At 44.4% G+C, this 131,312-nt stretch overlaps 1 protein-coding gene across 2 annotated transcripts; it reads right to left on the reverse strand.

Annotated features, from left to right (window-relative positions):
* Positions 1-34,115: 34,115 nt before the first annotated feature.
* CYTH1 (cytohesin 1) lies at positions 34,116-102,584 on the reverse strand. 2 transcript variants are annotated; one of them, XM_040436054.1, is made up of 13 exons: positions 102,454-102,584; positions 69,566-69,648; positions 69,058-69,122; positions 68,653-68,719; positions 63,971-64,089; positions 62,700-62,780; positions 58,699-58,811; positions 57,785-57,933; positions 57,458-57,570; positions 51,545-51,623; positions 39,974-40,045; positions 37,856-38,010; positions 34,116-35,082 (listed from the first exon to the last, which is right to left on the reverse strand). In XM_040436054.1, coding segments are annotated over exons 1-13 (1,176 nt in total). In that variant the 5' UTR covers positions 102,455-102,584; the 3' UTR covers positions 34,116-35,003. The 2 variants fall into 2 exon arrangements, with proteins under 2 accessions (XP_040291988.1, XP_040291987.1); XM_040436053.1 differs by lacking the exon at positions 102,454-102,584 and adding an exon at positions 84,688-84,928.
* Positions 102,585-131,312: the final 28,728 nt, after the last annotated feature.

Here is a 131,312-nt window from a genome sequence, read left to right on the forward strand (position 1 = left end):
TCCCTAGGGGAAAATTCAAGCCCGGCGCCTAAACGATCCATATTGAAGCTATATAGGAACAAAGAACCCTCCCTCCCTCCCTACCCTTAACATGTAGAACATCGCAAACATCCAACATGAACATCCCTAGATATTCTTCATTATCTAAATTTTCATATCTCCTGACTTCTCTTCTTCCCAACATAGTAAGGTAAGTATGTAAAATACAAAAACAAGTATATAACTTTATATGCATTTCCATCTTGCGCCCTACGCTCATGTGAACATAACAGGCTAAGAGCTAATAATGGTGATAATCTAAACTGCTGTTGTCTGCCATTAGCTTTCTCTTAGAACGGCCAGGATGCATCTTAATTTATAGATGAGTCGCATATGCTAAGCCTTGCAACCATTAGCGGTTACTGCCACAGTATCGCGTATGACTAGCCTTGTCACGCGCGGTATTAAACATGATCATATCTCACTTAGTAACCTGCGTCAGACATAGCCCTAACCATCACCGTTCTGCTAATTGTTAGCTCATTTAGTAATCTATAACAGATACAGCCCTGACTTCTACCACATGGCTAATTATTCTCAATAGAATGACAGTGCTGAAATAACAGAAAGTTCAAACAACTCAACGAAAGAAAAAGGGGGAAAAAAATATTTTTTTCCCCCGCAGATTTAGGTCGTCGGCAGTATAGAGTGATACTTCAGGAACAAAAAGGAAAAAAAAAAAAAAAAAACGAATCAGGTCTCGTCTAGATTGCGATCTTTGGCGTTGATCCTTCGGATGTGACGAATTCCACCTGTCAGCCGGGGGAGAGTTCCATGGTGTTGGTAGCTTTCTGCGCATGGAGTTGTCGGATTGACTCGCTTTGTTGCTACCAATAGGCTCTTCATGCAGGTCTTTGGCCTCCTCCGGGCTGGTATAAATATCCACTTGACCATCTGCACAGAAAACCTTTAAGGTTGCTGGGTACATTAGCGCAAATTTCCTTTTCTGCTGATATAATGTCGAGCAGATCTGTGAAAAAGCTCTGCGGCGTCTCGAGACCTCGGCTGAAAAATCCCCGAAAATCAATATGCGGTGGCCCTTTAACTCAAGATCTTTGGACCGGCTCTTGTAGAGACGTAATATTTCAGCTTTTTCGAAGTAGTCCAAATATCTCACTAGGACCTGTCTTGGCCTCTGGGGTCTGTTATCCTCTGCCCTTCGGGAACCCGACGATTCTCTCGCCGGTCCCACCCTATGTGCTCTCTCGGCCTTGCAGGTCGTCTGGAGGCCTAGTGCTGCAGGCAAATCCCGTTCGCAGACGAGATGTAGTTCCTTCCCAGAGACGAATTCAGGGAGTCCTTTTATACGGAGATTATTTCTCCTAGACCGATTTTCTCCCATAGCCTCTTATTATCTACAGTCACTTCTTGAAACTGGTGTTGTAAGGATTGTACCTCCATTTGCAGTGACTGGACTCCATTTTCAACCACCTCCAGGCGCTCTGCATTTCGCGCCACTTCACCCTGCATTGCTGCAAAGGATGTCGCCACCGTAGTGGATTACGATTCTTGTAAATCGGGCAATATGCGATTGGCTACTTCCAGGGCCAGTCTTTTGTAATCAACCCGAGGCGTCTGCTCATCTGCTCCTTCTGCCCCAGCATCTTGACTGCTGACGAGTTGAGGAGAGTCTTCCTCTTCAGGTAAGATTATAGCATGCTCCGCCATCTTTGGCACACCAGCGTCTGACTTGGCGCCTTTCGATTGTGCTTTCGCTCTGGATTTGCTCCCCATCGTCTTTAAATATCAATCCATGCGATGTCTCCGTTATTGGAGGAGTTTCTGGCTGGTAAGCCTAACAGTATCGTGGGGATATGAGAGATTTTGAGTGGTAGGGGATGGAGCAGCGCTCACTCACCGCTTACCATGTTGGCGCCGGAACCGGAAGTCTTATTAATTATTTGATGGACTACAAAAGCATGTGACAGTACAAGGCAGGCATGTTTTTTTGGGCAGAAATAATGCCATCTAGGTATCTTGCTGAGAGCATGTCATCATCTCCCTAATGAAAGCAGACTCTACTAAAGGGTATTCACAAAAGAAATCAGCCAGTACTCACTCAGTTCACGCCGCACGGGATAGGAAGCAATCTCCATGTGTAATCAAGGAAAATCCCAGCAGTCGTGTTATGAATATTCGTGATGTTTTATTGCATCAAATCAAAATGTCCTCAATCCAGGACGTGTTTCGGCAAGCATGCCTTTATCAACAGGTACAGGTATACTGAAATAACCAGGTATATATAATAGAATAACTCCTCCCTTTATGACGTCATGACCACCTCCCATCCACTCAACAGGTGGTGGAAGGAATGGACAAAAAACACAAAGTATCAACCCATATATCAGAAGCCGACAAAGTACGTGTCTCAAATTATGTTTCAAAATGCATCAAAAGTATATAAATATATAACAGACCATTTTTTCAGGTGTATGTGATCCCTCAATGGATAATAGATGTCTGAAAAATAATAAAAATATGAATAAATCACATGTCAAATATGCATAATCTCATAGTCCCTGTTGAGGCCCCTCGGATGTAAAGTGTCCAACGTATGAATCCAATAGGCCTCTCTACGTAACAACAGTTTCTTCATATCCCCTCCTCTCCTAGGTCTTTTAACCTGTTCCAGTACCTGGAACCTAAGCTGGGCTATCCCATGTTTGCACTAATCAAAATGGAATGGAATAGGTAACATCAAATTCTTTGTTCTGATAGTAGATTTATGTTTTCCAATACGGTCCCTAATTGTTTGTGTGGTCTCTCCAATATATAATAGACCACAGGGACATTTTAACATATAAATCACATTAGTGGATTCACACGTGAAAAAGCCTTCAATTGAGAAAGGCCGCCCACTATGTAGATGATAAAATGTAGAACCTCTAATTATATGGGAACATTGTGAACAGTGCAAACATGGGAAGGTGCCCTTACGTTGAGTAGCTAACACCATCTGATTTAATGTCTTTTTTGTACTCCCAATGTCAGAGTGCACAAGTTTGTCCAGTTTCTGGTTATAGGGATGAAACTTGTACACCAGTGCCACTTTAGGTGATTTAATTTTCCCTAATTTACCAGGATTATCAAGTTCCCTTCTCGTTTTACTCAAAATCAAAGGAGGGTAACCCCTTCCCTCAAATCTATTAGTCATCTCGTTAATCCTGGTAAGTTGTATATCTGGATCGGACACAATTCTTTGCACCCGCTGATATTGGGATTTTGGAATAGCCCTCTTAAGTGCTAGTGGATGAGCGCTTGAAAAATGAAGAATACTGTTCCTATCAGTATCCTTTCTAAAGAGATCAGTAGATAGAATACCACAATGGTCCTTATTCACCATGGTATCAAGAAAGCTCACTTTATGATTGTCACAGACTACTGTAAATTGTAACCCTTTATGTGCATGGTTCAAATGATCAAGGAAGGACAATAGGGTCTCATGTGGCCCCGCCCATATGCAAAAAATGTCATCAATAAATCTTTTCCAAACGAGGACATTATTCGGATACCAACTGGTATTATATACATGTAAGTCCTCAAAATCTGACATATACGCATTTGCATAGGGCGGAGCCACATTTTACCCCATCGCGGTCCCACGCCGCTGCAGGTAGAAGTCATCTTCAAACATGAAGTAGTTTTCATATAGCACAAGTTTTAAAAGGTGTAGAAAAAATTCCTGTTCTTTCCTAGTGTACTTACTTCTACCTAGCAAAGATCTAACCGCTTCAATACCTGTTATATGATCAATAGAGGTATATAAACTAACCACGTCAATGGTTACCAAGAGACTATCAGGAGGAACGGATTTTAGACTGGAAATTGTATTGAGAAAATGTTGTGTATCAGACAAAAAGGATTTAGTATCTTTAATTAAAGGAGTCAATGCCTTTTCCAATACAATTGCCAGGGGTGATAATATTGACCCTACAGAGGCCACAATAGGTCACCCCGGGGGGTCCACTAAGGTCTTATGCACCTTGGGAAGAATATAGAAAACTGGGGTAATAGGTGTATGATTAACCAAGGTATATAATTTCCCATCAATAACCCCCAAGGATAAGAAATGGTTTGCTGTTTGCACAATTTTTTCTTTGATTCGAAAAACCGGATCACTCGATAATTTTTCATAAGTCTCTCCATCAGAAAGTTGACGCATTACTTCTGCGACATATTTTCCTCTATCCATCAGGACAATCGCGCCGCCTTTATCCGCAGGCTTTAGAATAAGATCTTTATCCTCCATTAATGATCGAATAGCCATTTTCTCTTGTGATGTCACGTTATATGAAAAACGTAATTCACCCCTCTTTATAGAATCCATCTGACTCTGTATCTCTTTACTGACTAATTGAATGTAGGTCTCAATAGGATGGTAAACCTTTGGGAGCATAAAGTGACTCTTATTCTTCAAACCTAGATCAACCAGGTGTAGGACAGAATGTCCCCCCTCATCCCCATGCACACGGTGCGGTTTTTCATCAGATTCCACAAAATGTGCCTTGAGTCTCAATTTACGGAAAAAATGATTAAGGTCAATGTCAAACTGAAAGGAATCAAAAGGAGTAGATGGACTAAAGGAATGTCCTTTTTGTAAAGCTTTCATTTGATCAACATTAAGACTCCTGGAAGACAAGTTAATCACAAGAGACGTGCTTTTACCTGAGAGCGCGTCTGGATCGCTTGACTCAGTCCCATCCCTTCGCCAGTGTCCGCGGTGCTTGCGGCCAGCGCGCCTCCTCCTCCACGCGGACGCCGACTGCCCCTCCGAGAAAAAGAGCGAGTCTCCTGTGGTCCTGCGGATTCGTTTCCCGAGCTGGAGGTATACGATCCCGGTTTTGTTGGTCTCCTGTAGCCCATCTTCTGGCGGGATGACGTGTCTTGCCATTTGTATACTTTATTTAAATGATAGTCCTCACTATCGCGTAAAAACTTAGATCTTTTTCTGTCTTCCGTCTCCTTCTTATAAACTGAATCCTTCAGTTGCCGAAATTCTTCGGGTGTTCTAGAATCTCTAAGTTGTTGTTCAGTAGCTGAAATTTGTGCTTGTATTTCTCCCACTGCGATCTGTATGCGATTAATAGTCAGCAACATAAGATCATGGAACATTTGTTAATGATCCGTTCGAAATCTTTGCAGTATTCGATATCTTCAGGAAAAAATGTTGGACGCAAATGCACTCTGAGGCCCCTCGGGATCCTTTTCACCTTATGGTATTCCGCCAATGTTATGGCATGTAACTAATATGATGTAAGTCATCTGAGTTCACGTTCCCAGTGTCGCTTCTTAAATTCACTGGTAGGAATATTCAAAAAATCTGAAGTCAACATCACTTGCGAAAGAATCCTTTCAGCATCAGCATTATCAAAGCTTAAGGTCATAGAAGTAGTCATCTGGAGCGGTGCTCGTACCCACGGAAGTAATTCACAAGAGAAATCAGCCGGCACTCACTCAGTGCACGCCGCACGGGATAGGAAGCAATCTCCACGTGTAATCAAGGAAAATCCCAGCAGTCATGTCTTGAATATTCGTGATGTTTTATTGCATCAAATCAAAATGTACTCAATCCAGGACGCGTTTCGGCAAGCATGCCTTTATCAACAGGTACAGGTATACTGAAATAACCAGGTATATATAATAGAATAACTCCTCCCTTTATGACGTCATGACCACCTCCCATCCACTCAACAGGTGGTGGAAGGAATGGATAAAAGAACAAAGTATCAACCCATATATCAGAAGCCGACAAAGTACGTGTCTCAAACTATGTTTCAAAATGCATCAAAAGTATATAAATATATAACAGACCATTTTTTCAGGTGTATGTGATCCCTCAATGGATAATCGATGTCTGAAAAATAATAAAAATATGGATAAATCACATGTCAAATATGCATAATTTCATAGTCCCTGTTGAGGCCCCTCAGATGCCTATGATCTTATGTTGCTGACTATTAATCGCATACAGATCGCAGTGGGAGAAATACAAGCACAAATTTCAGCTACTGAACAACAACTTAGAGATTCTAGAACACCCGAAGAATTTCGGCAACTGAAGGATTCAGCTTATAAGAAGGAGACGGAAGACAGAAAAAGATCTAAGTTTTTACGCGATAGCGAGGACTACCATTTAAATAAAGTATACAAATGGCAAGACACGTAATCCCGCCAGAAGACTGTCTACAGGAGACCAACAAAACCGGGATCGTATACCTCCAGCTCGGAAAACGAATCCGCAGGACCACAGGAGACTCGCTCTTTTTCTTGGAGGGGCAGTCGGCGTCCGCGTGGACGAGGAGGCGCGTGAGGCGCGCTGGCCGCAAGCACCGCAGACACTGGCGAAGGGATGGGACTGAGTCAAGCGATCCAGACGCGCTCTCAGGTAAGAGCACGTCTCTTGTGATTAACTTGTCTTCCAGGAGTCTTAATGTTGATCAAATTAAAGCTTTACAAAAAGGACATTCCTTTAGTCCATCTACTCCTTTTGATTCCTTTCAGTTTGACATTGACCTTAATCATTTCTTCCGTAAATTGAGACTCAAGGCACATTTTGCGGAATCTGATGAAAAACCGCACCGTGTGCATGGGGATGAGGGGGGATATTCTGTCCTACGCCTGGTTGATCTAGGTTTGAAGAATAAGAGTCACTTTATGCCCCCAAAGGTTTACCATCCTACTGAGACTTACGTTCAATTAGTCAGTAAAGAGATACAGAGTCAGATGGATTCTATAAAGAGGGGTGAATTACGTTTTTCATATAACGTGACATCACAAGAGAAAATGGCTATTCGATCATTAATGGAGGATAAAGATCTTATTCTAAAGCCTGCGGATAAAGGCGGCGCGATTGTCCTGATGGATAGAGGAAAATATGTCGCAGAAGTAATGCGTCAACTTTCTGATGGAGAGACTTATGAAAAATTATCGAGTGATCCGGTTTTTCGAATCAAAGAAAAAATTGTGCAAACAGCAAACCATTTCTTATCCTTGGGGGTTATTGATGGGAAATTATATACCTTCTTGGTTAATCATACACCTATTACCCCAGTTTTCTATATTCTTCCCAAGGTGCATAAGACCTTAGTGGACCCCCCGGGGCGACCTATTGTGGCCTCTGTAGGGTCAATATTATCACCCCTGGCAATTGTATTGGAAAAGGCATTGGCTCCTTTAATTAAAGATACTAAATCCTTTTTGTCTAATACACAACATTTTCTCAATACAATTTCCAGTCTAAAATCCGTTCCTCCTGATAGTCTCTTGGTAACCATTGACGTGGTTAGTTTATATACCTCTATTGATCATATAACAGGTATTGAAGCGGTTAGATCTTTGCTAGGTAGAAGTAAGTACACTAGGGAAGAACAGGAATTTTTTCTACACCTTTTAAAACTTGTGCTATATGAAAACTACTTCATGTTTGAAGATGACATCTAACTGCAACTGCGAGGGACCGCGATGGGGTCGAATGTGGCTCCGCCCTATGCAAATGCATATATGTCAGATTTTGAGGATTTACATGTATATAATACCAGTTGGTATCAGAATAATGTCCCCGTTTGGAAAAGATTTATTGATGACATTTTTTGCATATGGGCGGGGTCACATGAGACCCTATTGTCCTTCCTTGATCATTTGAACCATGCACATGAAGGGTTACAATTTACACTAGTCTGTGACAATCATAAAGTGAGCTTTCTTGATACCATGGTGAATAAGGACCATTGTGGTATTCTATCTACTGATCTCTTTAGAAAGGATACTGATAGGAACAGTATTCTTCCTTTTTCAAGCGCTCATCCACCAGCACTTAAGAGGGCTATTCCTAAATCCCAATATCAGCGGGTGCAAAGAATTGTGTCCGATCCAGATATACAACTTTTTCGAATCAAAGAAAAAATTGTGCAAACAGCAAACCATTTCTTATCCTTGGGGGTTATTGATGGGAAATTATATACCTTCTTGGTTAATCATACACCTATTATCCCAGTTTTCTATATTCTTCCCAAGGTGCATAAGACCTTAGTGGACCCCCCGGGGCGACCTATTGTGGCCTCTGTAGGGTCAATATTATCACCCCTGGCAATTGTATTAGAAAAGGCATTGACTCCTTTAATTAAAGATACTAAATCCTTTTTGTCTGATACACAACATTTTCTCAATACAATTTCCAGTCTAAAATCCGTTCCTCCTGATAGTCTCTTGGTAACCATTGACGTGGTTAGTTTATATACCTCTATTGATCATATAACCGGTATTGAAGCGGTTAGATCTTTGCTAGGTAGAAGTAAGTACACTAGGGAAGAACAGGAATTTTTTCTACACCTTTTAAAACTTGTGCTATATGAAAACTACTTCATGTTTGAAGATGACATCTACCTGCAGCGGCGAGGGACCGCGATGGGGTCGAATGTGGCTCCGCCCTATGCAAATGCATATATGTCAGATTTTGAGGATTTACATGTATATAATACCAGTTGGTATCAGAATAATGTCCCCGTTTGGAAAAGATTTATTGATGACATTTTTTGCATATGGGCGGGGTCACATGGGACCCTATTGTCCTTCCTTGATCATTTGAACCATGCACATGAAGGGTTACAATTTACAGTAGTCTGTGACAATCATAAAGTGAGCTTTCTTGATACCATGGTGAATAAGGACCATTGTGGTATTCTATCTACTGATCTCTTTAGAAAGGATACTGATAGGAACAGTATTCTTCATTTTTCAAGCGCTCATCCACCAGCACTTAAGAGGGCTATTCCGAAATCCCAATATCAGCGGGTGCAAAGAATTGTGTCCGATCCAGATATACAACTTACCAGGATTAACGAGATGACTAATAGATTTGAGGGAAGGGGTTACCCTCCTTTGATTTTGAGTAAAACGAGAAGGGAACTTGATAATCCTGGTAAATTAGGGACAATTAAATCACCTAGAGTGGCACTGGTGCACAAGTTTCCTCCCTATAACCAGAAACTGGATAATATCATACGTTGACATTGGCATTTGTTGGAGAAGGCATATCCCATGATTGAAGAATTTAAGAATCCTCCCTTGATATATAATAAAAGAAATTCTAGTTGTAGGGACAAACTTGTGCACTCTGACATTGGGAGTACAAAAAAGACATTAAAACAGATGGTGTTAGCTACTCAGCGTAAGGGCACCTTCCCATGTTTGCACTGTTCACAATGTTCCCATATAATTAGAGGTTCTACATTTTATCATCCACATAGTGGGCGGCCTTTCTCAATTGAAGGCTTTTTCACGTGTGAATCCACTAATGTGATTTATCTGATAAAATGTCCCTGCGGTCTATTATATATTGGAGAGATCACACAAGGTACTGTTCCAGGTACTGGAACAGGTTAAAAGACCTAGGAGAGGAGGGGATATGAAGAAACTGTTGTTACGTAGAGAGGCCTATTGGATTCATACGTTGGATACTTTGCATCCGAGGGGCCTCAACAGGGACTATGAGATTATGCATATTTGACATGTGATTTATTCATATTTTTATTATTTTTCAGACATCTATTATCCATTGAGGGATCACATACACCTGAAAAAACGGTCTGTTATATATTTATATACTTTTGATGCATTTTGAAATATAATTTGAGACACGTACTTTGTTTGTCGGCTTCTGTTATATGGGTTGATACTTTGTGTTTTTTCGTCCATTCCTTCCACCACCTGTTGAGTGGATGGGAAGTGGTCATGATGTCATAAAGGGAGAAGTTATTCTATTATATATACCTGGTTATTTCAGTACCTGTTGATAAAGGCATGCTTGCCGAAACGCGTCCTGGATTGAGGACATTTTGATTTGATGCAATAAAACATCACGAATATTCAAGACACGACTGCTGGGATTCTATTAAAGGGTATGGCAGTGACTGCACCGCCAGCAACTTGACTAGGTAGGAGTTAAGCTTATGCACCATTAGATTGCTGGACGTGTACAGTTCTTTCCTGGCGACACATTCTGTTATCGATGGCTGATGACAGAGCAGAGGAGAAGGAGCCTAAGCGGGAGAAACAGCAAGTGATGATGACGATGACAAAGACACAATACTGCACTTGGATGCAGCTACTGAAAAGAATACAGGGATAGGGAAGAAACTTTTTTTGCAGTAGCTGGCAGTCATACAATAAGCACAATGTTAGTAGGAATAAGAGACATTTTCTTTGCATACCGTTTGCCACTAGCCCCTATTTTTACTATCTATGAAAGATCCATAAAAGTATCATTGCCCCACCTGGTCGTTAAATGTGACCAACACAAATTCCGCAATATGTAATGTGTACCAGTATCTGGACCTCTTTCTTCAAAAAATTGTAGTTAAATGCTATGTGCACCTTTGGGGGCATTTTTTTTTATTAGTGTATTATACTCATTTTTTCAATTGGTCTTTGGTATTAAAAATTCAGAGTCTTTTTGTCCGTACAGAGTTGAGTTTCTCTAGTAGCAGGATCAGAATTTTCTCTTCTGCTCATCAGCCAGCTTACCTGAGGCTCCTTATCTCTGATCTCTGACTTTATAAATGCTCATTATAGCTCACTGATAAGAATGTTACTTAGAGGCTATCTATGTACACCTTTTGGGGCATTTTTTTTATTAATGCATTATACTCATCAGGATCTAAAAATCTTTTTTTCAATTGGTCTTTATTAAAAAAAAATACGGGGAAGAGCATTTTGCCTTTGCAGCTCAAGGAGCATTTTTTGTTTCGCACGGTAAGAGTGGCTGAAGTGCATGCACAGTTTCCTGGCCATTTTTACCAGCTCTATTAGTCCAGTGGAAGACTTGAGGACCAAGTGACAACGAGATTGAAGACAGGCGCCATGAAGGGTGCACGGGTGAGCCCTCCCGGAAGCCATGCCGCCTCTGGTCAACTCAGTAATGAAGTATTGAAACTTACTTGCAGTGATGATTATTTTTTGGTCACCATGGATGTGTCTACATTGTACTCAAACATAGACCATCAACTTGGGATCTCGTGCACCACACACTACCTTAGTGCTGATCCAGTACTCCCTGTGTCAATTTTTAACTCAATGCCTGAAATTCCTATTAACTCACAATTTGTTTATATATGAGAGTAAGATTTTTCACCAATTCCTTGGCACAGCAATGGGGAGTAAGGTGGCACCAACTTATGCTAATTTGTTCATGGGGAAGTTTGAGCAGCCACACATCTGGGAAAATTGAATTGCAAGTCCAGATTGTTTTTCTATTGCAGATACATAGATGATCTATTCTTAATGTGGAAGGGGGATGAAGATACCATTATTGAATTCACTAACCAACCTAATCAAAACACATGGGGGATTCATTTTTCTCTTGACTACAGCCCAACTACAATAGAATTTCTGGATATAAAAAACTCCCAGTTCATTACATCCACCTTTTTTGAAAAGGTGGACAGTAACAGTTATTTACATTTCTCAAGTCATCACCAAAGGTTAACCAATATTCCCTTCATGTTGTAGTTTTAATCCGGCTGCCTCTCAGCATGCGCTGATGTGCTGCCGCCAGAACTCCGGCCCGCCCCCATTATAGTCAATGGGGCCGGAGCGGTAGTCCGGGGACATACGTGCACTAGCAGCAGCACGGATCCAACAGGCTGTTCACCCGACGGAACAGCCTGCCGGATTTCCTTGCCGCTAGTGTGAAACTAGCCTAAGAGGATACGTAAGAATTGCACTGAGGATGCCATGTTTCTCTCACAAGCCGGCATTCTGATGGACAGATTTGTTGAAAAATGGTATCCATCAAGTCTGATCTATGATGTCTACAGGAGGACACAACAGCTTGACCAACAACGTTGCCTACAGCCAAGAGCAAATACTAATAAAAGTTCACAGGAAAAAAGCTTTCTCATAACAAAACTTTCTTACAATATATTCATCTGCACGACAGATTTAGGAGTATTCTGCAGAAATATTGACAGATCCTCTTGAAGAACCCATATTTGGGCACCGCCCTGCCTGCACGTCCAACTGTTGTTCATAGAGTCCCCACAATAAAAAACATCTTGGCAGCCAGTAGACTGAGGCAGCATGCAGATACTCCAGCAGGCCTTGCTGATGACAAGCTGGGCAGCTATTACTATAATAAGACCCGCTGTTTGTGTTGTCTGAGCACCACTGTCACTGAATTGTATACGCGGGCCACAGATCACAAATTAAACATGCACTGAATTACAAATATTCCTTTGTAATTTATCTTATTGAATCTTGTTGTAATATCTAGTATGTTGGTTGGACCACTCATATATCTGGAAAAAAATATCCCGAAAAAAAATCCTCAAACATGGCCTATCCCATTACTGTGCAGATTAACACAATAGTTGTCCTGATTCTATTGTAATTACCACCTGTAGATTATACTCCTGGGAATATTTACCACAGATTTGATGCCTTATTCAAGCGCGATGTCTACTTGAACTTCAGACCTTGACTCCGGGTGGCAATAGTAGAAACAATTGTGTAAAATATTAATCAATATGTTATTGTATTTCTATGTGTTATTTTATTATTATATATACTATTCATTTTACCTTTCCTTATGGCATCTCTTTTGTTATAATTTTTAAGGACTTTAAAGGCCTTTTTTTTATTTTACTTTTTGTGTATTAAGTGTTCTCTTTAAGGGTACTTTTACACTAGCGTTATTCTTTTCCGGTATTGACTTCCGTCCTAAGGGCTCATTACCGGAAAAAAACTGATCAGTTTAATCTTAATGCATTCTGAATGGAGAGCAATCCGTTCAGTATGCATCAGGAGGTCTTCAGTTCAGTCCCTCTTACGGTATTTGGCCGGAGAAAATACTGCAGCATGCTGCGGAATGTTCTCAGTCCAAAAGTTCAGAACACTTGCCGGAATGCCGGATTCGGCATTAATTTCCATTGAAATGTAGTAATACTGGATCCGGCATTAAAATTGCCGCATTGGCGGATCCGGCCTTCTGGTCTGCACATGCGCAGACCTTTAAAAATATGAAAATAATAAATACCGGATCCATTTTTCCGGATGACACCGGAGAGACAGATCCGGTTTTTTAATGCATTTGTCAGACGGATCTGTCTACAAATGATATCCGTTTGCATACGGATTTCCGGATCTGGCAGGCAGTTCCAGCGATGGAACTGCCTGCCGTATCCTCACAACGCAAGTGTGAAAGTACCCTAACAAAACACCATTTGTTACGGATTTCTTTGTAGTCAGTGATCAGAAATACAATGTATTCATTTTGTTTTAAACTTTCACAATTTCAGGGCAATAGTGACCCCCAGTGGCCATTTCTAGAAATTTCACTTAAATATTATTTCATAATATCCTCACCACTTGACGAAGATAAGTCATATTCAGTGAGTTTTATAGTCTGTTGAATAATTATATTTCAATCACTTGTATTTATTTATTACATTTAGAATGCATCTGGCTGAACTGGATGGACAAATGGCTTTATTCAACCATGTAAACTATGTTATAAACTATGTTATTTTGTAATTTAATTGTTTAATCATGCCTAACTGTCAATCAAGGGGTAAACCTGTCCTCTAAATGTTAACACCGGAATTTCTTTTGAATGCGAAGTGTATCATAGTGATCTTGTTTGTCAGTGACCCTAATGAAGGGGGTGTTCCATCCCTGAAACATGTAGTTGATACCTGGAAGACAAATAAAAACTGTTTAATACTACTTGCATTGGAAGTTGTGCCACGCCGCGTATGCTTTCTGATTTTCCTAAATGAAAAGACATGAGTTTGGTACCTAGTCACACAAATTGTGGAACAGTTATAGCAAATTTGCAAGTGTGTTTTCTGTAAAATAAAGACAGAGGCAATTAAAGGTCCTTCCCCTTCTACAAACACACTGAACACTGCTATTGACAATTTACTTTGGGAATATTGAAGAATTGGCGCCGGTAAGATTTCTGAATACTTTGTTACTTTTATTTAAAAACATAGGTTCAAAACAGACCTTCTTTACTGTTAAGACACATGTTGCAAATTTGTAATGTGTTTATTCCTCCCCCACACACATACACACAAAACCAATAATATAATGATGCAGCAAGTATGTGTGACGTGAAAAGAAAATTATATATGGTTTTCATAATTTTTTATAAATAAAAATCTGGAAAGTGGATGTGAATCGATATTCAGCCCCTCCTGAGGAAACAATACTTTATAATCAGTAATACCTGTAATGGCGGCCGGTGTCCATGTTTGGGAAGCTGGTATATGGCAGCCACCATAAAACCAGGGGTACAACGCATGCGGCAGTGAATTGCGTGATGATGCCCAAGTTTCTATGGCGCTAATGAGAAGTGAAACCAAGCGCACACTGCAAACTCATCACAGTGCACATAGAAAATCAAAATGCTGCGCATGCATGTAGTGGTAGCCAGCAGTCATACGCAAGAGGCTGGCGCCAAGCAGATGCCTTAGAACCAAAGGTACAGTGCATGCACCAGTAGATTACATAGTGACAGTCAGATTACAATGCCCGTACGCAAAATAAGAAATTATGTCAGACACACATAATATGTATAGCGTATGCGCGTATCCATTATATGACAGCCAAGATGACCAGTATTAAATAATCTGATAAACTGCTTAAAAAAGGCAATTAGATTACATAGGTAGCTTTTTATACGGCGCATGTGTGGAGCCCATGTAAGGAATCCAATGCAGACAGAATCAGTCAAACAACATTAGATAAAGTAATCATAATTAAAAACAATTAATAAAATTATACAATAGAAACCTACAAGTGCTATTAGAAAAGTCCCTTTGAAACACATAAGATATGTGTAGACAACATCATGTGTATAAATAGTCACATTCGATATGTATGTATGATAGAGTTTACTGTACTAGTATATCATGGATTAAAGGGAAGCTCTAACTTTTTGTTAATTTAATTTATATATATATATATATATATATATATATAAATATATATATACACTCACCTAAAGAATTATTAGGAACACCTGTTCTATTTCTCATTAATGCAATTATCTAGTCAACCAATCACATGGCAGTTGCTTCAATGCATTTAGGGGGGTGGTCCTGGTCAAGACAATCTCCTGAACTCCAAACTGAATGTCAGAATGGGAAAGAAAGGTGATTTAAGCAATTTTGAGCGTGGCATGGTTGTTGGTGCCAGACGGGCCGGTCTGAGTATTTCACAATCTGCTCAGTTACTGGGATTTTCACGCACAACCATTTCTAGGGTTTACAAAGAATGGTGTGAAAAGGGAAAAACATCCAGTATGCGGCAGTCCTGTGGGCAAAAATGCCTTGTGGATGCTAGAGGTCAGAGGAGAATGGGCCGACTGATTCAAGCTGATAGAAGAGCAACGTTGACTGAAATAACCACTCGTTACAACCGAGGTATGCAGCAAAGCATTTGTGAAGCCACAACGCGCACAACCTTGAGGCGGATGGGCTACAACAGCAGAAGACCCCACCGGGTACCACTCATCTCCACTACAAATAGGAAAAAGAGGCTACAATTTGCACGAGCTCACCAAAATTGGACTGTTGAAGACTGGAAAAATGTTGCCTGGTCTGATGAGTCTCGATTTCTGTTCAGACATTCAAATGGTAGAGTCCGAATTTGGCGTAAACAGAATGAGAACATGTATCCATCCTCTGATGGCTACTTCCAGCAGGATAATGCACCATGTCACAAAGCTCGAATCATTTCAAATTGGTTTCTTGAACATGACAATGAGTTCACTGTACTAAAATGGCCCCCACAGTCACCAGATCTCAACCCAATAGAGCATCTTTGGGATGTGGTGGAACGAGAGCTTCGTGCCCTGGATGTGCATCCCTCAAATCTCCATCAACTGCAAGATGCTATCCTATCAATATGGGCCGACATTTCTAAAGAATGCTATCAGCACCTTGTGGAATCAATGCCACATAGAATTAAGGCAGTTCTGAAGGCAAAAGGGGGTCCAACACCGTATTAGTATGGTGTTCCTAATAATTCTTTAGGTGAGTGTATGTCCCTTTTGATGCAACCCATTATCTTATTGGCTTTGGCAGCAGCTGCCTGACACTGGTTTCTACAGCTTAGTTTGCTGTCCACTAAAATTCCTAAGTCCTTTTCCATGTCAGTGTTACCCAGTGCTTTACCATTTAGTATGTACTAGTGACTTGCATTATTCCTTCCCATGTACATAACCTTACATTTGTCAGTGTTAAACCTCATCTGCCACTTCTCTTCCCAAGCCTCCAATCTATCCAGATCTGCAGCCGTATACTGTCCTCTTCCATGTTAATTACTTTACACAGCTTAGTGTAATTGCAAAAATTTATATTTTACTGTACAAGCCTTCTACAAGATCATTAATAAATATATTGAAGAGAATAGGGCCCAATACTGACCCATGTGGTACCCCACTAGTGACAGTGACCCAATACTGACCCCGCTGTAACATTAATAACCACCCTCTGTTTTCTATCACTGAGCCAGTTACTTGCCCACTGTGACACAGTGAGGGTTTATGTCTGGCAAGGCAGGTATTTTCCTCCCAGCATGTGCGGCTGGGCTGGTTACCAGCCAGGTGAGGTCAAATACCGGACTGGAGTTTAAGTGCCGATCCAGGTTTTGGCAGCACCTGGCTGTCCTTAAATAGGCAGCTGGGCTCAGCAGAGATGTCTCTGTTTTTAGGATCTGAGGCTTTGTGCCATGCTGGAGGGCTGAGAGGCGCATGCTGGAAAAACAGGCCCCCTAAAGCCTGCTGTGGAGTATTGGAGGCAGAACTGCCAGCAAGGTGACTTGTGTTAAATGAACTTTCCATTGTGTGTGAATTAACACCAAGACTGCAAAGTTACGTGCTGTTTTGTGCAATTGCCTCAAGTGTGAATAAACACTGACGTTTTGAGTTAAGAACTTGTATTTTGCATCTGTACTGCGCCCGCTTACCCTAACTACCAGGGCAGTTGGTGGAGGATGCAGGCAACAGCAGTGAGGCTGGTGTGAACACCGATATTTTGGGTTTCTGCATTTTTCAGGCACGGTTGTATGTCGTACATTAAACCAGCTGTATTACAACCAGTGCCCCACGACAAAATGGAGGCTGTTGTGAAGGCCCTCATGGAGGCTAATCTGCAGCAGCGAGAGACAAACCTGCAGCAACGCGAGCCTAATAAGCAGCAGCAGGAGACTAACCAGTTGCTGCTACAACACGTGATGGCTTTGCAGACCTCTAGCGTCCACGATGCCCGGAAAGCAGTCCGTGCCGCGATTCCTAAGATGACCCCCGCAGACGACATCGAAACCTACCTAGCGATGTACGAAAAAGTGGACATCAGGGAAAAGCTACCCTGTGACCAGTGGGCTGAGGTCGTCGCTCCATTCCTGGCATCCGATTCCCAGCGGGTGTATTTCGACTTGCCGAACGATCACGCGGCCGACTACTAGGGATCGACCGATATTGATTTTTTAGAGCCGATTCCGATAATTGGTGAACTTTCAGGCCGATAGCCGATAATTTATACCGATATTTTATATATTATAATATATATTATATTAGTTGGTAGTCACTGAGGTGGTGAAAATTTTCATTTGGCACTAGTATATTATAAATGTACGGTAAATTATAAATTAATAAAGCCCTTAGTTGGTAGTCAATTTATAATTTACATTTATAATATACTAGTGCCAAATGCCAATTTCCACACCATCCCCCCTTCTCACTGACTTTATTAACCCCTATCAGACCTCAGATCAGACTTTAACCCCTATCAGACCTCAGATCAGACTTTAACCCCTATCAGACCTCAGATCAGACTTTATTAAACCCCTATCAGACCTCAGATCAGACTTTATTTAACCCCATCAGACCTCAGATCAGACTTTATTTAACCCCTATCAGACCTCAGATCAGACTTTAACCCCTATCAGACAAGACTGGCAAGACTGGGGGTGAATGTGTTGGTCCGGGCCCAACGGTTAAATCAGTGGGGGTTTAAGCCGGCTGAGCCTGTGAGGACCCAGTATTATGACTTACTCAACCTCTTGCAAATGTGGCTACAGCCTGATGTGCTGAGTCCCACAGCTATGCTGGATAGACTATTTTCTGATATGTTCTGGAGGGCTCTGCCACCCCCTCTCCAGCACTGGATCGGCCAGGTGTCTCCTAGCAACGCCCTAGACATAGTAGACCTGGTGGAGGGCAACGAGGCTACTAAGACTGTTCCAGGGGGTTCTTTTGGGAGGGGGGCAGTCAAACCCCGTAAATCTCCATCCCAGACCCGGTGACTTGTACCAACCAAACCCACCCGTGGTGTACCCTTTACGGACCTGGCTCCAATAGTCTGCTGCCAGTGTCAGGAGCCAGGCCATGTAAGACCTGACTGTCCCCATCAGGTGGAACCCATGTATACTAACTATGGCTACCGTCAGTCGTTATATGCCAGGAAGCTGTGTGCAGCAGGTACCCCAAAAACTCTAAACCACCTGTGCCAGGTGGAGGTAGGAGACACTACAGCGGAGGCTCTGCTGGACTCAGGGAGTCTGGTATCCCTAGTAAGGGCTCCCCTGGTAAGGTCAGCGGAGTATACTAACCGGAAAGTCGGGGTCATGTGCATCCATGGAGACTTAAAAGACTATCCCACCGCCCTGGTGTCTCTAACCACAGGGGCTGGCAGATGGACTCACGAAGTGGCAGTTGCCCCAAATTTAAACTATGAACTTATAATAGGGAGAGACTTCCCGGCACTCTGGCCTGCTATGAGAGTGACTGATACCCATGAGACAGGGGTAACCCTAGCAGAGTGGCCCGGCTCAGGGGGGAGACCAGAACCCTAGGAACCTGAGACCAAAGGGCCAGCGGTAGGGGTGACCGCCACTTGGGTGGAAGAGGGGGAGACAACCCGGCTAAGTGTGATGGTGGGAGACGTGGAGGACTTGCCGCCAGGTCCTGAATTGACAGACCTCAATGTCTCCGGGGATAATTTTGGTACCGCCCAAAGTCAGAACCCAACCCTATCCCGCACCTGGGAAAATGTGTTAATAATAGATGGTGAACCACAACAACCTGGGGCAGAGTAAGTGTTTCCCTGTTTTTTGGTTCATCAGGATATGTTGTATCGGGTAAAATACGGGGTGAGCCTATTGAACAGTTGGTGGTCCCGAAGGCTCATCACAAGCTTGTGTTAGATCTAGCCCACCAACACGTTCTCGGGGGTCACCTGGGGCTGCAGAAAACTCAGGATCGTATTCTACAGCAGTTTTACTGGCCCAGCATATTCAAAGAAGTGGAAAGGTGTTGTAAGTCTTGCCCGACCTGCCAGATAACTAGCCCCCAGCCACATTTCTCTAGTCCCCTAGTACCTCTCCCGATTAGCAAAGTACCGTTAGACCGAATAGCTTTGGACCTCATAGGCCGAGTATCGAAGTCGGCCAAAGGGCATCAACACATCTTAGTCATGCTAGGCTACGCCACTCAGTACCCGGAGGCGGTGCCACTGCGACATAACTCGGCCAAACTCATAGCTAAAGAGTTAATAGAGATGTTTTCCCAAGTAGGACTTCCTAAAGAGGTTCTGACCGACCAAGGGACCCCTTTTATGTCCAAGGTGATGAGGGAACTCTGTAAGTTGCTGCATATAAAACAACTACAGACATCCGTTTACCATCTGCAAATGGACGGTCTGGTAAAGCGGTTTAAGGCTACATGCACAAGAACGTTGTTTGCTTCCGTGTTCCATTCCGTGATTGTTTTGCGGATAGGATGCGGACCCATTAATTTCAATGGGTTCGCAAAAAATGTGGACAGAACACTGTGTCCTGTCCGCATCAGTATGTCCGTTCCGTAGCCCCGCGAAAAAAATAGAACATGTCCTATTCTTGTCTGTTTTAGGCATTGTTACAATGGATCCACAAAAAAATGGATGGCAGGCGGATGTCATCCGTTTTTTTTGCGGATCCGCAATTTGTGGACTGCAAAACACATACGGTCGTGTACATGTAGCCTTAACCAAACATTAAAAAAATGTTGAAAAAGGTAGTGTCTAAAGATGGGAAGGACTGGGACCTCCTTCTGCCCTATCTCATGTTCGCAGTGCAAGAGGTACCCCAGGCCTCTACTTGGTTCACACCCTTCGAACTGCTATATGGAACAACAACCGACTCCACATAAAAGTGTCATGGAGTACATTACCCAGATGCAAGATCGGATAGAGACAGTGTTGCCTCTTGTTAAGGAGCATATGGAGGCAGCTCAGCGAGCCCAGAGTCGGGTCTATAATCTGCAGGCTCGGGTCCGGATCTTTAAGCCGGGTGATCTGGTTTTGGTTCTGGTGCCGACCATGCACAGTAAGTTCCTGGCTAGGTGGCAGGGGCTATATGAGGTAGTCGAGAAAATTGGAGATGTAAACTACAAGGTACACCAGCCAGGGCAGCGAAATCTGGAGCAGGTTTACCATGTGAATTTACTCAAACCGTGGAAAGATAGGGAAACCTGTACAGAAGACAGCCCGCGGCCGGGTTTTCTAGGAGAATAGGTACCGGCACCTCTGTCTGATGCAAGAGAGGCGGCTGCCAAAGTAAAAATTGCTGACAGCCTCTCCTCTAAACCAGTGTTTCCCAACCAGTGTGCCTCCAGCTGTTGCAAAACTACAACTCCCAGCATGCCCGGAAAGCCTTTGCCTGCGCGGGAATGCTGGGAGGTGTAGTTTTGCAACAGTTGGAGGCACACTGTTTGGGAAACACTGCTCTAAACAAACTCAGGAGGCCAGGGAGTTTGTTAGTTGGAACACGGATGTGTTCTCGGACCTCCCTGGATGCACTTCCATAATTTAGCATGACATTGTCACTGAGCCATACCGGGTGCCCGAGGCTCGGCGACAAGCCATTTCGGAGGAGGTGCAGCTAATGTTGCAGCTAGACGTCATTGAGGAGTCAAAAAGTGAGTGGGCCAGTCCTATAGTATTGATACCCAAGCAGGACAGGACGTTGTGGTTTTGTACTGACTTTTGAAAACTTAACGAGGTTTCCACATTCGATGCACATCCCATGCCCCGGGTGGATGAGCTCATCGAGAGGTTAGGACAAGCCCTGTATTTTTCGGTTTTGGACCTCACAAAAGGGTACTGGCAGGTGCCCCTAACGGAGGCTGCCAAAGAGGAAACTGCCTTTATCAGGTCTGATGGGCTGTATCAATATAAGGTCTTACCCTTTGGTCTGCATGGCGCCTCTGCCACTTTTCAGCGACTAATGGACATTGTGCTTCGTCCACATCGTCGGTACGTGTCGGCTTACCTGGATGATATTGTCATCCACAGTACCGACTGGGAAAGTCACCTACTCAAAATGCAGGCTGTAGTGGACTCCCTTCGGACAGCTGACCTGTTGTGCATTTTCATACGTATACAATATTATCTAATGACATTATAATCAAAATGAACGCTCATCTCATTGCCTTTAAGAATAAGACCAGCCTGAACCAAAGTTATATTATGTGGCTGAGGAAGCCAAGATGAGTTCATGGCAAGTTCAGTCTATATAAAAAAAAAAAATAATTGTTAACATAAACGGACATTGTATTAAAAGTTATTGCTTAAGATATGAGACCATCTGTAAGGAGTATACCTACTCCCTAAAACATGTCTGTCTAGAGGGAACATGGTTACTTGATAAGGACTCATGTCCTTGGAGCACACCTGGTGTATGAGGTTCAATTTATATATTCATAATTATATATATATATATATATATATATATCTGCATGGTATATTTAGTTTACAACATATGTTAATCAATAATTCATATAATGTGTTATCTATGTGTAACAATGTATCGATTTATATATATGTTATACCATGTATTTACCATTTAGAAGGTATTGTAGAAGATACAAAAACAAGTAAGTTTAAGTTAATTGGATTCCAAACAATAGTTATTCATGGATGTAGATAAATGAAATATACAAGTTCCGATGCCAAGCATCAAAGCCGCTCAACCTATATTTCAAAAAGATAGGAGAAGACAGTCAACTCCAACAAGTCCAGGATATAGGTAATTAAAAGTGTAAGGAAAAGACCTTCCTCAGTGATTTATATGGAAAGGTCAAAGAGGTCCTGAGAATGTATTATTAGATATTTAATTTTAATGCTTAAAAGTTGTGATGTTCACCTACAGTACCGCAGTGCCATCTGGAGGCAGATGGGCAACATTATATTATTTCATTATTTGTCCTATACCATTTTAGGAGTTGAGATAACGTCATGAGGTTATTAGCATGCGAATACACCCACCCTACCTGATTGGGAATCCATAATCTAAAGGGGATGATTCTTAGATAAGGGGGGGAATAATTACTCGTGTGCGGAGTAGCATGAGGAGGGAAGAGAAAAAAAGAAAGCTAGAGAAAAAGACCCATATATCCATTGATCCATCCATTCATTCAATCAAAAAGAAAACTTTACCAGAAGAAACTTGGATTATTCTTTTTGGATTACTAGGAAAGTTCCTCAGAACTGGTCCCATCTGAACTCTGTCTACCTTTGACCCGGTAACGTATATTTTGCCTACTACTCATGATATTAATAAGGTATTTCTCTCGGTATATAGCCAAGAGTTCCCATATTGTGGGAATATATAGTGTTAGGTGCCTCCATAATGCTGATTATTCTCTTAGCAAAGATGCATATTGTTAATGGAAGATCTGACATTATTTGAAAAGAGGACAAAACCCTTGGAAAGTTATTTTCCCTAGTCTGATTGCCGAGTTGAATATTTTATCATATTAATATCATATATTTTTGATTGGTCATAGGAAAACAGAGTCAAGGGATAACAGTTATTTTCCTGTAAATCCGTGTTTTATTGTTATAGCCTGTTTGATAACAGAAGATCCTAAGTTTCTCTTGGTACATGAGTCCGTTTGTTAAAAAGTATGACACTGGTTGTCATGAATCAATAAATCATACTGTGCTGATCAGATAGGGGTGTGTTCACACCACCGTGTGGTACATTTTGGATGTTACGTTGTAACTTCATCATTTGTTTTGCAATTGTATTGTTTTTATATTCTTTGTTTTTATAATAAACGATTATATATTTTTGCATACAATTGTTCCTTTGTTTCACTGCTTGCACAAATCAAATTAAAATACTTGATAAAAAGAACTTAGAGGCCTTTTTTTATGTCCGCCTGAAGGATAATACATTTTTATATTTTTTTTATCCTCTCTTTTATATGAAGATTCTTTTTCATATAGAAGATATATGACAGACCTAACCGCTAACCCAAAAAAATGTGCGATAGGGTTAGAAGAGACTAAGTACCTGGGGTATGTCATTGGGCGCGGAGTCATCAAACCCCAATTGGCCCCGACCTGTCACCACTAGGCAAATAAAGTCATTCCTGGGAATGGTGGGCTATTACATGAGGTTTGTTCCCCACTTTGCTACTCTAGCCGCGCCCTTGACAGGGCTCTTGAAGGGACGAAAATCAGAGATTGTTCGCTGGGATGATCAGACGGAAGAGGATTTTACCGCTTTGAAGTCGGCCCTGTGTGGGTCACCTGTTTTGGTGATGCCCGACTTCAAGAGGGAGTTAGTGCTACAAACGGATGCCTCCGAAGTAGGCCTCGGTGCTGTACTGTCTCAGGAAGTCAACTGGGAGGAGCTTCCCATTGTCTTCCTAAGCCGCAAGCTCAACTCAGCCGGAATTAGGTACAGTATAGTGGAGAGAGAGTGCCTGGCTATCAAGTGGGCACTCAAGTCTCTCAGCTACTATTTGTTGGGGAGAAAGTTCCACATGGTGACCGACCACTCCCCTCTCAAAGTGGATGAGCCAGGCCAAAGACAGGAATGCCCCGGTCACCAGATGGTTTTTGTCTCTGCAGAACTTTAAGTTCTCGGTAGAACAAGGAGCAGGCCAGTTGCAGGGAAATGCGGATGTCCCATTTATATAATTTAAGAACATTTTAGGGTTAGTTTTACTCTCTTTGGCAATGACTCTCTCAGTCTCTAGTTTGGCTGCTTAAACAAATCTTTTTTAATCGTTCTTTAGTTGATTCCCTTATGCGCTTTGGTTCACTGTCTTGTTACATCTCCCAATGTTTCTTCACATGTCTGTCCTCACAGTTGTATGAAAACAAATGTTTTCACACAACTTACACTTCATTGTACCCTCAGTGTTCACAAGTTGTCCAGGCTCTAAGACAGCAAAGCAGCTCCCTCCACCATGCTTCACAGTTGGGATGAGGTTTTGATGTTCGTGTTCAGTGTCCTTTTTTTATCCATAGTTCCACATTAGTGCAGCTGGTCTCAGGCAAACTTGCATCTTTATTTAATGGGTAAAGTACCAGTGAAATCCACACTTCCAATTTCATCTGCTTATTAAAATACCTTTTGACATTTAGCAAAGTCATTAACGGAGCGGGTTCACTGATTTTTGCTTCTGCACTGTGATGTTTACAGAGTTTGGTCAATAAAACTCATTAATGTAAATCTCATCCAGCTACTGTAAATGCTGTAGATTTTACGCTGGCAATTCCACTGTGGAGAGTCTGCAGCTTTTACACCAGCTGCAGCTCGACCCTTAGAACGAGTACAGTCCAAGAAAAATGGTCCGTGCAAAGGCCACATCTGAATCGACTACAGCTCATCTGACCTGAGCTCACAGCATCATAGTGATCTATGATGCCGTGAGTTTCTGCCCAACCATGGGTCTGCTGCACTACACTCACAAGATGATGTGAGTCTTGCACCAGCTTAAAGAGGCTCTGTCACCAGGATCAACCCTGTTAAACCAGGCCTGGTAGGGTTCATCTAACTGATACCTTTCTAGGTGCTGCTTACGTGGTTTGAGCACTGCTCCAGCTACGCCTCTGGTGCAGACTACAGATGCCTCCAACGCTCCAAACATGCCCCCCTACCCTTAGATTGACAGCGCTGGACCTCAAGTCTAGTGCTGATTTTTCGTGCCTGTACAGTTGCTAGCAAGAAGCACCCCACCTTCTGCTGCTTGCCAAGCACTCCGTAGTGCTTCCGCGGGGTTCCGATCCGTGCTTCCGTTCAGCATCTCCGTGATTGCGGACCCATTCAAGTGAATTGCGGGCCACAATATGGCCACGGGCAGAAATCACTATATCCCAGTTCAGTGCTGCCACCTGCTGGTCTCACTGGGATATACTAATAATGAGCCTGGAAGCCTAGTACAGGCTCCGGCTTGTTATTACATCAGGGCGCTTTCGCTGATCTCCGCCAGGGGGAAGCATGCGCTTCGGGGTTTTAGCCTCCTCAGATGCCGTGGTCACATTTGACCATGGCATCTGAGGGGTTAAATGTCCAGAGTCAGCATTACCGCCGATAATAGACATTAACTGCAGTCCCCAATGCATGGGCAACATCCATGCAGATTCCTCAGACGGATGCAGACCCATTCAACTTGAATGTGTCCATGATCCGTCCGTCATGTTCTATTTTTTTTGCGGTGCGTAGGCTGTTTGCGGGCCGCAATATGGGCACGGCCGGGCAACAGCCGCGTGCATGAGCCCTTAAGATGTATTGAGATTCACACAATTGAAAGACCTGAGGGAGAAGAGTGTAGCTCATGGCTTATCTGCTTTAGGCTATGGCTACATGGCAACATGTGTCGAGCAACAATTAGTCGCGCAACACATAGGATACAACTGTCGAGTCACAGTCGAAGCATGTCGCAGAGCAACACCATAGACGATTATAAAAAAAATTGTGCGGCTTTTGTGCGACAAGAAGTCACCGTGTAGCCCTAGCCTTAGGGCTCATGCACACAAACGTATTTTTTTTCTGTGTCAGTTCTTTTTTTTTTTTACAGGTCTGTCTGCGAAACCAATTACTTCAATGGGGCTTGAAAAACAAAATAAAACAAATGACTCAGTGTGCATTCCGTGTCTGTATGTCCATTCCGCAAAAGAATAAAACATGTCCTATTCTTGTCTAACAGGCATTGTTACAATGTATCTGTAAAAAACACGGACGCAACACGGACATCACCTGCTTTTTTGCGGATCCGTGTTTTGCGGACCACACCATATATACAGTCGTTTGCTTGAGCCCTTACAAAGATTGGTCAGTCTAAACAGAAACTTGTGTCCGGCCTACCCAATTTATACTTTTGTACCCGGATCAATTCGATACCGGGATTTGCCATTTACCGATAGTAGGCTGGGCTACTGCTAGTATCAGAGAACATGGCGCCCGCTGCTCTCAGCACGCTCCATGTTCTCCTCAGCAGCACAGTGAAGGAGTTTCTCCCTCCCCACTGTGCTGCTGCTGCCACCAATGAGAGGAGACAGGGGAGGAGGAGGGGAGGGGCTGTGGCCACTGTGCCACCAATAAAGATAACTAATCCATTAATTCAAATATAGGCAGCGGGAGCCGGCGGCAGTATCACATACCCGGCACCCGACCTCTATGACAAAGAGGTGCGATCTGCGGCAATTAACCCCTCAGGTGCCGGTTACACATCGCCACGTCCAAAATGCGGAATGCACGTGGCTTTTTTGGGGTTTTATTTTTTTCACATGGTATCGAATTGTGATATTTTTGCGCAATGGTCCATAGATGTACAGTTCAGGGCCGCACTATTTTTCTTCTTATTAGAGAAGGATAGTTCTCAGCCCTTCAAACTGGCTGGGAAAACACATTTGGCTGGAGTGATCCAAATCGTACAACCAACAGGCAGCATGGACAATTTTGACTGATGGGTGGGAGGTTTTTAAAGGAGATGCCAAATCCAGTGCCATCGGTAACAGTTACTGTGCCCTTGACACTGCTTATATAGGTGGTGAAACGTGTTGGGGGGCTGACTGGAATGGATTTTAAAGGGGAATTGTCATGCTCTACACTCCAAAGCCCAGAACTGCCACAGGACTATACATCAATCGGCTCAGCTCCTTAAAAAATAAAAAAATGGATTTAAAGGGCCAGCGAAAGACTGGGTCACTAGTGGGCTGAATGCCCTTACAGTAACATTTTGGGCTTCTGAAGCATGTCTTTTCCCAGTCTACTCATCTCCCCAGTATCCCATTAGTATATGTCCACACAGTTCTTTCGATGTGGATTCTGGTGCGCATTCCGTTTCACCTCCATTGAATAAAATGGGGAAACTGCTCATTAATGCATTGAAACTGGCAGGATGAAAACCCACATCAAAACTGCATTAAAAAAAAATTATGAAACACCTTGTCGGGATAAAAACCGCATCTTAAAAAAAAAAACAGGAAGGAATTTAGAAGCGGATTCTGCATGAGGTTTTTTTTCAGTCTAAAGTCTGAATTTATTTAGGGGTGTGGTCTGGGGTGCTGATGATGGCAGTAGGATAGCTGTGTTATAGCAGGTTGCAAGATGCGCCACAATTTGTATGTCAGGAGAGCTGGCAGGTCCCCCTTTAGGCCTCCTTAGTGTGCACAATTTTTTTCAGTTTTTAAACATTTGTAAAAGGAAGACGGCACGAGTTTAATGCATTTGAAGTTTGTGTAGATTTTATTTTGCAATATATATATAAAAAATAAAAATATTTTTTATTTAATGCCCTAAAGAGCTTGAAAAATTTGAAAAATACCAGAACAAACTCCATACCCACAGCACGCTGCATCTTAATAAAAAAAGACACCACAAACCCCAAAAGCTAAAGGACCAAGAATGTAGACTTTTCAGTAGGTTACTATAGACTTTAAAATCAGATCTGGCTACATCTTTATAAAAAAAATAAAAAAATATTTAAATAGAAAGCACCGCAATAAATGATACATGACACTATGTATGAATCCAGCCTTAACCGACTCTGACCTTTACACTTCTGACCTACACTACTTTCACCGTTTATTGCTCGGTCATGCAACTTACCACCCAAATGAATTTAACCTCCTTTTCTTCTCACTAATAGAGCTTTCATTTGGTGGTATTTCATTGCTGCTGACATTTTTACTTTTTTTGTTATTAATCGAAATTTAACGATTTTTTTGCAAACAAAATGAAATTTTTCACTTTCAGTTGTAAAATTTTGCAAAAAAAAAGAGATCCATATATAAATTTTGCTCTAAATTTATTGTTCTACATGTCTGATAAAAAAAAAAAAATGTTTGGGTAAAAAAAAAAATGGTTTGGGTAAAAGTTATAGCGTTTACAAACTATGGTACAAAAATGTGAATTTCCGCTTTTTGAAGCAGCTCTGACTTTCTGAGCACCTGTCATGTTTCCTGAGGTTCTACAATGCCCAGACAGTACAAACACCCCACAAATGACCCCATTTCGGAAAGTACACACCCTAAGGTATTCGCTGATGGGCATAGTGAGTTCATAGAACTAGAGAAATATCTTGGCAAAAGACAACTTTTCCCATTTTTTTTATACAAAGTTGGCATTTGACCAAGATATTTATCTCACCCAGCATGGGTATATGTAAAATGACACCCCAAAACACATTCCCCAACTTCTCCTGAATACGGAGATACCACATGTGTGACACTTTTTTGCAGCCTAGGTGGTCAAAGGGGCCCAAATTCCTTTTAGGAGGGCATTTTTAGACATTTGGATACCAGACTTCTTCTCACGCTTTGGGGCCCCTAAAATGCCAGGGCAGTATAAATACCCCACATGTGACCCCATTTTGGAAAGAAGACACCCCAAGGTATTCAATGAGGGGCATGGCGAGTTCCTAGAAAAAAAATTTTTTGGCACAAGTTAGCGGAAATTGATTTTTTTGATTTTCTTCTCACAAAGTCTCCCTTTCCGCTAACTTGGGACAAAAATTTCAATCTTTCATGGACTCAATATGCCCCTCAGCGAATACCTTGGGGTGTCTTTTTTCCAAAATGGTGTTATTTGTGGGGTGTTTGTACTGCCCTGGCATTTGAGGGTCTCCGCAATCATTACATGTATGGCCAGCATTAGGAGTTTCTGCTATTCTCCTTATATTGAGCATACGGGTAATGAGATTTTTTTTTTCCGTTCAGCCTCTGGGCTGAAAGAAAAAAATGAACGGCACAGATTTCTTCATTCGCATCGATCAATGTGGATGAAAAAATCTCTGCCAAAAAAAAAAAGGAGGGGAAAGGCGTCTGCCAGGACATAGGAGCTCCGCCCAACATCCATACCCACTTAGCTCGTATGCCCTGGCAAACCAGATTTCTCCATTCACATCAATCGATGTGGATGAATAAATCATTGCCAGGATTTTTAATTTTTTTTTTATATACAAAGTGTTTGCCAAAGCATATGAACACCGCCGCCTCCTCAGCTCATATGCCTCGGCAAACGTATCTTTTACTGCAGAGGAGAAATCTCGTGTTGCAGCGCCGCATACACCGACTTGCGTGTAATCTGACAGCAGCGCAATGCTTCTGTCAGAATGCACATCAGTGCTGCAGCTAGTCGATCGGTTGGTCCACCTGGAAGGTAAAAAAAAAAAAAAAAAATATTGAAAATACCAGGCCGCAACACAATAATTTTATTAACTTTGGAAGAGAACATATAAACTTTAACTTTTTGAACTGAACATTAACCTTTTTGCTTACTGGTGTTTTTTTTTGTTTTGTTTTTTTTTACCTTTATAGAACAAACCTCTCCTTCCCCATGGGTCAATGTGCAAAGCGCAAATCGCCCAAAGATGTGGCGAAGTACGTTATGCACTTTGTCCCATGTGAAAGGAGACGTTTGCAGCAGCTGTGAGTGAATGGGCCCTAATAGCCCTGTGTGCCTGTCCTGGTGAGATGTAATCCCTATGCTAGGTGTAACTGTGTGTGGTACTTCCGGAAACACTCTCCTAAGCATAGGGCAGGGTGGTCAGGACAGTCAGGACAGAAATAGCGGGTGTCACGCCTTATTCCACTCCTGCTACAGACACGACATCTTTTTCGGGGTGACGGTTGGGTTGAGGTACCAGCAACGACATTGGGGAAATGTCGCTCGTGTAGACGGCTAACTACACTGGTGGATGGGGCCACGGAACCTTCTGGATATAGGAGGTTCTCGATGATCTCTTCCTGGAATTTGAGGAAGGATCGTGTTCTCCCAGCCTTACTGTAGAGAACAAAACTATTATACAGCGCCAATTGAATCAAATATACAGACACCTTCTTATACCAGCGTCTGGTTCTGCGGGAAACTAAATACGGAGACAACATCTGGTCATTGAAGTCCACCCCTCCCATGAGCAAATTATAGTCGTGGACTGAGAGGGGCTTTTCAATGACACGGGTTTCTCGCTCAATTTGGATTGTCGTGTCTGCGTGAATGGAGGAGAGCATGTAAACGTCACGCTTGTCTCTCCATTTCACCGCGAGCAGTTCTTCGTTACACAAGGCAGCCCTCTCCCCCCTTGCAAGACGGGTGGTAACGAGCCGTTGGGGGAAGCCCCGGCGACTAGGTCGCACGGTGCCACAGGCGCAAATCCGTTCTAGAAACAAATGCCTAAAGAGGGCCACACTTGTGTAGAAATTGTCCACATAAAGATGGTACCCCTTGCCGAATAAGGGTGACACCAAGTCCCAGACTGTCTTCCCACTGCTCCCCAGGTAGTCAGGGCAACCGACCGGCTCCAGGGTCTGATCTTTTCCCTCATAGACACGAAATTTGTGGGTATAGCCTGTGGCCCTTTCACAGAGCTTATACAATTTGACCCCATACCGGGCACGCTTGCTTGGGATGTATTGTTTGAAGCCAAGGCGCCCGGTAAAATGTATAAGGGACTCGTCTATGCAGATGTTCGGGGGTATACAAATCTGCAAATTTCTGGTTGAAATGGTCTATGAGGGGCCGAATTTTGTGGAGCCGGTCAAAAGCTGGGTGGCCTCTGGGACGGGAGGTGGTGTTGTCGCTAAAATGCAGGAAACGCAAGATGGTCTCAAATCGTGTCCTGGACATAGCAGCAGAGAACATGGGCATGTGATGAATTGGGTTCGTGGACCAATATGACCGCAATTCATGCTTTTTAGTTAGACCCATGTTGAGGAGAAGGCCCAGAAAAATTTTAATTTCGGAAACTTGGACTGGTTTCCACCGGAAAGGCTGGGCATAAAAGCTTCCCGGGTTTGCGGTTATAAATTGTGTGGCATACCGGTTTGTTTCTGCCACAACTAAGTCTAAGAGCTCCGCAGTCAAGAACAGCTCAAAAAATCCCAGGGCCGAACCGATATGAGCCGTCTCAACTCGAACTCCAGACTGGGCGGTGAAAGGGGGAACTAATGGTGCGGCTGAAGTTGGTGACTGCCAATCAGGGTTTGCCAGCACCTCAGGGATTCTAGGGGCTCTACGGGCCTGTCTGTGCGGTGGCTGCGACGGGGTAACTACTGCACGTGTCACCGTACCAGCTTCAACTGCCCTTCTGGTGCTCGCTACTTCACCATGTTGTACGGCAGTGCTGGTACTAGGTCCAGGAAGGGCTGCGCTGCTGGTGTATGCCTCACCACGTGATCCGGCAGCGACAGCCCCACTCTGCTGCTCTTGAAGCGGATCCTGCGTAACCTGTGGTCTAGCGACACGGGGCCGGGTACGCCTGGTGCTATCAGGGACCTCAGCCTCCTCGTCCGAACTTTGGGTCAGAGAGCCACTGCTTTCTACAGGTTCATATTCTGACCCGCTAGATTCGTCAGATGAGGGTTCCCACTCCTCATCCGACTGGGTCAGAATCCTGTAGGCCTCTTCAGAAGAATACCCCCTGTTTGACATTTTGGACTACTAAATTTAGGGGTATTCCCTGAGACTACCCAAGAAAAAAAGCAAACCTGTCTTACAAAGGGGAGGCTAGCGAAGTACCGGAGGCCGCTGCGGTTGATAAAAAATATCAAAACTGATTTTTTTATCGCCGCAGTGCGTGTAAAGTGAATGTGCAGTGATCAGAAAATATATATTTTTTGTCACTGCGGCGGGGCGGGCTTGGGTGAACGCACGTGTGGGCGACCGATCAGGCCTGATCGGGCAAACACTGCGTTTTGGGTGGAGGGCGAGCTAAGGTGACACTAATACTATTATAGATCTGACCGTGATCAGTTTTGATCACTTACAGATACTATAAAAGTACAAATGCTGATTAGCGATACGCTAAACAGCGAATAAGTGACTGCGGTGCGGTGGGCTGGGCGCTAACTCACGCTAAACTACCTAATCAAGGGGCCTAAACTATCCCTAAAACCTAACAGTCAACACCAATGAAAATAAAAAAAGTGACAGTTTACACTGATCACTTTATTTCCTTTCACTAGTGATTGACAGGGGCGATCAAAGGGTTAATTGGGGTGCAGGGGGGTGATCTGGGGCTACAGTGTAGTGTTGGTGCTACTCACAGTTCAGTCTGCTCCTCTGCTGGATCCAACCGACGAAAAGGACCAGCAGAGGAGCAGAGAAGCCATATAACAGATCATATTTACTAATATGATCTGTTATATGGCTTGTGATTGGATTTTTTAAAAATCGCCAGCCTGCCAGCCAATGATCGTTGCTGGCAGGCTGGTGACGAACTTGTTCTTTAACTTTTGCCGGCCCGCGATGCGCATGCGCGGGCCGGCTCTGACCGAAATCTCGCGTCTCGCGAGATGACGCACGGATGCGTCCAGGAGGAATGAATCAACCACCTTCCGGACGCATCCGTGCGTTAGGCGGTCGGGAGGTGGTTAAAGGATTTTTCAAAACAGCCCTGGATCTGAATATTTTTGTAATTGCATGCAATTAAAAATGTAATATAGCCACTCTACCTACTCTTTGCTGCTTTTCCTTATTTTTCTGTCCACCTTGCTGAAGTGGTCGCACATCCTCAGTTCTATTCTTCAACTGTCACCACCTGTATATGCTGTTATAAAATGTGACAGATGCAGGGAGGAAGAAGCAGCAGCAGAAAGGACACACCCCTGAGAAAGTGCACGCCAGCTTGAAATAAATCTAGCAGAGCGATGAATGGGGAGAGCTTTGAATCCATGTCCCTCAAAAAGGACGACAGTGGTACTTTATTTGTAAAATGGTGACTGATGAAATGTACGGACATATTAGTAAAGAGCATTTAAAAGGCAATGCAATCAGGGGAAAAAAAATATACAAAATAGCTCTTTTTCAGAAAGAAAATGTAACCATCTAAACAATATTTTAAGGATTTTTTAAAAAACTCTGGACATTGTCTTTACAGCACAGATGCCTGTAGGTGTCACTACAGACAGAGCTACTCTGCACACGTCAGCAGTGACAAATCACAGTGAAGCCAGTACTTTACCCTTATACATAAATTATTCTAAAGTTCTTCTCATTTTGGGCACCAACCTCTTATCTACAAAAAAAAAAAAAGTGGGGGAAAAAATGGCAGTGTGTCTTATAAAGCAAATATTATGGAAGCTCTCATTAGTATACAGGAAGTGCAGGGAGCAGTGTAGCTCTGCTAGGGCTGACTGTACTCACCGCTCCTTGGTCTTCTTCTGGGCCCCATGCTGCACTGTGTCCTGATGCATATAGAGTCAGGAAATAGTGCACAGGCATGCACTATGACCTGATGCTGTGTGACGTCAGTTCACGTCACAGCGCAGGGTGAGGAGCGGGCAGAAGACCAGGGAGCGGTGAGTGAAGGAATAGCACCACCTGGAGCAGGAGAGGCAAGTTCATTTATTTTATCTCCAATCTGAGATCTGATGCCTATTTGGGGTCTGATCTGAGGACTGATGAAAATTGGTAGTCTGATTGGGGGGGGTTTGATGAAGATTGGGCCTACTAAAGTTTGGGGGTCTGATCTGAGGTCTAATGAAGAATTTTTTTTTCTCGATTTTTCTCCTCTATAACCTAGGTATGCCTTATAATCAGGTGAGTCTTCTAAAGTGAAAAGTACTGTAAGTAATTATTTTTAACCTATTGTTACCCATAAAAAAAAATAAAAAATGTATATATATATATATATATATATATATATATATATATATATATATATATACACACATACATACATATATATTTTTTTTCCCCTTGGAAACCCCTTTAATTTGGCCTCTACCTATTGTCAAAAGGAGCGACACATACAGAAACATAGTACTGGCATGAGAGGTGAAGAAGAGCCCCACAGAGATGATTTCTATTGCATACTTTAATGACCTAGGTTATACACACACAATTTATTATTATCCATTTAATGTATTTGTTACATACAGAAAAGCAATCATACATTTCCAGCTATAAATTAGGACAAAAGTTTACATATATATCACGAAGACATAAAATGTGACACACCAACATAAACTGTGTCCAAAATACTTTTCCAGGCTAAGCAGGAACAAAGGGACAATGGGCAGTTTGAAGTTTTAAATACAGGACCATGAAACTGTGCAAGCTTTAAGAATATAAAAAAATAATAATAATTATAAAAGTGCAACGGGGCACCGAGAACAGCAAGAACCAGAGTCCAGGGGTATGAATGCTGCTACATATACTGCATCACCGCGCCATTCAATATGGCCATCATAGACATGTACAGGATTACAAAAACATAGCTGCTTTCTTCAGCCCCACCCTAAAGTCAAATGGGGCCAAGCTGCAGTACCACAACCAACCTGCGGAGAGGACTGGTGCTGTTATTGGAAGAAAGCAGCTACGCTTTTTAGAAAATCCCTTTAAGTGGAATCCTGTCAGAAGATTTTGGCTAATCAGCAAATGTCAAAAGCAGACAGGACTTCCTATTAATTGCACTGCCCAGCACCCACATTCTTACGGGAATCTTGAAGTCACACTGTGAAGTAGACAACAGGTATTGCACTGAATAAAAAAAAAAAAAAACCTGCTCAGGAGAAAAATTCTGACGAAGTACTGGCAGTACATAGAGAACATGAAAACAGTAATAAATAGGTAATAAAAAGGCACGTAATTGCATTATTCCAGGATGCAGAAGGCCAGATAAGCAGATAGACACCTCTTGTTGCACTGTGTACCGTACACTTTCTGCTTCACAGAAAAATATTTTAATGTCTCTTGGTAGAGGAGACCTTCTTTTTTCGGGCGGCCAGCATTTCATAAAACGGGTCCCTGCTAATTGCAGCTCTGCATTGAGAAAAAGAAGAGAAAACATGCTCGAATGAGACTCTGAGAACTAACCGCAGATCCTCTGTGGATGTAGGCTTACTCAGATCCTCAACCATGCGCAAAACATAGAAACTGGGGTGCAGAAAAATGGCAGCAGGGGCTCTGAACTGATGAGCCGAAATGTGAAATATTTGGCTGGAACAGAAGGCAGTTTGTTCGCCAAAGGACTGGAGGGCAAAACAATAATGAGTGACTGCAGGCAACAGTGAAGCATGGTGGAGGTTCACTGCAAATCTGCGGCTGCATTTCAGCAAATTGAGTCGTGGATTAGGTCAGGATTAATGGTGTCCTCAATGCTGATAAATTCAGGCAGATACTTATCCATCATGCATTACCATCGGGGAGTCGTCTGACTCCAAATGTATTCTGCAGCAGGACAACAACCCCAAACATACCGCCAATATCATTAAGAACTATCTTCAGCATAAAGAAGAACAAGGAGTCTTGGAAGTGATGATATGACCCCCACAGAAGCCTGATCTCAACATCATCCAGTCTGCCTGGGATGACATGAAGAAACAGATGGATTTGAGCAAGTCTATATCCACCGATCTGTGGTTAGTTCTCCAAGATGTTTGAAACAACCTCCCTGGCGAGCTCCTTCAAAAACTGTGTACATGTGCATCTAGAAAAACTGATGCTGTTTTGAAGACAAAGGCTGTTCATACCAAATATTGATTGAATTTAGATTTCTCTTTTGTTCATTCACTTTACATTTTGTGAATTGATAAAAATAAACTATTAAACAGTATTTTTGAAAGCATTCTTATTTTGCAGCATTTTTCCACACCTGCTTTAAAAAATAAAAAATAAATAAAATAATTTATATATAATTATATATTTTTTTTTAACACAGTCCAAAGGCACAATTGCAAGAAGCGACTGTATTTGTGTATGTTTCTCTGTTCATCCTATGGAAGCCTCGATGCCAGACTCAGGAATGAAAAAAGAAACTGACTTCCTCTCCAGTTGGAGAGTGTCGGTCACATGACACAGCTGAGGATCAGAGGCCAAAGGATAACTAACACCTAAAATCAGCATTTAGAAAATTACCTTCACTACAATTTACAGCATGTACCTCTGTAACTCACCAGAGAATAAAAGTTTTTGTGGGACTGCAGGGAGCAGCCCTGCAGTAACCAGTCCTTGCCACTAGATGGTGGATGAGACTGTGTAGTTCAAGTGCTTACTCCTCTAAACACTGATCAGCAGGGATGCAAGGAGTTGGGTCCCTGCTAATCGGATATTAATCATCTGACATTGGTCATCAATACTTAAAGGGGTTCTCAGGGAATGGTTAACTCCGCTTGCAGAGTGTCCTGGGGAAGAGGACAAGGCCTCACTACATACTACACTGCTTTACAATATATGGTAATGATGTGATCCTGCCTACGATATACCATCATGGCTGAGTGTCCTGACAGGAATGCTCACCAATGTGTACTATATCCATGCAACAACCCTAGGCAGCTTTGTCCTGCTCACAGTCTAGAACGGGTTGCTGGCGGCCACTTTAAATCATTCCTGGAGAACCCCCTTAAAGGGAGTCTGTCACCAGCATTTCACTTTTTTAACCCTTCCCACAGCTCCCTAGCATGCTTACAGTTAATAAAAACGTTACCTCTGGCATCAATCCTGGACTTATAGAACCCTCAAAAACGATCTTTATAAGATATGCAAATGAGGGCTCGCAAGTGCCCAGGACGGCGTTACTCTCTTAGGTGCCCTGCTTGCTCAGCCTTCTCATTGCGTCCCCCCGCCCCTTCCTACCCTCTGCCCGCCCATCCTTTCCCTCTGACCGCCTTTGTACTAACTTGTTATGCTGCCGATATCCTGCGCCGGCGCACTCATTCCTTTGGCCGGCGCATGACCACTGCGATGCCTATTCCTTGTACGGCATCACAGTAACTATTGCGCATGCGCCGGCTAACGACGCGAAAATCGGCGTCGATAGCCGGCGCATGCGCAATAGTTACTGTGATACCGTACAAGGAATGGGCATCGTAGTGCGCATGCGCCGGCTCAAGGAATGAGTGCGCCGGCGCGGGATATCGGCAGCATAACAAGTTAGTACAAAGGCGGTCAGAGGGAAAGGATGGGCGGGCAGAGGGTAGGAAGGGGCGGGGGGACGCAATGAGAAGGCTGAGCAAGCAGGGCACCTAAGAGAGTAACGCCGTCCTGGGCACTTGCGAGCCCTCATTTGCATATCTTATAAAGATCGTTTTTGAGCGTTCTGTAAGTCCAGGATTGATGCCAGAGGTAAAGTTTTTATTAACTGTAAGCATTCTAGGGAGCTGTGGGAAGGGTTAAAAAAGTGAAATGCTGGTGACAGACTCACTTTAAGAAAAATGCCAGATAAAAACAAAATAAAGGGTTGTATTGGTGTTAAAATAAATCAAACAACTGACAGATCCCCCATCACTTTTTTCCCAATTCCTGGTGCGTCTTGACAAGCAGGAAATGACCGCTTAGCCAATCATTGGCTGAAGTCGATCACTGCTGTGGCCTGTGATTGGCTGAGCTGTTATTTCCAGCATGTCAAGTGGGACCACGAAGGAGAGACCAACAGAAGTGTCAGAACAGGAGCAGCAGGGTATTTATGAGGTATGTATTATTTTATACCAACATGGTCAGCCTTTTTATTTTCTTTAAGCGCCCTCTTCCAGTTTCCATTATGTCACATGTATTTTGTGCTCACAGGACTGACAGATAAGATCATACTGGCACTTACTTTATACTTTTCATCCATTCATCTTTCTCTTCAGGCGTTGGTGCAGAGATTCGGTACACTGTGTGATTCCCCTCTACGACTCTGCCATCAGCCTCTGTCTTGCATGCCTTGATTACCTGGTCCTTATTGTCTGGTATAAACAGCTCAAAACAATTCTAAAAAATAGGAAATATCAGAAATGAGGAGGGGGATGGTAGAACTGAGAATGTATAGAAAACAAGAGGCCATTTCTGCGTTATAAAAATACCCCTGCTAATTTATCGCGCTCTCTTTGAAGGTGCTAACTAATTTAGCATTTTGCATTGCACCTTTTGAGGGCAGCGACTGGCTCCATTCTGGTCGTGCACTTCTTCCATCTCTCTAATACAGAATAAAGCTGGTTCCTACCAATACTAGAAGAACATTTTATAGGCCCAGTCAAGACAGAGGGAAGAGGATTCCTGTTGGGCAGGTATATAATTTAGTGTAGGGACCCATCTGAATGAGATATGTCTTATGGCAGTAGATGGGTTCATACAATTTGATAAAATGTATGCCAAGAACCTCATGTGCTCGTCCCCCGTCCCGTGACCAGGTTTCCCCCCGGGTACACGATACTGCCGCAGTGGTGTTTATTTCATCAGACCATCTGAACCCCCTGTGACTCGTCTGGTTTCTGGTTTGACTCATCATTTATAGTCAGCCCCTTTTTTCTTTGTCCCCCTCTCTTTGTGCATAATTTGATATCATTATTTATTTCTTCTTGGCGACTATATTACGCCACGATCCTACATATATGACCCCCTGATGAACCCTTAATGGGTGAAACGCGTTGGGGTAAGAACGAGCAAGGTTGTTTAGTAGGGCCTTAACAGGGTCAATCAGGAAAGGAAGGAGGATGGAGGCTCCACCATCAGGGGTTGTCTCCGGGCTGAGGGTGAGTATAGGGTAGATGTAGGGACATTTCCTCACCAACCTGTCTCTCCTCTTCTCCCCACTCTTTGACCATAGGCCTCCGATGTTTTTCTTTTTGTATTTGCTGCATACATACCACAAGATATACACTTACCTACGGCTTAGTGCTACATATGAAGGTAACAAGTCTTATCGTGTCTATTTTAAATGAACTGAATAAATTCGTATATTTTAGGGGTCCTTTGTTTTTTGGTTTAGTTATAAATTGTTCTTACCTACATATGTTTTTACGGCCCTTGCTTTGCGCACACGGGCACAGTCATGTTGGAAGAGCAAAGGGCTTTCTCCAACTGCTGTCTCCCGGTTGGAAGCATACAATTGTCTAAAATGGCAGTGTATGCTGTAGTATTAACATTACCCTTCAATAGAAATAGGGGTAAAACCCAGAGAAATAACCCCGACCATTATCTCTCTTCCACCAAATATTAGTTTGCACTATGTATCCCAGAGTTGCTGTTTATCCATCATACCATCAGATAATGAAACGTGATTCATCACTCCAGAGTCCGGTGACGACGTGCTTTACACCATAAACAGCTGTTGCTTGGCATTGTGATCTTAGGCCTGTATACTGCTGCTCAACCATAGGGTGCCAGTCCGTAAAGGTTCTCACGTACTGTCCTTACGCTAATGTCACTTCCAGAGGCATTTTGGACCTCTTTAGTTAGTGATGCAGTAGAGGATAGGTGGTTTGTACAGGTCACACACTTCACCGTGAGTAGCCTGTTCTACCACTAAACTGTTGTTATTCCTAGATGCTTACAGGTGACCGGGGCATATCTAGCAGATTATACATTTCACAAACTGGCTTGTTTCAAAAGGTGGTACCCTATTACGGCCACTGTTCAGAGTTCTTCAGGAAACACATACTATTACCAATGTTTGTCTATGGTGATTGCATGACTATGTGCTTGACTTTATGCACATATTTGCAGCATGCACAGTCAAGCCATACCCACCTGCAGCAGACAATGGGCAATCATGCAGCAGTTGGTCAATGCGGTGGGCAGAGCATGGCTGTGTGCATATAGCCTCAACATGCGGTCCTACCATTAAACACGTGAATGCAAGCAGGAGGAAGTCTTCACATACTTATATATAGCATATAAATTTTTTAATGTGTCTGTCTAAAACTGAACATAATATATATTTATAAAAACTTACATGTTTCTTTGAGTCTTCAACCTCCCGAATGCTTAAGTTTTCTAAAGGTATAATCCCCCGAGGCTCCTTGTCCTGGAAGAGTTAATAATTAAGATATACATGAATCAATAGAATGACTGTTTCTTCAGATTCTATGCTCACACTCCTCACAGCTTAACAAGCACAGCGCGGTCAATTTTGTAGTGGCTTTGCTTGGTATTGAAACTCAGCCTAATTCTCTTGAACGGGTCTGAGCTGCGCCAAGGCCATGCGAACGATAACTGTGAAGTCACTGGCAAGAGCACCGTGGCCTCCTCAAATAGCTGATCTGTTGGGGTCCCAGGTATCGGACCCTCAGACAGCAGCACAAGAAAATATATATCTTCACACACACCACACACACGAATGTGTTTCAAAACCTGTATGATCTGAGAAATCATTGCTCTGGCTTGTTTGTGTACAGTTTGACTCATAAAATAGGTTTAAAGAGCCTCAGTCCATGTATAGTAATGTATCTGGAATGCTCTGCTGGAATTAAACTAGGGGTAGACCTGCTGCGGCTTGCATGGAGCACATCTGGAATTTGGGTAAACATGCTGGTCAGTTTACATTATTGCCTATAGCAAAATGTAAAAAAATAAAAATAAAAAATAAAATCGGAATTGTGATCATAAAATAATCTAGTACAGTATAGAATTACAGCAATGTACAGTAAATTCCCAGGGCTTACTCACCATAGTATGTTACGGCATATTGCTACATACATATATACATACAGATCAGCCATAACATTAGGTCAAGTGAATAGCATTGATTGTCCTGTGATAGTGGCACCCGTCGAGGGGCAGGATATATTACACAGCTAGTGAACAGTTGGTACTTAAATGTGTTGGACGCAGAAAAAAAATGGGCAATTGTAAGGATCTGAACAACTTTGACAAGGGCCAAATTGTGTTAGCTTGACAAATGGGAACAGATTATCTCCAAAACGGCAGGTTTTGTGAAGTATCCCCAGTATGCAGTGGTTTGTATCTACCAAAAGTGGTCTAAGAATAAAAGAACAATATGTGTGTAAGAAGTGAAAACTAGTCCATCTGCCCTGATCTTACAGAAGAGATACTACAGAAAAAATTACTGAAAAAGTTACTGCTGGCTATGATGGAAAGGTGTCAGAATCTCAGAGCATCCCAGCTTGTGTATGAGGCCATGCAGCCATAGACTGCTCCGAGTGCCCTTGGTTACCCCATCCACCTCCGAAAGCGACTACAATGGGCACATGAGCATCAGAACTGAACGATGGAGCATTGGAAGAAGGTGCCTGGTCTGGTGAGCCAAATTTTCATTTATTACACATAGTATGGACAGCTGGGTGCATGTACATCGAAGTCTGTACAACGAAGAGATGGCACCAAGATGCCCTAATGGAAAGATTTAAGCCAATGTCTGTGGACAATGTCTGCTTAGAAATCTAGATGTGACATGTACACTACTACCTGAACACTGCAAAAACTGAATATTTTGAGGGGCATGACAAAGAGTTCAAGTTGTTGAATTGGCCTCCAAATTCTCCAAACCTCAACCTGTGACATTGCTGGGAAAACCTGTGTGTTCCATGGATCCAGCACCTTGCACCTAAAAGGAGCTATAAGATCTGCTGCTAACTTTCTGTTGCTAGATACCAGAAAACTCCTTCGGAGGACTGAAGGAGTTTGTTACAGCTGACAGTCTGCACCGCTCTGCCATCCAGAAATGGTGAGGGGGAAGATTCAGGGGGCGTGGCCAAATGCCGACATGAGCGCACGCACTTTAGAGCTGCTCCGTTCTCCACACAGAATCCTGCAGTATCCTGGCATACTGGCCACTCCAAACACCGAGTGGCAAGTGCATAGAGGGAAGAGGAGACCTGGAAAGTCGGCGATGGGTCCCAGCAAGGCACAATCAGCGGCTAAAAAAGCTCAACAAATACGTAAGGCAGGAGACTCAAAATCACCGCGGGCAGCAGTCACGCGAGGTCAAGCAGCACAGCAGTCAGAGGCGGAAGGTACGTGGGAGCCTGAGCTTACATTAAAAACCGTCTCTGATCAGCTTTTAACAGCGATCTCTACATGTCAGACATCACTTACTTGCAAAATTGAAGAGGTGAATGTGGACCTGGGTTTGCTGAATGCAGCAGCTCAGGGAGCGGGTGCGCCACACAGAAGACAGGGTCTCGACTTTAGAAGACCTCACTAGACCAGACCACTAGTTGTGAAAATACAAGATGTGGAGAGGTCTGTGAGCCTATGGGAACAGAAGTGTGATGATCTTGAGAACAGGCCCAGACGCAACAATGTTAGGATCCTGGGATTAACAGAGAGCGGAAGGCTCGGATCCGGCTACATTTCGGGAATTTTGGTTTAAGGCGCAATTTCCTGAAGCGCCATTTTCTGCTGCCTACGCTGTTGAAAGAGCGCATCGAGTCCCTGCCAGGCCTCCCCTCCAGGTGCTCCTCCAAGACCCCTTTTGGCGTGGATGCTTAACTGGAAAGATAGAGATCTCATCCTGAGTCAAGCAAGAAACAAGTGTGACATCAAGCATGAAAACGCAAATATATCGCTATTTCCCGATTTTTCTGCTGAACTGCAAAAGAAGAGGGCCACCTTTATCTCAGTCAAGAGACGACTACATGAATTAAACCTACAATACTCCATGGCTTATCCGGCGTGTCTTTGGGTGGTAGATGGAGAAAAGACCGTCTTCTTCGTTGATCCAAAGGAGGCGGAGGAATGGATTTCCAGGATACTGAGTCGCCCAAGACCTCATTGATATTTTTGATTTCGTAGATGCCGCAAGTATCACTACTACACTGTTACACTTACCTGTTTGAGGTGTTCCGTTGACTTTTAACATCACTGACTGGGACTCAGGGAAATCTGTCACCCTGCACCAGTGGAACGTATTAGACCAGAATACTTCATACTCTTATAGTAGATGGGCCTCTATTTTCCCTTTTTTTATTTTCTATATGCACGCATTATGCCACATTATTTTATTGTTACAGGGACAGAGCAGATACCTGCATAGGTTTACCATCTCATTGCACTATGCAGGTCTCCGGAAACCTAGCCACATTACAGGATGGCATTGATGTCATCATTTATATGTTCATTTAATTGTCTGTTATACCAAAGTTATGTTACACACAGTTTATTCTGTTAAAGGCATGGTACACTGTCTATACTATCTCAGGGGGGAAGGCATATGTGAGACGGTTCAAGGGAGAGGGTTACTGCCTCCCTGAAACCGGGAAGTTGATCCATTCGGTGAGAGAGCTATTGTGTTACAGATGGCATATCTGAATGTAGTGTCCTGGAACGTGAGAGGACTAGGCATTCCAAGGAAAAGAATCACTGTATTTTCCCATTTACTTTAGTACAACCCTCACATACTGGATCTACAGGAGACCCACCTTACACCAGAGACGGGGAGTAGAATTAGGAAGCCATGGGTTCAGTGGTCTCTGAATGCGTATGGGTCGACGCATTCTAGAGGAGTGGCCCTACTTGTACATAAGAATCTTAGATGGGAGGTACAGCAATCAGTGGTAGATCCAGAGGGGCAATATATCTTGGTGTATGCGTTCATCAATTGCATTGTGGTAGTGGTCAATATATACAACACCCCCCCCGCCACTATGTCCATATTCCAGGCGGTGATGGGCTTTGTTGCGCAGTACCCTAATGCTAAACTGCTCTGTATGGGAGACTTTAATTTGGTGATGCCTGATGACATGGACAGATTTCACCCGGCGGGAAGAAGGGATAGTCGCTCTCCCCCTGACACCACTCTCTCTAGAGTGGTTGCAGAGCTGGGATGGCTAGATATGTGGAGACTTAAACATCTTCTTCAGAGGGAGTATTCCTGTTTTACTCCTGCCAGGGGTGCCTTGTCTAGGATCGATTACCTCCTTGGCAATGCCACAGTATACACAGATCTTGAAGATATAGGGTATCGATCACAGGGACCCTCGGACCACGCTCCGGTTTTTGTGAAACTAAGACTTTATGACGTTGTCAAACAGAGTAACAAAATGCGCATTCATCCATTCTGGTTGTCCCTTATGGCCACGAATGACAGAATCCCTGACCAGCTTCAGATGTTCCTGGAGGTGCAGGATGAGATGACGGATTAATTGTTGCTCTGGGAGACGATGAAAGCCTACTTGAGGGGGTGTCTCAAATCGTCTATCTCCTATATCAAGAAAGATTCAATGAGTAAAGAACTAGAATTACACACTAGTTGTAAAGAGGCAGAGAGTTCATTTAGGTCTGATCCCTCTGAGGCGAATAGAAGGGAATGGATGTATAAAGGCAGGTTATATATGATGCATCTTAAGGAGAAGAGCGAGCGCAAACTGTTCTTTTTAAAACAGCAATCCTTCGAGATGGGTAATCAGGCTGGCAAACTGCTTGCTCATATTGTGCGAAACAATAGCATGTCTCCCCCGGTCATCCGAATAAAGAATTCTGAGGGCTTGGTGGTGGAGACAGTGGAGGGTATTCTACAATGTTTCCAGAGGTTCTATCAGGATCTGTACAAGTCTGCAGTTCAATACACACCGCAGGAGTTACGTTATTATCTAATGGAGGTAGCGCACCCTCAGCTTAGTGAAGAGGACAGGAATCTATTAGATGCTGATATTTCGCTAGAAGAAATCCAAATAGCTATTAAGGAGTTGCCTGCTGGGAAAGCGCCTGGTCCAGACGGTATTCCGATAGAAGTGTATTCTAAATATGTAGATGCACTAGGGTCCCAGCTTCTCAAATTATATTTGGTTACTCAGCGGCGGCATCAGTTGTCGGAATCCATGTACGATGCTACTATAGTGGTGATTCTGAACCCCGATAAAAACCTGCTGGAGTGCGGATCGTATCGACCAATCTCGCTACTGAATTTAGATTATAAAATACTAACAAGGCTTTTGGCTACTAGACTAAATAAGTGTCACCGCCAGCTCTCTGAGAAGGTCTGGCAGACGTTCTTCTGTACCTCTTGCATGATGTTCTTTGTTTTGGTTTCACTTTGTCATCTCCTTTCCTTCTCCCAGCTGTCACCTATCCACACTAATTGCCTCCCTTTATATTCCCTCCCATACTGCCTCACTTTGCGGTTTATACTACTTCCTGGATTGAAGTGATCACTGCTGGAGACTTCTGTTACTGCTTGTTCAGATAAGTCCTTTCTTGTATTGTGTTTCTTTGCTGGCTTGATTCTAGGTGACCCTGACTCCCTCCGTATTAAGTGCAGGGAGCTGGTGGTCGTGTCCCCTCACTATTCTAGGGTTTTCAGGTGTCACACAGTCGAGGGCATGCAATTGTCTACCTCTGAGACCTTTTGTATGTGCTTAGCTGTCAGGGTGAGCTCTTAGAGTTTTACAGGGGTCACCTTTATGCTCCTTAGTTTGGGATCAAGCCAGTCGGATGTTTATCCATAACTTCCAGCTATCTGCTATATCATCCGTGACAATAAGGTAATCACCACCATAGTGCATAGGGGTCAGTCGGGATTTATCCCGGGCAGTTCCGACATCTGATAACATTAGGAGAGCGCAGGTCATAGCGCAGATAGGAATGGCGGGGGATAAGCACTGGGCCTTGGCATCGCTGGACACAGCAAAGGCTTTCGATTCCGTGGAGTGGATGTATTTATTAACGGTATTGCAAAGTTTTGGTTTTGGCCCAAAGTTCATCAAATGGATAGAGACACTATATCAACTTCCCAAGGATAACATATTGGTGACTAGGACTCGGATTCATTTAGGCTTCACAGAGGCACAATGCAAGGCTGCCCCCTGTCGCCGCTACTATTTGTGGTGGCGATAGAACATCTCACCCTCAGGATAAGACAGGATCAGATCTATACAGGTGTCAGCATGAGGGATAGGGCAGATAAAGTGGGATTATATGTGGACGATCTTCTCTTTATGGATAAGCCTGAGACTACGCTTCCTAGAGCTATTGAAATAGGAAACTTTGGGAGGTACTCGGGCTTGCACATAAACTGGACGAAGTCTGCAATCATGCCCCTTCAGGCGCAGGCGTGGACTCCACAGTTTTGTAACCTGCCAGTTGTCGATCACTTCAAATACTTAGGGATTGTAATCACCAAAGATCCCCAAATGTCGTACTCTCAAAATATAGCACCCCTGGAACCCCTGTTTATAGATAAATTTAGAACGTGGAAGTCCCTACCGTTATCAATTATGGGGAGACTAAACTAAGTCAAAATGGTCCTTTTGCCTAAGGGCCTATACCTTCTGGCACATGCATGCGCACACCCATACCGTGTGGTTTCTTTGACCGCATTCATGCGCTAGTGGCTAACTTGGGAAGAAGCCAGAAGGAAACTTTCCCTTAGTGTGCTTTAGAGATCCAAACTAGAAGGGGGTGCCGCACTGCCTGATTTTTTTCTTATATTATTTGGCCAGTCAGCTGAAATTTTTATCTCCTTGGGTTTCAGCGACAGAATTGCCAAATGCGGAATATTACCTCAAGGTATACTTACACATGTCCACTCTGTGGCCGATATTGGAGGGGGCGCAGTCTGCCTCCACAAGTCTTCTACCTCTACATAAAACTAGCTCATCAAGTGTGGAATGCCGCCAAGATGCAATCATTTAAGGATCTTCCGGATGTAATCCCAATATGGGATAATGATAATCCCATGTTCGCTCATTTAAAAGAACTGTAGGGAGAAACTATGTGGAAGCGCCTTGGCGTACTCATCCTGCGAGAGTTATATGTCAAAGGGATTTTGTGTTCCTTTTCGCAGGAGAAATTTGGGCTGCCCCGCAACTGTTTCTTTAGATACCTGCAACTGAGGCACGTGTTGAGGGCCCAGTTTGGGGAGAGGGGGCGAGGCATCTTAAAATATCCTTTAATAGGCATACTGAGGTCGCAGGGTCAGAGGGGCATCATCTCTGTGCTATATACACATCTGCTCAGTAATCGCATGATGTTGAACCCTCTCGCTATTGAGAGTAAATGGAAAATTGAAATACCGTCTGACGGCTGATGACTGGAACGAGGCTTTAATATCTCCGCTGAAGGTCTCTCCATCAATCAACAATAGATTAATTTAGCTGTTTATAATGCACAGAAGTTATCTTACGCCCACTAGATTACACAAAATTGGCAGGCTGTCACACAATAGATGCCATAGATAGCATCTGATGTGGGATTGTAATTACTTGAGAGGCTATTGGAGGGAGGTGGTAGAAGTATTGTCAACTACGGTTCCTTCTGCAGTACCGCTGTGTCCTAAAATTTGTGTACTGGGTATACTGGATGAGGAGACGTGGGGGCATTACCATAGAGTGTTTCTGAGTGGGACCCTATTCCTTGCTAGAAAAGCCATTGCTTTGAGGTGGATGGCCGATAGAGAGCCCACATTAAACCAGTGAAAAATCACTAGTTAATCAAGCTGTGAGCATGGAGAAAATTGTATTCTTGCACAGAAAATGCAGACAAAAATTTCACAAGGTATGAGGAGAATGGTGCTCAGCCTCTATAACACTGCACAAGGCATGCATGCACTCTGTGGCCGATATTGATAGTCCACCTGATGTATAATAATGCAGGACTCATGTTCTGGATCATTGCTCTATTATAGCTGTTTCTCACTCCTCTCTGATTAAGATTAAGTTTTTTGTACCTCTTGTAAGATCCTTAGGGATCTCTCATGATTTCTGTGTATCCCAAGAGAGGGATGTATCCTTGGTATGCTTCTTTGTCTCATGCCTTACTTGTTAAGCTTCAATAAAACGAGTTTAAAAAAAAGAAATGGTGAGGAGGCGTAGAGGAGGGAGAGAGACAGTGCACGCTCCCGTGTGGAGCAGGGGGGAGTTACAGAGAATCAGTCAGATGACGGATTCTCTGTAAATCCACTGAGAGCAGCCTGCTGTGCATAGGAAGCACACCAGGCTGTAGAAGGAAAAATAAAAAAAGATAAATAAACACAACCAATTGGTGAAATTATTTTCTCCACAAAATAAATTAGTGTAAAAAAATTATTATTAATATTTTTTTTTTACAAAGGTGTCCATATCCTTTAATGTCACAGCTGATCAGTGCGTAAATATAAATTGCATAAATGTGGTCAGACAAACGGCATAAGAATGAAGAACTAATTAGATGTACAGTGAGGAACAGAAGTATTTGAACACCCTGCAATTTTGGAAGTTCTCCCACTTAGAAATCATGGAGGGGTCTGAAATTCACATTGTAGGTGCATTCCCACTCAGACAGAATAAAAAATAAAAAATAAAAAAAATCAGGAAATCCCATTGTATGTTTTTTAAATAATTTGTCTTGCACTGCTGAACATAAGTATTTGAACACCTGATAAACAGCAAGAATTCTGGCTCTCAAAGACCTGTTACTGTGCCTTTAAAAAGTCCACCTCTACTCCACTCATTAATCTAACAGTAGCACCTGTCTGAGCTCTTTAAAGACCCCTGTCCACCCCACAGTCAGTCAGACGCCAACTACTACCATGGGCAAGACCAAAGAGCTGTCAAAAGACACCAGAGACAAAATTGTGGACCTCCACAAGGCTGGAAAGGGCTACGGGGCAATTGCCAAGCAGCTTGGTGAAAATAGATCAACTGTTGGAGCAATTGTTAGAAAATGGAAGAGGCTAAAGATGCCTGTCAGTCTCCCTCGTACTGGGGCTCCATGTAAGATCTTACCTCGTGGGGTATCACTGATGATAAGAAAGGTGAGGAATCAGCCCAGAACTACAAGGGAGGAGCTGGTCAATGACATGGAGAGCTGGGACCACAGTTTCAAAGGTCACTATCGGTAGAACACTACGCCGTCATGGTTTCAAATCATGCATTGCACAGAAGGTTCCCGCTCATGTCATCACTTGTCCAGGCCCGTCTGAAGTTTGACAACGACCATCTGGATGATCCAGAGGAGACATGGGAGAAAGTCTTGTGGTCAGATGAGACCAAAGTAGAACTTTTTGGTCTAAACTTCACTCGTCGTGATTGGAGGAAAAAGAAGGATGAGTTGCATCCCAAGAACACCATCCCTACTGTGAAGCATGGGGGTGGTAACATCATGCTTTGAGGGTGCTTTTCTGCGAAGGGGACAGGACAACTGCACTGTATTAAGGAGAGGATGAATGGGGCCATTTATTGTGATATTTTGAGGAACAACCTCCTTCCCTCAGTCAGAGCATTGAAGATGGGTCATGGCTGGGTCTTTCAACATGACAATGACCAACATGACGATAACCAAGGAGTGGCTCCGTAAGAAGCATATCAAGGTTCTGGAGTGGCCTAGCCAGTCTCCAGACCTAAATCTAATAGAACATCTTTGGAGGGAGCTAAAACTCCATGTTGCTCAGTAGCAGCCCTGAAACCTGACAGATCTAGAGGAGATCTGTGTGGAGGAGTGGGCCAAAATCCCTGTTGCAGTGTGTGCAAACCTGCTCAAGAACTACAGGAAACGTTTGACCTCTGTAATTGCAAACAAAGGCTTCTGTACCAAATATTAACACTGATTTTCTCAGGTGTTCAAATACTTATGTTCAGCAGTGCAAGACAAATCAATTCTTTAAAAAAATCATACAATGTGAATTCCTGGATTTTTTTTTTATTCTGTCTCTCAGTGGGAATGCATCTACAATGTGAATTTCAGACCCCTCCATGATTTCTAAGTGGGAGAACTTTCAAAATCGCAGGGTGTTCAAATACTTCTGTTCCTCATAGTATGTGATCTATTCAGGATGACAACCAGTAAAGTGTCCATCCATAGTTAGGCAGACTAGAACTGCAGCCATGTAGTTGGTAAAGATGACCTAGCAAAGCCACCTTACACTAGGATTGCTGGACATTGGGAGCCAGACACAATTTATAAATTTTCTCAAACTCTCAACCTTTTCCATTGCTGTCTTCTTTTCATGGTATTAAGTCAAGCTTCCCAAATTCTTCACTGCATGGTTCCTGTTCAGACATCTGTGCTTTCAACAGCTGATCTTGCATTTTGAGGCCAGTAAATCACAAGACTTCCAAATGTCTCTAAAAAGGCAGTGACTCAGAAAACGTCCTGCACTCCTAGTACTACTTGACTAATTTAACCTTGCCCAGTCCAAAAAAAATATAAAAACATAAAAAGGCTTGTGGGTTTTCTGTTCAGCACTTTTACAATATACTGTATATATGTAGTCTCCCCTTTCTATACATCCTATAGGGAAAAGTTTCTACTGAGGGGCTATTGGTATAGTTTTTTTCTATTTAAAAATGTAGCTGCAGTTTCTGCTGCACTGAAAGTTCACAAGAGCGCAGTGGTCTCCATAGATCTTAAGTGAAAGAAGTTTGAAAAACAAACAGAACTTCCTATAGCTGGCTGCCCCACCAAACTTAGTAATGAGGGTAGAAGGGCCTTAGCAAGAGAGGTGACCAATGGTCACTCTGGCTGAGCTCGAAAAATCCTGTGTGCAGGTGGCAGAAACTTACAGAATATCAGCAATCACTACAGAAGCCTCTCCCCCGAAAAAGACACAAAAAAGTTTTTGCAAAAAGCACCTAAAGAACTTTCAGATTCTCTGGTCTGATGAAACCAAGATTGAATTTTGTGGCCTCAGTTTAAAGAGTCATGTCTGGAGGAAACCAGACACTGCTCATCATCTGCCCAATACAACCACTACAGTGAAGCATGGTGGTGGCAGCATGTTAAGGGGTTGTTTTTCAGCGGCTGGGACATGGAGACTGGTCAGGGTTGAGGGAAAGCTCAATAGAGTAAAGTACTAGACCTCAAACTGGGCTGAAGGTTTACTTTCCAACACGACAATGACCCTGAGCACACAGCCAAGACAATAAAGAAGTTGCTTAAGGACAACTCTGTGAATGTCCTTGAGTGGCCCAGCCAGAGCCCTGACTGGAACCCAATTGAACATCTCTGAAGAGACCTGAAAATGGCTGTCCACTGACATCCACTTCCAACCTGACATAGCTGGAGAGGATCTGCAGAGAAGGGGAGAAAATCCCCAAATCCAGATGTGCAAACCTTGTAACATCATACCCAAGAAGACTGGAGGCTTTAATAGCTTTCTGGGACTAAAGTACTGATGATCTACATTTAGGAGAGGTCATCAATATCAGATCTGTGGGTGTCCCAACTCCTGGCACCCCAGCTGATCAGCTAATAGAAGTAACTGCAAGGCACATGAACTAGCACAGCACCCACCATACAATCTGTAGTGGAAGGGAACTTTACTGTAAGCTCAGCCCCATTCAGCTGATCAGTTGGCGTGCTGTGAGTCCGACCCCCAATGATATGATATTGATGACCTGTCCTTAGTATAGGAAATCACTATTTAAATCCCATGAAATGCCTTTAATAAAAACATACAAACAAAAGCAAAAGTGTTAATGCCCCTTATGCTGCTTTCTGGGGATCCTGGAGCTTGGACCCCACCAATCATACATTGATGGAGTACACTAAGGATAGCTAATGTATTCCGAGACCAATTTAAAGTTTTTTTTTAGGAATTTACAATTGGTACATACTGCCAAATGATCATATTTACACAGCTTCCACTCACCGTTGTGTACTCAAAATAGTACAGACAGTTGTCTGTCAGAATGAACCAGCGTCTTTTCCATGTCTTAACACGACCACCTGCAAGCCAAAAGAGGAATACATAATCTGCAAATTATTTTTAAAAAAGGCAAAAAATACCACATACACACACACGGTTCAAAGTCCAAGGCAGAAAAACAGCAATGTTTTGTAAATGATTACAAAGAATGAAGGTGGATTTACACGGCCCGATTTACAGGCAGATTATCGGGAACGACTGTTCCTGCGAAATGCTCGTTCCCGACAATCTGCCCAACTAAATGTTCCGCCAATCACTCGATGAATGAGCAAAACGATTGTTCACCGGGTGATCCTGTCGTTTGTGCAGGTACATCAATAATTGTTTCTGGGCAGCAGATCGTGCAGTCTAAACAGTGATCTGCAGCCCAAAAACAAGGATTCTGTATGGGGGCGAACGATTGCAATATCACTGAACGAGCAGCCGACCGTCGGGAAGAAACAATTCCTTCCCGACAACAGGCTGTTACATTGTGCTGTGTAAACCTGGCTTAAGACATCCAATCAATTCTAGACAAACATTGCCCGATATCAGAGATAAGAAAGGTATACATTAGTAATGTAAAGAGAATGTGGAAGTCCAGTGTAAGAGGAAAGATAAAGGTACAGCCAGATAACCTTGTCACTAACATCTTGTGCCAGCCACCGTGTTTTCACAGAGTACAGGACGTCAGTGGAGGGGAGCAATGAGTTGGGGAGTATGCAGCAAAAAATCCTAAGTGCTAATAGTTCGCTATTGACCAGCCATACATGCTGATAAATCTATGTAACAGGAATCATCCATTGATAGATTAAGTATGCTCTCTGTGCTTGCATGGGAAGGTCTGAAGAGTCAGGGGTCAACCATAGTAAATCATCCCTATGTACACAGTCATTTACTTATTAACTGGGAGGACTATGCAAGCACGATCAAATGCAATATTAGTCAGAATCTTCTACAAAACTACATAAATGCACATACACAATGGCTGCAATACAAAAGTCAACACAAGATGCATTACACTCTGCAAACGTTGAAAATATGGATTTGGAATTGCATTACTGCTATAATTACTTTACACATAAATGTACACATTTAATCAATGTATATGAGCCCATCTGCCCTGGCAAGGGAACCTTTTATAGTTGGGACCCTACACTACACAGACTAACCTGTGAGTCAGTTTTAGGGTAGAGCCCATTTGGAAGAGGTCACTGTGCTGAGGCTGATAAGCACATTTTGTTCAAAGTATGTGAGCCTAAGAGCCCCACATTTATGTGTATAGTAAAGTTAGCAGTGATACGATTTCAAATCCATATACCCAATGTATGAAAACTACATATTTGTCAGCGCAGCATTTATTTTTGGATTTGAATTAGGATTCAGTATTTTATCCCCAGAACATTGTTCCCTGCTGCCAATGACATTTGCCATTCTTACACCTCCTCTGCAAAGTTAGAAAAAATAAAATGTAGAAAGAACTTCAAAAGTAAATTACTATCTGTGCTCCCCCACTGACTCCCCAGTGCCGCCTTATCCTCCGAGTCCTCATTACTCACAAAACCTACACATTTCCACTGCATGCAACTACCTTAGCCCCCTACCAGCAACCGCAATCTCTTCAATCCCACCTCTTACTGTACTGCACTCCTCATCACATGGTTTTCATTTCTGCAATTCTCTACGGATATCAGGCACACCTTGACATAAGGAGTATCTGAGCACTTTCAGGTTTTGGGAGTTTTGTGGCTGCTGCACCACCTGTGGGTGAATATTTTTAAATAAAAATGTATTTTAAAATGTAAAAAGTATCAAATGTCAATGCAGAAGGGTTTTGTAGTTATACTGATGCCCTCCTTGTTTTGGCCACCCTATCTGGGTTCTAGAAGGTGTTCACCCAGTGACTTGGCTCCACTACGGTATGTTCACACCTGTTATATTTACCTGTTTTTATTTTTATGAAAAACATTAAAAAATAAACTGGAGAAAAATCTATAGCATTTTACCATTAAAGGTACCTAAACCTTTGTATTTAAAAAATAAATAAATGGATGAGCAGAAGTTCTGCTGTGAGCGCTCTGTACCTTTGGCTTTCATCCATTCTACTTAGTTGTGCAAACCTGTGGAGTACAGATCCATATCAAGTATATGGGACTCGTACTTCAATCTCTGAGACAGCCGAACAGAGGCGATGAAATCAAAAAAGTGGCTTCGAGCAGCGCTTCTGCCCCTTCGCGTTTTTTTTTATTATTTTTTTTAAAGGGAATCTGTCACCTTTGGCAAGCCATATTTAAGTAAGATAATACATGTATAGAACGCCTGCCGCTGACTCCAGATCAGTCATTTGTATGTTGATACTCAGCCCCATTTCTCCCTTTATTGCCCCACAAACCAACCATGGAATGCATAGACAGGACTTCTTTTGGAGTCCTTTCCATTACCTGCGCATGCACAGGTGTCCTCTCAATGTATTCCATGGCTGGTTTGTGGGTGCATGGTGGGGTAACAGGGTGAGTATTGACATATAAATCACTCATCTGGGACAGATAGAACATGTATTGCTGCAGTTATTATGGCTTGCCAGAAGGGACACATTCCCTTTAAAGAGGTTTGTCTTATGAAAGATACTTTACTAAACATATATTTGAATGAGGTTTGTAAAAAAAAATCCATGCACAAGATGCAGAAACCTCAAAGATTTATGGAAAGCGTTTAAGTCACAAAAATTTCTGCTGTCCGGTACAGATATCAGAACTTAGGTGAGCTAAATAGGGATCACAGGACTGATGTTGGAACAGGTAAATCAAATGAGGGCAGAGATCCACAGTGCACACGTATGTGTTGGAAGAGAAAACACAGAAATACTCATCACATTTTAAATTATGCCTAATGCAGGGCCCAAGGGGCCAGAGAAAGACATGAGGCTTTCAAGTACAACAGAGATAGAAGTCCGTTCAGGTCCTGCAACACAATTTATTTTCCTTGAGTGTCCCTGTCTAATTTTTTTCGGTATCAATGGTGTCAATGTTTTACAATACAAGCTGTTTGGGCAATTTCATAACAAAATGTAATTCTCATTATAGAGGAATTTCAATTTACTAGTTCTTATGGCAGTGTGTGCTTGGTAAAAAATAAAAATAAAAAAGATTTGGAAGAATGCCGTTCAGAAGCCCTACTGTCTTGCATCATTTTACCCACCTTTTACAATGCAAGGAAATGGTAAAAGTAAAGAAGCAGTGCAGACATGTCACCAAGCAAGAATTGAGCACAGAAAAATCAATCAGTGTTAGACGGTCCCAGCTCCCACATATAATGAACATACAACCCATGCACCTACCTCCTGGAACGTGTGGCAAAAAGAGGCGCAGCCCAAATGTAGAAAACATACAAATAAAAAGACAAGAAAATATAAAATTAAAATTTGTATGTGAAAACACAATACAAGACCAACCCATACATGTGTAGTATTACATCACAAAGCAGGCTTTCACAGGGCACATATTGGATTAGCATTGGCGACGTTGGTAGTTCCAAAGGTCATGTAAAGGCCTGAAACGAATATTCAGCGTTTAATACTTTACTATACATAGGTGAGAGTGAATTTTCTATTCCCCACCCCCACATGACTTATCCCAACAAATCTAACTGAAATCAGACCGTAATCACACTGAAATATTACATTCACAATATTTGTAAGAAAACAAACAAAACAAAAAAAACACCATCTGTAATGGTCAATCAACCAGATTATGTCGTCCCTCAGAATATGCATACAGTCCACACATAAATTGTTAGACCATTATAATGAATCTACGGAGCCTTGAAAGAAATGGCCCGCACCACTGATGAATAAAGGGGGTAGAGAAATATTACCATTACATTACTGGGTCCATTAGTGTAAGCCGCTGCTTGGTAGCAAGTCTCCACTTAGTGGGTGGCCCCAACCTGAGGACTCATGTCTATGATCCAACAGGGCAAGTCAAGATGAAAAACTCCTTAAAGAGGACCTTTCACCTGTATAAACGATGTTAACTGAGTATGCTGCCATATAGAGCGGCGCCCGGGGATCTCACTGCACTTACTATTATCCCCGGGCGCCACTCCGTTCTCCCGTTATGCCCTCCGGTACCTTTGCTCTGTAAGTTATAGTAGGCGGGTCTTCTCTTGTTCTGCTGGGCGTCTCCTTCTCCTAGGCTGCAGCGCTGGCCAATCGCAGCGCACAGCTCACAGCCTGGGAGGTTTTTTTCTCCCAGGCTGTGAGCTGTGCGCTGCGATTGGCCAGCGCTGCAGTCTAGGAGAAGGAGACGCCCAGCAGAACAAGAGAAGACCCGCCTACTATAACTTAAGAAGCAAAGGTACCGGAGCCTATAACGGGAGAACGGAGCAGCGCCCGGGGATAATAGTAAGTGCAGTGAGATCCCCGGGCGCCGCTCTATATGGCAGCATACTCAGTTAACATCGTTTATACAGGTGAAAGGTCCTCTTTAAGTAACACCTAGAGGTGCTAATTATTACACGTGCATGCTGAGCTGCGGGTACTGCACCAAGGTTACTGTTGGTTAACGGGCTGCACATGTACTTGTTTACAAGTTGTGGTGTACAGATCCAGAGAAGGTATCTGAGCCCACACACTGCATGGTCAGCTCTGGGGAGAGTCAAGCTTGTAGAGTTAGATCCATAAGAGGTATAGGAGTCCGTAAACCACATGGTCAAAACCGAATCAAAACCCAAGGGACACACTGCTCAGCTGAGAGCTTTTGCCCTTTTATTTCAGTTGGGTGGCCTCAGCGCCTGAAACTGCTTCCACCAAAACTTCTAATATTCATCGAATACACTATGCAAAGTATTTACTGCAATTTATGTTTTGTTGTAAAACTAATTTTCTAATACAAATTATACCCAATAAAAAAAATTAAAATTCTAATATTCTACTGCAACACGTCTAAAGTTTTATAAAATTAATCTTCTGTGAACAAAAACATGCTACTACAGAAACCTCAGACAATAAATGAGCTTTTAAGTCTCTAGGCTCATGACTAGGGCTGAAACGATTACTCGTATTAATCTATTAACTCGAAACAGAAAAATCTTTGATGCAAATTTTTTGCATCGATGATTCGTTTGTGCCATGTGACCACAGAATGCGAGTGAAGAACTTGCTATTACTCACGCTCCGTGGTCACCCGCCTGCCCGCACCGCGCTGCACTGGATCCAGACGTACACACTTTGTCAGGACACAGTGCACGTAAGGACGCACTATGACCTGATGCTGTGTGACTTCAGGACCCAGTGCAGCGCGTGAAGAAGAGGATGGAAGATCTCTGGAGTATCGGCAGCACACCTACAGGAAAGGTAAGTATTTTAGTTCACTGCCGCTGCGGCTGGGCACTGATGGCTAGGAGGGGGAGTGGGGGAGCTGGTGGCATTGGAGCGGAAACTGGTGGCACTGCTGGAGGAACTGGGGGGGGGGGGAGCAAATGATGACACTGGGGGGAGCTGATGGCACAAAGGAAGGGGGAGCTGATGGCACAAAGGAAGGGGGAGCTGATGGCACAAAGGAAGGGGGAGCTGATGGCACAAAGGAAGGGGGAGCTGATGGCACAAAGGAAGGGGGAGCTGATGGCAGTGAGGGCTGATGAGTTTTTATAGAAAACGTTCTTTTAATTAGTTTTTTTCTTATTAGAGTACTCGATTAATCATTGAATTAATCGGTAGAATACTTGATTACTAAAATAATCGATAGCTGCAGCCCTACTTATGACCTCACACTGGATTGGCCAATATCTCCCAACTGCCTCCCTCAAAATCAGACTTGTCTGATGAACTAGATAAATAATAATTGCTCCAATCAGACAGAACATAGACAACAAAACTCACCCATTTTTAATAGCCAGCCTTCACGATCTGGGTTAAAGAACGTGTGAGTTAGGTCATTTCCGTCATCTTCGGGAATTTTAAATGGTTCATTCTTTATACTGTCATACAAATTCTAAAAAAAGATAGAAAATCCATAACAAGTCAACAATATAACTCCCATAACAAGTGCACCGAACACAATGAGACAAATCATTGCTGGAAATATTGGATTTTGTAGAGACCATTATCTATGTGACCAGATTTACAAAGTCTGCTTTTAATTCTCTTAATTAAATGCTCTGAAAATAAAAGTGTATTTTTTTTCCCTTCTACGCGTGTGTACTAACCTTTAGAAGGTCCTCAGGTAGATCCCCTCCATCATTTATGCCACGGTTCATGGAGAAAAAACGTTCGGCATTTGGTTTATCTTTGACATTGGGATTGTGCAGGCTCGTATTTAACATGATGATGGCAAAAGACAATACATAGCACGTGTCTGTGGGCAAAGTAAAAGAGATGATGGTGGTTGGAATAAGAGGCTAACTAAAACAAGCAGGAAAGTATATTTAGGGTCCATTCACACGTCCATAGTGTATTGCGGATCCGGCCAGAACCCCCATAGAACTGCCTATTCTTGTCCGCAATTGCGGACAAGAATAGGACTTGTTCTATTTTTTTCCGGAGCCGCGGACCGGAAGATCGGGGTGCGCTCCGGAAAGGCGGATGCGGATAGCACACTTTTGTAATTGCATTTAATTAAAACTTTTGTATAGCCAGTGAGCGATTCAATAAAATGTATCTGTATAGCGCCACCTGCTGTTTGTTCTTTTCTTTATTTTTTTGTCCGTCTCAATGACCTGGTTGAACGTGTTCAGTCTAAATCTTGAACTGCCACCAGCCATATGTTTTGTTAGAAGCTGTGGCAGTTATAGGGAAAGAGTTGTAGCAGAAAGGACATGTCCATTGAGCTGCCAGGCTGAAGATAATCTAGCAGAGCAACTGGAGTAATGAATGGGGGCGGGGGGTGGGGTGATCTCTGGACCCATGTGGTTCTAGCTTTGTTAGAAAGAGATTGTCAAGTTCTATATGTCATCTGATTTTCATTTTTCACATCTATCATGGCAATAACCCCTTTAAAAGTGTTTTCGTACATCAGCAAATGGCATTTGTCATGTAGACAAAGTTAATACAAGGCACTCACTAATGTATTGTGATTGTCTATTAAAACTGAGAAAAAGAAGGAAGCAAATAAACTATGAACCTGTAGACTGAAAGACTCCGGGGTTACACTGACAGTAACGTTGTGCAAATGCCTCCATCATGCGGTCAATCTTTTGGGCTTCTCCTGGTAAGCGAAAACTCCACAGGAACTGACTAAAAGAGACAAAGTGAACAATGTTAGAATTAGCTGAAAATAACAGGTTACACACACAACACACGACAGTGACAAAAACGGTCGGGGACAAACGGTCAGGGCCGGCCTTAGGTGTCCAGGCGCCCTGTGCGAGCTAACCTTGTGGCGCCCCCCCCCCCCCCAAAAAAAAAAAAAAACACTGCTTGTTGCTGGCATCATGGCATAGGCTGGCTGACTATCCAACCAAGTAGTTACCAGCTCACACACCCCAAAGGCCGGTGTAATGTTATACTTCCCTACTTCGTGAGATTTCCCTACCCTCGTCACTTCCGGTCGCACCGGACATGACATGAGGAGGTGTGCAGCGCCGCGCAGGCGCACAACGTCAGGTTAGGGAAGTTTCACAGCAGAGTGCGCATGCGCCAGGAGTCTCGCCAGTCGCATGCGCACTGTGCCACCAATGTTTCTTATACTAGGGGGGGGCGCACTGAGCCACCAATTATGTTTCTTATATTGGGGGGGGGGGGGGGTGCCAGAATCAAATAGCCGGCACCCGACCTCTGTGACAGGGAGCTGCGATCAGCGGCAGTTAACCCCTCAGGTACCGCACCTGAAGGGTTAACTCAACTGCCGCTGATCGCAGCTCCCTGTCACAGAGGTCGGGTGCCGGCTATTTGATTCTGGCACCCGCCTCCTGTATTTGTATTACAGGTCACAGGTCAGTTTTATTCATTGGTGGCGCAGTGGACACAGCCTCTCCCCTCCTCCTCCTGCCTCTTCTTATTGGCAGCGGCGGGGGCAGCAGGCAGGTCAGACAGGGGAGGGGGAGATGGAGGGGGCGCCCCGAGGGAGAACACAAGTACAGCCTCGCCTGCCGCAGATTACATTGCGAGCTGTCGGCCGCCCAGCGCCCCTGTTACTATGGCGCCCTGTGCGGCCGCACAGCCCGCACACCCCAAAGGCCGGCCCTGCAAACGGTCATGGCCATGTTTCAACCATTTGTGCATCCATTTTCGGGCCGTCTGTCCATTTTGCATCAGTTTTTCAGTTAAAAATGGCCATCAAAAACAGATACATTTCATTGGCTTTTTTTAAAATAAAATATCCCAACCCATGCAGTGCCCTCAGTACACATAATGTTCCCCATAATGGCCCCCCCAGAAGTAATAATGTCCCCTTTAGTGGCCCCCCAGATGTAATGTTTCATTTTAGCAAAAAAAAATAAAAATACTCTCACCTCATCCACTTGCATGCGCAGAGACAGTTGGTCCTCTCTTCATTAAAAAAGGACCTGCCGAAGGACCTGCGCTCAGCTTGATTACGTCACCTCACGCTCCCAGCATGAGCACGTGCTGACCTCACCACGCTGAGCGCAGGTCCTTTTCAATGAAGAGAAGAGCGACTGCTGCGGAGGAGATCGATGCATGTAATAGCAGCTAGTGAGCAAGCGACTGGCAGGAAGGTACGCTTTCCTCCTGACAATCGTCTGCCTGATCGGGGTGTCTGATACACCCTTTATACACACAATGCCATCAGTCACTGATAACACCTCCTCCCTGTACCGATAGTCGTTAAGGAAGTGAAAAAAAGCAAAGATATAAATGACAGGTTTTACTGAATATTTTCCCACAAAAATACATATATCAATCTGCTCGGCTTCTCCTACTTTATAACATTCTGCTGTCGGACTGCATTGCATTTTGTGGCGACAGGGATTCTACACTTTAGGGCTGGTCTTAGATTTTTCATGACCATGGACATTATTTTTTACAAGGTATTTTTTGAATGATAGCAGCAATAGTACAATGGAAAAACCTAAAATACTGTTATTGTATTGAAAAGAAACCAATTGCATTTTCTAGTAAGCAAAAAATAAAAATAAAAAAAGAAGCCCAGACATGATAAGAAGTATCAAAAGTCAAACACATTTACAAACACTTCAGGTCAATGAGTAGATGAAAAGAAAAATACATCCACACAAAAGGTTGATATGGTTATAGAGAAAAACCCTGAGGCTATTAGGTAAGATTGGGAGGAATATTGCATCAGAAAATTATCTATTGTTTAAATCACATTTTTATGTTTAACATTTTAAAATAATTTTTAGTGCGCTTATTTTTAATTTTCCATGTCAATATATATATACTTAAACAATAATCCTAAAATCCTGCCTAATAGGCGCCACTTCTTGGTATGTACAGCTCACTATACTGCGATCTGCTTATCTGTCATTCTAAGGCTACTTTCACACTGACGTTTCTGGGTCCGCCTGTGAGATCCATTTCAGGGCTCTCACAAGCGGCCCAAAACGGATCAGTTCAGGCCCAATTCATTCTGAATGGATAAGGATCAGTTCAGAATGCATTAGTTTGGCTCCGTTCAGCCTCCATTACAGTCTGGAGCCGGACACTAAAACGCTGCTTGCAGCGTTTTGATGTCCGCCTGACGATGCGGAACCAAACGGATCAGTCCTGACTTACAATGTTAGTATAATGCAAACGGATCCGTTCTGAACGGATACAAGCGTTTGCATTATAGGTGCGGATTTGTCTGTGCAGATACAAGATGGATCCGCACCAAACGCAGGAGTGAAAGTAGCCTAAGGCCAATTTCACACTAGCGTTTTGGCTTTCCGTTTGTGAGATCCGTTCAGGGCTCTTACAAGCGGTACAAAACGGATCAGCTTGCATTCTAATGCATTCCGAATGGAAAAGGATCCGCTCAGAATACATCAGTTTGCATCAGTTAAGTCACCATTTCGCTTTGTGGGTGGACACCAAACAGTTCCTGGCACACAATGTAAGGCTACTTTCACACCTGCGTTCGGGTGTCCGCTCGTGAGCTCCGTTTGAAGGGGCTCACAAGCGGCCCCGAACGCAGCCGTCCGGCCCTAATGCATTCTGAGTGGACGCGGATCCACTGAGAATGCATCAGTCTGCCAGCGTTCAGCCTCCACTCCGCTCAGTGAGCGGACACCTGAACGCTGCTTGCAGCGTTCGGGTGTCCGCCTGGCCGTGCGGAGGCAAGCGGATCCGTCCAGACTTACAATGTAAGTCAATGGGGACGGATCCGTTTGAAGACGACACCATATGGCTCAATCTTCAAACGGATCCGCCCCCATTGACTTTCAATGTAAATTCTGGACGGATCCGCTCAGGCTACTTTCAGACTTAGAAATTTTTCTAAGTTATAATGCAGACGGATCCGTTCTGAACGGATGCAAACGTCTGCATTATAGGAGCGGATCCGTCTGATGAAACATCAGACGGACCCGCTCCGAACGCTAGTGTGAAAGTAGCCTAAGTCAACGGGGACGGATCCGTTTTTTCACTGACACAATCTGGCACAAAAGAAGACGTCTTGGCTATGTTAAAGATAATACAAACGGATACGTTCTGAATGGATGCAGATGGTAGTATTATCTGAAAGTAGCCTAATCCTGCTTGTAATGATATCACCTCTGTATATAGATAAGACAGGATCCACCATTCACAATAGGTGATTGTCACATCTTATCTATTCTCTCCTTGTACAGTGACCTCTGCACAGGACACCGAGCATGCCTAGAAAACTCTCCCACAGAAGTCACTGAGGTTCCTCCTGACCATTGTGTCTATGGCCCATGGGACTGCCACAAAGCAATTTTCTTAATGCTTTCTAAAGGCTCTTAAGAAAAACTCATGCAAGATGGTCGCCCCATAATCATGTTCATGAAATAGAATTAAAAAAATCTACAGTCAGAAAATAAAAACACAGATTAGAAAAAAAAAAGGATATGTGCTACTATCTGGTTTTAACTGGCAGAAAACAATTTTGGCAACCAATACATCAAAAAGAACAGGCCAAATACTGACCCGAGAGGAACCTCATATTAGAGTCCAGTAGGCAATTCCAGTCAACTAACTCACCGAAGCGCCTGCACCAAGTTAAGGTCTGTGAACTCGTGAAGCTCCACAAATGCATGAAGTATTTGGATGTTGAAATCATCTCTGAAAATGTGAAAATGACAAAACAAGAATAAATGGATATTAATAGATAGTAAAGTCATTATCTGCCATATAAATAATAAAAATCTATTATCTTTTTCTTAAAGGGGGCTCTTTGAGAGATCATCCAATCTCCTCAGTTTCCGCACCCCATAAATAGAAGATTTTGCCGGGGAAGCTGCAGCCAGACAGGCATTTTTCTTGCAGGTGATATGTAGTATTACAAGGTGGTCATTAATATAAATGGTTGTCCTTTTAATACAAGGATGGCTCAAGTGCGCTAGCAAAGGAGTCGCTTATACGGGAAGGGAAGAGGGGTACCATTCTGATGCATGAGTGAAGAACCACCTCTATGAAGTCCATTTACCCCAATAAGGTGTACAGACAGGGGTTGTCTTCATGAAATTCCAGGGCTATATATATACTGCTACCATATTCAGTTATTAACAAATTAGGTATGGGAGATCACATACAGACATCCATCTGGTACATTTTTTAAAGGATTTTTAACAACTTTGGGGTACAACTCCAATTGCAGTAAAGTTGGGACGCTGTGAGAAATGTGGAGAAATGTAAATAAGAACAGATTGTAATGATTTTTAAATCTCACAGACCTATACTTTATTCACAATAAATCATAGAACACACATTAGATGATGAAAGCGAGACATTTTACCAGTTCATCTGGAAAGGCACATATGCTCCCATCCAGACAACGTCTCGAAAGCCTTGCATATTTCAGCAAGACAATGCTAAACCACATACTCACAGAAGAGGAGTCCGGGCGCTGAACTGGCCGCCTGCAGTCCAGACCTTTCACCCACAGAAAACATTTGGCGAATCATGAAACAAAAAATCTGGCAAAGAAGATCTAGGACTGGAGCACCGTGAAATGGGGAAACGTCTCACTTTCAACATCTGATAAATGTATGATCTATTGTAAATAAAATATGGGCCTATGAGATTTGGAGATCATTGCATTCTGGTTTTAATTACATGCACTTACATTTTTCCCAGTGCTCCAACATTTTTAAACTGCGGTTGTATTTTGTGGAATTATTTTATTTTCTAGAGAGTAGTCCTGAGGTCAGCCCTTGGTGACTATACTAAAACAGATGCTATTGGAAGGCAGTTCCTGCGTTCTTCTGAAGAACCCCTGTACAATGCTCAAGAGCTAATGTATATAAACTTACCGTTCCCCCAAATAGTCTCCAATAGCCGTTTTGTTTAATCCTTCTCCTTTGTACAAAAACTGAGCAATGCTCTCACGTGTATTTGCCAGCAGCTCGTTCTCAATCAAAAACCGAATACCCTGCAAAAAATAAATAAATACATTTATAAATGGACTTCATGTAGCACAAATCGGCGACTGTGATGCCACCATGCATTGGGGTGGGCATACCACGTATCCTTATAATTACTTCTGAATGGCTCACATACTTGTGCTGCCATACAATATCCAGATTTTGTTTTGTGGGTTATAGTTAGCCTTCTGGATACAGGGGCGACGCACACGCTGGCCCAGATTCACTAACCGTCTCAGCCAAGAATCTGTCTAAAAAGTGGTGCAGACACTGCAGAGTTTCTCCAATTTCTTAACCTGCTCAAAAAGGGGTTGGGTTTAATGAGATCGGATGCGGTTTGTGCTCGAAGGGTGCCAGGGCTCCAGATGGCGACCAAAATGGTCGCCAATGCGACTTAGAATTTACAAATGGCGACAAGACTTTTTAGTCTTGTCGCCATTTGCGACTAGACCCGCCGCCGCAGCTCTGCTCAATACAGCGGCGGCACAGGAGATGATCGTTCTCAGCAGCGCAGGAGGAGTCTCTCCCTCCCCCCTGTGCTGCTGCTGCCGCCGCCTCCACCAATAAGAAGAGAGACAGGAGGAGGAGGGGCTGTGGCCACTGCGCCACCAATGAAGATAACTGACCTGTAATACAAATACAGGAGGCGGGTGCCGGTATCAAATAGCCGACACCCGACCTCTATGACAGGGAGCTGCGATCAGCTGCAGTTGAGTTAACCCTTCAGGTGCGGTACCTGAGGGGTTAATTGTAGCTGATCGCAGCCCCCTGTCACAAAGGTCGGGTGCCGGCTATTTGATACCGGCACCCGCCTCCTGTATTTGTATAAGAAACGTTGGTGGCACAGTGCGCCCCCCCCCCTTCCCCAGTATAAGAAACGTTGGTGGCACAGTGCGCCCCCCCCTTCCCCAGTATAAGAAACGTTGGTGGCACAATGCGCCCCCCCCTTCCCCAGTATAAGAAACGTTGGTGGCACAGTGCGCCCCCCCCCAGTATAATAAACATTGGTGGCTCAGTGGGAAGTGCCAATGAGGGTTAAAAATAATAAAAGAAAATTTATTCACCTCCTCCAGTTGATCCGTAGCTGCCGGTCACCTGTACTTACTTCTTTCTTCAGGACCTGTGGTGACGTCACTGAGCTCATCACATGGCCCATTACCATGGTGATGGATCATGTGATGAGCACAGTGATGTCACCACAGGTCCTGAAGAAAGAAGTAAGTACAGGAGACCGGCAGCTACGGATCAACTGGAGGAGGTGAGTAAATAATTTTTTTATTTTTTAACCCTTATTGGCACTTCCCACTGCGCCACCAATGTTTATTATATTGGGGGGGCACACTGCGCCACCAATGTTTATTATATTGGGGTGATGGGGGGGCGCACTGCGCCACCAATGTTTATTATATGGGGGGGGGGGGCGCACTGCGCCACCAATGTTTATTATATTGGGGTGATGGGGGGGCGCACTGAGCCACCAATGTTTATTATATGGGGGGGGCGCACTGCGCCACCAATGTTTATTATATTGGGGTGATGGGGGGGCACACTGCGCCACCAATGTTTATTATATGGGGGGGGCGCACTGCGCCACCAATGTTTATTATATTGGGGTGATGGGGGGGCACACTGCGCCACCAATGTTTATTATATTGGGGTGATGGAGGGGCGCACTGCGCCACCAATGTTTATTATACTGGAGTGTTGGGGGGGCACTGCGCCACCAATGTTTATTATACTGGAGTGTTGGGGGGGCACACTGCGCCACCAATGTTTATTATATTGACCTTCTACTTAGCAGTCTGTATTCAGAATGCTATTATTTCCCCTTATAACCATGTTATAAGGGAAAATAATAATCATCGGGTCTCCATCCCAATCATCTCCTAGCAACCGTGCGTGAAAATCGCACCGCATCCGCACTTGCTTGCGATTTTCACGCAGCCCCATTAACTTCTATGGGGCCTGCGTTGCGTGAAAAACGCAGAATATAGAGCATGCTGCGATTCTCACGCAACGCACAAGTGATGTGTGAAAATCACCGCTCATGTGCACAGCCCCATAGAAGTGAATGGGTCCGGATTTAGTGCGGGTGCATTCCGGTATTCTGAATGCCGGATCCGGCACTAATACATTCCTATGGGGAAAAATGCTGGATCCGGCATTCAGGCAAGACGTCCTGATGCATCCTGAACGGATTACTCTCCATTCAGAATGCATGGGGATATGTCCGATCAGTTCTTTTCCGGTATAGAGCCCCTGTGACGGAACTCTATGCCGGAAAAGAAAAACGTTAGTGTGAAAGTACCCTAAAATATTAAGTTTAAATCCCCCCTTTCCCAATTTTACATATAAAATATATAAACATTAAATAAACATATTACATAGCGCTGCGTTCGAAAAGTGTTTTTTTATATATTTTTTTTGCGCGGTATTGAGTATCGCAATACTTTTTTATGGTGACGAAAGCGAATCAAAATTTTGGTTTCAAAACAACCCTACGCCGATCTGATCAGCGTAGCGTTGTCACGATAGCAAAATTTTGATTCAGTTTCGATTTGGCGACTAAAAATTTGATTTGGCTCCTAAATTTTTCAGTTCAGGAGCCAATGGCTACTAGGTATTTTTTTTAGTCTGGAGCACTGGGTGCGTGGCCTAAGATGTGCAGTTTTGTGCCAAAATTGCACATAATTCTGGTGTAAGATTCTGTCACAAAGTAAGCCAAGCAATAGTTGGCATAGAGTTAGACAAAGGTGTCCATCCCTGAACCACATGTGATATATCTGGTGCAGGTCTAGACAGCTTGTCTAGGGTTAACCCATCTACAGGATTATTTAATCTACCCAAGTGAGTCTTTCATAAAATCTATTAGTACAGATAAGTGTTCTGGGTCCATACTAGCCCCAATGACGTACAATACAATTAAAAACAAGAGAGTTCCAAGACTTAAAAAACATTTTTTTTTAAAAGAGGAGGAAATACCACAAATAAAAAACAACAATATTCCTTATTAAAATCCCCAGTGCTCTGTTGACCCCCGTGGCTGTGCAGAAATGATGTTACATAGACCTTTTGCATAACCACTTCCACCAATCTGGCATCAACTGTGATGTCTGCATGTACACCATCTGCCTGCTGACGTCTGTGACTGACTGCAGTGGTCACGTAAATTATGTGCAGAACTGGTGGGGACCACCAAAGAGGCAATGCTGGATTTATAGGGTGAATAATGCTTACTTTTATACCATTTGCTGCCCTTAGGAAATTTTCGGAAAGGGGTTTTCTGGGAGTTAATGACCTACCCTGAAGGAGATGTACTGTGCAAGCACCAATGATAGAATCTACAGCGCATACGTGAGACTACAGGGCCAAGCAAGAGCACATGGAGGATGCCTGGATTTGTCAATTAAGGAAAGGCGTGCTTGCCAAGGTCGGGAAGGCGAGAAAACTGAGGTGCACTGAAGGTCTAGGGCCTGTCTCTCGGTGTACTCAAGGGTTTTCCAGGATTTTTATACTGATGATCTATCCTCAGGATAGGTCATCAGTATCTTATCAGTGGGGGTCCGACTCCTAGGACCCCGCAGATGAGTCGTTTCAGAAGGCAATGGCACTCCTGTGAGTGCCGCGGCCTTCTCGCAGCTCACCAAGCACAGCACCATACATTGTATAGCAGATGTGCTTGGTATCGCACTCAGCCCCATTCACTTGAATGGGGCTGAGCTGCTTCTAGGCCCAATGACACGTGAATGTGATGTCACACGGCCTAGGAAAAGTTGTGAGAAGGCTGTGGCGCTTCTCAAACAGCTGATTGGCGGGGGTCCAGGGTGTCGGACCCCCACCAAAAAGATACAGAGGATAGGTCATCAGTATTAAAAACTTGGAACACCCCTTTAAGCGCTAATTTGCACATCGATTAAAATCCACATCTCATGAATAGCGCAACAGATTTTATCAAGAAAGCTATTGTTTTGATCAGCAGGGTCAACCCTACCAGGCAATATGCTTGGTTTAATAGTGCTGATCTTGCTGACTGCTTCTCTTTGAAGGCTATGGAAACCTTTGAAGATATTTTCATTATTGGCAAAGTACATGTATTTTAAAATAAAATGATTTTGTAGCAGGTTTTTATTTAAAAAAATGTTTCATTTAGCTTTGGCAGCTTCTAGGTTTCAGATTAAATAGCAGCTGCCGAAAGACGTTCTGTGATAAATTCGCCTGAATGGCTGTCTGATTAATGCTGGACTTTGAAGTTAGAAGATTGCTTGGGAGAGGACAGAGGTGGGCTGGAAACCCAGCCATCAGACAGCGAGTTTGATGGATTTCGCTGTGAATATTCTCTGTAGCTGCTACGTACTGTGAAACATAAAAACTGCAGAAGCAACAATTTTTTTTATAAAACCTATTGCAAACATCTTTTTAAATAAAAAAAATGGCTCCAACGGTGTCCATAACCTTTAAAAGGGTTTCCCACAGAGGAATCCTTCTCTAATGACTTAAATGTTCACGACTATTAAAACACAACAGAAACTACCCAAGAAAGCTACAAACATGAGACATTACATGCTGCGTACCTTTTTAGGGTCCATGTTGAACTTTTTTCTTCCCATTCCAATCTGTTTATTCTTTTGCATATTTTTCCTGTTGAGCAGGGCATAGTATTACAGAAAGGCAACAGCTCTAATAATCAAGCACAATGACGCGTCCTAGACCTCGGTTACTCTACAGTAACATTTTTATCATTAATAATCCCTTCAAAACAGGAATCCCTCGAATCCCTTTATTTCAGGCTACTCTTTGCTCGCACCAGTTTATTACTGTTATGTCTAAAAATGTTATGTTTTGATGGACTTTATCTTCTTGCCTGTTCTGTATCCCCCTGCAATGTGCCACAGAGAAATTACATCAAAGCCAATCCTAATCACTTACAGAAACATGAATAAAACCACAATCCCGTATAGGATAATACTAGAGCTCACCTCTCCTCCACGGTTCCCAAATTTTCAATTTCATTTGTAACTTCTGCTATCTCTTCCTTAAGTTTCTGAAATAATAAAACAAAATAATTTGAACAAAAAATAAATAAAATAGACTGAATAGTTCTACACGATACAATACACAGACTATCATTTAATGTTAAAGGTGTACAAGGAGCAATTTCCATTTAACCTTTTCCAACTACAACATTTACATCAGCTTATTCTTCCTAAATTCCCTTTTAGGACCAAGCCCATGATTTCCTGGTGACTGTTTTGGTCCAGGGGCAGCACCCCACACAGTCCCATACAAGTATGTCATGGTGCATATGGGCATGACCGCTGATGGTAAAGAAGGATCAGGCATATTGGTTCTCTACAACCCTGGGAGCACTTATTCCACTCTCCCTATTGAACAATGTGTAGTCATGTAAAATACACATATACCCTTTAATGTCACATTTGATACCAGTTTAAAAGCTGCCAGACCAATCTATGGCCATTCATTCACCTGTATGTCCTCCAGCAGTTTCTGCTTTCTTCTCTGGATGTTCTCCAGTTCTTCTCTCTCCTGAGACGTCAAATCACTGGCCACTAGAGAAAAGTGATCATAGATTATTCATCCAGTCATATAGTTCAGTGCATCACGAGGTTTGTGTCACTTCAGCAAATGGCATTCATCATGTAGAAAAAGTAAATACCAGGCACTTACTAAAGTGGTACCTTGGAACCGAACCAGAGTTCGGGAAATGGTTTTTTACAGTACAAATTAATTTCTAAAGTTATTATGCAAAGTCTCACAAGACTTAACGACGCAATAACTTCGGCTCATCGGAGCCAATACATTCCAATACTGTACGGAGCTCCTGCTCCGTACAGTATTAGGGTCCATTCACACGTCCGCAAATGGGTCCACGTCCATTCCGCAATATCGGGAACGGGTGCGGACCCATTCATTCTCAATGGAGCAGGAATGGATGCGGAGAGCACACTGTGTGCTCTCCGCATCTGCATTTACAGAGCGCAGCCCCGAACTTCCGGGCCGCGGCTCCGCAAAAAAATAGAACATGTCCTATTCTTGTCCGCAATTGCGGACAAGAATAGGCAGTTCTATGGGGGGTGCCGGCCGGGTGTATTGCAGATCCGCAATACACTACGGATGTGTGAATGGACCCTTAGGTCTCTTTCACACAACTGTATGGCTTTTTCAGTGTTTTGCGGACCGTTTTTCACAGATCTGTTGTTCCGTTTTTTTGTTTCTGTTCCGTTTTTCCATATGGCATATACAGTAAATACATAGAAAAAAATGGGGCTGGACATAAAATTTTCAATAGATGGTTCAGCAAAAACGAACGGATACGGAAGACATACTGATGCATTTCGTATGTGTTCTGATTTTTTTGCGGACCCATTATCTTTCAGCGGAACGGAAAAACGGAAATACGGAAACGGAATGGATACGGAGTACATTCCATTTTTTTTTGCGGCGCCATTGAAATGAATGGTTCCATATACGTGAACGCAAACAACGGCCTGTAAACAAAAATAAATAAATGGTTGTGTGAAAGAGGCCTTAGAACAAAGTTTTATGCGAATCGACTTCGGATGTTTCACCGGAAGTCGATTCACTCATCCCTAGTTATTATCCATATTGTCTCCTTCGCTGGCTCTGCGTGCCTATGTGTGCTCCTGGCCACCAGATAGCTCAGCGCTTTTCCTATAGTGTGCAAGCACGACCACTGCAGGGTGGTCAGACCCATGGAAATGAGCAGTGTATAATGCAATTGAAAAATGAATCGAGCCAGCAAAGGAGGCAACATGGACAATCACTATACATTAGTGCCTCATATTAACGTAGTCTACATGATTAATGCCATTTGCTGAAGGGAGACGACCTCTTTAAGGCTATTCAGTATAAACCCTGATAACAACTTCCTGTTCATTACGGTTTCATGACTCATTGAGGAGCTCAACCTGAACGACTGCCAGGAGGGTTGTGACATCCACATCACGAGGTGATCTCATCTAATATAATCCCAAAACCAGTCTAGTCTGTAATATGACTGAAGCGATCCCAAAACACACACACACCGGTATATAGCAGTCTTATACCTACACATGGTTAGAAACATTAAGGGCAAGTCCGCACATGGCGGAAATATTTCACCGCGGATCTCCAGGAAGACCGTGCTGCACATTCACCGTAGTTTTCACCCCTGCTACATTGAAAGTGATGAAATCCGCCCTGCTTCCAGATGAAACCATTCTTTACAGCTATCAAAATCTGTGCTTGCATGCAGGGAATGGAAACGTACTGGTTTACATTCAGAGATGGGAAAACTTTTGTTTTTCCTCAAAACTGCTTTCGCACTGGCCACGATCATAGACCTAGTGACCGTGCGATCGATGACCTCACACAGGCGTCCGGAGGAGCAGACTACTTTTAGTGAATATACCAAGTGTAAAACACACAAAATCTGGACATAACTATGTGCAGTGTAAGCCCCAACACCTTCTAAATGACAACAGCAAAGCTTAAAAATGAAAGCTGAACTTGAAAAACACACAAATGTAGTAATTTTGTCCAACTTTTTGTGCAGTTTACATTTACACTATATCTTCGAGGGGGGGGGGGGGGGGGGCAGATCTCATCTTTTCTTATACAGAGATCCAAATCCTCTGCTTCCCTTCACACAGAGTTAAATGACAAATATCTGGCTGCCCAGTCATCACTAGGGAGGTTCCAGCAAAATCAGAGAATTAAAGGGAGGCTCCAGCAAATTAGAGGTCCTCCCTAATCTCCACTTCTCCATCAGATCGCCACATGCAGGAAATTCCCACTCAGCCAATTACTGGGAACATGCATGGTGTCCCAACAGCAGCTCCAGCACGGCTTTGGTGAGGGGAGTATATCTTTTCTGACCCCACTGCAAACCATTTTTATTTAACTGGAATGCCCCTTTAAAAGGGACATAAAGCATTGCCATAGTGTTAGGATATGCAATCACTTCCCGATCAGTGGCGGTCTGACTACGGAGGGGCTGCAGTGCTGATTTAGCGATGGGTTTCCCTCTTCACAATGGCGGTCCCGGCTACCTGCTGCGCAGAGAATGACAGGACAGCTCCCTTCCTGTAAATAGGCCCTTGACGCAGTTCCCTGCACAAACTGTAAAAAAGGTGTCCAAAGTCATACCCTTTAGGCCTCATGCACACGACCGGTGTGTTTTGCAGTCCGCAAATTGCGGATATGCAAAACACGGATGGCGTCCGTGTTCGTCCCGCAATTTGCGGAACGGCACGGGCAGCCATTGATATAACTGCCTATTCTTGTCCGCAAAACGGACAAGAATAGGACAGGTTATATTATTTTTGCGGACCACGGAACGGAGCAACAGATGCGGACAGCACACAGAGTGCTGTCCGCATCTTTTGCGGCCCCATTGAAGTGAATGGGTTTGCATCCGAGCCGCAAAAACTGCGGCTCGGATGCGGACCAAAACAACGGTTGTGTGCATGAGGCCTTAAGTTGGAAAATGGTTTGCCTTCATGAGATAATGCCTTTAATGAAATCGAGTCAGTGACAGACATGGAAATGGGAAGCTAACCTCTAATTAACTATAAGGCCACCTGCACACGATGCAGATTACATGTGTTTTTTCCGCGCATATTCTCGTGTGGAAAAAAAAGGGTTTAAAAGGCGAGTAGGCCGGAAAAACCCTTTAAAACGCTTTGTTTGCTCCATGTACTTCAAGGGCTCTGAAGAGGAAATCAAATATAATATGTTTGCAGGTCACGTGGAAAGTTTTCAAACTAATACTGTATGGCTATCTGTGGCAGATGAAGATAATAATTGTCCACCTCCGCCCATCTAGTTATATGATCATTTAGAGGAAATTATAGTAATATCAAATTACTAGCAGTAAACAGAAGTTACCATGGAGATAATATTCTGCTAATGAACCAACATCCGGCACTGGACCCTGACGTATACAGGAGTGGCACGGATGAAGGCAGAAGGGGAAGTTTGGCGGCATTATCTAATATGAGGCGGAGGATGGGGAGCGTTATTTTGTGTCAACTCCTTTCTAATATCAGCAGGACTAATGACTGTTTATGAACACAGTGACATCATCGTTCTGTGGTGCGGTAGGGTGGATGACTTGGCACCACTCATGAATCAGTAGCATGTCGTTATTTTCTTCTTCCCCAATTTAACTCCTTATAGCTGCTGCCAAGACAAAGTGAGAGCAGTTTCAGGTAGAATTAAAGGGGCCCAGATCTGGGAATGGGGGGCAGGGATGATATAAAATAAAAAAAAAATAAAAAAACGTACATTTAGCAAGGCAGCAACTGGTCCTCTTTAAAGCCAAAATTAGTAAAAAATGAGGACAATAAATGCCCTAATAATGCTTAAAGGGGTTCAATATTGGTGGCCTATCCTCAAGATAGGGCATCAATACCTGATGGGTGGGGGTCAGATTCGTGGCACCGCTGGTGATCTGCTGTTTGAAGATGCACCATCTTACAGTGACGTCACGGTCATCGGTCAAATGGCCTAGCTCAGTCCTATTCAAATGAATGGCATGGGTTGCAATACTAAGTATAGCCACTATATAATGTATGGCGCTGTGCTTGGTATAAGCTGCGAGGAGGACACAGTGTTCACCAGAGTGCCGCGGCCTCTTCAAAGAGCTGATCGGCGGGGTTGCCAGGTGTTGAATCCCAAAGGATTAGATACTGAAGACCTAGAGATGGTAGAATCAGAGACCTAGAAGTCCGATTTGACATTGAACAAATTACCTAACTTTTTCTGATAAGTTTCCATCATACAGTAGCTCTTGCAAAACAGCAGGGAGTCGCTGCTCACGTTCCTGTAAGCCCCCTAATCCAAGTACATTGGGCCTCTTTCAAACGAGTTAAACGAATGAACGTGCATGCAAAACCAATCAGTTTTGTCTACAACTGCATTCAGTATTTGCTTTTTTGCGATTGCGTTGAGCGTGTGCGTTTTTTTACGTTTGGATTGTATCCGGGTTGCATGCGTTTTTCACGTACGTGAAATAAAAAAACTGAAGAAGAACAATTTAGATCTCCAGCAACAATCAGAGAAAAACACATTGCATCCTGGTGTCTTCTGTTTTTCACCCAAACCCCATTCACTTCTATGGAGCCATGGCTGCGTGAAAACGCAGAATATAGAAGATGCTGCCATGAGGAGTATAAAAAAAAAAATATAAAAAAAAGTGCTGATCAATGAGTTTTTACACAGCTTGATATTACTACAACCATTCGTCCCACGTTCAGTTTGCACTTCGCTAGCAGCACATTTCCTGTTTTTTGGGGAGAAATGAGCAGACAAACGCCCATGAATGTCTCGTTTGCACATTTACACAAGGCAACAATCAGAATGAGAATCTGTCATTGCCGATCATCGCCCGTGTTTACAAGGGCCCTGCATCGAGTATAAAGTTCCTTCATAGCGGCAGAAAACCTGCTTCTATTTTTTACATCAATTGTTATGGAATGTAAGACGCAACGCCGATGCAAACAATCCAAGTCTACCTGAAGTGATGAATTGGGAACATTTAAAAACTGTATGAGATATGTGAAACCGTGGGACGCATAACCCCGGTGACCTCTTGGTCCTGACCTTTCGATCTGTCAGAATAACAGTAAATGCCATTGGGGATGTGAAAGACACACAAACTGCTGACCTGAACTGATTTATCATATGACACTAAAAATTCCTAAAATAAGCATTTAAAATGCAAAACTGCAAGGAACTTGCTTCATTACATTGTGTAATAGAAATATGTTAAAAAAAAAAAAAAAACACGATGGAAAGAAGTAGACGACCTCATGGTGGACCTCATGGCAATAACCCATGAATTTTCACACCTGACATCAGCGGGAGAAGTGTAGGAGTTAAGCCTCATGCAGACGTCCGTGCAACACTGGCATTGCAGGAGCGCACGGCGTCATAGCAACCAATGACGCCGTGCGCTCCTGCAGTGCCAGTCCGGTATCTCACGGACCGTGTTCCACGGACGTCTGCATGAGGCTTTACAGCATAGTAAGGGATGAACTTCTTCTACAGCGTCATTAGAGGACACTAATTGTACCTGAGCCTGATGGGTGCAGAAGGACCTGGAAACTCCCAGGTCATTGTAGGAGGATCCTTCCACCCAAGTACAGGCTCATAAATCTTGGAAATCATAAAGAATGAAACAATCAAGGGCCTCATTCACATGTGCAACTTGATCAGTATTCTCCACCAAGATGTGTAAGGCTACATTCACATCTGAGTTTTTGCTGAATCCGTCATGGATCAGCAAAAACACTTCCGTCATGATAATTGACTTACATTGTGGGTCATGACTGATCCCTCTCTAAAACTATTGTAAGTCAACGGGGGACGGATCTGTTTTCTTTTGTGTCAGAGAAAACGGATCCATCACCATTGACTTACATTGTGGGTCATGACGGATCCGCATTCCAGGACGCACTCAACAAACACTGCAGCGCTTTTGTGTGCGTCATGGGAACGCAATGAAACGTAACGGAATGCATTCTGGTCCACTCCGTTCCCTGACAATGAATGGGGACAAAACTGAAGCGTTTTTCTCCAATATTGAGACCCTATGACGGATCTCAATAGCGGAGAGGGAAAGAGCAGATGTGCAAATAGCCTAAGGCTGGGTTCACATTACATTTTTGCCATCCACTTAACGCACACAAAAAACGTATACATTAAAGGATGCATCAGACTGATGCCATACAGTGGCATCCGTTCACCATAGACTTGTGTAAATAAAAAATAAAAATAAATAAATTAAAAAAAAAAAGTATATACTTTTCTTTACCGGACTCTGCAGTATACAAAAGCGTGGTGTGCTATGCTTTTGTATCTTTTTTTTTTTTTTTTTTACGATGTATAAAAAACCGTGATGTGAACCCACCCTAAGCCATGTGGGTTTAAAGCATGGAGCAAACCTTTCCAGGATTCTTTCTGGTGTTTTAGTTCCACTCCTGGTTGGGGCTTACAGAGAGGGAATACTGACCAGAAAACTGCTGTCTGAAAGAGGCTGGAGGGGGGTCATTTACAAAGACCGGCGTTTTCTTTGATTTCCCCCCTTGCGCTGCCGAAAGATGTGCCCAATTTATGACGAGGCCTGCATGACATGCATGCAGATTATTGCTAATTGCCATGGTGTAAATGCACCCTAAGGCTACCTGCGGATTACGTGCAGTTTTTCCACGTAGATACTCATGCGTGATACAGTACCGGCAAAGTGTATGAGATTAGGCAAATCTCACGTACACTTTTCTTGTTCCATGCGGAAACCGAGCTGAGTACGGATTTAGAAATGTTTTGTATTTTTGGATGCGGATTTCACCCTTCAGTGGAAGGGTGAGATATGCGGTAAAACTGCATCAAATCGTGCGGATCTTCTGTATGTTTACCTGCACCCGCGTGCAGATAGCCTTAGGCTACTTTCACACTAGCGTTAATATTTTCCGGTATTGAGATCCGTCATAGGGTCTCAATACCGGAAAAAAAACACTTCAGTTTTGTCCCCATTCATTGTTAATAGAGACAAAACTGAACTGAACAGAACGGAGTGCTCCAGAATGCATTCCGTACCGTTTAGTTGCGTTCTCATACCGGAGAGCAAACCGCAGCATGTTGTAGTTTCCGTCCTGGGACGCAGAGCAAGACGGATCCGGCATGACCCCTCTATGCAAGTCAATGGGGACGGATCCGTTTTCTCTGCCACAATTGAAAACGGATCCGTCCTCCATTGTCTTTCAATGGAGTTCATGACGGATCCGTCTTGGGCATGTTAAAGATGATACAACCGGATCCATTCATAACGAATGCAGGAGGTTGTATTATCAGTAAGGCCTCATGCACACGACTGTTGTGTTTTGCTGTGCGCAAACCGCAGATCCGCAAAACACGGTCAGCGCCCGTATGCGTTCTGCAATTTGCTGAATGGCACGGACAGCCTTGAATATAACTGCCTATTCTTGTCTGCACTTTGCAGACAAGAATAGGACATGTTATATTTTTTTTTGCGGACCACGGAACAGAGCAACGGATGCGGACAGCACACGGAGTTGTCCGCAACTTTTGCGGCCCCAATGAAGTGAATGGGTCCGCATCCGAGCCGCCAAAACTGCGGCTCGGATGCGGACCAAAACAACGGCCGTGTGCATGAGGCCTAACGGAAGCGTTTTTGAATGTGAAAGTAGCCTTAGGGGGTATTCACACGACAGTGTTGTTCTGCATCCATTCTGAGTTCTGTGTGGATCGAATGCAGACCCATTCATTTCATAGGGCCACAAAAAAAGCAGACAGCACACAGTGTGTAAGTTCTGTGGCCCCACAAAAAAAATAGATCATTTCCTAAAATGGACAAGAATAGGCATTTGATACATAAGGCCAGATTTATCATTACTCTGACAGCTCACTCCACTTTCACATATGGCTAAAGTCAGTTTTAGCCAAGTCAGATTTATGATCGGCCCTTTAAGACTGTGATAAATGTGGTTTGACGGTAGCAGTTTATCCGTCAGTAAGCAGCTTTACAAAAGTCGCACGTCTTTACGAAAAGTCACATGTTAATGTAAAAAGTCGCATAAGATAAGCATGGTCCGCACTGGAGTGATTTAGCGCATATTGTTGCTAATTTTTTGAGACTTTTTAAATGGTCGCAATAGTAAATCTGTCTAGAGATTCATTTACATAAGAAAACACGCCCACTTTCAGAAAACTGGCAAGCATGGTGCAGAGCCAATAAAAGTCGCAAATGTTTGCACAGTTTAAGCGATTGCGCAAAAATTTGCGTCTTTTTCACCCCATTATTCTGACTTGAGCTAATGATAAATCTGGCCCATAGTGTGGGACCTGCAAAAAAGGAAAATGCGGGATACACACGGCCGGTATCCATGTTTTGCGGATCTGGATTGGATTTCAACATGCCCGATCCTCTTCATCATCTACATCTGCCATTTGGGGAGAGTCGTTAGGCCCACACACATTAGATGGTGAGCTGGACCCACCAGCTTAACAGTCTAGTTCCAACAGCCTTGTATGTGATGATGGCACGTCTGATCCTAGTATGACGCCTGCCAGTGGCTCATCTCCTGGATGCAGACGGGGGCCACACTACATATCTATACAGAGAGGCTTTACAGTAGAACTGTAAGGTAACTTTTACAAAGACAAGCCTATAAGGCATTTCTGTGTGGTCAAGGAAGGGCTTTATGGTGGCACATGGAGTGCGAGGTCATTGTACTACCCCACAGGGACTCTGTGCCACCATATAGGCGTCATAAAATTTCCAAGTGGTAAGGAACGTAGCCCATCTCCTCCCTACTGCTGAAGGCGTCAGAAACTGCGGAAATGTGGTAACATCCGGCCCATAATGCATGAGTGTCCTCCAAAAGCAGAAGTGTGAGGAGAAAAGCGTCTTCTGTGACCTTTCTGGCCTTTGCTGGTAATCTGTATATAGTTCACTGAGGTGCCGCCTCATCTTCTGCACAGTGATTGGTTTCCCATGAGCAGATTTCGGGGATCCCATGTATAGCATCTTCTGCTTTATTTTCCTGGTTTACATGTGTGCAGAAAAGATGTATAGGAAACGTATGCACTGTCATATCTATGGCTGAGATTTTGATATTCATGGCCTATACTCAGGAAAGGTGGTCAATATCTGATCAGTGGGGGTCAAACTCCTGGCACCCCCACCAATCAGCTGTTTGAGGAGGCCATGGGACTCTGGTGAGCGCTGCGGCCTCCTCACAGTGCCGTGCTTGGTATTGCAGCCCAGCCACATTCACTTCAATATGACCGATGAATGTGACGTCACCGGCCTAGGAAGAGGCCGTAGTGTCCACCAGAGAGCAGTAGACTCCTCAAACAGCTGATCAGCAGAGGGTGTCGGGAGTCGGACCTGCACCGATCAAAAGTGGATGACCTCTCCTGAGGACAGGCCATCAATATCAGAATAACGGATAACCCCTTTGAAGGGGTTTTCCATTGGCTTTGAAACTGATGATCTATCCTTAGAGCCCACCAACATGGGTAGATTATTGGGTATGACTTTTAGGACACTTGTCCCCCATAACTGCCCTATGCAAATGTTCTGCCGATCACCCGACAAATGAGCATATACAACTGTATATGTCGGGGGATCTGATCCTTTATGCGGTAAATAAAACCCTTGTTTCTCTTCAGCACATCACCTAGTGTAACCAAACCGTATGGAGATGAATGATCGTAGTAATGATTGTACAGCCCTGATGACTGCTGTATGTAAATGTACAACACATGAAATGCATGGCTTTTTTTTTTTTTGTTGCAAGCATTTAAAAAACTGTAGAAGAAGATCTAAAAGTTTTCTTTTTTGTTCCCCAGGAGGTAAAGGCTAAATGCACACGATTAGGATTGTGTGCGGACTTGCGTGCGGAAAATCTGCACAGTAGGTCATGCACATTGTATTCTATGAGAATTAAAAATTCTCATGTACACAATGCAGATTTTTTTCAGTGCGGAGTTTAAAATCCGCAGTGCGTTATTTAATTTTTTCTGACTGGATTTTCACTTCAATGGACAGTAAAATCTGCATGCGGAAAATCCGCACCAAATCTGGATGTAAATCCACACTAATTGATGTGGACTGTCCGCACGTAAATCCTGAACGTGTGCATTTATCCAGACACTGAAGGCTATCCTTAGGCCAGTGATGGCTAACTTCTGGCACTCCAGCTGTGGTTAAACTATGACTCCCAGCATGCTCCATTTATTTCTATGGTGTTCTGAGAACAGCCAAGCAAGTGTGCATCTTGGGAGTTGTAGTTTTACCACAGCTAGAGTCCCGGAGGATCGTAGACTTAGGTTCCTTTCACACAAGCGAGTTTTCCACGTGGGTGCAATGTGTGACATGAACGCATAGCAGCCGCACGGAATCCTGACCCATTCATGTCTGTGTACATAAGCGGTTTTTTCACGCATCAGTTCTGCGTTGCGCGAAAAACGCAGCATGTTCTATATTCTGCGTTTTTCACGCAGCCCTGGCCCCATAGAAGTGAATGGGCCTTCAGTGAAAAACGCATTGCATCCGGAAGCAAGTGCAGGAGCGATGCGTTTTTCACTGATGGTTGCCAAGAGATGTTGTTTGTAAACCTTCAGTTTTTTTTATCACGCGCGTGAAAAACGCATCAAAACGCATTGCACCCGCAACTGAACGCAATTGCAGACAAAACTGACTGAACTGGCTTGCAAAATGGTGAGAGTTTCACTGAGCGCATCCGGAGCCAATCCGAGGCCTTAGGCGATATGGAACGTGTCAGGATCTGCTCAGTGAAAAATTGATGATTTTGCATGCAAGGTAAATTAGTTTCATCTGCGACTGCTTTCAGCGTTTCTGTTTTTTCCTGCCCGGACTGCATCAGTTTTTCACGCGCATGAACAGAAAACTGAAGTATAACACACAACATCTTCGTGTACACGGACTGCAAACAAATGCAGAAGATGGAACATGCTGGACGGACAGATGGTCAGTGAGAAACCACACTCGTGTGCATACATCCACTGAATTGGTTACTGCTCAGTCCAGATTCTGTCCACTGTAAAAACCGACTGGATCTGGACAGAAAAAGTGTGGAAATTTGGTGGATCTAGGGTTTCCACACTTTTGTCCAACATACTTGGTGCGGGGGCAAGGCTTAGTGGAAACTGAGCGGAGTCGGAAATGTGCTATTATGTGCCAAAATTGCACAGTTCTGATATAAAAACTGCCTCAAAGTAAACCCCCAATAGTTTGTTCATGATAATGCAAACGGATCCGTTTTGACTTTACATTGAAAGTCAATGGGGGACGGATCCGTTTGAAAACTGAGCCATATTGTGTCAACTTCAAACTATATACTGACTGCATTTTAGCGGTCAGTGTATTTACTCTCGCCCCTACTGCTGGCTGCTTAATATACTGTTTAATTGGTGGATCGGGGTGTTATTTTCTATGTAAGGCTCATTCAGCCTGTTGGTATATACTGTATTTGGAACCCCGTGTTAAAGGGGTTGTCAGGGTTCAGAGCTGAACCCGGACATATCCCCATTTTTACCCATGCAGCCCCCCCCCCCCCGACTTGAGAATCAGAGCAGTTCATGATCCGATGCTCTCCTTTGCCCTGCGCTAAATCCAGTAAAATGGCTAGGGCCGCGCTAAAGCACGCCCATCAGTGACGGTGACATCACCGAACACACTGCGTGTGTTATTGTAAATAAAAGAGCCCTTGTCCTGCACGATCCAGCGCAGGGCAAGGGAGCGCATCGGAGCATGAGATGCTCCGATGTTAGCATCAGGGGGGCTGCCTGGGTGAAAATATGGGTATGTTCAGGTTCAACTCTGAACCCGGACGACCCCTTTAAGACGTGTTATTTACAGCCACCATTGGGGGCAGCATATTTACCCTATTGACTCCAGTGTATGTGGGCAGGGCTTTCTTCCATTTCATAGCACTTTTCGCAAGGTTTTATCAATATTGCTTATTGTATATGATGTCCTTTTTTGGGGATTTCATAAAGATGTATTTTTGTATTGTCATTTGTGCGGCTCTAATTATTTAGGAGTTTTTTTTTATATGTTTCCACACATATTGTTTTGTATTTTGTTCAATAATTGGCGGTTGTTTACTTTCACACTAGCGTTAGAAGAATCCGCAGGCAGTTCCATTGCCGGAACTGCCTGCCTGATCCGGAAATCCGTATGGAAACGGATATCTTTTTTCCCCCTGGAACCATTAGACTTTTGCATTGAGATACCGGAACCGTCTTTCCGGTATAAACCGGAACAACGGATCCGGTATTTATTTTTTTCACATCTAGAAAGCACTGCGCATGCGCAGACTGGAAAACCGGATCCGTCGATGCAGGATTTTGGCTGAAAAAAATAAAATAAAAAATGCAGCATGCTGCGGTATTTTCTCCGGTCAAATGCCGTAAAAGGGACGGAACGGAAGACATCCTGATGCATACTGAACGGATTGCTTTCCATTCAGAATGCATTAGGACAAACCGGATGCGTTATTTTGCGGTATTGAGACCCTTCACTGGATTTCAATACAGGGAAAAGAATAACGCTAGTGTGAAAGTACCCTTACTGCTAGTGTTTTCCCCCTACAGAGAAGGTGATGCCAAAACGCCTTGAAAAACATCAAGAGCTCAAGCGTGCTGCTTTTTTTGTAAAGAAGCAAGAAAGACAAAAAAAACATCACCTAACAAACAAAACTGCCAGGAGCAAAAACGCTTGTGTGTCCTGCATCTCAGATGTCCCATAAACCTTCAGCTAACATCCGGAGCTAGTGATTTTGCTGCAAAAAACACAAAAAATGCAGAAAAAAAGTCTAAAAAAAGCACCTTTAGGCCTCATGCACATGACCACATCTGTTTTTGTGGTCTGCAAATAGCGGATCTGCAAAACACGGACACCAGCCGTGTGCATCCCGCTTTTTCCCTTCCGCAGGTCCCGCACTATGTTACAAATGTCTATTCTTGCCCACAAAACAGACAAGAATAGGACACGTTCTATTTTTTTTCCGGGCCCTGGACGGAAATACGAATGTGGACAGGACACGGTGTGCTGTCCGCATCTGATCCACACCAAAACTACGGTTGTGTGCATGAGCCCCAGTGATTTATTTTTTTTATATCGATTTTGGAGCAGATTCTGCAACTAAAATCCGCTCAGAGGACACACGCAGTCCACCTGCGACTGTTTTCTGTTTACCAGCAGTTTTAAAAACCGTAGCATGGGAAAAAACAAGCGAAAATGTTCATATGGAAAAGACTCCGTGTGAATTCCGTGTCTGTGGGTCCGTTCCGCAAAAAAATTAAACATGTCCTATTATTGTCTGCATTACGGACAAGGATAGGACTGTTCCATTAGGGGCTGGCCGGCATCCATGCTTTGCGGATCCGCAATTTGCAGACCGCAAAACAACAACGGTCGTGTGCGTGAGCCTTTAGGCCGCACGCAGACAGCTGCCGTTTAGATTCGTGCCGATCGAAAGACAACCCATTTATTTCTATGCGTCCGGAAAAAAATTCAGACAGCACATGGATGTCATCCGTATGTCGCAAATCATACAACGTGTCATTTTGCTATTTCTACTGATGGGTGGGGAAAAAAATTACAGAGTGCACCGTGTTATGCGAACCGCAAAATGGATACGGTCATGTGCACGAGACCTTAGGCTGGTTTCTCATGGGGTTTTTAAGAAACTTTTTTTTTTTTGTTTTAAGTCTGTGGTGTATATATATTTTTTCTCATAGACTTTTCTATACAACTTGCAAGATGCCAGGAAAAGAAAAATGTGAGAGCAAAGTGACACTAAATGAAAAATGCCACCAAAAAAAAAAGAAAAATATGGCGTTTTTAAACAGTTGGAAATAAGCGTAGAAAGGACGCAGAAAGACTCCGATTGCTGCGCAGTGTGAACTGCATTAAGAACTTACGGAACGGTGTCATCTGGGGTGGAAGCAGTCGCCCGCTTCGGCACTTTCAGCTGCACTGAACGTAGGACTCGGTATATAAAACCGCGTGGTATACGGCTTCCAGTGACATTTAGAAATATCCACGGAGGAGTCGTAACGAATAGTGTTGAGCGAACTTCTGTTTTAAGTTCGGCGTCTAAAGTTCAGCTTCCGGTTAGCGGAGAATCCCGATATGGATTCCGAATTCCGTTGTGGTCCGTGGTAGCGGAATCAATAATCGGCCATTATTGATTCCTGACCACAACGGAATTCGGAATCCATATCGGGATTCTCCGCTAACCGGAAGCCGAACTTTAGACGCCGAACTTAAAACAGAAGTTCGCTCAACACTAGTAACGACGCACGCCATGTCTTTTTTTAGGCATATTACTTGATTACACGTCCACCATATGTACATATTTGTACTTTATACTTTGCGCGTCTTTCGCCCCTATTACTTATACCTCCCCAGACCCCAATGTATGTGGGGTGAGGGGGGCGATAAACATCACCCTACTGTGCATGTTAACAATCCCCCCGACCACCGCTGCACCCCCCACCACTCTGACCGCCATCAGTGCACATTCACACAGTGCAGTCGGCTTTTTTTGCCCCCCATTACTGCAAAAATCACTACAGAATTTTGCGATAGCGACTAGTGTTGAGCGAACTTGTGTTTTAAGTTCGGCGTCTAAAGTTCGGGTTATCGAAGAATCGCGTTATGGATTCCGCTACCACGGACCATAACGGAATTTAGAATCCATAAGGCGATTCTTCGATACGCCGAACTTAAAACACAAGTTCGCTCAACACTAGTAACGACCCCAATAATAGGCGGTGTGGGAATGTACGCTGACGAAGCGTCAGAAATGTTACGCCAATGACGGATGTAAGAAATCGACTTTTGCTGTCAGTCAGGTGAGAACGGCGACGCCAGGAACAATCATGGCGAGCTGCGTTAAAGATGGCAGCGGAGAGTGGACAGATCGCCCTACGCGCAATTTACGATCTACGCTCAGCTATACGTACACAGACTGAGGCATGGCACACCAAGAGTTAATCCATAGGCACAGAACATACGTCACACTCACCGTCCGTATTTAACACCATGGTGATGGCTGGAGCGGCTGAGGCTCCTGCGTTTACCGTGCGGCTCCTGGACGTCTTCACCGCCCGAACAAGGTGCCACCTAGGACTTTCTGTAATGACAGCTGCAAGTCCCAGCAGGGCAGGGTGGGCGGAGGATGGGCGTACACGTCACCCCGAGGGGGGGGGAGAGAGGTAAAGCCGTCACACCCTGTTCCTGTCACCGCTTAACCCGTGCAGTGCGGGGCGTGACGCTGCTGGCAAGGAGGAGGAGGAGTCTGTGGCGGGAAACACCTGAGCAGCCGTCACGTGACGCAGGTGGCTTCAGCGGCGCGCGGCCGTCAGATTCTAGGCGGGAAATGCGTGTGGTAACTTCTGACAGGAAACCTGGAGCAGTGTGTGCGAGCTGCAGCAGATAGCAGCAAGAGCTGCACCCACACTGCGGCGAGAGACATCCTTCCTGTACGTATATCATACCGTGCTGTGAGGAGACGGAGAAATACCGCAACACCAGTACTACACCATGTAAAAGGGCCCCTCTCTGCTCACCCCTCAAATTTCATTCTAGGGATTTATAAAGAAAATACGCAAGAAATATGAAAATAAACCAAATATTAGGCCCTTTCTGTGTCCCCTCCTGGCCTGCCTTCTCCCCTGCGGAACCTAATTATAGGTCCTTGTTCAGATTAGAAAATTAGCAGGGTGGCTGGAGATTTCAACCTTGCGCCTCTTTTTGTGACTTTTTAAATGCCCGTTTGGGGCAGGGGCCACAAATTTACTAATTTCCGTCCAGAAAAAGATGTAAAAGTTGCAGAAAATTGACATTTTCCAGGACATGTTCTATTTTTTTGCGGAACGGACATGCAGAAATACGAAAACAGAATGCACACAGTGATAAATTTTTTTTTTTTTCAAGCCCCATTGAAATTAATGGTTCTGCATACAGACCTGTAAAAAACCGGAACGGAAACTGAAGAAAAATACGTTCATATACATGAGCCATAAGGCGACATTCACACGACTGTATGTGTTTTGTGGTCTGTGAAACACTGATCCGCCAAAAATACGGATGACATCCTTTTGGCATCCGTATTGCATCTGTTTTTTTTGCGGATCCATTGTAACAATGTCTATCCTTGTCCGCAAAAACAGACAATAATAGGACATGTTTTATCTTTTTTGCGGAATGGACATACGGATGCGGACAGCACACGGCGTGCAGTCCACATCTTTTGAAGCCCCACTGAAGTGAATGGTTCCACATCCGACCCGTAAAAAAAACGCCGATTGGAAGCAGACAAAAAAATGTTTGTGTGCATGAGCTCTTAGGCTTAGTCCTTAACCTGTTGGGGACACATGACGTACCGGTACGTCATGTGTATTTACGATCACCGGCGCGCGGTGATCGGAACAGAGTGCCTGCTGAAATCATTCAGCAGGCACTCTGTGACAATGTGGAGGGGGGTCCTGTGACCCCCCGTATCGGCGATCGCTGCAAACTGCAGGTCAATTCAGACCTGCGGTTTGCAGCACTTTCGGAAGTTTCGGACCGCGGGGATCAGAAACTTTAAAATGACATATCCTGTAATTTTTAACCCCCCCCCCTGCAGCCCTCATTATTAGTTGCAGGCGGGCGTGATTATCCGCCCGCCCCCTCTCATTTCCAGGATGGCCGAGCGGTTAGCAGAGTGTCAGCACATTGCTGACACTCTGCTTGAAACGGCTGACATCTGTGCTGGCACAGATGTCAGCCGTTTAACCACTTCCATGCCGCGGTCCGTAGGGGGGCTACTGTGTCGTTTCAGCCCCCGATTCTTGACGGGATCACAGAGGGAGGGGCTCCCTCCCCATCACCCACTGCTCTGTTGTGGCAGCGAGTGATGGTTACCATGGCAACCGGACGCCTTCACAGGTAAAGTCTGATCAGACTAAGTGTAAAGTGAAAATACAGTACAGTACACTATATACTGTATTGTATTATACAGACATCAGACCCACTGGATCTTCAAGAACCAAGTGGGTCTGGGTCCAAAAAAAAGTAAAAAAAATACACATTTATCACTGATTAAAAATAAAATGCACTACCCATGTTTGATATTACCGCGTCCGTAATGACCTGATCTATAAAAAGGTCATGTTACTTTCCCCGCACGGTGAACGCCATAAAAAAAAATAAAAACTATGACGAAATAGAAATTTTGCCCACGTTACTTCCCAAAAAAGGTAATAAAAGTGATCAAAAAAGTCGTATGTACGCCAAAATTTTACCATGTTACTTCCCAAAAAAGGTAATAAAAGTGATCAAAACAGTCGTATGTACACCAAAATAGTACCATTCAAACCGTCGTCTCATCCCGCAAAAAATGAGACCCTACCTAAGATAATCGCCCAAAAACTGAAAAAACTATGGCTCTCAGAATATGGAGACACTAAAACATGATATTTTTTTTTTGTTTCAAAATTATATTATTGTGTAAAACTTACATAAATAAAAGAAAGTATACATATTAGGTATCGCCGCGTCCGTATCGACCGGCTCTATAAAAATATCACATGACCTAACCCCTCAGATGAACACCGTAAAAAATATAAACTGCTAAATATACAATTTTTCGTCACCTTACATCACAAAAAGTGTAATAGCAAGTGATCAAAAAGTCACACGCACCCAATATTAGTGCCAATAAAACCGTCATCTCATCCCGCAAAAATCATACCCTACCCAAGGTAATCGCCCAAAAACTGAAAAAATTATGGCTCTCAGAATATGGAAACACTAAAACATGATTTTTTTTGCTTCAAAAAAGAAATCATTGTGTAAAACTTACATAAATAAAAAAAGGGATACATATTAGGTATCGCCGCATCCGTGACAACCTGGTCTATAAAAATATCACATGATCTAATAAAAACGGTGCCAAAACAGCTATTTCTTGTTATCTTGCCTCACAAAAAGTGTAATATAGAGCAACCAAAAATCATATGTACCCTAAACTAGTACCAACAAAACTGCCACCCTATCCCGTAGTTTCTAAAATGGGGCCACTTTTTTGGAGTCTCTACTCTAGGGGTGCATCAGGGGGGCTTCAAATGGGACATGGTGTCAAAAAAACCAGTCCAGCAAAATCTGCCTTCCAAAAACCGTATGGCATTCCTTTCCTTCTGCGCCCTGCCGTGTGCCCGTACAGCGGTTTACGACCACATATGGGGTGTTTCTGTAAACTACAGAATCAGGGCCATAAATATTGAGGTTTTTTTTGGCTGTTAACCCTTGCTTTGTAACGAAAAAATTATTCAAATGGAAATACTGCCAAAAAAGTGAAATTTTGAAATTGTATCTCTATTTTCCATTAATTCTTGTGGAACACCTAAAGGGTTAACGACGTTTGTAAAATCAGTTTTGAATACCTTGAGGGGTGTAGTTTCTAGAATGGGGTCATTTTTAGGTGGTTTCTATTATGTAAGCCTCGCAAAGTGACTTCAGACCTGAACTGGTCCCTAAAAATTGGAAAAATTTCAAGATTTGCTTCTAAACTTCTAAGCCTTGTAACATCCCCAAAAAATAAAATATCATTCTCAAAATGATCCAAACATGAAGTAGACATATGGGGAATGTAAAGTAATAACTATTTTTGGAGGTATTACTATGTATTATAGAAGTAGAGAAATTGAAACTTGGAAATTTGCAATTTTTTACAAATTTTTGGTAAATTTTGTATTTTTTTAAAAATAAAAATGAATTTTTTTGACCCAATTTTAGCAGTGTCATGTAGTACAATATGTGACGAAAAAACAATCTCAGAACAGCCTGGGTAAGTCAAAGCGTTTTAAAGTTATCAGCACTTAAAGTGATAATGGCCAAGTCCTTAAAGGGAACCTGTCACCAGGATTTTGTGCATAGAGCTGGGGACATGGGCTGCTAGATGGCCGCTAGCACATCTGCAATACCCAGTCCTAGCCATCTAGCAGCCCATGTCCCCAGTTCTATGCACAAAATCCTGGTGACAGGTTCCCTTTAAGGTGTAATAGGGCTGAGTCGTTAAAGGGTTTCTACCACCTCATTTTGACCTAATTAGCTCTCAGACACTAGCGATCTGCTAGTGTCTGATCTACCTAACAATGCTATTCTCAGACCTGTGTTTGGATCCGTTTCACTAAAAAGCAAAAGCTTTGGATCCGTTTCACTAAAAAGCAAACTTTTATTAATATGCTAATGAGCCTCTAGGTGCTCTTTTCTCGCTCATATCATTGGGGGACACAGGACCGTGGGTATAGCTTGCTGCTGCCACTAGGAGGCGACACTAGGCTGAAAGCTGTTAGCTCCTCCCCTGCAGGCTATACCCCCTCCAGCCTGGAGAGAGCATATCAATTTTTAGCTTAGTGTCGTAGGAGGCAGACCTCCCTGCTTTGCAGGGTGGCGTTTCTATTTTTCTTTGATTTTATTATTCTTTTATTTTTATTCACAGACTACTGGAAGGGGGCACAGGGTCGCCTGCGTCCCTGTATCGCCGGGAGGCTGGCCGGTGTATCTAATTCACCGCCTTGCCTCCCCCAAGAAGCTAAAGTGGACCAGGGCAGCCTCGCTCCCCTGCTTCCCCCCAGCAAAAGGGCCACCCTCTCTTCAGCCCTTCTCTGCCCGGACCCCTGTCGCCTGGTGCCAGCGGTCATAGGGTGGCCCTGCTGGTGATGCATCATAGGGTGAAGAACACAGATGAAGGCAGGTAAGTATACCTGCTTCATCCCCCTGGCTGAAGGAGAGCCGCCTCCATCTTCCACCCCCATCATCCGCTCCCCCCCCCCCCCGGCCCGCCAGCCTGCCCTCCCTCCTCCCTCGCCGCACGGCCCGGACTGCGCGCATATCGGGTTAATTTATTTAGAGGCGGCAGCATAGCCCAAGGGCGCGCTTAAAGGGTTTCTATTACTTAGTATCACATATTTAGGTGTCAGACACTAGCGATCCGCTAGTGTCTGCTCTAACAAACCATCCTAATATGATAGGTTTTGGGCAGCCGTTTTGCTAAAATAACAACTTATATCTATATGCTAATGAGCCTCTAGGTGCTATGGGGGCGTCATTAGCACCTAGAGGCTCCGTCTACCTTCATAAAATGTGGCCGCCCAGCGCGTCCCTCCAGCCCGCCCATCTCCTGCTGAATGCGATCCTCCACGTGCGCGTCTCTGTTCTGCGCATGCGCAGTGAATGTCTGACCGCTTCCCTGCTCAGACATCTCCACTGCGCCTGTTCCTCAGAGCACTATGATGTCATCGGCGCAGGCGCAGTGGAGATGTCTGAGTAGGGAAGCGGTCAGACATTCACTGCGCATGCGCAGAACAGAGACGCGCACGGAGAGGATCGCATTCAGCAGGAGATGGGCGGGCTGGAGGGACGCGCTGGGCGGCGACAGTTCATGAAGGTAGACGGAGCCTCTAGGTGCTAATGACGCCCCCATAGCACCTAGAGGCTCATTAGCATATAGATATAAGTTGTTATTTTAGCAAAACGGCTGCCCCAAAACCTATCATATTAGGATGGTTTGTTAGAGCAGACACTAGCGGATCGCTAGTGTCTGACACCTAAATATGTCAAACTAAGTGATAGAAACCCTTTAAGCGCCGGGGGGGAACGGCACATACTTAGGGCGCCAGGCATCACTTTTTAACCGCTGCGGTTCCAGTACCGCTGCGGTCAGGACCGGGACATGGGGAGCATTAGGGCATTCTGGCCGTCATGTGCTCACCCCGAGCCATTCACAGAGCGGGAGGCGTGGCCTCCCCACTTCAGCATTAGGCTGCCGTTCCCGGGCTGGAAGGGGGGGCGTGACTTATCCTCCCGCCCTAGTTCAACTTCCTGCTTCTTCCCTCGGCGCTGCGTGGTAGGACACAGGACCTGGGACCTCCATACTGGTAGGCGATTGATACCCCCATCCAGCAGGAGATTTGACCATGTCTGACCCGGCCACTGACACCCCCCCCCCCCCCCCACCCCCCTCGGCACCCTGTAGGACCACTTATTATGCCTGCTCCTTGTGCTCGGAAAAATTCCCTCGTTGTCAGTCACTATCACTGTGCTCTGCATGTCAGAAACCTGCACAGAGCCATCCCCCTAGGGCACAACAGCCCACAGAAGCCCTGGATCGGCCTGTCCAGGGAAAACCAGACTGGGCAAGGTCCCTGTCACGGGCAGTGGAAGACCTCTCAAAAATCTCCCATTCCACCCTTTCATTACTGGGTCGTTTGGTAGAGAAATCACCACCGGTGCAATCCGCACAGTCGCATAGCGCACAAACCAGAGGCAGACTTCCTAGTAAGCGTCCCAGAGAAGGCACCCGTTCCTCCTCTGACGCCTCAGCATCCCCCCCTGCTCCTGGCTCCCATTCACAGGCGTCCTCCCTTTTAGGCGACGCACTGTCAGAGGGAGAGCTTGGGGATTCGGATGCAGAGATGGATCTGGAGCATTCTTCTCAGATTGCATCCATGGTGGATAGCCTGATATCGGCAATAAGGGACACCTTCCAGGTTCAGGAGGACCTTCCCTCCACTAGCCAACAAGGGGTGTCGTTTCTGCGTGCGAAACAGACCCCCAAGACGTTCCCATTACACGACGATTTTTCTGTCGTTGTCACGAAGGCTTGGGACCAGCCAGCTTTGCGTTTCGTTATTCCGAAACGCCTAGACCTACTCTACCCTTTTCCACGTGAGTCCGTGGACAAATGGTCCTCCCCACCGAAGGTGGACCCACCGGTTGCTCGCTTGGCAAAATTCACTAACATTCCGGTGGCGGATTGCTCTTCCCTCCAGGATCCAGTGGACCGTCGCATAGAGTCACTCTCTAAGTCGATCTTTACGGCGAGCGGTTCGGCATTGCAGCCGATATTCGCCTCTGCCTGGGAAGCCAAAGCAGTTTCGGAGTGGTCCCTCTCTTTGAACCAGGACATAGCGTCCGACCTCCCTCCCGCGGAGCTTCAATCGTCAGCGCTCCAAATTTCTCAGGCAGGGTAATATTTCTGTGAAGCGGCTCTGGATGCTGGGACGATGGTCGCCCGTTCCTCGGCTCTCGCCACTTTGATCCGCCGGGAGTTGTGGCTCAAGGCCTGGAAAGCTGATTCTTCATCTAAGCGCTCCCTTTTGAGGCTTCCGTTCTCTGGGTCTCGGCTATTTGGGTCCAAACTAGATGAGATTATTTCAGAGGCTACGAGTGGAAAAAGCACCCATCTGCCACAGCCCAGGGCAAAGCGGCCTTTTCAGTCCAGAACTTCATCTTCTCGCTACCAGTCCGCCGTTTTTCGGGCACCCGTTCAGCACCCACCTCAGCGGCGGGGCCGCCCAATCAGGATCGGCGGAAAGGACCATCCTTTAAGCCCCAGCAGGCCTGGCGTCCGCGGGCTCAGCAGCCTCGCACAGCCCCAGGTAAGCAGCCTTCAGCATGAAGGTTTGTCCCCACCCTCACAGGTGGGGGGGCGTCTCCTCCGGTTTCAGGAGATTTGGCACGCCCATATTCCTGACGCATGGGCGCTCGAGGTTGTCTCCTCGGGCTACAAAATAGAGTTTAGGTCTCTTCCCCCCAACCGCTTCTTCCTCTCCCAGCCCTCCAGGGATCCCGTCCGGGCCGCGGCTCTTTTGCACGCAGTCCAGTCACTTCTCTCACGGGGGGTGATTTCCCCTGTTCCCTTGGAGGAGCGGTTTACAGGTTTTTATTCCTGTGGTCCCCAAGAAGGAGGGCGATGTGAGGCCAGTGCTGGACCTCAAACTGTTGAACCATTATCTGCGGGTTCAAAGGTTCAGAATGGAGTCCCTCCGTTCCGTGGTTGCTTCACTGGTGAAATGGGAGCACATGGTCTCCTTAGACATCCAGGATGCATATCTCCACATCCCCATCGCCACAGCCCACCAACGATTCCTTCGATTTGCCATCCAGTCAGCCCACTACCAGTTTGTCGCTCTGCCGTTCGGTCTGGCGACGGCTCCTCGAGTATTTACAAAGGTTTTTGCCACCCTTCTGGGGATTCTGCGATCCAGAGGCATTACTCTTCTCCCGTATCTAGACGACATCTTGATCAAGGCACCTACAGCGTCTCAATGCGAAGAAAGTCTTCGGATCACGATGAGCACCCTCACTCGCTTCGGGTGGATAATCAACCTGAGGAAGTCATGCCTGTCTCCCACCACTCAGATCAGATTCTTGGGCATGACACTGGACTCCGAGGCTGCCGTGGTGCGTCTACCACTGGACAAGAGATCGGACATTCAGAAGACGGTGCGTCTGCTCATTCAGCGCCGCAGGGTGTCGATTCGCAGCTGCATGCGAGTACTGGGCCTGATGGTGGCCTCCTTTGAGGCGATCCCATTCGCCCAATTCCACACCAGGATTTTCAGCGGCTCATTTTGTCCTCCTGGGACAAGTCCCGGGATTCTCTGGACCTCAGGATCTCACTGTCTCAGCCTGTGTGCGCGGCTCTTGGCTGGTGGATGGTACCGGACCACCTGTCCTCGGGGAAGTCCTTCCTCCCAGTGTCATGGACGGTGGTCACGACCGACGCCAGCCTCCGCGGCTGGGGAGGGGTCTTCGGTACCCGGACAGCCCAAGGCGTTTGGTCTCCGTCGGAGTCCAAACTACCTATCAATATACTGGAGCTCCGGGCCATCTACCTCTCCCTCTGCCATTGGACCCCCTACTTGCAGGGCCATCCGGTCAGGATACAGTCGAACAACGCCACAGCGGTTGCCTATATCGACCACCAAGGGGGGACTCGCAGCGGGACGGTGATGAACGAGGCCGCAAGGATTCTGCAGTGGGCGGAAGCCCACGTCCCGGTGATCTCGGCAATATTCATCCCGGGTGTGGACAATTGGACAGCGGACTTCCTCAGCCGAACGACTGTGGACTCGGGGGAGTGGTCTCTCCATCCGGAGGTGTTCGAGGACCTTTGTCTCCGGTGGGGACGCCCGGAAGTGGATCTGATGGCGTCCAGGCTAAATCACAAACTCCCGTGCTTTCTGTCTCGCGCAAGAGATCCGATGGCGTACGACGTGGACACCCTCGTGGCACCGTGGGACAACTTTGCGTTTCTGTACGTGTTCCCTCCGTTACCGCTCCTGCCTCGGATCCTACGCAGAATCAGGATGGAGGGCATTCTGATCGCCCCAGACTGGCCTCGTCGAGCCTGGTACTCAGAGCTCATTCTTCTTCTGGGAGACGTGCCATGGCCCCTTCCACTCAGGCCCGACCTGCTCTCACAGGGCCCAGTCTTCCACCAGGGTTTAAATACGCTGCGTTTAACGGCGTGGCTATAGAAACCTTCCTGTTGAAGCAAAGAGGTTTCTCTGATGCGGTCATTCGCACGTGAGATCTTCCTCCCAGGAAGTTTTCCCTCCCTACGGTGCTGGCTTTTCTTCAGGCGGGTTTAGAGCTGGGACTAGCTCTGAGTTCGCTGAATGGTCAGGTTTCTGCTCTTTCCATTTTTTTCCAGCGTACACTGGCGGTATTGGGTCCGGTCAAGACCTTCATACAGGGAGTGGCTCACACCGCAGCCCCTTATCGGCCACCGTTGCATTCCTGGGACCTGAATCTGGTGCTGGTAGCGCTCCAGTCCGAGCCATTTGAACCTCTGCGAACAGTCTCCCTCCGCATGCTTTCATGGAAGGTCGCGTTTCTGGTTGCAATTACCTCCATCCGGCGAGTGTCGGAACTGGCGGCTCTCTCGTGCAAAGAACCCTTCTTGGTGTTCCATCAAGATAAGGTAGTACTCCGGACAGTGCCGTCCTTCCTTCCGAAGGTGGTGTCGGCGTTTCATGTTAATGAGGACATTGTTCTGCCCTCTTTTTGCCCTGAGCCTTCTCATCCTAGGGAGGTGGCTCTCCACCGTCTGGATGTGGTACGGGCCTTGCGGATCTACCTGGCAGTAGTGGCCCCCTTTAGACGCACGGACTCCCTGTTCGTAATCTCGGAAGGTCCTCGTAAAGGTTTGGCAGCCTCCAAGGTGACTATTGCTCGGTGGATTAGATCGGCCATTGCCGAGGCCTACCGCTTCAAGAGCAAGGTTCCTCATCACGGCTCACTCTACCAGGGCGGTCGGGGCTTCTTGGGCTCACCTTCACCACGCTTCGGCGTCTCAATTGTGTAAAGCAGCGACTTGGTCCTATTTACACACCTTCACGAAATTTTACCGGGTGCATTCTTTCGCCTCGGTGGATGCTGCTCTCGGCCGCAGAGTTTTACAGGCCGCAGTGTAGTGTCTTACATGAGGGAGTTGGTTTTTTCTGGGCCAGTGGTTGTTTCCCGCCCCGGGGACTGCTTTCGGACGTCCCACGGTCCTGTGTCCCCCAATGATATGAGCGAGAAAACGAGATTTTTGTGAACTCGCCTGTAAAATCTCTTTCTCGCTTTATTCATTGGGGGACACAGCACCCACCCATTTTTTCTTATTGTTATGAGACCAGTGGGTCCGAGTTGCTGGTTGGGGCTGGTATCCAGTTCGTTTTTTTTGTTGGGCAGTGGTCCTTACTGGTTGTGTTTTGTTTCGGTACTGTTTCTCCTACTGCTGAAGCACAAACTGATATGCTCTCTCCAGGCTGGAGGGGGTATAGCCTGCAGGGGAGGAGCTAAAAGCTTTCAGCCTAGTGTCGCCTTCTAGTGGCAGCAGCAAGCTATACCCACGGTCCTGTGTACCCCAATGAATAAAGCGAGAAAGAGATTTTACAGGTGAGTTCACAAAAAACTTGTTTTCAGCACCTAGAGCAGGGATGGCCAACCTGAGGCTCTCCAGCTGTTGCAAAACTACAACTCCCATCATGCCCAGACTGCCTACAGCTAGCAGCCTACAGCACGGCATGGTGGGAGTTGTAGTTTTACAACAGCTGGAGAGCCGCAGGTTGGCCATGCCTGACCTAGAGGCTCGGTCTACTCACATTGTATGCCGCTCCGCTCGTCCGTTAAAGGGGTATTCTCAACACGCCGTTTAATACTTACCTGCTCCCGGCGCGCTGTCCACTTCCTGGTTTCGGCACTCGGCAGGGGGCGGGCTCCATCTTGATTGATGTCTTCTCCCGGCTGGGCCGCGCGCTGTACTGAATGCGCACGCCGAGACCGCGCATGCGCCCTGGTGACTTCTTCCTGGCAAGTATACTATACTGGCCAGGAAGAAGTCACCATAGCGCATGCGCGGTCTCGGCGTGCGCGTTCAGTACAGCGCGCGGCCGGCCGGGAGAAGATAAGAAGTCGTCTGCGCACGTGCGGCCACCGCGATTCCTGAGAAGAGCGGTGGCTGTAACCAGGGGAGACGGAAGACAACAGTCAGGTAAGTATAGGTTTCTTTTCTTCTAAGGGGTGGGAATTAGTTAATTAAATATATTTAGAAAAATGATCACTGTTAAATCATTGACAGATTTAACAGTGATCATTAAGATGATAATACCCCTTTAAGCCCGCCCATCTCCTCTTGAATGCCATCCTCCATCTGAGCCAGTGGACGAATTCTCGCGCCTGCGCCGTGCGCGTCTGTATTCGGCGCAGGCGCAGTGAATGTCTGACCGCTCCCTGCACAGACATCTCCACTGCGCCGATGACCGAGATGTCTGTGCAGGCAGCGGTCAGACATTCACTGCGCCTGCGCCGAATACAGACGCGCATTCAAGAGGAGATGCGCCTGCGCCGAATACAGACGGATGGCATTCAAGAGGAGATGGGCGAGCTTAACGGACGAGCGGGGCGGCATACAATGTGAGTAGACCGAGCCTCTAGGTGCTGAAAAGACGCCCCCATAGCACCTAGAGGCTCATTAGCATATTAATAAAAGTTAGTTTTTTTGTGAAACGGATCCACACACAGGTCTGAGAATAGCATTGTTAGGTAGATCAGACACTAGCAGATTGCTAGTGTCTGAGAGCTAATTAGGTCAAAATGAGGTGGTTAAAGGGGTTGTCCCACGAAAAATATTCTACAGTTTTCAAACCAGCACCTGGATCTTAATACTTTTGTAATTGCATGTAATTAAAAATATATATATCCACTGAGTTATTCAATAAAATTTATCCGTATATCGCCACCTGCTGTTTGTTCTTTTCTTATTTCTTTGTCCTGCTCACTGAGAAGGCTGCAGATGCTCAGTTTCATCCTTTATCTGCCTCCTGAGCTGTGATAGGGAGAGCATGGACACGCCCCCTGAGCTGTGATAGGGAGTGCATGGACACGCCCCCTGAGCTGTGATAGGGAGAGCATGGATACGCCCCCTGAGCTGTGATAGGGAGAGCATGGACATGCCTCCTGAGCTGTGATAGGGAGAGCATGGACACGCCCCCTGCACTGTGATAGGGAGAGCATGGACACGCCCCCTGAGCTGTGATAGGGAGAACATGGATACGCCTTCTTAGCTGCAGCAGGATTGTCTTTTGGTAGAAAGAAGTTGTCATGTCCTATATGATGTCTGATGTCATTTTTTAGTCATGGGATAATCCCTTTAAGGTGAAAATTTATTTGGTCCTGAAGGGGTTAAAAAAGGCAACACACACTGGCACCTGTGTTTTTTCAATTGTCTATAGGAGAAAAACACCAGACCAAAAAATATATAAATCAGCACGCTAAGTTTTGAAAAAAAAAACCTAACAAACGCTATTGACTCAAAAACACAGCTCGGAGTGAAAAAAACATTGGTACAAAAAATGCCTGTTTGTCCTGCTTTTAATTCTGACTAAGTCTACATGCACACGACCGTATTTGTTTTGCGTCCACAAAAAAAAAACAGATGACGTCCGTATGGCATCTGTTTTTTTTGCGGATCCATTGTAATAATGCCTATACTTGTCTGCAAACTAGAAAAAAATAGGACATGCACAATTTTTTTTGTGGGGCTACGGAACGGACATACTGATGCGGACAGCACACGGTGTGCTGTCCGCATTTTTTGCGGACCCATTGAAATTAATGGGTCCGCATCCTATCCGCAAAAAAAACGGAACGGACACGGAAACAAAATACATTCGTGTGCATGTAGTCTAAGGGCTCATTCACACAACCTTTTTCTGTGTTTTGCAGGCCGTTTTTTCCGGATCCATTTTTGGTTTTTTTTCAGTAGTGTTTCCGGTTCCGTATCGCATATACAGTATACAGTAATTACATAGAAAAAATTGGGCTGGGCATAAAATTTCCAATAGATGGTTATGCAAAAAACGGAACGGATACGGAAGACATACGGAGTACATTCCGTACGTGTTCCGTTTTTTTTGCGGACCCATTGACTTGAATGGAGCCACGGAACGTGATTTGCGGGCAATAATAGTACATCTTCCATCTTTCAACAGAACGGAAACGGAATGCATACGAAGTACATTCAGTTTTTTTTTGCGGAACAATTAAAATGAATGGTTCCGTATACGCACCATATAAGGAACGCAAAAATCGGCCCGTATACGGAACGCAAAAATTGTTTGTGTTAACGAGCCCTAATCCGCATGTAACACACATGGATATTGCAGTGGATTTGTTGCTGTTTTTTCTGCGGACATGTGGCTAAATCCATGGTAGAAATTAAGATGCAGAAAATCCACCTAGTATGGATGAAACCTTCAGGTCATCTGATTAAGGGCTCATGCACACAAATGTATTTTCTTTCCGCTTCCGTTTTTTTTTGCGGACCATATGCAGAACCATTCACTTCAATGGGTCTGCAAAAACAACGGAAGGTTCTCCGTGTGCATTCCGTTTCCTTATTTCCGTTCCGCAAAAAAGTAGTGCATGTCCTATTATTGTCCTCAAATCACGGTCCGAGGCCCCATTCAAGTCAATGGGTCCGCAAAAAACACGGAACGCACACAACATATCCGTATGTCATCCGTATTTTGCGGATCCATACTGTAGAAATGCTATGCCCAGCCCATATTGCTCATGTGTTTGGTGATTAATAAGTTACTGTTTCCGTTTCTGATCCACAAAAAAACTGATCAAATACGGAAACCATACGGATATGTTCTTGGAATAACGGAACGGAAGAGTATTTCATGTAGAGAAAAAAAAAATCAGATACAGAACAACGGATCCGTGAAAAACGGACCGCAAAACAACAACGGTCGTGTGCATGAGCCCTAACCCTTTTAGCCCTAGAGAGATTTTCGTTTTTCACTCCTTGCCTCCCCGGGAGATGGGGGGGTTCTTGTGTTTTAGTACAAAAAATAATACGGTAATAAAAACCTTGAAATTTTTTTTTTTCTTTTCGTTGCCATATTCTGACTCCTATAACGTTTTAGTAGTTATGAGCTGTGTGAGTGCTCATTTTTTGCGAGGCAATCTGTACTAGGGCTGCAGTAAACGATTATTTCAGTAATCGAGTATTCTATCGATTATTTTTAATTAATCGAGTACTCTAAGAAAAAATGAATTAATAGACGGTTTTCCTTTATAAAAACTCAGACCCACTGCTATCAGTCCCCAACACCCTTCGTTCCCCCCTGTGCGATCAGCCCAAGTGCATCAGTTCCCCCCAGTGCCAACAGCTCCGTTCCCCAAGTGCCATCAGATCAGCCCCTCCATGTCCCCCAGTGCCATCAGATCAGCCCCTCCATGTCCCCCAGTGCCATCAGATCAGCCCCTCCATGTCCCCCCAGTGCCACCAGATCAGCCCCTCCATATCCCCCAGTGCCACCAGATCAGCCTCTCCATCTCCCCCAGTGCCATCAGATCAGCCCCTCCATGTCCCCCACTCCCACCAGATCATCCCCTCCATGTCCCCCACTGCCACCAGATCAGCCTCTCCATGTCCCCCACTCCCCCAGTGCCATCAGATCAGCCTCTCCATGTCCTCACTTCCCCAGTGCCATCAGATCAGCCCCTCCATGTCCCCCCAGTGCCATCAGATCAGCCCCTCCATGGCACTTCCCCAGTGCCACCAGATCAGCCCCTCCATGTCCCCCACTGCCACCAGATCAGCCCCTCCGTGTCCCCCACTCCCCCAGTGCCATCAGATCAGCCTCTCCATGTCCTCACTTCCTGAGTGCCATCAGATCAGCCTCTCCATGTCCCCCAGTGCCATTAGATCAGCCCCTCCATGTCCGCCAGTGCCATTAGATCAGCCCCTCCATGTCCCCCAGTGCCATTAGATCAGCCCCTCCATGCCATCCATTGCCAGCTGTCCCCCTTCAGTGCCATGTCCACAGTGCCAGTGAAATAAAATACTTACCTTTCCTGTAGGGGCTCCGCTCCACAGCTCCTTCCTCTTCTTATCTGCGCGCTGCACTGTAGTCCTGACGCCGCACAGCGCCAGGTCAAAGTATGCGCTTACGGTCACTATGACCTGACGATGTGTCAGGATCCAGTGCAGTGCGGTGCGGGCCTGCGGGTGACCACGGAGCGGTAAGTAATAGCAAGCGTTTCACTCCCGCTCCGTGGTCACATGACACAAACGAATCCTCGATGCAAAAAATTTGCATCGAGGATTTTTTTGTCGAATTACTTGATTCAATCGAGTAATTGTTTCAGCCCTAACTTTTCATTCATCCCATTTTGGGGTGTGTATCAGGTTTGACGTATGGGTTTAATATTTTATGTTTTTGCACGTGCCGATGCCCATGATGTGTATTTTTTGTATTGTTTAGGTATTTTTATTTTCATTTTGGGGAAAGGGGGAGATATGAATTTTTATATTTTAGTATTTTTAAAAACATTTTTTTTTGCACACTTTTTTTTTTATAGTTCCCATAGGGAACGTTTGACAATGGCATCAGAAGGGTTAAAAGTCTATCAGCATTACGGTGGGGTTACTACCGCTGGGATCCCCACTGATCAAGAGAATGGAGGCCCCGTACCCTGTGGAGACCCCCTGAAATGGACGGAGCGGCTGGTTGGAAAAGCGCGCAGCTGCTCCATTCATTTCTATGGGGATTCCGGAGATAGTGGAGTGCTGTACTCCGCTATCTCCAGAACTCTTATAGAAAAGAATGGCGCGTTGACATGTTTTTTCTGACTAGGAACTCTGTCCAGGTAAGGGGGGCAGCACAGGGTAAGGGGCTTCCATTCTCTTGATCAGTGGGGGTCTCAGCAGTAGAACCCCCACCAATCTGATAGTTCTCCCCTGTTCTATGGATAACTTTTGATAACTTTCTATAACCGGAATACCCCTTTAAAGTATATACAGCGGTAGATCATGAAACGGTACAGAGGTAATGAACGTAGTGATGTCATCACAGTACAGAGGTGATAAACATAGACGTGTCACAGTACAGAGGTAACGAACATAGTGAGGTCACAGTACAGAGACTCAATCCTGATATTATGTTATATGGCAGAGTGCCTGTATATAAATGATAAACATCTGATTTCAGGGGCCCCAGCTGTAGGAACTGATCACTAGACCACAGTCCCGAGCACCCTGTGGCTGTGCAGTGAGGACAGGCTCCGGAGACGAGACATTTCTACCCTATATGATACATGTTCTTGATGGGACAACCTCAATAATCTGTGTAGTTTCAGAAGTTAATAAATTCTCTGACCCCTCGAGCCTCTCGGGCTGCAGTAGGGTTGTTTCGGGTATCTAATTTTCGATACCCAATCGATACTTTTGCCTGGTATCTACCTCAATACCAGGATTTTTTATTTTTTTTAGATACTAGGCTTCGCTATTGCGCAGTCTAGTATCGGAGAACATGAGCGCGCTGCTTTCAGCGCACTCCGTGTTCTCCTCAGCAGCACAGTGGAGAAGGAAGCACTCTCTCTCTCTCCCCCGTGTGCTGCTGCTGCCACGAGGAGAGAGGGGAGGGTGCACTGCGCCGCCAATGAAAGTAAATGTTTAATACAAATCCCGGAGGCGGGTACTGGCGGGGAGCTGAGATTAGCGGCAGTTAACCCCACAGGTGCCGCACCTGCCTCCTGTATTAAATGTTAATCATATCATCATTGGTGGCGCAGTGCGCCCCCTCCCCTCTACCCCCCCAGTATTAAAATCATTGGTGGCGCAGTGTGCCCCCAACCCCCCCCCCCCCCCCCCCCCAGTTTTATAACTATTATAATCATTGGTGGCAGTGGTCACAGGGTCCCCTCCCCTCCTCATTGGTGGCAGTGGCAGCCTCTGATCGGAGCCCCAGCAGTGTAATTGCGGGGCTCCGATCGTTACCATGGCAGCCAGGATGCTACTGAAGCCCTGGCTGCTATGGTAACATCCCTGCTGCTGTGTGTGTACTATGCACAGGGCAGCAGGGACAGTGTGAAGTCATATTTACCCTAATAGACCTCTATTAGGGTTTATAGGACAAGGGATTAAAAGATCCCAGGTTCTAGCCCCCCTAAGGGGGGGAAAAAAGTAAAAAAAAAAAACATCAAAATATTAAGTATAAATCACCCCCTGTCCCAATTTTACATATAAAATATATAAACAATAAATAAATAAACATATTACATATCGCCATGTCTGAAAAGTCCAAACTATTAAAATATAAAAAAAAGTCCTATGTGGTGAACGCTGTAACAGAAATTTTTTTTATAAAAACTGTGCGATTTGCCATTTTGTTTAGTCACCTTGTCCCCCCAAAAAATAGGATCTGAGTTTTCTATTATGGGCCGGTCGTTCCATAAAATGTGGAATGCACACGGCTATTTTTGGTGTTTTATTTTTTTCGCGTGGTATCGAGTATCGCAGTATTTTTTTATGGTATCGAAACCGAATTAAAATTTTGGTATCGAAACAACCCTAGGCTGCAATGCTCACAGCTGGCTCCTTTCTGCCTCACTCATGTACAGTACCTTGGCATGAAATGCTATATATTGCCAGTTTAAAGCAGAAGATTGAACTTACTTTTTAGATACTCCCCATTGTGCTATTCCCGTATTCGCTCCACAGCCCTCTTCTTTCTCTAACAATTTCAGCAGACCCTGGCAAACAACCACAGGCAATTGGTATTTGTTTTTCACATCGCCCTAACACTGCACAGTTGCTAGTCAGCAGGTCTGCACAGAATTTGATGTTTTCAGTTTTGTTTCTAAAAATGAGGAAGAACAAAATATTAATGAATAAACATATTTTTAGGCTTTTTAGTGTTTTAGGCTCATCCTGCCGGCTCTAGGGTACAGCGGTCCCACAGTCATGTGAATGGGGCATAATCCAGGGTTTTGCAACTTTTTAACATCAAAGGCATAGGGAGAATGATAAATTCCCCCCCGTGCTGTTTTCAAGGTGTAGACAGTCTGATATTTTGAGTCGGGAGTTCCTGGGTAAAATGCACAGTAGAGAACGAGGGTGGGTGGGGATGGCGTCTGCTGTGTGGAGATTACAAGCTGTTAAGAGCTTTTTTCTGAGACTTTTGAATTGTATTTCCCGGGTGATCGGTCACCAGTGAAAGAACTAGACAGGAGGGGAGCAGGGGGACTTCTGAATTGAGGATCCATTTGAGATGTACAAATCTATGTGAGGGCATGCATGTATCCTGAATGGTGAGAGGGGAGAAAGCCGCTGCCAGACACTTCTAGGAAGATTATTATCCTGAGAAATAAGGACTTGTTCACATTTCAATTCTTCACTGACGTGTGCTGTTCGCATTTTCTGCGGACAGCACACGTACCCATTGATTTAAATGTGTTCACATTTCAGTATTTTTTTACTCCAAAAATTGCAGATGCCGACCCATTCATTTCAATGGGGCTGAAAAAGATGCTGACAGCACACATCGGTGACGTGGCCCCGCAAAATAATAGAACATGTCCTATTCTTGTCCGTTTTATGGACAAGGATAGGAGAGTTCTACAAAAGGCAGGACATTCTGTTCCGCCAAATGCGGTATGCACACGGCCAGTATCTGTGTTTTGCGGACCCCAAAATACGGCAGCGGGTGTGTGCATGAGCCCTTATACCAGGCATCCTCAAACTGCGGCCCTCCAGCTGTTGTAAAACTACAACTCCCACAATGCCCTGCTGTAAGCTGATACCTGTAGGCTGTTCAGGCATGCTGGGAGTTGTAGTTTTGCAACAGCTGGAGGGCCGCAGTTTGAGGATGCCTGCCTGTGGCCAGGGCCATGTATTTTTGGCTTAACGAATTAGAGAACCACATAAAAAAAAAAAAACTCCCAGAGAAGAAATCCTAAACTCCATCCCCCTTCTTAAGTCTGCCACAGCTTTTCTGGCTGATGCCTCCACAGAATCGGTCAGATCTGCTGCTAAAGATGCAGCACTATCAAATTCGGTGAGAAGGGCACTTTGGGTGAAGTCTTGGGGGGGGTGACAGGACCTCCAAAGCTAAACTGTGCTCTATTGTGTTTTCTGGCGAATACGTTTTTGGGCCAGTTCTAGATGCAATCCTAGAGAAGGCTGGTGACAGAAAAAAGGGTTCCCAGAAGAGAGCAAGAAGAGACCTTTTCGTCCCTTTAGCTCACAATCAAGATCCTACAGGGGGAAGAGAAAATCGGGACGATGGAGCTATCAGAAAGGGGGAAAAGGCAGAGGGTTCCTCCTTAATCTTTAGAACAAACAAACCAAAAAACAATGACGCCAGGGTAGGAGGAAGGTTGAGAAATTTTCTATCTCCGTGGTAAGACGTAACCCAAAATCCTTGGGCCTTAGACATCGTAAAAAATGGCTACGGGATAGAATTTTCCTCAACCCCTCCAAAAAGATGTCAAATAACATCCCACACTCAGAACGTGTTAGCAAAAATTTGGTAGGGAGTCAGTCCTAGACTTGAAAAAATCAGGCGTGGTATTAGAAGTTCCTAAACCAGAAAGGGGAAGGGGCTTTTATTCAAAGTTATTTTTAGTCCAAAAACCCCACGGATTTTCTGTACTATTATAAACCTAAAAGGGCTAAACAAATCTACAGTGTAACCTACAAAAAATTCAAAATGGAGTAAATTTCATCAATAATCCCCCTAGTCAAAAAAGGAGCATATATGACATACATCGATCTAAAAGATGCCTACTACCATGTTCCCATCCATCAAAAGTCACAAAGATACCTCAGATTCGCACTGAAAGACAAAGGGCATAGTCAATCATTTCCAGTTCACTGCCCTACCATTCGGTATATCTTCAACCCCAAGGGTGTTCACAAAGCTGATAATAGAAATTATTTCCCCTCTCAGACTAGAGGGCTTAAAATTTTTTCCCTATTTAGACGACTTCCTCGTAGGAAATTCAGAGCTGGAAACGTCCAGACAGACCAATTACGTGATACAAACAATCTCAGAATTGGGCTGGTTGATAAACGTGAAAAAATCTTGCCTAGTACCAAGGTGGATTTGATTTAAATCAAACTGATTTAAATCACTAGTCAGGCTACTTTCACACTAGCGTTCAGAGCGGGTCCGTCTGATGTCAGCTCAGACGGATCCGCTCCTATAATGCAGACGTTTGGATCCGTTCAGAACGGATCCATCTGCATTATAGTTTGAAAAAAATTCTAAGTCTGAAAGTAGCCTGAACGGATCCGTCCAGACTTTACATTGAAAGTCAATGGGGGACAGATCCGTTTGAAGATTGAGCCATATTGTGTCATCTTCAAACGGATCCGTCCCCATTGACTTACATTGTAAGTCTGGACGGATCCGCTTGCCTCCGCACGGCCAGGCGGACACCCGAACGCTGCAAGCAGCGTTCAGGTGTCCGCTTGCTGAGCGGAGGCTGAACGCCGCCAGACTGATGCATTCTGAGCGGATCCGCGTCCACTCAGAATGCATTAGGGCTGGACGGATACGTTCGGGGCCGCTTGTGAGCCCCTTCAAACGGAGCTCACGAGCGGACACCCGAACGCAGGTGTGAAAGTAGCCTCCGTAATGCTTGATTTATTTTTTATTTTCAATCATTTTTATTGAATATTTTCAACATAAGCGATGAGAAAAACACCATCAGATACATAGTAAGTAGTTGGTCATATATGCAGGTACACATAGATGGCGATGCAATACATTCCGCAGTAGGTAAATTAATACAAGTATTAAGTATTAAAGAATAACAGAAAGTAACAGAAAATAATCATTGCCTTGATACGAAATAACATTACAGTCATACAATGTTCAGACAGCACTATAGCGATAAGTCATAGGGTTGGCCTGGGGACCTGGGCATGAACCGCATCCACGACTCCCATTGATACAAGAACCTATCCACTCTATGTTCCTTATAAGCCATAGCTTTTTCATACGCACAGTTGTTATGGACTCTGGCTAAAATTTCAGCCTCAGACGGGACAGTTGCTGATTTCCAATATTTAGTTAGCGCTAATTTTGTGACCAGCAGCAAATGCGCCACCGGGATTCTGCACTTAGGTGGGACTTCTTGTATACCCCTGAAAAACAGAGCCATGTTCACGCTTTTATTGACCGTAATACCACAAAACAGAGGCTATCACGAACATGTCTGACCAGATTTTTTATATCAAAGGGCACTCCCAAAGGATGTGCAGCAATGTACCAGAGCAACCGCATCCACGCCAACAGAGATGAGACGTGCCAGGGTAGATTTTGCTCAGTCTGTCAGGGGTATAGTACCATCTCAAACACGACTTAACGGCTGCCTCATACAAAGTTGTGCTACGAAATGTCTTGGAGATGAATCTGAATGTTTCAATCCAGTCTAACTCAGGTATAGTTACTTTTAGTTCCCTATCCCACGCTTGAAGTGGCGCAGATTTGGAAAAGGTGGATTTCAAGCCAACAGCTTAGTACAGCGATCCAATCCCCTCTTTGCGGTCAGGACGTGTTGGCCGGGCCCATACCTCAAAAATCCCCTTATGTGCAATCACTTGGTGAGGTGATTTCGATTGTAGGAGGTGCCGAACTTGCAAGAATTTAAAGAAATCTCCCCTGGGTATTGTAAATTCCTCCTGGAGCTCGCTAAAGGATTTTAAGGAGCCATTACTGTAAAGCTGACTAAAAGTGTTGATACCTAAGGGGCCCCATGATGATAGGTCTAACCCAGGAATATGTAATTCCACTAACTGCAAAGGCGCCGTGTCCAACAATGAGAGTGGAGTCGGAGTACAGTTTTTGTGAAATAGACACCAATGGTATAGTGAGGTTTTCATCACAAGAGGTAAAGGCAGAACCCTAGATTTGGAGACGCTTAAGCTATCAATCAGAAGGGCTTTGGGATGGCCACTTGGGGCTGACGTAGATTCTATTTGTACCCATGGAGTTTGAACATCCAGTGTCCACCATTTCTTCAGCACCTGGATTTGAGTGGCCAGGAAGTAATCCCTAAGATCTGGAAGGTTAAGACCTCCATTAGTTTAACTTTTTGTGAGAGTACTCGTAGCAATTCGAGGCCTACTTCCAGACCACACAAAGCCGCTGAGCAGGCCTTGTGCCTTCTTGAAAAAGAAGTTGGGAACTTTTATGGGGACCATTCTAAAGAGAAACAGAAGCTTTGGCAAGACAAACATTTGGAAGGTCGCAATGCGTCCAACCCAGGATATTTCATACTTGCTATATGAGGCTAAGTCTTGCTTAATCATCTCCAGCAGGGGAAGATAGTTAACCTTGAACAGATTGGGAAGGGTCGGAGGTAAATTTATACCCAGGTATTTAATGCTATCCTGTCTCCAATCGAACGGGAAGGCGATCTTTAGGGAGTCTACCAGGTTGCTTACCATATTTAAAGGGAGAATTTGGGATTTGGATTCATTGACTTTATAGTATGATAATCTACCATATTCTTTAATAATAGAAAGTGCTACCGGAAGGGCAATTTGAGGCGATGAGAGTGTCATGAGCACATCATCTGCATACATAGAGATGCAGTGCTTGCACCTCCCAATCTGAATTCCAGGAATATCTGGGCTGAGTCTAATGGCCTGAGCCAGAGGTTCCATCGCCAGGATGAATATCAAGGGAGAAAGGGGACACCCTTGACGTGTGCCATTAGTCAAGGGAAATGACCCAGATAATGCCCTGTTAATGAATACTTTAGCTGAGGGATTGGAATAAAGGGCTCTCACTGCCTCTATGAACGCCTCCCCCAGTCCCATTATTTTCAACACAGAGAAAGCGAACGACCAGTTCAGTCGGTCAAACGCCTTCTCTGCGTCTAGGGCCACCAGCAGCGCACTAGTCCCTTTACGGTTAATAGTATCTATGATGTTCAGAATCCTGCGGGAGTTATCAGTAATCTGTCTACCTTTGACAAATCCTGTCTGATCAGCAGATGTAAGGAGTGGTATAATGTCTGATAATCTAGTTGCTAAAATCTTAGCATAAATCTTCAAGTCTGTGCTTAACAGGGATATAGGTCTAAAATTTTGGCGTCTATCTGGCGTTTTACCTGGTTTTGGCAGTGCTACTATAGTAGCAGATAGCAACTCGGCTGGAAGTGAACCCTCTGTAAATGCTTTATTAAAGACCGGCAAAAGGTGGGGAATGAGCTGGTCTTGAAAGGTATTGTAGTAAATATTGGTCAGACCATCTGGGTCAGGGGACTTGTGAGGATGAAGTGAGGATACGGCTTTAGCAATCTCAAAGGTACTGATAGGGTTGGACAATATATTCCTTTGATGGTCGTTTAGGGCTGGGAGGTTTAATTTCTCTAGATAAGAGCTAATCTCAAGGGGCGATGTGGATTCTATCTCAGGGGAATCTTTTAGATTGTATAGGGCCGAATAATATTCTACAAATTGATCTGCCATAGCCTTAGGGTCATAAATCTTATGCCCTTTGGTCGGGTGAACCAGGTGAGGGATTCTGGCTTTGGCGGCTCTCATTTTTAGGCGGCGGGCCAATAGTTTCCCTGCTTTGTTATCCTGTGAGTAGTAGCGGGCCTTGGAGGCCCTCAGGTTTTTTTCAAATGTAAAAAGAAGACACTCCCTAAGTTGCGTTCTCAGGGCATGTATTTGGGCCACCCTTTCTGCAGATAGGGAGGATTTATTTAGGGATTCTAGGGAGGTAAGTTGGGAAAGTATGGCATTTAGTTTCTGTTCTCTTAGTTTTTTCGCCTGGTGTCCCAGTTTGATGAAAATGCCTCGGATGTAGGCCTTATGGGCATTCCATGGCTACATGGATTGGAGACGGAGCCCACGTTCAGCTCAAAATAGTTAGTTAGTGCTTTATTGATTTCTGCCTTATATCCTGGGTTGGAGATAATGTAAGGGCTACATCGCCAGAGGGTTTCTCGTACATTATATGTTTCCTGAATTGACAGGGAGATAGCAGCATGATCAGACCATTTTATTACTTCCACCGTGAACTGCGTGGCCAGCTGTAGGAGTGATCTGCTGACCAAAAAAAGGTCTATGCGGGAGTAGGAATTGTGCACAGGTGAGAAAAAGGAGTAATCCCTTTCAGATGCATGCTGAATTCTCCAAATGTCGTACAGCTCTTCACGTCTCAAAAGAGGATTCAGAGTGGAATAAGAACTCCTATTTTTGGCCGAGGAATCCATCTCAGCATCGGGCACTAGATTGAAGTCTCCACAAATCACCAAATGACCTTGTCGTAGTTTCTCTGTTTTCGCTAATACTTTATTAAGGAAGTGTAACTGATGCCTATTAGGAGCGTAAACTGCCACTATAGTATACACTATATTGTTCAGAATGCATGTTAGGATAATGAATCTGCCGTTTTTGTCTATGAACGTATTACTTATTGAAAAGGCAACAGTGTTCTTAAAAGCCAGAATGACTCCTCTTTGCTTTTTACAATAATGAGACTGCACGACATATGGGAATAGATGGTGTTTGATCCTATGTGCATCTTTGCTTATTATATGGGACTCCTGTACACACAAAATATCTGCATTGAGGTCAAGTGCTTCTGACCACATAAAGGACCTTTTCTGGGGGCTATTTAGCTTTTTTGCGTTCAGAGAGACTATTTTAAGAACCATGGGAAATAGTCAAAAGGCTGAGGACACACGCTGCAATCATTTTGGGTACAATAGAAGGCCCACTCCCAGCTCCCTCTCCACTCCATCCGTCAACATTGTCTGATATATGACTATATAGGCAAATGACAAACAATAAAGAAGAACAAATACATAACAGAAAAAGAAAAAAAAGGAAGACAGTAATGCTTGATTTAAATCATAGTTTTCTACATAAAGACTAATTCTTGCTGGTATAAATTATAATATGCAAGTAGATGAAGATTTTTAGAACAACAACTTTTCATATTAGTTTGATTAGGTTGAACTAACTATACAGACCTGTAGAGCGGCACCCGGGGATATCACTGCACTTACTATTATCCCCGGGCGCCGCTCCGTTCTCCTGCTATGCCCTCCGGTATCTTCGCTCACTAAGTTATAGTAGGAGGAGATTCCAGTCCCTAAGTTATGGTAGGCGGAGTCTGCCCTTGTTCTGCTCTAGCGCTGGCCAATCGCAGCGCAGAGCTCACAGCCTGGGAGGTTATTTTCTCCCAGGCTGTGAGCTCTGCGCTGCGATTGGCCAGCGCTAGAGCAGAACAAGGGCAGACTCTGCCTACCATAACTTAGTGAACGGAGATACCGGAGGACATAACAGGAGAACGGAGCGGCGCCCGGGGATAATAGTAAGTGCAGTGAGATCCCCGGGCGCCGCTCTACATGTCTGTATAGTTAGTTCATAGTGTATTAATCGGTGAAAGGTCCTCTTTAAGGTCTTTTTCTCCACTCTGTTCATGTTATAACATTTTTGCTGTGAAGAAGAGGCATGTGATCTCTGCTGAGTCAAATTCAGTTTTGAGAACTGCAAAAGTAAACCAAGCATCTGTGATAATATCTTGTAGACAGAGAAACTGCCCAATAATCTTACAAAAACCTCTGGAAGAGCATGACATTGTGAATGGATTAATGGAATTTATTTACCAAAAAAATTAAACATATACAGCCTTATTCTACATAATTAAAAAACGAATCTTTATTTTATGATGGAATAACCTTTGGATGGTAATATATTTTCCTCAAAAAGCATTTTATATTAAAAAAAATCTGATTTAAATAAAAAAAAATCTGATTTAAATAAAAAATTCGATTTTTAATTTATTTATTTTTAATTTTTTATTTAATTTTATTTTTTTAAATCATTAATTTTTATCCACCCTGCCTAGTACCAGCGAAGTTCTTAGGGGTAATGCTAGATTCAATTACCCAGACTTCATCTCTCCCACAAGAAAAGTTGGAATCTTTCAGGGAGAGAATAAGGAATTTCCAGTCTCAGAAAACAGTGCTCTATCAGAGGGGCCATGAGCATCCTGGGAATTATGACATCATGCATTACAGCCATAGCATGGTGTCAGGCTCACACCAGGCTAACACAAACATGGATTCTAGGAAAATGGAACAGAATACAGTCCTCCCTAGACAAAAAGATAAATGTCCCTTACCACGTAAAGTCAGATTTGAACTGGTGGAAGGAAAGGGAAAATCTGTCAAAAGGCGTAGCCTGGCTAACAGTTCCAGAAATTCAAATAATTACAGACGCAAGTGGCATCGGATGGGGGGCAAAAGTGGCCTCCTCAAGCTGGCAGGGCAAGTGGTCAGACGAAGTAAAGAGCAGATCATCAAACTACAGAGAACTGCGAGCGGTCTGGGAAACCCTGAAAGTATCTCAAGACATGTTATTCAAAAAGCATGTGAAAATATTTTCAGACAATATAACAACTGTGGCCTATCTAAAACACCAGGGAGGCACAAGATCTCCAAGTTTGAGGGGACTGGCAGAAAAGAATGTCCTTTCAATTAAAGCAATCCATCTCAGAGGTTCAGAAAACCTAGAAGCTGATTATCTCAGCAGAAAAACATTAGACCCAGGGGAGTGGTCTCTTAAGTCCAGACATTTTTCAGAAGATTTCCAAAAGATGGGGAGTACCTGAAATAGACCTATTCGCTTCAAAAACAAATGCGAAAGTAAGGCGGTTTTGTTCCTTAAATCCCAGAGAAGAACCAACGCTTTCTCAGTCAGGTGGACTTGGAACCTCGCATACGCCTTTCCTCCCTGGGCCCTAATCCCTCGGGTCTTGCAGAAGATATTAACGGACCCAGTAACGGTGATATTAGTGGTCCCCTACTGGCCCAAGAGAAGCTGGTTCTCCATCCTAAAGGAGATGGCTGTGGAAGAACCGTGGAGAATACCATTTCAGAAGGACATTCTATCGCAGGGCCCAATCCTTCATCAGGACCCCAGCCTGTTCAAGCTATCAGTCTGGATCCTGAAAGTGAAAACTTAAAAAGTAAAGGGCTTTCGGAAGAAGTCATTAATACTTTGAAATCTAGTAGGAAGAAAGTCACCTCGGCTATATATCTCAAAATCTGGAAAAGATACTGTAGTTTGCTAGGGGAAGTCACCCCAATGTATCCAGAAAATTTTAGATTTTCTCCAGAGGGTGTTGGATATTGGCCTTAGACCTAGTACGCTAAAGATCCAGATCTCCGCCTTGGGGGCTTTTTATGACATGGACTTAGCCAACCATAGATGGATAAAAAGATTTATAAGCGCTGCCTCCAGACTAAGACCATTTCTAACCCCAAGGGTTCCCAAGTGGGATTTTAACTTGGTCTTGAGAGGACTAATGAATTCTCAGTTTACTTATTTATCGGACATTTCAATTAAACACGTTTCATTCAAAGCAGCATTTTTAATAGCTAAAACATCAGCTAGACGCCTGGGAGAAATTCAGGCCATCTCCTGCTGAGTACCCTACCTTTCAATTTTTCCGGACAGAATAGTACTGCGATTAGATCCGGGTTTTCTTCCAAAAGTGGTCTCAAATTTCCATAGAGATCAGGAAATCATCCTACCCTTCTGTTCTACAGACCCACAAAATTCAACTGAAGTACAGTTCCAGCTCCTGGACGTAAGAGATACAATTATCCAGTACCTTACAGCTACTAAAAAATTTAGGAAAGATGACAGCCTCCTTATTCAGTTCGCAGGTCAAAATAAGGGGAAAAAAGCTTCCAGGGCCTCTATTGATCGTTGGATTAAAACCATGATATCCTGCTGTTACTCAATGGCGGGTCTTATTAGTCCCGCTAACGTTAGAGCCCATTCCACTAGGGCAATGGAGTCTTCTTGGGCGGAAAAAGCTGGCGTTTCCCTTGACAGGATTTGTAGAGATGCTACCTGGTCAAGTATAAATACATTCATAAAGCATTATCGTATAGATATCTCTGCTTCTACAGACCTGACCTTTGGCCAGAAAGTTTGGAAGCTGTTGCCCCCCGTACCAAGTAATCTGGTAGTTCTCATGTGTAGCGGTCATGGTGGATGAAATGGGGAAAACCGTAATAAGACTTACCAGTAATTCTGTTTCCTTGAATCCACCATGACGGCTTGAATATTCCCTCCCTTAGTTGATCAGATATTGAGTATGAAGAAATGCTCAAAAAAATAAAATAAAAATAATAATAAAGAAAAAATAATAATATAAAATATATAAAAAACATAATATAGGTTTGCACCCACTTTGGTAATTTGTAAACACTGAGGGTGAGAGTGGGTGGTGGCCTTTTAAACTCGGTGTTCCTGCCCCTATACAGGTCGAGGGGTCAATCTCATGTGTAGTCGTCATGGTGGATTCAAGGAAACAGAATTAGGGTACTTTCACACTAGCGTTTTTCTTTTCCGGCATAGAGTTACGTCCTAGGGGCCCAATACCGGAGAAGAACTGATCAGTTTTATCCTAATGCATTCTGAATGGAGAGCATTCCGTTCAGGATGCATCAGGATGTCTTCAGTTCAGTCTTTTTGACTGATCAGGACAAAGATAAAACCGCAGCATGCTGCGGTTTTATCTCTGGCCAAAAAAACGGAAGACTTGCCTGAATGCCGGATCCGGCATTCTTTTCCATAGGAATGTATTAGTGCCGGATCCGGCATGCGCAGACCAAAAAAAAAAAGTTGAAAAAAATAAATGCCGGATCTATTTTACCGGATGACACCGGAAAGACGGATCCGGCATTTCAATGCATTTTTCAGACTGATCAGGATCCTGATCAGTCTTACAAATGCCATCAGTTGGCATACGTTTTGCCGGATCCGGCAGGCAGTTCCGGCGACGGAACTGCTTGCCGGATCACTCTGCCGCAAGTGTGAAAGTAGCCTAACCGGTAAGTCTAATTACATTTTTTTTACATTTTGTTATGTTGCGGCCTTCTGCTAAAACCCCCCAAAACAAATGTAAGTTTCCCCCATCATTCTGCACTCATTACCCCATTATGAGAAAGTAAAATCAGAATATTAGAAATCTTTGCTCATTTATTGAAAAGGAAAAACTAAAATCTTGCATTGATATAAGTATTCAAACCCCTTACTCAGGACTTAGTTGAAGCCCCTTTGACTGTGATTACAGCCTCCAGTCTTCTTGGGGATGATGCCACAAGTTCTACACCTGGATTTGGGGATTTTCTGCCATTCTTCTCTGCTGATCCTCTCAAGCTCTGCTAGGTTGGATGCGGACCATCGGTGGACAGCAATTTTCAGGTCTCTTCAGAGATGTTCAGTTGGGTACAAGTCAGAGCTCTGGCTGGACCACTCAAGAACATTCACGGAGTTGTTCCTAAGCCGCTCCTGTGTGGTCTTGGCTGTGTGCTTAGGGTCATTGTCTTGTTGGAAGGTAAATCTTCGTCCCAGAACACTGTGGATTAAGGTTTTCATTAAAGTGGTTGTTTGGTTTGACCTACGGTATATACAGGATAGGTCATTAATATCAGATCGTGGGGAGTTTGACTCACGCAAACCCCCATGATCAGCTGTTTGAAGAGACCGCAGCGCTCGAATGAGCACATTGTTCTCATAATTTACCTGCATGCCGTCGACATTGCAGCGGCGGTGCAGTGTAACTACAACATCTCTGTCCCATTTAAGTGAATGGAACAGAGCAGCTCTAAGTACACTGCACCATTCCATTCACTTGAATGGGATGAAGCAGTAGTAATTAAAGGGGACCTTTCATGGGTCCAAACATTATAAACTAAGTATCAGGATACGTAGGGGATAGTGCAGGGATCTAACTGCACTTACTATTTTTCCTGGGCGCCGCTCCGTTCGCCCGCTGTGGCCCCCGTTGTTTTCTCCCGCCCTGTATGCTAATTAATAGTATAGGAGCAATGAGGAGGAGACTGAGTCTCTATCTTCATTCAGAAGGAACTGTGCACTCACCGCGATTACGCCATCAAAGGTCCTTTTGCAGGTCCTGAAAGAAGACTATGATGGCTGCACGATCAAGTGGATGAAGTGAGTTAATTTTTTTTTTTTTTTTAACCCCTTAAGGCACATTTTAGTAAGCATTCTGTATTAAGAATGCTATTAGTTTCCCTTATAACAATGTTATAAGGGAAAATAATACAGTGAATAGACTTTAATGGGGTCCGGGGTTAACATAGAAACATAGAATGTGTCGGCAGATAAGAACCATTTGGCCCATCTAGTCTGCCCAATATACTGAATACTATGACTAGCCCCTGGCCCTATCTTATATAAAGGATGGCCTTATGCCTATCCCATGCATGCTTAAACTCCTTCACTGTATTTGCAGCTACCACTTCTGCAGGAAGGCTATTCCATGCATCCACTACTCTCTCAGTAAAGTAATACTTCCTGATATTACTTTTAAACCTATGTCCTCTTGTAGCAGTTTTTCTTCTTTTAAATATTCTTTTCTCTTTTACCTTGTTGATTCCCTTTATGTATTTAAAAATTTCTATCATATCCCATCTGTCTCGTCTTTCTTCCAAGCTATACGTATTAAGGCCGATTAATTGGCCTGTATTTGTGGGAGGGGCGCCCTGCCCTATATCTAGGACGCACCTTTCTCCAGAGGGGACGGACGGCAGCAGTGTTCCTGTTACAGCCGGCGGCGTCAGCATCTCCTAGGCGACAGAGCGTCACTTCCGGTCGGCGCTTCCTCCGGCGTCCTGTTCCTCCTCGTGCGGCTGCCTCAGCGCAGTGTCGGCTCCTTAGTCCGGTCGGTGGGGTCGGTCCCTCTAAGGTATGAGAGGGACATCCCCACACCGGAACGGCAGTCTGGCAGCACGCCCCGCTCCCACGTGACTTGCACGCAGGTAGCAGGAGTCAGCGGGACTCCGTTCGTATATTTGCTGGGGCTACTCGCATTAGGCTCTATCTTTCTGCATTGGGGGAGGCTTGTAAGGGAGTAAGGACGGGGGGAGGGGGGGGGAATGTCAATGAGAAGGCTAGTCTTTGAGGGCGGAGTTTCAATCTGCCTGATTAATCACAGCCTAGCTGTTTTTAACTTTTCTGTCAAGACGAATTTGGTATATTCACCATGACTGTTATATGGGGGGCAAAGTCTGGCACGGGCCGCCGTGCTGTCAGTTAGGTAGGGGGTTAATGCCATGCAGTGTGATGGTGATGAGTTGTTGGGGGTAGTACCCCCAGTAACAGGCGCCCCTAGACGTAGGCCAGCAGGGGCACGCCAGACCCTTCACATTGTATGGCATTTTATTCCATTGTTCTGTTTCAGATGGGCAGGTTTCTCACTTGCCTGTCTTCATACACTTGTCACAATTTGCTTGCTACGTAGATAGCTGTGTTTTATTTTGGCATATGCACGTCAGCCGTTCAGCCAACTCCGTGAGAACCCCGGCAATCTGACAATCGTGTCTCGTCACCCAGCTTCGGGCCACCTGAACGCAGGCGCAAGCGTTGTTAAAAAAAAAAAAAAACGTATTCTGCTTAATTCGTGCGAACAGGTCTATTTCCACGGTTGGTTCCTTGTGTTCTTCTCGTATCAGCATCATGTCCGGTTTCCGGTAAGGTCCTCCTTCTTTGTCTCTAATTTATTTTCCACTGTCACACGTCTCCTCTTTCTCCGTACCTGTCAGGTGGTCACCAGGGTCAGTTACCTTTGCATGATGGTTTCTGCAGTGGCGGTGGTGGTGTCTAGGCACGGGTGGTAGTCAAATTGTTGCTAAACAGTAGTAGTGACGGTCCGTTTTTTGCTTGCTTTACAGTCACAGAGAGCATGTCAGCTAGGTTGCCGGAAGACAAGTTGGTTAGGGTCCGCGCAGCCATTCACAGTTTCGTCACTGGTAGGGTCACCACCAAGGTGGAACTGCAGTCGTTGTTAGGCATGTAAAGTGTGCGATGCGCGTCATTCCTCAGGGTAGGTTTTCGTAGCCAGATTGTTACCACTCCCACTGTCATAGCTATCATCCAGCCATGTCTCAGTTATTCCCACTGTCATAGCTATCATCCAGCCATGTCTCAGTTATTCCCACTGTCATAGCTATTATCCAGCCGTGTCTCAGTTATTCCCACTGTCATAGCTATCATCCAGCCGTGTCTCAGTTATTCCCACTGTCATAGCTATTATCCAGCCGTGTCTCAGTTATTCCCACTGTCATAGCTATCATCCAGCCGTGTCTCAGTTATTCCCACTGTCATAGCTATCATCCAGCCGTGTCTCAGTTATTCCCACTGTCATAGCCATCATCCAGCCAGGTCTCAGTTATTCCCACTGTCATAGCTATCATCCAGCCATGTCTGTTATTCCCACTGCCATAGCTATCATCCAGCCGTGTCTCAGTTATTCCCACTGTCATAGCTATCATCCAGCCGTGTCTCAGTTATTCCCACTGTCATAGCTATCATCCAGCCATGTCTCAGTTATTCCCACTGTCATAGCTATCATCCAGCCATGTCTCAGTTATTCCCACTGTCATAGCTGTCATCCAGCCATGTCTCAGTTATTCCCACTGCCATAGCTATCATCCAGCCGTGTCTCAGTTATTACCACTATGTCATAGCTATCATCCAGCCATGTCTCAGATATTCCCACTGTCATAGCTATCATCCAGCCGTGTCTCAGTTATTCCCACTATGTCATAGCTATCATCCAGCCGTGTCTCAGTTATTCCCACTGTCATAGCTATCCTCCCGCCATGTCTCAGTTATTCCCACTATGTCATAGCCATCATCCAGCCATGTCTCAGTTATTCCCCCTGTCATAGCTATCATCCAGCCGTGTCTCAGTTATTCCCACTGTCATAGCTATCATCCAGCCATGTCTCAGTTATTCCCACTGCCATAGCTATCATCCAGCCGTGTCTCAGTTATTCCCACTGTCATAGCTATCATCCAGCCATGTCTCAGTTATTCCCACTGTCATAGCTATCATCCAGCCATGTCTCAGTTATTCCCACTGTCATAGCTATCATCCAGCCATGTCTCAGTTATTCCCACTGTCATAGCTATCATCCAGCCGTGTCTCAGTTATTCCCACTGTCATAGCCATCATCCAGCCAGGTCTCAGTTATTCCCACTGTCATAGCTATCATCCAGCCATGTCTGTTATTCCCACTGCCATAGCTATCATCCAGCCGTGTCTCAGTTATTCCCACTGTCATAGCTATCATCCAGCCGTGTCTCAGTTATTCCCACTGTCATAGCTATCATCCAGCCGTGTCTCAGTTATTTCCTGTCAGGATAGTCCAGTGTTCCTGGACAGTCAAGCGCAAGCGGATTTGAGCATGTGGGACCACTTCTTGAGTCATTGGAATGGCGTGTCCATGTTTGTCCCGGCGGTCTCCCACAACTCCCCCGTCATATTCTCCAACAGCGGGGTCAGCACTGGTTTCGCTGCTATTTTTGGCCCCCATTGGCTGAATGGGGCGTGGCCGGAGGAGTTTTGCGAGGCCACGGGAATTTCCAGGCAACGGAGGCTAGGGACCTGTATCCCGTGGTGGCAGCAGCGCATGTTTAGGGTAACCATTGGACAGGCCGTACTGTGGTCTAAATGACCAAGACCTCCCAGTCAGGTCCCCCTACCCAGGTCAAATTCTTCCCCACGTCTCACAAATGGGGTCCGGTCCACGTCCTGCAGGGATTGTCAGGGGCACTGGCCGGTCGCGGCACTAACACCCCACTGTTACCCTTCGGGACAGCAGCGTTGTCTACCTCCCAATTCATAGCGCATGCGCGTATACTGGCGGTCAATCTAGGTTTTGACCCCCTCACGGTGTCAGGGCATTCGTTCAGGGTTGGGGCAGCCTCGGCCGCTTCAGGAATCAGGTGCCAGCCCACATTATCCGTAAGTTGGGCCGGTGGCGCTCGTCTTGTTACAGCCGTTATGTTCCGAACCCCGTTAGCGAGATTTCTTGTGCCTTTCAGAATTTGGCGTTGTAATACGTCAATGAACACGCTTTGTATTTTCATGCTGGGTTTTTGGCCTCTTTCAGGTGTACTCTCGACGGAAGCGGTTATGGCACAACTCAAGCCGCTAGTTCTGTTGGGGCATACATTAGGGGGTAGGTTCTTTCACATATAGCCCCGACCACAAGTATTAAGGCCGATTAATTGGCCTGTATTTGTGGGAGGGGCGCCCTGCCCTATATCTAGGACGCACCTTTCTCCAGAGGGGACGGACGGCAGCAGTGTTCCCCTCCCAGCCCGCCCTTTTCCTTTCACTCTCCTACAGGGTATGCCCTCTTTCAGGTGTACTCTCGACGGAAGCGGTTATGGCACAACTCAAGCCTCTAGTTCTGTTGGGGCATACATTAGGGGGTAGGTTCTTTCACATATAGCCCCGACCACAAATGTTAATGTCCTTTAAAGGGTTTCTGTCACCCCACAAAACTCTTTTTTTTTTTTTTTGGATAGTTAGATTCCTCATAGCGCGATATAGGAGAATATAATAGTCTTACTTACTTTCATGCGGACGAAGTTTTATAATATGTAAATGAGGGCTCTACCAGCAAGTAGGGCGTCTACTTGCTGGTAGCCGCAGCAGAAAACCGCCCCCTCGCCGTGTTGATTGACAGGGCCAGCCGTGATCTCCTCCTCCGGCCGGCCCTGTCAGTAATTCAAAAATTGCGCGCCTCTGGTCATTCGGCGCAGGCGCTCTGAGATGTGGAGGCTCGTCTCCTCAGCACTCCCTCAGTGCGCCTGCGCCGATGACATCATCGAAAGAGAAGACGTCATCGGCACAGGCGCACTGAGAGAGTGCTGAGGAGACGAGCCTCCTCATCTCAGAGCGCCTGCGCCGAATGACCAGAGGCGCGCGATTTTTGAATTACTGACAGGGCCGGCCGGAGGAGGAGATCACGGCTGGCCCTGTCAATCAACACGGCGAGGGGGCGGTTTTCTGCTGCGGCTACCAGCAAGTAGACGCCCTACTTGCTGGTAGAGCCCTCATTTACATATTATAAAACTTCGTTTTATAAAGAATCGGCCGCATGAAAGTAAGTAAGAGCATTATATTCTCCTATATCGCCCTATAAGGAATCTAACTATCCAAAAAAAAAAAAAAAGAGTTTTGTGGGGTGACAGAAACCCTTTAATCTTTCCTGGTAAGTTTTGTCCTGCAATCCATGTACTAGTTTAGTAGCTCTTCTCTGAACTCTCTCCAAAGTATCAATATCCTTCTGGAGATATGGTCTCCAGTACTGAGCACAATACTCCAAATGAGGTCTCACTAGTGCTCTGTAGAGCGGCATGAGCGCCTCCCTCTTTCTACTGGTAATGCCTCTCCCTATACACCCAAGCATTCTGCTAGCATTTCCTACTGCTCTATGACATTGTCTGCCTACCTTTAAGTCTTCTGAAATAATGACCCCTAAATCCCTTTCCTCAGATACTGAGGTTAGGACTGTATCACTGATTTTATATTCTGCTCTTGGGTTTTTACGCCCCAGGTGCATTATTTTGCACTTATCAACATTAAATTTTAGTTGCCAGATTTTTTGACCATTCCTCTAGTTTTCCTAAATCCTTTTCCATTTGGTGTATCCCTCCAGGAACATCAACCCTGTTACAAATCTTTGTGTCATCAGCAAAAAGACACACCTTACCATCGAGGCCTTGCTCATACCTATCATCTCCTAGCAACCATTGCTTGCTGATGCTTGCGATTTTCACGCAGCCCCATTCATTTCTATGGGCCCTGCGTCGTGTGAAAAACGCAGAAAAGCACAAGTGGTGCGTGAAAATCACTGCTTATCTGCACAGCCCCATTAAAGTGAATGGGTCCGGATTCAGTGCGGAATTCTCGCCCGTGTGAAAGGGGCCTACCAGCTCTCTCTCCATAATTTCGGCCCAAAACATGACTCCACCACTTCCTTGCTGATGTCGCAGGCTTATCGGGACATGGTGGCCATTAGGTCTGAAACGATTACAGGGCTCCAGATGGCAGCCAAAATGGTCGCCAATGCGACTTAGAATTGCAAAATGGCGACAAGACGTTGTAGTCTTGTCGCCATTTGCGCCTAGACCCTCCGCTGCTCTGCCTCTTTCACACACGAGTTGAACTGACATGGGACGCGCTGCTGTCAGCGCGTGCCATGTTCTCCTCCACAGCACAGGGGAGAAGGAAGGCAGTCCCTCCTCCCTGTGCAGCTGCTGCCACCAATGGACTGATAGCAGGGAGGAGGAGGGGAGGGGCTGTGGCCACTGTGCCACCAATGAATATAGTTTATGCCTGAATACAAACGCAGGCTGCGGGTGTCGGCCATATCCCATACCTGGCACCCAGCCTCTGACTGCACGCTGCAATCTGCCCCAATTAATTGCGGCGGATCGCAGCGCGCCGTCAGAGGCCGGGTATGGGATATGGCCGGCACCTGCAGCCTGGTTTTGTATTCAGGCATAAACTATATTCATTGGTGGCACAGTGCGGGCCCCCCCCCAGTATTATAACGTATAATCATTGGTGGCGCAGTGCGCCCCCAATCCCCCCCCAGTATTATAACTTATAATCATTGGTGGCAGGGGCCACAGGGTCCCCTCCCCTCCTCCTCCTCATTGGTGGCAGGGCAGCTTCTGATCGGAGCCCCAGCAGTGTAATCCTGGGGCTCCGATCGGTTGCCCTGGCTGCCATAGTCAGCTCCCTGCCGCTGCGTGTACTATGCACAGGGCAGCAGGGAGAGTGTAAAGTCCTATTTACCCTGATAGAGTTCTATTAGGCCTCTTTCAGACGGGCGTTGTGGGAAAATGTGCGGGTGCGTTGCGGGAACACGCACGATTTTTCCGCGCGAGTGCAAAACATTGTTCGGGCTTGGGATCGGTGTTCTGTGGATTGTATTATTTTCCCTTATAACATGGTTATAAGGGAAAATAATAGCATTCTGAATACAGAATGCATAGTAAAATAGCGCTGGAGGGGTTAAAAAAATAAAATAAATTTTAACTCACCTTAGTCCACTTGATCGCGCTGCCGGCATCTCCTTCTGTCTCCTTCTTTGCTGATTGTAGGAACAGGACCTGTGGTGACATCACTCCGGTCATCACATGATCCATCACCATGGTAAAAGATCATGTGATGACCGGAGTGATGTCACCACAGGTCCTGTTCCTACAGTCAGCAAAGAAGGAGACAGAAGAGATGCCGGCTGTGCGATCAAGTGGACTAAGGTGAGTAAAATTATTTTTCTTTTCTTTTTTTAACCCCTCCAGCGCTATTTTACCATGCATTCTGTATTCAGAATGCTATTATTTTCCCTTATAACCATGTTATAAGGGAAAATAACAATGATCGGGTCTCCATCCCGATCGTTTCCTAGCAACCGTGCGTGAAAATCGCACCGCATCCGCACTTGCTTGCGATTTTCACGCAACCCCATTCACTTCTATGGGGCCTGCGTTGCGTGAAAAACGCAGAATATAGAGCATGCTGCGATTTTCACGCAACGCACAAGTGATGCATGAAAATCACCGCTCATGTTAACAGCCCCATAGAAATGAATTGGTCGGGATTCAGTGCGGGTGCAATGCGTTCAATCCGCGCGGAATACTCGCCCGTGTGAAAGGGGCCTTAGGGTGAATAGGACAAGGGATGAAAAGATCACAGGTTCTAGCCCCTAAGGGGGGAAATAGTTATTAAATAAAAAAAAAAAAAATACTAAGGCCCCTTGCAGACTAGCGTTCCTCCCGCAGCGAGTCCGCATTGCAGCTCCCGGCCTGACCTTCCAGCACTGACGGGATTCACATAGCATTATATTGATTTATGATGCTATGTAACCCTTACAGTTCTGGAATGTATTGGATAACACTGGCAGCATTATGTCAGTGTTATCCAATACATTCCAGAACTGTAAGGGTTACATAGCATCATAAATCAATATAATGCTATGTGACCCCCGGCAGCGCTGGGAGGTCAGGCCGGGAGTTGCGTTGCGGACTCGCTGCGGGAGGAATGCTCGTCTGCAAATGTTACATTTAAAATAAACCAAAAAATAAACATATTACATATCACCACGCGCAAAAAAGTGCAAAACTATTAATATTTAAAAATATCTCCTATGTGGTGAATGCCGTAACAGAAAAAAATATAAAAAACGCACAATTTTTTAGTCACCTTGTCCCAACAAAAATTTGGATCGGACTGTTCTATAATGGTCCAGACGTTCCATAAAATGTGGAATGCACGTGGCTTTTTTGGAGTTTTATTTTTTTCCCGTGGTATCGAGTATCGCAATACTTTATGGTATCGAAATCGAATCAAAATTTTGGTATCATGGCAACCCTAGGTAAGACGTCTTTTTTTTATTATTATACCGTAATTATATGTATTTTAAATTTGGCAACTAAAAATTTAATTTGGCTTCAAAATTTTTCAGGTTAGGAGCCAATGGCTCCTTGATATTTTTTTTAGTCTGGAGCGCTGGATTACTCGAATTAATCTATTAACTGAACACAAATAAATCCTTGATGCAAATTTTTTGCATCGATGACTCGTTTGTGCCATGTGACCACAGAGTGTAAGTAAAAACCTTGCTATGCACATCGCTGCACTGGATCCTGATGTACACACATAGTCAGGACACAGTGCACATAAGCACACACTATGACCTGACGCTGTGTGACTTCAGGTCCCAGTGCAGCGATGTGAAGAAGAAAATAAAAGATCTCTGGAGTGTCTGCAGCACACCTACAGGAGAGATATTTTATTTCACTGGCGCTGGGGACATATGGCTAGGAGGGGGAGTGGGGGAACTGATGTCAAGGGGGGAGCTGGTGGCACTGCCAGAGGAACTAATTGCATTGGAGGGGAGACTAATGGCAGGGGGGCTGATGAGTTTTTATAGAAAACATTCTTTTAATTAGTTTTTACTTAAGGCTACTTTCACACTAGCGTTCAGAGAGGATCCGTCTGGTGTCTGCACAGATGGATCCTCTCCTATAATGCAGACGTTTAGATCCGTTCAGAACGGATCCGTCTGCATTATAGTTTAGAAAAAATTCTAAGTGTTAAAGTTGTTCAGACGAATCCGTACAGACTTTACATTGAAAGTCAATGGGGGACGGATCCGTTTGAAAATTGAGCCATATTGTGTCAACTTCAAATGGATCCGTCCCCATTGACTTACATTGTAAGTCTGGACGGATCCGTTTGCCTCCGCACGGCCAGGCGGACACCTGAACGCTGCCAGCAGCGTTCAGGTGTCCGCCAGCGGAGCGGAGGCTGAACGCTGCCAGACTGATGCATTCTGAGCGGATCCACATCCACTCAGAATGCATTGGGGCTGGACGGATGCGTTCGGGGCCGCTTGTGAGAGCCTTCAAACGGAGCTCACAAGCGGAGCCCCGAACGCTAGTGTGAAAGTAGCCTTAGTGTTGGATTAATCGGCAGAATACTTAATTACTAAGATAAATCGATAGCTGCAGCCCTAGTGACTAACGGCCGTGTGCATGAGGCCTTAGGCCTCTTTCACACTACCGTTTTTTGTTTCCGCTTTGCGGGCCATTTTTTGCGTTCCATATACGCTCCGTATACGGAACCATTCATTTAAATGGGTCCGCAAAAAAAACGGAATGTACTTCGTATGCATTCCGTTTCCGTATTTCCGTTCCGTTCAAAGATAGAACATGTCCTATATTTGGCCGCAAATCACGTTCCGTGGCTCCATTAAAGTCAATGGGTCCGCAAAAAAAACGGAATGCATGTGGAAATGCATCCGTATGTCTTCCGTATCCGTTCCGTTTTTTGCCATACGGAAAAACTGAACCGAAACACAACGGAAACAAAAAAAACAGGAACAACGGAGCCGTGAAAAACGGACCGCAAAACACTGAAATAGCCATACGGTACTGTGAAAAAAGGCCTTAATCTGATGAATTTGTCTGGCATGAACCTTCATCATTATGCCTTTATCTGCACGAACCCATCTGTGCTGTGAATCAGCCACAAATCTCCACAGTATGATGATCACACTTACATTTTTGTGAAATATCTAAGGCATTGCAATTTTTTACGCTTTTCGGCAGCAGAGAGATCCTTTTCCTTATTTCTTGAAACCTGTAGCCGGCTTAATAATGTGAAACATCCTTCTTAAGAAATTTTCCTTTAATTGCGCTGACCTGGCAAACTAATTATCATAGGTGTTTGAGTTTGATTTCAGTGATCCAAAGAGCCCTGAGCCACAATACCATCCATAAATTTCATTGAAAAACAAAAAATTCCATGACACGTAAAGGGGTTGTCCCACGAAAAATATTCTACAGTTTTCAAACCAGCACCTGGATCTGAAACCCTTTGTAACAGGATGTAATTAAAAATGTAGCATAGCCACTGAGCTAGTCAATAAAATGTATCTGTATAGCGCCACCTGCTGTTTGTTCTTATCCTTATTTCTTAGTCCTGCTCACTGCCTCCTGAGCTGTGATAGGGAGAGCATGGACACGCCTCCTGAGCTGTGATAGGGAGCACATGGACACGCCCGCTGAGCAGCAGCAGATAAGACACTCCCCTTGAGCTGTCAGCTTGATGTAAATCTAGCAGAGCAATGATTGAGGAGATCTCTGGATCCATGTGAGGTACAAGGCTGGTTCAAGCTTTGTTAGTAAGAGATTGGCATGTACTGTATGATGTCTGATTTTAATATTTTTTAATTAATCATGAGATAACCCCTTTAAATCCAATTTGCATAATAATTTGTAGCGGCGTGTAGTAAGTTGCAGGGCCTGGCAGGGGAAGCACAAAAATTTATACCCGGATAACCCCTTTAACTCTCCTTACTCAGATGGATCTCAGGAAGAAGAAGCGTGGACTACAGCTCCATCATACAGGATTCATTTCAAGGTAATACAAGAGTTGTGCCCAACACCTATAGGTGAATTAATCCACTTATTTGACCACTGCTATCAGAAATGTCCTGCTGTGTAGCCCTATGAATTGGGCGATAGGTCTGGACAGCAAAGTCTCCAGAGACAAGTCATGGCTATAAGAAACATCCATGACCATCTAGGACAAATGGATAAGAAAAAGAACAAATACAATAAGAGAAGACAACACTGGGATGTAGGTCAGTATCAGACGGGCAGGAGTCCAGCTCCTCTGCTGATCATGTAAGAGCAGCCTTCCTTGTAGCAGCGTCAGAGCCGTAACTATTATTACATTGACAATGCTGTATGAGAGTATTTTTTTTGTGTGAAACATCAGTTCTTGCCAGCAATTTCGTCATTTTTTTGTCATACCATGTGTGATGCTATCTAAATAATGTTTTTTTCCACCCTGCTGTTACAATTGCAGCGGCTATTTTTTTTTTAAAACTAAAGAATACAGTTTTTATCTGAAATTTGTATTAAATTTTTTTATTGTATAAAATCCCCCCCCCCCCCCTACTATGGAAAAGGCTTACGATTCTTAAAGCATTATTGCCCATCAGTGTGACATTGACAAGCAAACTATTAGGCTATGGCTTGATAGGCAGATGCCTCTGTTGGGCCCCCATTGACGATTAGAAATCCATTAGCAGCCCACTGTCAAACTCCTTAGATACAGTGGTAGCAATTGCTTCATCTAAAGGGTTAAACAGATTATTCTGATCCCAGCTGTCGAAGTGGGAAGCTGCTTGGCATACCATTACATCCTACTGCACTAAGAACAGCGTAATATTAGGGTACATTCACACAAGCGCATGTATTTTGCGGTCAGTGTCCATGTTGCATCAGGGTTTTTTTGTGGACCCACCATAACAATACCTATTCTTGCCCTCAAAACGGATAATAGAACAGGTCCTATCTTTTTTTGCAGGACTACTGAAAAGATGTATAGATGTGGACAGCACGCGGTGTGTCTGCATTTTTTGTAGCCCCATTGAAAGGAGTGGGTGCGGATGGGATGCGGACCAAAATTACGGTCATGTGAATGGCCTAAGACTATAATGTTTGTCCATCTGTTGGAAGGGGTTACTAATTCTAAGTATGTATTACTGTGTGACCACCTCTTCTATATTTTATTCCCAGATCAGATGCAGTTTTGAAATGTAAAACCCAAATCCCAGTCAACATCGAGCCCTAAATACATCGGGATATGATCTGCAGATCACAGAGATTTACAAGTACGGTTCTGGAGGTTACAGCAGATTAATGTTCTGTAGCAAATTGAGCCTTGAATAAGAGCCACATCCCTCGAAAGCACGTTGCGGCCTCTTCATTGTTTATATCACCTGCACATTAGTGCGATTTTTGACACCTATGCTCATGTAGTTTCTTGCCTCCTACAGCTGCCTTCGTAAATAATTATTTTAAAGGATGTTGATGCAAACCGTAAAACCCCTCAAGATACTGCTTGAGACCTGCAGAGCTCGCCCCTGTGCTGGGTAAGTGATCATCCAGCCAATTGCATGAGCCACGGATTGGCAATGCTTGTGGTGATCTACATTGAATGTGGCTTCAAGTTACAATGTCCCAGGAAAGACCAATGGTAATTGTAAGTATTGTAACCTGAGGTATAGTGGAAAAAAGAACATTACCCCATCTATAGATTAAATATTTATTAGGATATGTACACATGTGCTGTGCCTTACAGTATGTATGTTACATAGGAAGAGATCCACTGGATGCATTCACTAAAACCTTCCAGGTAACAAATCTATCGTCTACCTGAACAACTGTGCAGTAGAAAATAGAGGCAGAAAACACATTGCAAACATGAGAAATCTCCCTTTGATGAATAAAGGGGAATATATAATATTTGTTCAGAGTTTATCATTCACATTCATTCTCAAAAATAAAACGCAGTGGTTCTTCCGACAAACCTGAAAGGGAAAGACCATTAAGAGTACACAGTAAATCCTCGCAAGTCATGAATGTATTAGTAATGTATATCATATGTCAAAAATAAAACTATATACATAGTATGGGCACTGTTTAGCAAGTCGTGGACAGTAAGGGGACTGTGAATCCCATCCTCGAAGCACACCCATCTTAAAAGGGGTTTTCCAGGCCCTTCATCTTCTCCACTGCACTGGTGCATGCTGTGGGCTCTTCCACCTGGGTCCTGACCAAATGTGGTCACTGTTTTTTCTGTTCAGCTGCATTATAGTCAATGTAGCACAAGAGGAAAAGAAACTACCACAGTCAGTCGAGACCAACATAGAAGAGTCCGCAGTGAGCGCGAGAAAGGGCAAGTACTGTGTAAAAGTGCTTCTCTTCACAAGTTAGCACCATGCGTTAGAAGGAATGCCCGGAAAAAAAACATTTAAATCATGTTATGTAAAATATTTAAGAATTGTTGGTCCTTTTTAAAAAATAAATAAATAATAAATTCCATCTAAAAACCCCCCAAAAAACCCAGTCCTACAATCCAACTAATCATCAACACAGGCTGACACTTCCTGTTCTGTAGGATTCACTTCTCAGCAGCCATCTCATTATCATTATTTGCAGGATTACAATAAAAGATAACACCTGTATAGATAAAACAGGATCCACCATAAACAATATGTGATGGCCACAGCTCATTTAACCCCCTCCGTGCACAATGACTTCGGCACAGATCACGGAGCATGCCCACAACTCTCTACCATACAAGTCAGTCAATGAGTCCGCTCCTGTCTATTGTACCTCTGGAGCTCAGGAAAGATGGCGATACATTCCCTTGAAAGAGGTATTGGTGTGGGATCTGTAGGATATGCCAACAATGTCCAATCACAGTCAATGGAAACCCTGTCACCTGTAAGAATGGCACTCCTAGCATTGCTACCACTTTGTTCTAGTGACCGGTGGAGGTCACATCTGTCTGCCACCAATGTCTGAGCTGAGACAACCACTTTACAAAGCAGATTAACCCTTTAAGGACCCATGACGTAGCTGTATGTCATCGGTCCGATCCCTAAACATGGCGCCCACTTGCGCGTGCCTTAGCCGCAGGGTTTCTGCTATTTTAAACAGCAGAGACCCGCGGCACATGTATGCGGTCAGCCATAAGGCTGATCGCATACATCATACCTTTTAAGATGCCGTGGTCAAATGTGACCACGGCATCTGCGCAGACCGGAACTGGAAGTCGCATGCTTCCGGTCCGGTAACAGCTTTCCCCGGCTGAGATCGGGGGACCTGTTACCTTGCGCTAATTGACCGAAGCCGCAAGCAGGCTTCAGAGTCTATTAGATGTATATATCAATACAGGCCACTAGGTGGCAGCTTTGTATTGTTATAGTGCAAATAAAGTCTTCAATGATGGCTATTTAGCCATCACTGAATACTATGGGCAATCAAAAGATTGCCAGTTATTGTCACCCAAGGGGACTTAAAAAAAAAAGTAAAAAAAGTTTTTACAAATATTAAAAAACCTAAAAGTTCAAAATACCCCCTTTCCTTAAAATAAAAATACTTAACCAATAAAAAAATAAACATCATGGGTATCGCCGCGTGCGAAAATGCCCATACTATTAAAATAACAATATCAATGGCATACGGCGTAGGGGGAAAAATAAATAAAAACAGCCAATTTGCTATTTTTTGTCACTTCAACTACCCAATTGTTTTATAAAAAGTGATCAAAAAGTCGCACACTTAAAATTGGTATCACTGAAAAGAACAGATCGTCCCGCAAAAAAATTAGCCCTCACACAGCCCCATACACATAGCTACAAAAAAGTTATAGGGGTCAGAATATGGTTATGAAATTTTTTTATTTTTTTTCCAGTATTAAAACGCAAGAAAAATTATACAACTGTGGTATTGTTGTAACCGTACTGACCTGGAGAACAAAGATAACAGGTCAATTTTACTGCATAGTGTACAGTGTAAAAAAATAAAAACCTTTATCAGAATTGCATTTTTTCCCAATTCTACCCCATTTTGAATTTTTTTCCCTGCTCCCTACTACATGGTATGGAACCGTAAATGGTGCCATTAGAAAGTACAACTTGTCTGGCAAAAAATAAGCCCTCATAAGGCTATGTGAATGGAAAAATAAAAAAGTTAGGACTATGGGAAGGCGGGGAGTGAAAAACGAAAACGCAAAAATGAAAAATTCCAGGGTCCTTAAGGGGTTAATGACTTTACAAAATAAGGCATCTAATGTTTTGATGAAATATTGCTGGAGAGGACCTAAAATTGCAACTAAAGCAGGTCATACACATTAGATAAAAATAATTGTGTGCATGGCGGCAACCCCATAAACAAGGGTCTGGTATGTTCTACCCAATCCTTGTCCTCTGGAACTAAGCGACTTATCGCCCTTTCCTTATGATAATAGATATGCAAGCCTAGCTGATCATGCATAATTATGGGGGAAATATCAGGTGTGTATGACCAGCTTGGCAACCTTTCTCTTTTTTTAAATAAGGAAGGTTTCTCTTTTTACAGTGCAAATGATAAAAAGCATCTGCACCTCCAGATACTGATCTCAACACTTGGAGTAGACACATACGATATAATACTCCTCATGTTCTACAAGAGAGGACCTCTTCTACATTTATCATGTTCCCAAGTTAAGGATAGTTTCACACTAGCGTTCAGAGATCCGGCAGGGAACAGATTGCCCGCTGGCCCCATTAACTATAAAGTAGAATGACGGGGATCCAGCTGAGTAGTGATGAGCAAAGTGATGGTATCGCTGAACCGAGTTCGGTTCCAAGTTTTAAAGTGCTTTTTCACTTTAAAAATCAACCACCGTTATTCAACAAAGTCTTGAGTGACTTCGGCTAATCGGAGCCCGTACATTTTAATACTGTACTGAGACTGATCTTTGGTTTTGTACTGTACAGTATTTATTCTAAGTTTTGAACAAAGCGACTTTGGATGCAGCATCGCTCATCACTAATGCCGAGTATCAGCTGGACTAAAACCAATGCGCACTTTAATGGGGGGATGCTGGAGTTCTGGAACAGCCTGCTGGATCTGTGAAACTATTAAATTAAACTTTTAAATTAAATTTCATGTTTTTTTGTATTTGAAAGTATTGTTTATACAATAACAACATTAACATTAATATCCATATTCCAATAATATCCAATATTCGCTTGTATTATCTAGGCTTGAGCGAATCGAGTTTCAGATCATAGATCTGAAGTTGAGTCATTCAAAAACTTTGTTGGAAATGCTGTTTCCATACAGCATTAAAATGTATTGGCTCCAGGGAGGAAAAATTAATCTCGCAATACTTGAGTGAATGACTTCGGTATTCCTATCTGCGTATTTAAAAACAGGAATCTGAAGTCAGGTTTGGTATCTCAGTACCAAACTTGGGGTTCCTATTTTAAAATGTTTTTAAATACGCAGATAGCAATACCGTAGTAATTCATCTCGGCCAAAGTTGCGCAAGACTTCGATGAATTACTACGGTATTGCTATCTGCGTATTTAAAAACATTTTAAAATAGTAATCCGAAGTTGGGTTTGGTACCGACTTCAGATTCCTGTTTTTAAATACGCAGATTGAATGACTTCGGTATTCCTATCTGCGTATTTAAAAACAGGAATCTGAAGTCGGTACCAAACCCAACTTCGGATTACTATTTTAAAATGTTTTTAAATACGCAGATAGCAATACCGTAGTAATTCATCGAAGTCTTG

This window comes from Bufo bufo, chromosome 6 (assembly GCF_905171765.1).
Source record: "Bufo bufo chromosome 6, aBufBuf1.1, whole genome shotgun sequence".
NCBI lineage: Eukaryota > Metazoa > Chordata > Amphibia > Anura > Bufonidae > Bufo > Bufo bufo.

Bases quoted from the DNA above. Each gene is read 5' to 3' on its own strand.
- CYTH1 (XM_040436053.1), bottom strand. The intron at 57,571-57,784 runs GTTAGTACACAC...ATCTTTTTTTAG, and splicing joins TACCTGAGGACCTTCTAAAG to AATTTGTATGACAGTATAAA. The intron at 51,624-57,457 runs TGAGTTTTGTTG...CTTTTGGCTTGC, and splicing joins GGCTGGCTATTAAAAATGGG to AGGTGGTCGTGTTAAGACAT.